Below are 139,016 nucleotides of genomic sequence, written 5' to 3'. Positions count from 1 at the left end.
TATAACACCCAGTGCACCATGCAACACGTGCCCTCCTTAATACCCATAGCAGCATTGTCCACAATAGCTAAATCGTGGAAGGAGCCGAGATGCCCTTCGACAGATGACTGGATTAAGAAGTTGTGGTCCATATATACAATGGAATATTACTCAGCTATCAAAAAGAATGATTTCTCAACATTTGCTGCAGAAGAATGTTCTTTAATTCACATGTACTGCACTGATTTATTGCTGTCATCTAAATGTCATATAAAAGTAAATCCACTGTACCAGGAAATGGCATCAGGAAACTTATGGCTGAGAAAAGAATTTAGTATTTAAAAACTAAAAGCACAATAGCAAGTAAATGCACACAATGAAACAAAACTCTTGTTTCACAGATTCGCTTTTTTTTTTTTAAAGATTTTTATTTTTATTTATGCGACAGAGATAGAGACAGCCAGCGAGAGAGGGAACACAAGCAGGGGGAGTGGGAGAGGAAGAAGCAGGCTCATAGCAGAGGAGCCTGATATGGGGCTCGATCCCATAACGCCGGGATCACGCCCTGAGCCGAAGGCAGACGCTTAACCACCGTGCCACCCAGGCACCCCCACAGATTAGCTTCTTAACGTAGGATTTGTTCCTTAAAAAATGGCCATTGATTATCGCTAATTCTGTTCAGTAAATTTTGATAACATAGTGTAATATAAGCATGTCTTGCCCTCCTCTTCTGTTTTTTAACCTAAAACCTTAATGAAAATATAAAACGTTTTGTTCCGTAGCTTCTCCTAATGCACTGTTACCCAGGCCAAGGCCACGCATCTCCTTATGTTATGTCGAAGTACCCACGGCTGCCTGACCCTTGTCCTATGTTGTAATGCCTTTGAAATCAGGACTGGATTTTATTTACTTTTGTATTTCTCCCTGGCTCTTAACTTGTCACATAAATTATTAGGGGAAAAATCTCATCACTGCTTCCCTCCCCCACCCCGGAAGATGATTTACAAAATTTCTTTTTGTAAGGTCATTGTCAGCACGTATCCTCCAAAAAGAAATAAAGCTTACTTATGCCAATTAGTCATTTATTTCAATAGCATGAAAGATTGGGAAAAAATAAGAGATGTAGAATCAGGACAGTCTCTCTAGATTCCTTTCTAGCTAAAAATCACCCAAGGACCTTTTTGTTTGAATGTTTTAGTTCGCTTCTGCCATTAAAACAAATCTTAAATCACGACTTTAGACACAGTTACTGTGGACAAGTATTCAAGAGTCACCAACCTTTGCTCTTCTTTAAAACAAAGCAGGTCAATAACAGGGAGAGATAGAAGACAGAGAGAAGGTGAACACACACACACACACACACACACACNACAGAGAGAAGGTGAACACACACACACACACAGGTTAAAAGGGGCTGCCTGTGTGGCTGCCCTGCAGGCCCAGCTGGTGTTTTATGGCCTTTGTGGGTCCTGCTCGGGACGAGAACTGATGGCCATGCCTCATGGTAACTCCTGAATTCCCAGATGCAGCTGTGTGCTCTGTTGTCAAGGGACAATAAACGTGAGCTCACACAGCGAGCAGTATCAACAGTTGTCACAGAGGTGTGTGGTAATTAAGCATAAATGTTTAGCATTTTACAGAAATTGCTTTAATTATTATTATATTTTTACAGAAAGGCTTTTAATTTCTTGCTTCAGTGTATTTGTAATCGGTCCAGAATGTTCCCTGTAAAGCCTATCATTCCTTTCTATCATCATCATTACCAAATCTGACTGCATTTACTCACAGAGTATTTGGGATTCCTTTGCCTTCTATGGCATTCGCCTATGTCCTCAAGCCAAAGTCTTGCTTATGTGTGTGGCCCCACACCCTGTCTCCTCCATCCTTCCCCACGTGCTCTGGCCCTCAGAACCAAGGGAACAAGCATGAGGTTGCAGGGCTGTGGATCCCAATGAAGGGTGAGTAAGAAACAATCCAATGTTGTAAAAGGGAAGGGAGGCCGAAGTTCAGGGACAGTCATATAAGAATAAGAGGATCCACTGAAGTGAAGGGTTGGTTCCCCTTAATCCTGAGTCATGATCAGGTGTGGTGAAGGAGAGGTAGTAGGAAGAAAGGAGAGGAGGTCTGTCACAAGCAACATGGGAATCTACCCACTGACTCAAAGCTACAGACTTCTAATGTAGCTCACTTTCAGGAGTCGCAGGGTATCAGGGCCATCCCTAACACCCCCACCTAGTCCAGGGAGTGCATACTATGAATGTTCCACACTGATGGGACTTTTAGGGGGTTAATAATAATAATATGCTAATTTTGTTTGGAGCTGTATAATTTATGAAGAGCGTTCTCATCTACACCTATTAACCCTGTGTGGTAAGCATTACCATCATCCCCATTTTTAAATAAATAATTTTTTAAAAATTTCAACATTACTGGGGTATAATCGACATCTAAGATTGTAAGATAGTACATCATGGTAATTTGGTATACGTGTACTTTATGAAAGGATGCAGTGAATTCACACATCCATCACTTCATGTATGAATCCTTTTTCCCCTCGGTGAGAACATGTAGGTTCTGCTCTCTTAGCACATTTTAATTATACTCATTTTTTTTAAAAGATTTTATTTATTTATTCGACAGAGATAGAAACAGCCAGCGAGAGAGGGAACACAAGCAGGGGGAGTGGGAGAGGAAGAAGCAGGCTCATAGCGGAGGAGCCTGATGTGGGGCTCGATCCCGGAACGCCGGGATCACGCCCTGAGCTGAAGGCAGACGCTTAACCGCTGTGCCACCCAGGTGCCCCTAATTATACTCATTTTTAACTGGGTAAATTGAGGCTCAGAGACGAGGCACCCCATAACTCCCTGATGGTCAAGCCAGAGCCCCGACTTATGTCAAGAAGGCTGAGAACACAGAGATAAAGCAGTGAAGTGAACTCCAGGTAGAAATGGAAGGAAAAGGGAGAGGAAGATTGTGAAAGTGGAGGAAAAGAGAAGGGAAGATGGGAGCCCGAGAAGACAAACTTGCATCCTCCCCATTTTGTGGTGCTGGCCTCAGTTTATCTCTGTCTTCGTGCAGTCAGTTAAGACCTGTGCACCAATTGGTTCACTGAGCTGGCCCTTTGAGGGAGCACTTCATCTCAGCAAGAATTAATAGCTGCAATTTTGAAAACCTGAAAAAAAAATCCATCTTATTTTTGGAAATCATTTCCTACAGTTTTCATTCTAATCATATTATCAAATTCTGTTTATAATGAGTTTGAAGAGACCGTGAAAATCCTTCTGCTGTGCTGACATCTGGCATCAAATGTTGCTTCTCTGAGAAATCTTAGGAAGCTTTCTCTCCTTGGGATAGCTGGGTTCTGTGGTTTTACCTCCATGTCACCTGTAAAATATTTTACCATAGATTATTAAATATTGAACTGCTTCCTTGCTAATGCTGCTCCTTTCTAATTTTAAAATAAGAAAAAAATTCATTTAGTTTTGAAGTGGCTTTAGAAATCTATTTTTAGATGACAGTATATTCTTGGCCTACTCTTGGCAGTTACGGAACACTTGTTCCTCTTATGACTTCTCTCTTGCTTCTTACTCTTGCCTTGTAACTTCCACCTTCAGATCATTTTTCCATAAGTAGAGCTGGGTTTGTATGTTATTTGTAATACAATGAGCGGGTCTCTAAATTACCAAATCAGTGGGTCTTAAACTTTTTAGTCTTAGGGTCTCTTTATATTCTTAAAAATTATCAAAAACCCCAGAGAATTCTTATGTGGGCTGATGTGAGGTATATCTACCAGTATTTACCTCAAGTAAAAATTAAAACTAAGGGGGCGCCGGGGTGGCTCAGTCGTTAAGCATCTGCCTTCGGCTCAGGGCATGATCCCAGGGTCTTGGGATCGAGCCCCACATCGGGCTCCTCTGCTGGGAGCCTGCTTCTTCCTCTCCCACTCCCCCTGCCTATATTCCCTCTCTTGCTGGCTGTCTCTCTCTGTCAAATAAATAAATGAAATCTTAAAAAAAAAATTAAAACTAAGAAACTTGTGAATATTTACTTATAATTCATCAAAAGCAGCAATAATGTTAACTGAAATAACATTTTTTAATAAGAAACAACTACACCAAACAAAAAGAATTTATGAGAAGAATGGCTTTGTTTTACATTTTTTGCAAATGTCTTCAATATCTGGTTTAACAGAAAATAGCTGAGTTCTCATATCTACTTCTGCATTCAATGTGTTGCAATATCACCCATCATGCAGCCTCTGGAAAACTCCAATGCAAAAAAGACAAATCACATCTCAGTTTTATTATGAACACAATTTGGACCTTGTAGAGTGCCTGAGAAAATCCTAGGGACTATAATGGGTCCCCCAACCACACTTTGATAATTATTGCACTGAATCATCATGGTAACACTTAGGAACCAAAGAGATCATTGCTAACAATCATGGTTATACTTAAACCACTCCAAAATGTTGGTTATGCTGTAGATTGCCTTTTCTTGACAATGTTCTTTATGTGTGATTTTTTTGGGGAGATGAGGGTAAATTCATTCAACCATCTATCATCAGAAGGGCTTAACATTTGGAAATAAGCAATATAGTGTAGTGGTTAAGAAAAATAGCGTTGTGAGATGTAGAATGTTGTGTGTTTGGTGCTGCCATTTCTGTAGGAAATAAAAAGAGTGAGCAAGAGTTGCTCTATGGACTTTCTAAAAGAATGTATAAAAAACCAGTAATAGTGGTTCTCCTTGAAGTGAGGACCGGGGGAAAGAACAGCTCTCACCCACTTATAGCTCATGAATTCTTTTTTATAGGTGTATGTATTAGTTTCTCAAAATATGTAGTTAATGACAAAAGGAGAAAACAAACCTTCAGAGTCAGATTTAGGTTAGAACCTTTGTGTGCTACTTATTACCTACAGAACCTTGGCATAATTACTGGACCTGTTTAATACCCATTTTCTTTTTAACCTGTAAATTGGCGTTATTGATAGTTCCTACCTCATTAGATTAGTTTGAGGGCTAAATGAGAAAATAAATAATGTCTTGTTCCCAAGAAGGATATGTTTTACTTATTATTATTACTAGTCATAATTATCATCACTTTATAAATCAAAGGCTTATTTCAAAAGTCAATCTTTCTTTAATTTTCCTGATTCTGAAGCTTCATTAGATGAATATGGTAATGCAATTATAATCATGATCTGCTCATTAGGGGACCTTAAAAAGTCTAGATTATTTGATCATTTTTTACTGCAACTTCTTTTTTTCTTTCTTTTTTTTTTAAAAGATTTAATTTATTTATTTGACAGAGAGAGAGAGACAGCCAGCGAGAGAGGGAACACAGGCAGGGGAGTGGGAGAGGAAGAAGCAGGCTCCCAGCGGAAGAGCCTAATGTGGGGCTCGATACCAGGACTCTGGGATCATGCCCTGAACCGAAGGCAGACGCTTAATGACTGAGCCACCCAGGTGCCCCTTACTGCAATTTCTTATCTTCCTGCTTAAAATCGTTTGTGCTAGACTTCCATGATCACACTAATATGCCTTACACCTGTGCTTGGCCACCTTAATGGGGGCCTGGCGCCGAAGTCCATGGCTCCTTTACCCCAAGTCAGAATCCCTAGCTCCAGACCAGTCGGTCTGAATTGGCGTCTTGCTCTTTTTATTCTTGAATGTGCTTCATTCTGCCCTGTCATTTCTATATTGGATTTGGAGTCATCTATTTTTAGTCGCCTTTTAATTTCTTGGTTATCTGCTCAGCTAGGATAAATTTGTAAGTTCCGACTCCTCTGGTTTTGCTTCTGTGTTCCCGTACCGAATGCATTACTCACTTCCTACTTAACTCAATACCCATATGATTATTTCCTGCATGCTTTTCATCCTATCCTGTTGGGGTCTGATCCTTGATGGTGACTTCACAAGTGTTTGTCTGAGCTTCAACTGCTAATTCTTGGNCTTTTTTTTTTAAAAGATTTAATTTATTTATTTGACAGAGAGAGAGAGAGACAGCAGCGAGAGAGGGAACACAGGCAGGGGGAGTGGGAGAGGAAGAAGCAGGCTCCCAGCGGAAGAGCCTAACGTGGGGCTCGATCCCAGGACTCTGGGATCACGCCCTGAGCGGAAGGCAGATGCTTAACGACTGAGCCACCCAGGTAGCCCCTTACTGCAATTTCTTATCTTCCTGCTTAAAATCGTTTGTGCTAGACTTCAATGATCACACTAATATGCCTTACACCTGTGCTTGGCCACCTTAATGGGGACCTGGCGCCGAAGTCCATGGCTCCTTTACCCCAAGTCAGAATCCCTAGCTCCAGATCAGCCGTCTGAATTGGCGTCTTGCTCTTTTTATTCTTGAATGTGCTTCATTCTGCCCTGTCATTTCTATATTGGATTTAGTCATCTATTTTTAGTCGCCTTTTAATTTCTTGGTTATCTGCTCAGCTAGGATAAATTTGTAAGTTCCGACTCCTCTGGTTTTGCTTCTGTGTTCCCGTACCGAATGCATTACTCACTTCCTACTTAACTCAATACCCATATGATTATTTCCTGCATGCTTTTCATCCTATCCTGTTGGGGTCTGATCCTTGATGGTGACTTCACAAGTGTTTGTCTGAGCTTCAACTGCTAATTCTTGGTGCCTAATAAGCCTAAAGATTCCTGTATCAGTAACATAGAGGTCGATATGAGAAGCACATTGCTTGCCTTAATGAACGATGGAGAACATAGAAATATTCTCTGATACCTATGAAATACATAGTGTACTCTAGCAGAGATGGGGCTGGGTGAGACAGCATTCTATAAGGGGTGCTCTGTAGCACCCCTTAATTCCTAAGATTTTGCCAGAATCTTGAGAGCAATTGTCGTGAATTCACCTAGGCCAGATATCTGTACAAAATAATGGCTACAAAATTATCTATTAGGAAGACACAAGGACTTATTGAGTATGAAATGAGAAATACATGCATTTTTTTCTATAGGCCTATCATAAATAAGTTGTAATGGATTTACAGTGGGTTCAGATATCAGCCCTCAGGTCCTTTTTAATAAAGAATTGGTGATAAACTTAAGGAGCATAGCTAAGAAAATAGCCTCTATTTCAGTCGAGTTCAGTTTCTCAGCCTGGATGCTGTTGACATTTTGAGTGGTTAATTCTGCGGTCAGGGCTGTCCTGTGCATTGTAGGGTGTTCAGCAGTGTGCCTGGCCCAGCCTGCTAGGTGCCTGTGGCATCCTCTTAGTCATGACGATCACAAATGTCTCCAGACTTTGCCAAATACCGGCGGGGGCGGGTGGGAGGGTAGTCAAAATCACCCTCTGTTAGTCTGGTCTTTATAAATTTAAAACAGTGTGCCTAACTTTTGATTTATTAGCAAAGCAAGTGGAAGAATATTGGACTTGACTTTGCTTCATTTTGGTGAAACTATTTTGTTATTGTAACTTTTTGTTTTCATTCTTTATTGTTTTGTTCCCCTTAACCAAAATATTAAATTATTACCTTTGCTACTTATTTTTGTGAAATTGTTTTATTATCATTATTACTACTATTATTATTAGTCATTATCCGTTTTCGCCAGTAGATTCTAAGCACCCATGAGGAAAAAAAAACCTTTTTCCAGACTAGTGTATATTCTTGTCTATATTAATGACTGCCATTTGGTACCTGCTTAATATTTGTGTAGTGAGTGAATGAGTGAATTCTTATGCTTGAATCTAGAGGCAATATTTTCATGGAGAACTAGAAAAAGAGTCGAAAGATCTGCCTTCTGGTCTTGGTTGCACTGTGATATCTTTGGCAAATCTTTTTATTTTACTGGCTTTTGATGTCCTCATAGGGAAAATGATGACCCATGAAAGATCTTGTATTAGTTTCCTAGGGCTGCCTTCACAAAGTACCAAGCACTGGGTGGCTTAACACAGAAATTTATTGACTTATTTTTATCTTAGCCTGGAAGTCTGAAATCAAAGTGTCTGCAGGGCTATGCTGTCTCTGAAACCTATAGGGGAGAATCCTTCCTTGCCTCCTCTAAATTCTTGTGTTTGCTGGCAATCCTATCCAGCTTCTGGATACATCCATCACTCCAATCTCTGCTGCTGTTGTCAGATGGTCTTCTTCCCCATATGCATCTCTGCCTCTGTGTCTCTTCTTGTCTTATAAGGACACTAGTCATATTGGATTAGGACCCAACCTAATGACCTCATCTTAACTTGATTTCAGCTTAGAGACCCTATTCCCAAATAAGGTCACATTCACAAGTAGCAGTGGGGAGGGTGGTTAGTTAGGACTTCAGTGTATCTTTTGGGGGGATACAATTGAATCCGTAACAGATTCAATTTAATCTGTATGTTGCTATTATGATTTCTGACTTTGTCTGTTGCTCTTAAGTTATAGATCACAACTGAGATTGAGAACAGAATTATAGTTTGAATCCAATTTAGAATTTAGACCCTTTTGAAAGAAATGGCTGAAATCGTAGAGGAATGTCTGGGGATTGATTTTGTTTAACTGTAACCTAGGCTATAATGCTGAGCCCGCCACACTGCTTTGCCTCTCTGTTTGCTCAAAACCAAACCATGACCATCAATAAAACCTCATCTAACAGTGACAATGGCCAATGGTAATTCTGTGCTCACTGCCTGACTGCACTATAGTCTGCAACAAGTTCACCTAAAAATTAATTATAGAAAAGTATATATTTAAAAAAACCCAGAGAAGTATATAATAGAATATTACCTGACATAATTAAGAACTGTAAAGTTAAAGTTAGACATATTTTTGTTAATGGAGAGCTAGCATGGTGATTAGGAGGTCAAACTTTATAAAAAGATTGCCTGGATAGGAATTCCAACTCCATCATTTACCTAGTGGCCTTGGGCAAATTATTTAACTGCACTAAATGCACTTGTAAAATAGGGATAATAAATATTATCTACATCATAGAATTGCTTTGAGGATTAAATGACATGGACATGATGTCAAAAGGACTCACTGAGCCAATTTGAAATTTTTGCTGATCAAAGGTAGAAAAATTTGAGCTTCAATGAGGGTAAGATTTGCAATGGATTGAAACCTATCAAATAGATTTAAACCTATGACTTTGAAAATGGATATGATTAAAATAAATAAATCAGTCACCTTCTAAAGTTGACCAAAACCAAACAAAACAGCAACTTAACTATCTTGAAAATAAGAAGGAAAAAACCAAGCGTTTATCTTGCCTTACCCATATGAACTATACCACTAGGTAACTGAAAAATAAATGAGAGGAAGAATCATCCTATAAATTATTTCATTTAATAAGTAAAAGAAAAAATGGCAGCACTAACACATCGCTATTTTGCAATTCCAATTATTGAATAGGTCTAGGCATTGAGCATCAGTAGCTGCCAGCGTAAAAAAGAATGAAAACCACATAGTTTTCCTGATGAAAAAAACACAAGAGCACTTATTAGACTTTCCAAAAATGTCACACATGAATCCGAGTTTAATAAAGTATCTGGATCCAGCTGCCAATTTGGAGGAAATGCAGAGGACAGAGGAATGTGTTAAAATGTACCATGAAAATTCAATCACCAACATTGAGACTGTGGGAAACTCCATGTTCAATGAGCCAGAATGTTGAACAGATACACTGTAAGGGAAAGGAATAGAAAGAAGGGAAAACTAGATTGTAGATTAAAAGATTTATCAGGTTAAAAAAAATAGAGTATCTAGTGATAAATGCCTGGGTGATAAAACCAACGAAGGAAATGATTATTCTACAAGTCAAGATAGTGCTTACTTTGGGGGGTGGGCATGATTGGGGTAGGGCACTATTTCTTGGATGGTTTCATGTTTTTGTCTTATAAAAATTCATTGTCCTTCAGACTTGTGTAGAGTGGTTTCTGGTAGCTGTTTTATTGTAAAAGGTTAAATATGTCTCCAACACTGAAATCGTACTAACAGCCTGGGAGCCAGGTTTGAATGTAGAAGTCCTTGGCTCTGCAGAGTTCCACTCTGGCACGGAGGGGTCTTGGAGAGTTTGCCCTGGCTTCCGAGGAGCTCACTTCTCTCCCACTCCTAGTCCCATCGCATACCTGGAGGGCTTTCATGCAAGTGTGTGTGTGCCCAAGCTTCATCTTCACCTCCCCACAAATTGCTACACCTTAGAACTAGGGAGGGCACTCTGGTGGCCCATACACTCTTGGATAGACCTGGGGCTATGTGGGCAGAGTACTTGTTTCCCAAACCAAGGGCTGCCGTAACAAAGTAAAACTGTGTGACTTAAACAACACAAATTTATCCCCTCATAGTCCTGGTGGCTAGAAGTCCAACTCAGGATGTCAGTGGGGTTGTTCCTTCTGAGGAAACTGAGGCCTCTCCTTTTGGCTTATAGCTGTCTATCTCCTCCTTATATCTCTTACATCATCTTCCTTCCAGCTGTGTCTGCCTCTGTGTCCAGATTTTCCTTTTTATAAGGATACTAGTCATAGTGGAGTAGGGCCTACTCTAATGACATCATTTCAAGTTGGTTATCTATGTAAAGACCTAGTTTCTAAATAAGGTCACATTCTGAGGTACTGGGGGTTAGGACTCCGATGTATTTTTAGTTAGGGGACACAGTTATTAGGCAGGAATTCTGGGATTCCATGGAGCATGGTCTAGAAGGGGTTGCATGGGTTCCAAATGGCCATGTCCTCTTAGCACCATGGACACCTTCCTCTGTAGGGAGGTCCATAGCCAGAGGAGAGCTATAGAGGCCCAGTTGGTAGTGTTCTTGTTAGTAATGTATCCTATAACGTGGCATATGTAATTATAAACTGTAGCAAACTTTGCTGAACCCTTTTCTCTCAGCCTTACCATTTCAGAGCAAGCTGGACCTATGATCTACATCCCTTTGCCTGAAGGTTTTCTCTGGCCCAAGGAGCCTGCTCTGTGCCAAGAAATTAACACTCCCCTGGGGGCAGCCCCAACCCATGACTGAAAAGAATTGGGACATGATCCAGCTCCCTGGCTCCTTGGAAGGATCAATCTGAGGAAAGGGTAGATATCAATATAAAAGGTTTTCCCCATCATTAAAAAATTTCATAAAAACATACTAACCTTTAATTGTCATATATATGTATTTTTTCCCTTGCATATTTTATTTATTGCCTGCGTCTTCCACCTTAAAGAGCAAACTCCAAGAAGATGGGGATTTTTATGTGTTTGGTTGGCTGCTGTATGCCCAAGCCAGCACAGGGCCTGGTGTACGTGCATGTGGGCGATGCCGTTGGGTATAGATCCTAGGAGAGTGGAGAATGGCAGCACTCACAGGGTGGGGAAGGGAGAGTAGGAGGCCAAATTCAGAGTACTTATGATGCTGCATTTCATCATCTTGCTTTATTTTTACCATGATTTTCCTCCCCTCCCCCAATATTATGATTATTTGAGAGCTATTTGTATTGGGCTCATGATGTTTATCTGTATTTAAATTTCCAAAAAAAATTGATCAAGGGAGAAATGTGGTCATTGCCTGACTAAGCCCTTCAAAGTAACCAGTCTGGCCACAAACACACCCTTCAATATGTTCCTTGATGTTTCTTCTTCCAAACATTTCTTTCAATTTTTAATGGAGGTATAATTAGCTTTAGGTAAAAAAAATAATGATTCAATATTTGTATATATTGCAAAATGATCACCACAATGTCTAGTGAACATCTGTCACAATGCATAATTATAAAACTTTTTTTTTGGGGATGAGAACTTTTAAAATTTACTCTCAGCAGCTTTCAAATATGCAATACAGCATTATTAGCTATGGTCACCATGCTGAACATTGTATCCCTACTCCTTATATATTTTATAACTGGAAATTTGTACCTTTTGTAAAAATATTTAATAATACTTATTATCTTCTGACCTCTTCTTCCCTTTTCCTCATGCCTCCCGCTACCTCTCGCAATCACCAGTCTGTTCTTTGTATCTATGAGCTTGTTTTTTAAATTCACATAGAAGTGAGATCACATAGTATTTGTCTTTCTCTGTTTGACTTATTTCGCTTAGCATAATGCCCTCAGGGTCCATTCATGTTCCTGCAAATGGCAAGATTTGATTCTTTTTTTTTTTTTTTTTTAAGATTTATTTATTTCCTTGTGAGGGAGAAGGCAAGGGGCAGAGGGAGAGGAGAGAGAGGATCCCAAGCAGATTCACCACTGAGTGCGGAGCCTGACATCAGGCTCAATCCCATAACCCTGAGATCATGACCTGAGCTGAAATCAAGAGTCAGATGCTTCACTGACTCAGTCACCCAGGTGCCCCAAGGTTTCATTCATTTTTTTTTTTTAAGATTTTATTTATTAGAGAGAGAGCGTGAGCAGGAGTGTGTGTGTGTGGGTGGGGGGGGTGGACAGGTAGAGGTAGAGGGAGAAGCGGACTCCCTGCCAAGCAGGGAGCTAGACACAGGCTGATCCCGGACCCTGAGATCACGGCCTGAGCTGAAGGCAGATGTTTAACCAACAGAGCCACCCAGGCGCGCCAAGATTTCATTCTTTTTAATGGTTGAATAATTTTCCAGTGTGTGTGTGTGTGTGTGTGTGTGTGTGTGTGTGTGTGATTTTCTTTATCCATTCACTCACTGATGGACACTTAGGTTGTGTTTCCATATCTTGGCTATTATAAATAATGCTGCAATGAACATGACAGTGCATATGTCTTTTCGAGTTAGTGTTTAAATTTTTTGGGTAAATGCTGAGAAATGGAATTTCTGAAATGTTTGCTTATTTCTGATTTCACTGACCTTGCATAGCTTCCATCTCTGTGACACAACTCAGCCAGGAGGTTGAATTATTATATTATTCCTGCAGTTGCCTAACACATGACTAGTGTGGTGATCTTGTCTACTGCTGTAACATTTTGGGGGGATGGGTTTTATTATCTTTTAGAAAACATTATCTGATTTTTAAAAATATTATTTTATTTACATGACCTAGAACAGTAGGATCTGGTGGTAAATACTCAATTTCTTGTTGAATTGTTAACAAGGTAATCATAGACTTTTTAAAGTTGTCTTAGATCTGAATGGTTAAAACTCAGCATAGTTACTGTTTCTCTTATGTCCAGTGAATACAAGGAAAGTAAAATGACACAATGACTGCCAGGGAAGAGCACAGAGGAATTGTGTAACTTGAATGAAGAGTCAATTTAGTAGAGAAGGATTTAGTTGGACACAGGGGGAAAATAATTAGAATGAGTAGAGGTCTTTAGGTGCAAATAGGAAAGCTGCTGAAAACAAAACCAACAGTCCTGTCTGGCTCTCTAGTATACCCAGGAAAGCAACAGCTTAGCAAGTGTTGAAAATGAACACTGTATTATTTATTCTGGCTCTTAGAAGACTGACCACATTGTACTCATGTTACAGTCTCTCAGCATTTTCAAGTTATCAATAGAGTTAATCACATCCATTCTCCCACACTAGATTCGGGGGTGGGGTGTGTGTGTGTGTGTGTGTTTGGTTATCATTTTGATTTTTGTTTGCTTTTTCTTTCTTTCTTTTTTTTTTTTTTTGCTTGTTTTTCTATAGAAGTCTTTCTTCTCATATTTGTTCATTGGTTTGCACTATGTAGAGAGATTATAGAATTTTATCTCCAGTTCAGTCTTTTCCTTTTGTCAACAAATAGTTTCACAGATACTCTATGTAATAAAATTATCTTAACATTAGAAAAGTTATCCCACCTTTACTATAAATATTACCATTTAGCCACTTTGCTGAAGTTTAGCTTACTACTGATGAAATACTTCAAAAAGTTTTTTTAATCCTACACTCTTTATCTGATAGAGATTATGACGAACTCGTCACATGAGTCATACATTCAAGAAATATTTATTGAGGGGTGCCTGGGTGGCTCCGTCGTTAAGCGTCTGCCTTCGGCTCAGGGTGTGATCCCGGCATTCTGGGATCGAGCCGCACATCAGGCTCCTCCGCTGGGAGCCTGCTTCTTCCTCTCCCACTCCCCCTGCTTGTATTCCCTCTCTCGCTGGCTGTCTCTCTCTCTCTCTGTCAAATAAATAAATAAATAATCTTAATAAAAGAGAAATATTTATTGAGCACCTAAACTGTGCCATGCGTTCTTTTCACTGTAAGTGCACAACATTAAACAAAAAAGGAAATTTTTTTTTGCTTTTATGCAGTGTCCATTCTAAAGGGATGGGACTGACAATAGATACATCAATAATGTTTGAGATAGTAACATACTGTATATCCATGTGATAGAAATCTTAAGATAGAAATGGTTCAATATTCTATATTAGTTATCTATTATTGCATAACGTGCTGCAAAACTTAACACCATAAAGCAATAAATGTTAATTGTCTTGCTCACTTTCCATGAGTCAGCGATCCAGAGTTGGCTTAGCTAGGAGTTTAGCTTAGTGCTTCTCAATCAAGATCTCCTCTTTCAAGGCTGCAGATATTTGAAGGCTCGACTGGCGTTGAAGGATTACTTCCGAGGTAGCTGACTCCCATGGCTGGCAGGTTAATTCTGGTCTTTGGCAGGAAGCCTCAGTTCTGCGCCACACGGACCTCTCTGCAGGGCTGCGCAGGGGTCCTCATAGCATGGAAACTGGCTTCTCACACAGGGACTGATTCAACCAGAATGATAGGCAGAAGCCACATGTTCTTTAAGACATAATCTCCAAGTCACTATTTTCTCTTCTGCTATATTCTATGGGAAGCGAGTCACTCACTCAAGAGGAAGGAAATTAACCTCTACCTCTTGAAGGGGAGAATTTGCAGATGTATTTTAAAACCCCCCGAACTACTCTGATACATTTAAGAACAAATTAAATGGTATTTCAAAATTAATTTTGCCTTATTTTATATACAGTATAAAGTATGTTAGTATATTATACCTTATTTTACAGCTGTTTTTTTATTATTTATTATTAATTTTGGTCAAAGCATCGAGCTTGAGCTTCATTCTTTTCTTACTGTGTTGGTTGTTTGGCTACTACATATCAACACTGTTTAGGGTTCCATTAGTGACAACATTTGAGATTTCTTTTTTCAGTTATGGGATTAGCTGATGGATTTAAGGTTACTTATTATGACTTCATGTTTGCGTGGAACATGATTATCTAAATGGCTGGAGACTGGACTTTCATGGCCAGGGTTCATGTAAAATCCCCTCTGGTATTCAAATAAGTTACTTCTGATGGGGCTTCCTTTGTCTGTAGAAATAAAGCTCCTTTGTGAAACCCTTAGGCTTGTCTGTACATAAATGCTATACCAGGGGATGAACATTTAAAATTGCAGTCAGCTACCCTTTAGTTCAGAAACCTGGTGAGAGATTGTGTATCCTTATTCAGAGGATATAAATAGCATATAGAGAAATGAAGGCAAAAGAATAAATCTTGGGCCATTTGTCTATAATATCTGCATATTTGGCTGGAACAAATGAGAGGCTCCCCTTTATGGCCCGTGTTTGATGACAGTTCCTCTTAAGGACTGAAATGTCAAATTTGGAATTCATCGTGCTCAACTTTTCTCCATGACTGGACCTCCCCTTTGGACAGTCTTCCATGGAAGCCTTTAGGGAGACTTTAAAAGTATGGCAGCTCTCCTGGAGATCGACAGTGATTTAGCCTCTGCACTTTTGAACATAAAGGACTCTTGTCAACTATATAAGACCCCCTTTTCCCAGAAGGGAATGCTTTTAAGTTTCTTAGTGGATTAATTAGTAACTGAAGATCATGCCATTCTTTGAATTGTTCCCATTTTTTTTACAACAAATAACCACAGAGACAAGTGCTATCAGAAGAAGAAATAAGAAATCGTATAAAAGATAATCAGTCAGATTTCAGACCTTGTCAGTTACGTGAAGATTTCATTTCTATTCCTAGATCCTACCCTAAATAGAAGAAGCTCGTGAGGAAGTCAGATGTTAAAGAGAAAAGGGGGAGTAAGAGAAGCACTTTTTCTCTCATTGCATTGGTGGGGGAGTTTAGTGTCCTGAATATCTCAGACATTTCTAGTTGTACAGAGACACGGACTGAGGAGGATGGAAACTCATTGGCTCAGAAAGACATAACGTTTTACACAATGAATGTGAAATTAAAAAAAAAAATCAAGTGCTGATTAAATCCATACTCGTATCTGGGAATTCCTTTGGGTAGGAGGGAGCAAAACTCAGATGTATTTATGTTGATTTTTAAACAATGGTAGGGAGTGCAGCAATGGTTAAGTATATGATGATATATCTATAGCTATATCTATAAATCTATAAATATATAGAGCTGAGAGAGACTTTATAGATGTTTTGATTCTCTGTGGTCTCTGACTTCAGAGAGATCAGAGAGATGAAATGATTGAGTCAATCATGACTTGGTGAAGGGATATGGGCACAGCTAGTATTAGAACATTCCAGTATATGTTTTGTTTTTTTTTCCTCTAGAAAAAAAAAACTGCTGAATTTAGGTTTTCACTCTTTATAAAATAGTAATTTAATTAGAGATCATTTTTGTGGATATGTTTTCATCTGAGGGGGGGGAAAGAGGAAAAAGCCACAGAACTAAATAAAATTTAAATTGTTGAAAAAATCTAGTGAAATTAAAATTTAAACAGTGTTTGCCTGTAAGACCTCCTGAATAGAGGGGGAACCCAAGGTGAAGGGGACTGAAAATGAGAAAGCAGTTTGGGTCCTAAATGAAATTGGGGCACCTCACTTCACACCAGGTAACATTTCTTTCCTGGACAGCCAGACTGTGAAGGAGGAGCCAGAGTTGGCATCTGATGCCTAGTAATAGTAATAAGTGTTTCTCTGTGCATTAGTATTTTTACTTATTTTATTTTAATGCTGGCAGAAGCAAAACCCTTAGTTTGACAACCAAAGTATGATTTGCTATGATTACATTATTGACAGCTTCTGGCAAACTGTATACCTTCATTCTGACAAATTGCTCATGTTCATCCTATGGTAAAATCTATAAATAATATACAGACGCCTGAACCTCCTTCTTTTTCTCCCCTTATCACTATTCTATTTCCTATTTTCAAAGCCAGTGTCACCAAATGATTTTACACGGCCATGGCAGCCCTGCGGACTCACAGCAGACAGGAAGGAATCGGTCAGGTCTCTTATGCAAAACTGCCTTCCTCTCATCCGCCCCCACCAACTGATAACCTCATTATTTAAAAAACAGAAATTTGAGGCTAGAAGGAATCTTAAAGTCCCTTTAGACCTAAATCCTCCATATACAGGCCCCAAGAGGCTGGCTCGCTCAAGGTCACATGGCTGGTTATAGACTCGTTAAGAGATTGAGATAATAAAGTTAGTTGGGACCTCAAAGAGTTTCCCTTCAAAAGATGAGTTCTCTGAGAAAAGGACATTCTTCTTAGGTCAGCGTTTCAGCGGAGATGAAGTTATTGAACCACAAAACATGCGCTCCGAGGGGGAGAAGTTGCGTCTTGGAAGAGGAGGGGATACAGAAGGCAAACCTGGCCTCTTGGTATTGCCTGGGGCCTGGCCAGGGAGGCCAGCATCAGAATTATTCTGATACCCTGCTTCCCCTGGCTGGCCACTGTGTGGCATCCACAAGGGACATTTTATGGAGCAGGACAGAAGTGAGGCCTGCCGGTTACGTTTGTGGGGTTGTGCAGGTACCCCCTTTGTTTGGTTCCACCCAGCAGCAGGGGATTTCCTGGAGTTTAACCACCAAAGTGTTTTCTGTGGGTCTCTAAACGGAGGTCTCTCCAGCTCTTGGAATCTCTTCTACCCCCACCCCACAGCTGTTTCTCTCAGAGAAAGCTCAGGAGAAGGAGGAAAAAGTAGAAAAGGAATTAATTTAACCCCATTCCTCTGTAACTAAAAGTAAAACTCCAGTGGAGCTCAGATGGAAAAAAGAGATTTGATTAGGAGTTTTTTTCAGAGTGCAGTGCACACTCTAAAACAATTACTGTTGCTATCATTTGTGAACTGGTTGTGGGTTTCAACAACCATTTTACTGACTTTTTGGCAGCAAGTGTGAGTTTTCCTGTTCAATTAGACCTTTGGGAGTGTTCTTGAAATCCTATGGAATCATTTGACTCTCTACAGGAAAACACTGATTGGTATTAATTTTCATCCTTTTCTTTTTGACGTTGAAGTAGACTGAAGCACTTCCTGCTTTTCTGCTGTGCTCTTTTTCTTTCCACCTTTCCCCCATCCCAGATGATTATAGTATTTCCAAATACGAGGGGCTGGTTATAGAAAATTATGGAACAGGGTCCTGTTCCAGGCTCGAATGACTAAGGATCCAAATAGGAGGAATAAAGGTGCTGTTAGTGAAAATCTGGTTGTGTTGTTTAATGGTGGCTTCAGGATTTACAAATCCTTGATAGGTCAAACTTGAAGAAATTGCCCTCCTCTGAACAGAATTGGAGCTACGTAAAGAGAGCAGACATCTTGTAGACTGAGCTCCAAGTTCATTAAGTTGCTTAATTGCAGTCTAGGAGCGTTTGGATATATATTTCAATTTGATTTGAAATGTCATTATAAATATTTTTGTTAGGCAAAACTCACATTAGAAAAGTAGAAAATACTAAATGAACAATTATTTTTATGTTTTTGTTAACACCTTAAAGAATTTTGTAAAATTTTGGGTTAGTGTGTTTGTGAAACTCAAACCTGTGTTTTATTTCTAATGTTAAAAGTGCACTTGGCCCATTTTAATTATAGTTTTATTTTTAGGTTTAGAATGACTTAAAAAAATTAGCCTTTTTTTAATCTCAGATTTTTGTCTGTCATTATCAACATGGAGTTTATATTTGAAACAAAAATCGTTAAGTCTGAAACTCTTGGTAGTATATGTACTTGCTTGGAGATTATGAGTCCCACAAAGTTAAAATGAAACTGTAAGAACAACTGGTGCAAATGGCATTCTGTTCTTTTTGGCACTCTGCAACTTGATAGCTGGAATGAAAAGGAGCATAAATCCGTGGGGAAGATGCAGGATTGATGGTTCCTTCTTTGTCCATAGCATACTGCTTTGTTAGCTGCGTTAGCACTTGTGGGTCAGGAAGCCTAACTCTTCTGTGGGTATTGCTTCACATAACAACTCTTCCAAAATACAGCTATAAATCCTGGAAAATTGGATTTACTGGTGTCACTATTTCTCTTTTGTGTTAGAAAAGTCTAATCAGCATCTCCAAGTCTGATTTAAAATAGGTGATGTTTTTGAACATTTATCCAATTGACATTGATCTCAGAGTTTCAGATAGGGCTCAGTAAAAGAAAGCCAGATATCGGCTTTCCTACTGTGGGATGACTTAATTAATGTAACTGAATGATCAAAAGAATTCGAATAAGTAAGGCAGCACTTGTGAGACTTAAGAAAAAAAAAAACACAGAAAAATGTTGGAGGATTTGACTACCTGAATTTTCTGTTGAGGAACCTGGGTATTTAGGAAGATAACTATATTACCATGGTGTGAAGAATTCAGGCCAAATGGAATTGAGTGAAAGACAAGATCATCAGCAGCCTGGATAATTTAGTTAACCGATGGCTTTGCAGTGAGGTGATGTCATAGATAAGAATGCTCTGCTCTAACTGCAGGATGTTTCACAGACAGCGTTTTGCAGAATTGGGTGGGATTGCTCAAGATAAAAGATAACTCAAGAGACATACACGAGACAATTAAATGTGAAGAAAACATTAAATAGTTTGGAATGTTCAATAGCAAAGGCAAAGTGATGGGAAGAAAAGGATAATTAAGAGGACCTCGGATTGTTAGATAAAGCTGAATTTTTGGAGTAGCTTGCATTATTTATTTATTTGTTTATTTTTTCTTTCATTCTAAAAAACAACAACAGTGTTTTGGACTGGGGAGGGAGACTGGGTCTTTACAGATTAATAATCTGTTTAAAATCTTCTGTATTTTGCTACTCCCGTGTTTGTCAAATAAATTATAGTAATAACCACTAATCTAAAATATTCCATCCTTAGTTCTCAAATTAAAAATTAATAAAATATGGAGTGGTTCAAAATGTTAATATCACATTGACCCTTAAAACTTTCTTGTCTGGGTCTACCAAGGTACTTTCCTCTGATAAAGAGTACTGATGAAATCCCCCCTCAGAAAATCACACGATGCCTTTGACCTATAAATATTACTGGCTTTAGGGGCACTTGGGTGGCTCAGTCGGTTGAATATCCTACTCTTGATCTCAGCTCAGGTCCTGATCTCAGGGTTGTGAGTTCAAGCCCTTTTTGGGCTACACACTGGGGATTTGGAGCCTACTTAAAAAAAATAATAATAAATAAATATATACACACACACACACACACATATAGATAGATAGATGTATATATACATTTGTTTCTGAATCTTCCTTGGGCCTAGTTTAATGCCCTACAAATACTGAGTGAATATTTCATTGGTTGAATAAATGACCTCTCTGTGCAAGGAGACCCAAAGTCAGAAAAATGGGGGAGCTGGAAGAGAAATCTAGGAGACGTGGGTTCTAGTATCAGTTCTACAAATTCAGTTCAGTTTAGAAGAGGATTTATTCAGCTTCTTGCTATGTATCATGAATTGTGGTAAACATCAAGGTCCGAATGAGTAATTCTGCTTCTGAAGATGGCGTAGCTGCAGCTGGGTCCTGTGCGTGCATACATTTACCGTGTAATAGTAGAACTGTAGATTACAGCTAGCAGAGGAGAAAACTTAGCAAATTTACAAATGATATTTTTGTATACACTTTAATTTCCAAGGCTATTTACCTAAGATTCTGCCTTTATTATGTGTCTTTAGTGACTTTGGATGTCTTCAAGTTTGCATTTCAGACAGGAAGGGAGGCCTCCCTAAAACTTTCACATGCTAACAGCTGTAATTAAAGTAGAAGGCCTTATTTAAATAGTAATTAGCCTTCAGGACTTGAAGTGTAAACAGAATGCTAATTCATTTAGATAGTTAATTGGTCTTCTGGGTTAGAGATCTTAGCATGGCCTTCCTCTTTAGCTATGATGTATTTACGTACTGAGTACAGACAGTGTTGACTCAGTAGGATGAAATCTTGCCTGACTCTCAGAATTTTAGCTTTTAACTCCCCAGTAACAACTAATGCAAATGAATTTGAAAACGTTGTGGAAAACGTCAAGTAAAATTCTATGGCAAAATTATTAACACTTGACTTTCCTTCATGATCATAGGGCCCATATGGCCCAATTTATTCATGTTATTCCCATGTAATTATTTATAGCTCCCCTTTAGTATTACATGTTCAGGAATATGTTGGTTTGGAGATAAATTATGTGGTCATCTTCATCATAATTAAAGATGACAACATATAGTGATTGCTGTAACAAAAGGTGTGGATAAGATTGGTTATATTTTCTAGTGAACCCAATGACAAATGTCAAAGTCCTTTTCTCTACTTTCTGCGATAAAGATGGTTAACAAGTGATATTATTAAGTTTAAAAGGTGATCTTTTTTGAAGGTCATTTACTCTACCAGGAAGTTTGTCATTGCCTTTGCCAATTTGCTAGTCTGCCTATAACTCTTCCTCAAAAAAAAAAAAAATCATTGTATTTGATAACTGCATATCTGTGTTGTTGTGTTTCCTCAGTCCTAGAGCTAAGTTGCATGGAAAGAAGGGTCTGATGTTGTTTCACTTTTTAAAGTGTTTTTTTCTTCTTACCCCCAGTCATTAGAGGGTACAAGAGAGGCTTTGGCCTGCTGCTAGCCACCTTTTCAAAATAAGCATCCCAACAGACTTGTATAAATAGTACCTGTCACACTAATTCAACAACTATTTAGTGAATGCAATGGCTGGCACATAGGAGGCATTCACAGATACTAATTGAATGAATAAATACTAACCACACCTTTGACTTGGTGTGAGGTGCTACCAGCTAGGTGGTAGGAAGAGGGAGAGGAGAGAAAGCTCTGCATAAAATCAGGTAGGTTCTGCCTTCAAGTCTCCAAGGAGAAGGTGTGAATAAATAATCATAACTGAAGGTAAGAATCGTTAGTTGCCAAAAGAATCTCTGTGAGTGGGTGGTAGAGCTCGCTCTGGCTGGGGAGCGTGTTCAGGGGAGGCTTTGAAGGAGGAGAGGTTAATATTCAAATTTAGGATTTTCCCTCTATTCAGGGTTCATTTTGGCCCCAGATTGAGTCCCATGAAATGTGGAAGGGCCCTCCTGACGTCAGTCTCTGCAATTGGTTTTTTTTTTTAATGATTTTTTATTATATTATGTCAGTCGCCATATAGTACATCCCTGGTTTCCGATGTAAAGTTCGATGATTCATTAGTTGCGTATAACACCCAGTGCACCATGCAATACGTGCCCTCCCTTACTACCCGTCACCGGTCTATACCATTCCCCCCCCCATCCGAGGCCCTCAGTTTGTTTCTCATAGTCCATAGTCTCTCCTGTTTCATTCCCCCTTCTGATTACCCCCCCTTTCTTTATCCCTTTCTTCCCCCACCGATCATCCTAGTTCTTATGTTCCATAGATGAGAGAAATCATATGGTAATTGTCTTTCTCTGCTTGACTTATTTCACTTAGCATTATCTCCTCCAGTGCCGTCCATGTTGCAGCAAATGTTGAGAATACGTTCTTTCTGATAGCTGAGTCTCTGCAGTTGTGCACTTGATTTTTGTTGTTTTGTTGTTGTTTTTTGTTCTGGCTGGCTAGCAACTTTTCCTTCAAGATTGATGACTAATCCAAATGAGCATCAGCTCACTTTGCAAATACGACAATTATAATACAGCAATAAATAATGCTAAAAGCTACCAATTTATTATGATTCACTTTAGCTACCAAGTTGAAATACCCTTGCTAGTAGCATGACTAAAAGAAGGGAGTTGAGTCTTGCAGGGTAACCATCACCACGCCAACTCCAGCTGGCCAAGCACCTCATACTCAGTAACAGGAGGGCAGCCTTTCCTATGGCATGTCAGAAAGTGATTGCTTTACATTAGCGCAGGGATGGAGGGGGAGCTGGTCTTCAGTCCCTGGGTGCTTGCTGTGAATGACAGCCCCTTCACCCCTGACTGCCACCCGAGACCTAGTAGGAAAACAGAAGGGGATGGGAATTGATACACAGGGGGCTGAAGTCTCTCATTTCAGATGAGAGTGGGATCGAGCTGAGAATGAAGTGATTGGCTGCATTTCCCCTTGCCCCAGAAGTGAGGCTGTTTCCTTCCCAACTCCTCTGGCTTTGCCTACCTGCCAAAATTCCACTTGGGCACCTTCAGATGCTTTGGGCCTTTTGTTGCCAAGGTCCATCTTACAGGCAAGATTCATGGGACTTTGTTGCCCAACCCACCCCAGAGTCAAGAGAACTTGGCCCACATCCAGAGTTAAAATGAGAGATAATTGCTCTTAAGACACTGGCCTTGAAGATTCAACAGGGAAGGCTTAGTTTGAAAATGAGTGAAAGGATGAAAATATATACATGGAGGGCCAGTTTTTCACTGCAGATTAGAAGGGATGAAGCCGAGAATCAAGTGACTGGCACAATCCCCTGGTAAGCTTGCTGTCTTTGGATAACAAAACAACATGGGGCTGGTGTTTAGTGCAGTGACTTACACTGTCACGATGTTACCTAAAATATGAAGCAAAATAATTTTGCCTTGAGATATTTAAAACGAGGAAGGCTTAATCGCAGAGCAGTACTGATGCAAAACATTGAAAATGAACAGAACATGCAGATCCTACTTTTTTTTTTTTTTTTTTTTTTTTTTTGTNTTTTTTTTTTTTTTTTTAGTGTATTGTTGCTCACATCGAGACAGACTGTTCTGCTACCAATAGGACCCAGGCCTCGCCCAAGCCAAAGGACTCTTCAGGATGCACGCACGATCTACAACCCGCCTCTTAAAAAGGAAAGTAGGGCCCGGGACACTCCGACTGCGTGTGCGAAGGCCTTAGAGAGGGAAAGTAACCGGAGTCGGCCTTTTCGGGGGGAACCACCCCCTCCCACGAGTTTCACTGGGTCCTCCGCCCCGCCCCTCTTTTATTCCGAGAGCAGCGACCCGAGCTGAAACTTTGTAACCCGAGCGCGCTCGGCCCGCGCTCCTCCCTGCCCAAGTCCAGCCCCGGAGGGAGGTGCAGGAGGTGGGACCTGCGGCCGGGAAGGCTCGGGGACGCCAGCGCACGCGGAGCAGAGACCCCCCAGGAGAGCACGCCGCGAGGAGGTGGAGCTGGAGCGGGAGCGGAGCGCGCGGCTGGAGAGCCGGAGGAAGTGGTCCCGGCCGTCGACGCAATCGAGCGGCGGCGAGCAGCTGGGCCCGAAGGGTCGGGTGCTGAGCGGAGGCCAGCGGGCCTGGGGTCACGGTCCCGCGTCCCCGCAACTGCCGTCGCCCAGGAGCTGCAGCTGTGCCCGGGCTCGCGGTGGCGGCGGGGGGGAGGAGGAGGAGCTGCAGCTGGACGGTGGCAGCTGGAGGAGGAGCCGCGCGACTGTCCCGTGTGCCCGGGAGGGGGCCGCGCTGTCCTGGCTGAGCCGCACTGGGATGACCCGCTGACCGCGGCCATGCAGCCTTGACGGGACGCTCCGGCGCACGGGGACCAGCCGCGGGGCGCGCCCTTTCAGGAAGGGGCGGCGGGCCTTGGTAACAAGACTTTAACCGCCGACTCTAACCCAGCTGGGAGCAAAGCCTTTTACCATGGAACCCGTGACCAAGTGGAGCCCCAAGCAAGTGGTGGACTGGACTAGAGGTGAGCGGGTCGGGGGCGGGGGGGACAGTGTGTCCAGCCCAGGGATGGGGCGGGCGGGGAGCTGGGGTGGGGGTTGCTCAGCCGCTCCTTCAGGCGAGACGCGTTGAAAGCGCAGCGCGGTGACAATGCAAACTTCGGAGCGGCTTGTGCACCCCTAACTCTTGTGCCTGCTTTCGGGGGTGCGGGTTGTGGCAGTTGAGGGGAGCCCCACCATGAAGCCGTGGAGTGGGGATGGCCTCTCTATGGAGAGTGAGGGTTGGGGGTGCGGATCTGGCGACTTGCGGGGGAGGGCTCTGCGGGACCGGGGGCGCCTTCCCTGCCTGGGTGCGGTGCCCGGCTCCTAGGCTGCGGGTCCCGGAGCTGAGAGGCACAAGGAGCCTTTGTGTGGGTGGCTCCCCTCGGACCTCGTAAATGCCGCCTGCCCAGAGTAGTTCGCAGGCATGACGGGGCGGTTGGACAGGTAAAGGGAGACTCCGGCTGCTCGCCGAGTCTCTCTGTTTTTGTTGGAGGCGGCGAGAGGGCGGCACGAGGGCCAACATTGAGGCGTTCGCGCCGGCGAGAAGCCTTGAGCCAGACTCCCCGGACTCGGGACTTGCTCGGGAAGGTGCCAGTACCCCCCGTGGCGCTGCATTTTTAGGCCACATTTAGACCTTGGGAAGAAGAGATCTGTTTAGAATAACTGTCCTGAGTTGTACAGTATTTGGGATGAGGAAAAGCAGTGGGGTGGGGTGGTAATAGGTGATTGAGCAGGGATAGAAGCTCTCACTCCGAGTGGTCTGGCTTGCTTTTTATGTCTCCCAAGATCTCCAGGGAAGAGTGATAGAGCTTCCTCAAGCCTCTTTGTACTCTTCCAAAGAAAGGAGGCTCACAAAAACAACCACTGTTTTCATGGGTTCTTCACCCCCCTCCCAGCTGATCATCTCTTTGTTTCAAGTTACTATTTTTTCCTTCTTCTATCTGCTCTTCCAGGTGAGGAATGGTGTCCTTTCTCAATAATAATAACTAGAATTGTATAGCGCTTTACAGTTTGCTAAGAACTCACTCTCTGTTATTGCCTTTGGTCATCACAGTAAGCCTGTGAGGTAGGTAATACTGGTAAGATCAGGTTATCTTTCCAACTGTCACACCCATGGCTGGGGCGTAACGGAAACTGGACATCTCTGCATCTCATTTCTCATGCCTGCATAGTACACACAGACCACGTGGAATGGGATGTTCTAGATACATGGGACGTTATGGGATGTGTCAGTGGGGAATGCCTGATCATTTCCATTGGGAGCGGGAAAGGGATATACTGCTGAGAAGAGCTTTGTCCAGGGACCAAAATTTCCTGGGTTCTTATTTAAAATGAGGGTGAAAACAACACAAACTTGTATGTTGGTGACTAGGTTTGCCCAGGTAAAGGGTAAATAGCATTTCCAGTGCCTGGCACAAAACATTTGTTTAAAAGCTGTAAGTTCCCAGACCCTGTTTTGCAGTGGGGTATGTTTCCCTGTTCAGGATACCACCACATTCCCCAACTAGTGACTTGCCAAGACTGAGCTGGTTGATCATTTTACCTATGTGTCTGTCATAGAAGCAACTCAAGAAGCAGATGATTTTCAGCAGGTTTTGACCCCTGGAGCTGTTCTGTCCAGTAGGGTAGCTACTAGCCACATGTGGCTCTTAAGCCCTTGAGTTGGGCTCATCAGAATTGTAATACACACATATGAAGACTTAGTGCAAAAAAAATGAAGGTATATTATCTCAGTTTTTCATATTTACTCAATGTTGAGGTGACTATTTTGCATATATTGGGTTAAATAAAATTTATGATTAAAACTAACTTCATCTTTTTATTTTTATCTTCTTAATTGTGGCTCCTAAAAAGTGGAAAATTACACACGAGTCACATTTGTGGCATGCAGTGTATTTCTTTTGGAGCTTTAGGGCTCCAGAGTCAAGAAGGGGTTACAATTTATCACTCTCTGGTTTTCCTGAGCCCCTGCCAGCCTACTTGATAATGTACAACTAGAAAAACGGTAACAGGCACACAGGAAGATTATGGAGTGAGATCTTCACAACCTCAAGATTGCTGTCTTTTTCTTTTTTCTTTCTTTCTTTTTTTTTTTTTGGTCCCTTTTGGGATAGGGAGAGAAGTATAAATTCACATCCTGTTTGTTTAGAATCTAAAAGGAAGAGCAGATTCAAAGGTTTTTGGTATCCAATTGCCTTGATGTTATGACTTGAGATTACTTCCATCTAGGAAAAGTTTCCTACTGACGTGAAAGAGCCGTTAGGAGTGGTTCAATATCTTGGTATCCGAGGCACTGGACACTGATTAGGTTACATACCTGTGGTTAGCATGTGGCAACTTGATACACAATGCCTGTGCCCTTTTGGATCCTTAAGTACAGCCTCATAGAATGACCTGGATACTTTCTGTGTTAGAACCTAGAAAAGATAACAGGAGCAAATGTGGCAGACTCTTAGACAAGAGGCTACATTCTCCCAAATTGCATGACACATTACTTGAATATTTCTCATAGTAATGATGTGAAAGTATTGACTTTTCAATCAACTGTTGACTTATGCAAACTTGTTTGCTTATATGACTATTTTTAGTTGTCTTTGCTAACCTCTCTGCACAACCCCCACTTTATAAATACATCCTCCTGATAAGAAGTTCCTCATGTAGACTTTGCCACTCTTGGCGTTGCATGAATATGGTATGGTGATTGTGAGCACCGTAGAAAGCCTTGGACTTAAAACTGTCTATACCTGACCACGGTTTACAGCTTGCTCTCTCTCGTGTTGATGTTAGGAGGCAGGTGCATGCATTAGGAAAAAGGGTCTGTGTCTACAGAATGAATGAATTCATGTGGATTTTATTATTATTTTATTATTATTATAATTTTTGTTTGTATGAATCTTCAGTATACTGTCACCGATCTCATCATGATATTAGGAGATCCTCAATAAATCTTAGCAGTATGTCAGGCTCAGGTCTCTGCATGGTATGAGTATTCACTCATAAATGTGCATAACCACGTTTTGAGGTAGGAACTGGTATCTCCATTTTGTAGTTCCATTTTGAGCAAAGAAAGGTCCAGTACCCTGATCAGGGTCACACGGTGGGGAAGGGACAGCAACATTTGAGCCCTGGTGCTTTGGCTTTACTCCATCTTCTGGGAGGTTTTGACTCTTAGAGGACTTTCAGAATCTTCACCACATTGATGAGCAGACCTTCAGGATTCCCATGATGTGAGTCATTAATATCCTGTTCGTGGAGGAGAGTTGTCTGGTATATGTGTGTCTTATCCTACCTATTTGGTAGGATTGTTTGTAAATCAAATTAGTTCATAGTTCATGGCACCCTGCCTTTAAATAATTCTAAAGGCTTTTGCAAAGCAAATATTTTACAGTGTCTATCAGATGAGAGTAGGGTCAGGTGCCCATAACAGAAAATCCAATTTACGGGAATTTAACCAAATGGGACTGTTGATTTTCTCTTGTAAAAGAAGTCTGGAGGTGGGGAATTCAGAAGTAGCCGGGGGCTCCATGGTGCCATCCGGGGCCCAGGCTCCTTCTGCTGTCCTGTTCAGCCCTTCTTAGCACGTGGTGCAGCAAGTGGCGTTCATCTTCATACTTAATGCTGCAGTGCAAGATGGCTGTTCCACCTCCAGGGTCCTGTCTTTATTCCAGGCAGGAGGAAGGAGACCCAGAGAAGGCAAAAGACTGGTGGTAGCCAGGTCTTCTCCTAGAAGCTCCATCAAGTGACTTGGCTTGCCAGGAGCTGTCACGTAGCCTCATGCTGCAAGCGAGGGTAGTCACTTTAGTTTTGTTTTGTTTTTTTTTTTTAAATTGAGTCCATTGTGGCCCTGAAAAAAATTGGAGTTTGTTCAGTGAGGAAGAAGGGGGTGGAGAATGGATATTGGTAAGCGGCCAGTAGTGTCTGACACACATAATTTACATGTACTGGTCTTTATAGGTTAATTCTCAAAGTAGGATGCATGTCATAATTTCCCACTAACATCAAGCCCGTGGGTCCGCCCTGTTTTAAGAAATGGCATTCTGTTTTCATTCCCGTTCAGCTTTCTCAGGTCAAAACTATAAGTTATATGAAGTCTTTGTCTCTAAGTTTGGTTTAATTATTAGAAGTTGCATTGTAAAATGCAGCTACCCAAGTTGTGTTTCTGTTGTCAGACCACTGGTTAGTGTCTTTGACAAGGAGGAAGGACCACTGATTTGTCCTGCAAGCGCCATTGGTCGTTGATTGGCCTGGAATGGGCAGCCTCTCAATAGGTGTGTTGTTGAGTGAGCACATCTCTAATACCCAGCTTTAGTGGCAGAACAGAGGTCTCTCTGGTCAGCTTCTTGCTCCTAGCATGGGTGCCATTTCCCCATCACAAACCAAGAGTAAAGGGGTTTCTTGCTTAAGGTGTGAGCCTGTGGGATTCAGGTCATTTATTTGTTCATTCTCTGTAATCTGGCCACAGGCACTGCTCTTCCCTGTAATGTCTGTTAGTATGTGGCACGTCAGGTCAGCAGTCTTAAAATGCCTTACTGTTTGGTCCCGGAGGGGCTGGAATGTCAATGTTATCTGTAGAGATCTGGTAAATTGTAGGTGAACTCCAGTGTTAGATTTTTACACTGGTCCTGCTGCTATCTATACAGAGGCCAGTACTTCCCACAGTCCTGATTCCAGTTAGGTTATACTTTCCCCTTTAGCCTCTGTGGTCAGTGAAAAAGGGAGGTCTTTTTCTTTCGACAGTTGTACATCTCCCTTGTAGGTCAGAAACTCTTCTCTTTATTCCACTCTCTTCCTGGTTCTAGTGTATTTCCTGGGCTCTAGCCATTGAGTTATCTTAATCATAATAATAGAAAAACAGTTATGGAAGCATTTCTTACGTGTCAGCCACTGTGCTAAGTGCTTTATTTTGACTCATATAATTCTCAGAAAACCCAATGTGGTGTACAAACCGTTATTAACCCATATTAAAGATGAAGAAACCGAAGCAGAGAGAAAGGGAGAGAGAGAGAACTTGTTCAGGGTCCCATGTTCCTAAGTGGTGGAGCTTGTAAACACCCTCCCCTCCCCCATGACTTCATCAATTCCATGGTTTGTGCCAGGACAGTGGAGCTCCATGGTGAGAGTGGACTCTGCAGTCAAACTCGGGGAGCTGTATCCCCATTCTCTTGGATTGTGTGGTCTTATGTAAGTTCTCAATAAATTACTACTCCTTGTTTTTATTGCTTCCTCTCTTTTATTCTGTAGCTCCAGGTCACACATTTTCCTCTCTGAGCTGTCTGGTCTGTCATAAGGCTGACCCCTCCATTCAGGGCCACCACTCAGTACCCAGGAGATTTCCCTGCCATTTGACAACCCCTCAGAGGACCCACGGCAGGACTTGGCGGCTGATCAGGAAGATTCTTGGTTAGCTGAGTGATAGATGTCTCTTGCCAATATCATGAGCCTTCTTTGGGTAAAGAAATCCAAACCATATTATCTCAACCTTTTTTTTTTTTTAGTAGTAAGTGGACTTCCAGTGGACACAGCGTTAGGGCCAGCTTATGCAGTCACATGTTGGCTGCTGTCTGGCACCTGGTCCATGACCAGCAGTCCACATCACCTGGGAGTTTGTTAGAGGCGCAGAAGCTCAGGCCTGCTGAATCAGAATCTGCATTTTCACAAGGTGCCCTGGTGAATCGTGTGCTCATTACAGTTTGAGAAGCATTGCTCTCACGCATACCTGCAAACCCATTTTTGTACCTTGCCGGTAGGTTCTGCGGTCTGATCTGACATGGGCTCAGTCTGTTTTATTTAAGCCCTTAAATGATGGCACTTAATTTGAGGATGCTTGACTTGGCCACTAATTAAAGCAAAAAGGCAATCTTAGGGTGTGTGCTTACATTTTATAAGCGCACCTAGCAACAGCATCAGGTAATTCTCTGCACTAAATGAGACATTCCCCTGAGTTTTCTTACGTATGTTTTGGGACTTGAAGAGTTCTCCTAACAACCTCTTTTTGGTGTTGTTTTGTTTTGTTTTTTAAAAAGGTGGTAAGAAGAAAGTTGTGGGGTGGTCAGTGGGCACGGTGGCTGAAGTCTGTTGTCCAGATCATCAGGTGGACATGGGAGGATGAGGTGGGCGTCTGTGACTGACTGAACAGGGTTTACCATGATGAGCAGATTTTGCGGCAAGATTTCACTGTTGGTGGAAAATGACACAGAATGTTATTTTGGTAATAAGCGGAGCAGTTCTCAAAATTGAAAAGTGTGTGCTGTGCCAAGGCCAGGTGTCTCAGTTCTGTCTCCATAGAGATTGGGAGTGACCTGTTGGTGTTTGAGCCTCCCCCGTGAGCCTCCCTTTCTGTGTTCACACCATTGCCTGGAGCTGCAGGGGCATCTCTGTCTTACACTCTTATGTCGTTGCCTCCAGTTCTGACCATTCCTAGCCTGTTGGGTTCTAGCTCTGGGACACTCGTGTTCTCCCCTTGATTTCCCATTTACTCTCCTTTCGTGGTATTCCTAGAGTTTTCACCCCAAGCTTAGCCATTATGTAAGCTTCTAATAAATAGAGTTTTATTTACATGAGCTCTGCAGAGCTCTTCCATGTTTGTTCCTTTGTGAGTCTTCATAAGCCCTAGAGATGTGCAGTGAAGGCATCTGTGTTGTAGATGAGGAAATTTTGGCTTTTGGATGTTAAATGAATTGGCCAAGGTCAAAGGCCAAGAATTGGGACCAGACTCCGCAGGCTTCTGTTCTCTCTGTCTGTCGGTCCACTCCAGACCTGGTTCCTCCTCTGGCCAAGGTGGGTGTTTTTTGTTTTCTCCTAATCAGCAATGTGGGAAGGGGCAGCTGCAAAGAACTTCTGACTTTTGTGTTTCCTGATTATCCCCTTAGGATTTATACTCATGGGGCATAGGCCTTTTCTTTCATTTTTCTTTCTTTTTTCAATTATACAGCCTAAGCAGGACCCTACGTATTTTAAACCTGACCCTTTAGCATTCGAGACACTTCCTGCTAGTTATTTATTTTATTGTAGTTAGTTGATTGTGTTGTATTGTTTCAGAATGCAGCTCAGTAATGGAATGCATCATTTCTTTTTTTGACACTCCTAATCTAATTTTTATTTTGAGTGTCATACTGTAGTTTTTTGTCTATGATGCAATTAGTATTTCTATTTGGTAGAATCATACACAGAGACACACACACAAAAAACGCATTTCCTGCTTGCCTTTGATTATTCACAGTGACTTCATTTTAAATGCTTAAAAAAAAAAGATTTTATTTATTGATTTGTCAGAGAGACAGGGAGAGAGAGCCAGCACAAGCAGGGGGAGTGACAGGCAGAGGGAGAAACAGGCTTCCCACTGATCAAGGAGCCAGATGCAGGATTTAATCCCAGGCAGATGCTTAACCAACTGAGCCACCCAGGTGTCCCTCATTTTAAATGCTTTGAGAGAGAAGGTCAAGCAGCTGCAGTGAACAATATATAGGCTTTGGAATGAAATAAAACTGGATTCACATTCTGTGTTTAACACTAACTGGTTTGAAAGGTTGGGTAAGTAACTTACAGTGTTGAAGCCTTCCTTAGTTTTCTCATCTGTAAAATGGGACTGATAATAACATACACAGGGTTTTAGTTACGATTAAAAAAGAGGCAGTTTAGGGAGTGTACAGCATGTAAGTGTTCATATGCTTATTAATGATTAAATCATAATAAGTCCAAGTTAATATGTAGTATAATTGGATTTTATTTTTGTTTGAATATTTAACACTCTTGTGGCTGATAGTCATCTTTCATACGTTTACTAATGACTTATAACAGTTCCATCCTTCCTTTTATTGGTATATAGGTGGTATGTTAAGTCACCTCCATTTTCTGTTTTTACCTCATGTTTCCTTGGACGCTTTTCCTTCACTTCCTTTGAGGACCTTAGATGAAGGTGGTATGGTAGGACAGTTGTGCAGTAGCTTTCTTGGAAAAAGCTTAGGAGCAAGAGTTTAAGAGGAAGACTTTACGTTGATGACAGTTCCACCCCAAAAAGAGTTTCTTCATTCATTCAACAAATAATTACTTAGGACCTTCTAAGTTCCACGTACTCGTCTAGGTGCTGAAAATCCAGCTCTGTTCCAGGTACAGGCATCCAGCTGGGTCCCTGCTTTAATACGGGGGTGACAAACAACAATAACAACAGCCACAACAAGGTAGACCAACAGCCAGTGCTAAGGCCCTGAGGTGCAAATGAATTTGGAGTGTTTGAAGAAAGGAAGTGTGGTGGCTCCTGAAAAGCTGGGGTGGTGGTGGTGGTGGTGGTGGTGGAAGGGGGGTGGTGGGTAGAGATGGGGTGAGAGATACACATGGGCCAGATCCTGTAGGGTCTTACAAATCTTGGTCAGGTGTTTGTGGTTTTTTTCTGGTTGCTGTGGAAAGCAGGGGAGTGACAAATTTGATTTGGATTCTGGGGCAGAAGTGAATTCAGGGAGGCCAGCTGGCATGCATTAGTTTTCTGGAGATGATGGCATTTTGGACTAAGGTTTCAGTGACTCCAGCATTTGAGAAGCCAAGTTCTAGATAGATTTGGTTCATTGATCGATCATTTTGAAATTATACTTGAAATTGCGATGTGTGTATATCTGTATTTTTTTTTTCCTTACTAGGGTTAGGAGAGCTCCCACCCTCCCCTCATCCTGATTACTCTCTTGTCATTTAAATAGAGAGTGCAGTCTGTCTTTTTGCATTCACATGCTTTGTTCCCGGCATTGTTCTTTCCTGGCACATTTGCCGGGAGCTACAGTTTCTGAAGCTGTTTATTCATCTATGAATAGGGGTTTTGTGAAAGTGGACATAGCCTAGTTTGTTTTCTTTGACATCAAATGGCTGATTGAACAGTTTTTAACCTGGGATCAGAAGGGCAAATGCAGTTGTGTTTATTAGAGCAAAACAGTTCCTTAGAATGCAGATCAGTAGGTTGTAAAAGCTAGAAAGCTTTCTGTAGGAACACTTAAGTGTTTGAATCAAAGGAACCCATGGATAGATCTGATTTAAAATATTTTTGCTCCATTGAAAGTCTGTCCTGCTTGTGCTTTAGAAAAGAGAGCCACCATGCTTTTGCTTGACTAGATGGTGTAGTGAGGAATTTTCAGCATATTAGAGTTGAACACATTTTTTAACACTTAATGCATTACTTATCAACAGAGGAGAGTGGGAGAGAAATGAAGGTAGGTAGGCTTATAGGAGAATAACCTGGAAGCTTACTACACACACCTATTCTCCCTTCCCCCCCCCAAGAAGAAAATCTGTCAGCCCTTTTAGAGGAGAAACCCCTACGTGTTATCTATCAGAAAAGGCGGTGATTATGATAATCTGAATCATGCTTTCCTGAGGAAAACCTTTTAGTGAAAGGAAACATTCTATTTCCTATTTTCAGAGATTTGTGTCAGAGGGGAAATTCAGTGCTTTTGGATTTAGTAGTGTGTGTGTGTGTGTGTGTGTGTGTGTGTGTGTGTGTGTGTTTCCAACTTGAACCTGTGTTAATTGAACAGTCTTTCATGTTCCCAGGGTAATTTTATATTACAGTGTTTTAAAGAGAGTCAAGTCAAACTACCTGGAATATGATCTTTGAGATAGAAAAACTAGCTTCCTATGTAGAGTGGACCAGACTTCATATAATACCTGTTGAAGCTGTGAGCACCTGCTTAACATGGCTTCCAGCTAGAACCACACACAGATAACGTGGCTGTGAGTAGTGACTGTCTTCGCTGAAGGCAGAATTGTTAGTAATAATATGGGAAAAAACCACAAATACTCCTTGTTAGGAACATGTCTAGAGACATGTAGTATGAAGTGGTTTGGTTATAAGTACCCCTGAGCCAAGTTGGAGAATCTTACAGAATGCCGATCGGTCAAGAAAGACCCATTTTGGATGTGGGGGGATTCTTCATTCTTATCTGGTACCCTCTAGTCTGCACATGCAGTGAGCACCTATAAATACCTGAATATTGGACCTGACTCCTGACATTTTTAAGCTGAGATTTTCTTGAGACCTTTTCCCATCCCAGACATGTGGCACCCTTCCACCCCCAAACGTCTCCTCATTGTTGTTTTTGATCTTATTTTCAGCATCAGCATCAGCCAACGAGTAATTACTCTACCCCAGACTCACAGAATCAGGTGCTCTGGGGGTGCGCCCCGGGAAGCTGCAACGTATCAAGTCCCTCAGGAGGTTCTGGTGCTGGCTAAACTTTGAAGACCATTGGTTTATACCATTCATGTAGAACATTCAGAAATCAATGATTTAGGGCAGACTAGCCCCCGAAATTCCTGTCTACAGCTGGTTTTTAACTAATACGTAATGATTGCTTAGGAAGGAGAGTTTCTCCAGTAGGAACGGTTGTTACGTGTTTGAACAGATGAGTTAACGTACCTTTGTCTGTGAGGGTCCTTCCACAGAGTGGGCTGGAAGGGTCAAAGCTGTCATCCCTGTGGGCTCCTAGCTAGCGGCTCCACCCCAGGCCCAGGGGATCTTTTGTGGTGTACCTCTGAGTGCTCAGCCCCAGGAGAACACAGAAGAAGAGGAATGTTTCATGGTCCAAAGGGGCTTGTTCAGGTTTCGGGTGGAATTTCCAGACCTTGCTCTAATAGAGGAGCAGAATGTAACACTCCCCTCCCCCATTCCGTTTTGAGAGTGGGTGGATCGTTGTTGTCTCTCACTTAGCACTCAAGTTTTGGCTTTGAACTGGGCAGGCAGATGCAAAGAGAAGTGAGGGAAAGGAAAAGCAGAGAAGAGAATTCCTCAGAGCAGCAAATGCCTTGCAGCTCAAGGTGAAAAGCTCTTTTGTCTGAGTACCTGGACACTGAGTGAGTGCAAGTGGAGTTTGGGGAGCCCCTCGCACCTCTGCAGGTGTCCAAGGCCAAGAGAGTCCAAAATATAAAAGATTCTACAGAAATGAACTTGAAGACCAGGATTGGCACTGGGACTTGGAACAAGAGTTGCAAACTCAGAGGCCTGGGGGGGCCAGGCAGGCAGTGTCAGAAATCGAAATGTAGGAGTATGTGAGTCAGTAGGAAGTGGCAAAGAGTGTGGCAAACCCTAAGACACATTCGTTGGCTCAGTTCCTGCTGACTAGACCTACAGTTTCCAGATCTTCTGAGTTTTGTTGTTTTTTGTTGTTGTTTTCACAATGAAGCTGGAAATCTGGCATGGTACGTGACATTTCCCAGTTTTTAGAAAACCGTTTACAGTTTTTTTGGCATCGGACAAGCAAAATATGTCTGTAGGCCAGTTTGTAATTCCCTCTGTGGACAGCCATGGTCAGGTGTTAATTGCCCAAGTGAGAAGCATACCTATGAGATGTGAAAACAATGAGCTGTACAGTAATTCATCAATTACCTAGCAAATCTGTTTGTTACCTATAATTTCATTTTGCTATTTAATGAGTTCCATCATTCTTAACATTGCAGTATGTAATTCCATGCAGGTATTGTTAGGTCAAAAATACCAATACTTTCATGGACATCGCAGACCATTAGGTAGTTACTCTTCAGTGAGAAAACAGGAATTTGGCTTCTCTTGATTGAGTTTACTTTGCCATTGGCTGTGTGGGGTTGGCCCCTGACAGGAACTGTTTCTGTTGGTACAGAAAGATTTCATTCATACATAAATTCATTCCTTTGTACAGAAAGATTTTAAAGTAGGGTATATGTTGCACATTTTTGTGCTAGTTTGTGGGGTCCTGTTTGATTTAGTAAGTTAACAGTTGACTTAAGGTCTATTTCATGGTGCTCTGAATTGGAAAACAAAACAAAACCAAGAAAAATGCTAGCGTTCGTATTTACAGTGGGGTAGTACTCACTCCAAAATGCAGTCTACAAACATCTCAACAATAATTACAGGATATTTCAACCTTTTGGTTTGCCTTGTAAGTAAATAGTCCATATATATGTATATTAACACATATATAACATAAATATACGGACCACACACACACACATATATACACACACACACGTATATATATGCACACACACACACACACATATATTCCTAATAGATAATCTTTTGTTAAATGTTCATTACGTTTTTATTTCAACCAGTAATTTCCCTTTAAAGGCATAAAAAAAATCTGTCTGTCTATGTATCTGTCTGTCTCCTTTTTCATACCAGTTAATCTGCTTCATGGTAGGGACAAAAAGTTGAGTCATTTATAAATGAAGCCTGTTGTCAAGAAGCTTGTGGCTTAGTAAGAAGGCAGCTGTTAGCAGGTGGCATTGAGATTCTGTATGTGCTAGGCCCTTGCTAGGACTGTATATGTCTTAATCTCGTTTAGTCCTCAGAATGCTTATTTGATAGGGACACTTTTCATTGTCTTCATTTTAGAGTTAAAGAAACCAGGCCCTGACCTCTCTGAGGTTGCGTAATAAGTAAATGGGATTTGAAACAAGACACATTTGATTCCAGAACCTGACCTGTCACCTAGCTGCTCTTTGGTAGGTTGGCGGGTAATAAGTTTTGAGGGCAAAGGAAAAGCATTTATGTTATTAATGGTATGATTTGAATTGACCTACGTAAATTTAACTTGTAATTTTACCGCCTAATAAAAAAAATTCCGGAGAAAACTTTATGTTTCTTTTCTTTATTATTACTGTGTTTTTTTTAGAGAATGTGTGCAGGTGCAGGTGCATGGGGGTGGGGGGAGAGGCACGGAGGGGAAGAGAGAGAATCTTAAGCAGGCTCCATGCCCAGCACAGAGCCCAACGCAGGGCTTGATCTTAGTGACCCTGAGATCATGACCTGAGCCGAAATCAAGAGGCAGTCCCCTAACTGACTGAGCCACCCAGGCTCCCATTTCGTTTCTTTTTTAAAAATTTTTGATTGGGCTGTTGTAAATGGGGAAAAATGGATTTTCAAATATATTTAATAGGGATGATGTAACCTTTGGATGGTTACTTAATGATTTTAGGTTCTAGTTTTCTTTTAAGTTCCAATTCTGAGATTGTGTGAATACACAATTAGAAAAAGACTGGAAGGAAATACATTACAGTGCCAGCATGGGTTATCTCTGGATGATAGAATTAAGGATGGCTTTTATTCTCTTGTTTACCAATGAAGAGAAATGATTTTTCTCTTTTATTCAGAGCCATGGCTACTTTCTGCTTGGTGTCTTGTCTTCAGGATGCTTGGGAGTCAGAAAAAGTGCAAAGAGTAACATGGGAAAGAATGTTGGATGCATTTTCTTGTCTTTTCAGGATCTTGAGCCCGAGGTTTTGGCTGCCTTAGCAGCTCTCTGTTACCTTCAAACAGCTAGCCTGTCTTTTTTTAGTGTTTTTTGTCTTGTCTAGGCTGTTTTTTCCGGCACAGCCAGGTATGTCCAGCCTTGTTGCATGAATGCACTCAGATTTTAGTGGGCAATAAGTGTCACTAAGTATGGACCGAATGGTTCGTGGTCCTAACTGCCAGAGACAGTCTGCCAACGTTGGAGGTCAGGGAGCCACGTATGTAGAAGGCAGCCCTGCATGTCTTTTGCCGGTGGTCTGTGAACCACAGTTTGAGAGCCACTGACCTTTAGGAACTTTGTTCTTCATTCACTGGGGAAATAATAGAAGGGTTTGAATGGAGGCGTGTTGCCGCTAGAACTGTGGGAAGTGGGGAGGACTCTGAGGAGGAGTGATTAGGGGTTAAGAGACTGATTAGGGGCATTTGGGGTCCACAGTAAGAGCTGAGGAGGCCTAAGCTAGGCCAGAAGCCTTGGGAACAAAAGCAGGGAAAAGAATGGTGAGAGAGGTACTGCCCGAGAGTGGACTGGGAGCCCCAGCAGGGTCTGATGCGTGAGTGGTAGAAGGGATTCTCATGTCCAGGTTTTGTGGCTCAGTGACTTCACATGGCAGCACCGGTAATCTCTGTTGAATTCTGGGATGAGCTGTTTTGCAGGCTCAAGGGTGAACAGACCTTATGGATACCAACCTCAAAAGGTTTTCCCGTTTGTAGAAGATACATCTTGCATGATGTACCAATGTCTTGCATGATTCAAACCCTTAAGAAAACACAGTGCCCTCTCTTATTATAGCACTATGATTGTCTCATGTTTTAATGAGGTGTAAATATCATGCAACTTGGCACATGAAACGTGTTAAAATAGGATAGTGTTAGCTAAAATTTAGGTCCTCGTAGTTGAGTGTGAAATGATGCAATATACATGAATATGACACCTAGAATTATTTCTGTACAGCACATTAGAGGGTATGGGATGCAAAATAAAACGGAGAAGATTAGAGTCCTATAGGACAGCATGTAAATGGAGATGTAAAATCAGAGCTGATAAATGCAGAATTCATCCTGGAGTCCTCCCTGAAGTTTTGTCCAGTGCTTAGTGAGATAAGCAGTTTCGGTTAACAATTGCTGTGTGGGTGGGTGAGCTTGTTTCCTGAGATGAGTGCCTCCTTTGGGCTGCCAAAGCAAGTGGGTGAGTGGAAGGACCAACTTGGAGAGAGACAATGGTGTGTAGGGTTCTTCAAGGGACTGGCACCAAAGGGAAGGGGTGACAGGTCCTCCCGCAGCAGGTATGATATGGCCCGTTTTCTTATTCATTGTTGGCCCAACCAACCCTTAGAGGTAGGCGTGATTTCTTCTGTGATACCCCTCAGGTAAAGTTAATAGGTTCTTTACTTAATAGGATCAGCTATAAAACCATAGATTATTTATCTTAGAACATCTTTCCCAGTGTTCTGAATGGCTAACATTTCTATTAAAACTTGCTAATTTCCCATCTGTGATTTTTATATTAGTACTGACTCCATTTATTCTGAAATGAAGCCACTTGTCTTTCACATTCATTTTAGTTCTAGAAGCGAAGTGTTTGATGAAATACTATGCCACTAGGCCATATCAGGAGAAATAGAACTCTAACTCTTTGCCTTTAACTAACTCTTAGTCTGTTAACTACAGTTCCCTGTTAACTGGTGCTTCCACAAAGTCTGGTGAGGGTTCATAGTCACCATGCATTCATTCAGTAAATATTTACTGAATGCCTACATTGTGCCAGGCAGTGTTCCAGCAGCTGAGGATACAGCAGTGAATAAAATTGATGATAGTTCCTGTCTTCCTGGAGCTGCTATTCTAGTGGAGGTAAATGAAATATAGGTAAAATTTGGTATAGCCTGTGGGGAAGGGATGCATAGGTGGTGCAGGAAGGGAGTGGGGATGCAATTTTAACTATGGCGACCAAGGAAGGATTTCAGTGAGCAGTGAGGCCAACAGGTGGAGGGATGTTGCAGCAGAGGGAACAGCAGGTGTAAATGCCCTGAGACAGGAGAGTGCCTGACATGTTGGGTAAGCAAGGTGCCTAGTGTGGCTGGAACAGAGTGAGTGAAGGGAAGAACAGCAGGGGGTGAGATCAGAGATTGAGACTGGAGACTGGATGGTGCAGCGCCTTAGAGATCATTATACATATATGGCTTTAATTTGGTGTTTGGGGAGCCATTGGAAGATTTTGAGCCAAGGAGTGCTATCAGATTTACATTTTAGGGTTACAGTGGTTGCTGCATTGAGAAGACTGCAGTGAGCAAGAGTAGAATCAGGGAATAGTCAGAATGCTAGGACAGCAATTGTGAAAAATGACACTTGCACCCAGTGGTAGCTGTGGCCACCATGAGAGGTAGCCATGTTCTGGGTGTTCTAAAAAGCCAATAGCATTTATTGGGAGATTAGAGATTAGTATGAGAGGTTACCCATCAAGTGTTTGGGGTGGGGGGGGTGTTGGGAGGAGATGGTTAAGGGAATAGTCAGATTTTAAAATTGCAGTGTAGGGGCGCCTGGGTAGCACAGTGATTAAGCGTCTGCCTTCCGCTCATGGCGTGATCCCGGCGTTATGGGATTGAGCCCCACATCAGGCTCCTCTGCTATGAGCCTGCTTCTTCCTCTCCCACTCCCCCCTGCTTGTGTTCCCTCTCTCGCTGGCTGTCTCTATCTCTGTCGAATAAATAAATAAAAAATCTTTAAAAAAATAAATAAAATTGCAGTGTATGTTAGTTCACCAAGTGAAGCGGGTGGTCAGATGGATGTGTCTGGATTAATGGGGCAGGTGGGGACCGGTTTGAGACCAGATGGGTCACCACGTGAGTGAGCAAAAGAAGACAAATGAAGAGAAAAGGAAACCTGGGGAATCCAGTCTTCAGAAATCTGGAAGATGAGTAACCAGGAAAATTGCTGTGAAACTGCTGCCTATAGCCGAAGGAAAGCTAGAAGAGGGTGGTCCTGGGGGCCAGTGCAGAAAGTATGCCCAGAAGGAAGAAGTGGTCAACTGGGCCAAATATCACTGTTGGGTGGATAAGGGGAGGACACAGAACTGACCAGCATATTGAGCTATGTGGAGGACTGGACAAGTTAGTTTCAGTGGGTTGATGGCAGCGTAAATCTGAGTAAATCCAAGAGCAAGTGGGAGAAGAGGAATTGATGTCTTGAGAGACCGCCCCATGTTAAAGCATCTTCCTGAATGAATACAGCACCGGTTTATTCTCAGTATGACTGAGAATACTGAATGCATGTCATTTTAATTCTTTAAAATCTGTACCCACGCTTTGAAATAGATAACTGTTTGGTAAGTAGCTATTTGATCAATTCCTGTTATGCCAACTGGGTAACAGTACACTGTAGATGATGCAATCTCATATTTTCATACTAACAAAGCCATTCATTTAGTGAATGTGTACTGTGGCTTCCATAGAGAAGTTATTCAGGAGCAATTCTCTCTACCACATTTTTTCCCACATTTTTTGGAAGTGAAAATTTGGAAATTGAGTAAATGGCTCTCTACCTGACTTCTGTGATATTCCATAGTTAACCCATTTAGGTAGGAAATATTTGTTATAGGTGGATCTAAAACCTTGGGAGAATTCCTTGTTGCTGATGATTTACCTTCATATATGGCAAGATTTATCTGAAGTACTCAGAATGCCATAATATATAAGTAGTGTCGTTTACAGCCTGTACATGGAGGCCTTTTGTTAGCAGGAACATTAGTGCAAATAGAAAAACCAGTCAGCTTTACATATGAGTCATCAAATATTTATTGGGTACTTGTCATATGTAATGTCTCCTCTAGGTGCAATGAACGAGTCGGGGTCCCTGGTGTCTTTGGCACCCTCCGTTGAGTAGAACACACAGGTCCATAGGCATTTAAGCTACAGGATGTCCTAAGAGTGCAGAGGAGGAATATTTCACTCACGTTTGAGTGGGCGATGCATGAATGAATGGCTTCTTAGAGGAAGCCATTTTCAAATTGAGACCTGTAGTCTGAGCAAGACGTAAGCTGGCCTAGATTAGGGAGGGGAAGGAAAATATTTGGCAGAGAACTAAAAGGCAATAGAGAGCCAAGCTTTTAAGTACTAGCTACTGAAAGACCTTGATTGTGCTAGATCCATCAGGAGGTAGAGTGGAGAGAAATGAGGCTGGAGAGGTGGTGTTTGGGGAGCAGGGCAGATCACCAGGGCCCTGTTTATGCCTATGAGTAAGTGGAACCCAGTGAAGAAATTTGTATCTTTGAGTGGCTTTCCTTTCTGGAGGAAGCGTGTATGCCTGTATACATACGTAATATATACACATATGTATGCTCACACACACACATACATATATATATATATATATATATATATATATATATATATATATATAAAACTATACGTATGTGTGTTTATCTTTTTTAAGGCTCCTATATGTTACTTGATTCGCGACTTTGTTAGGAAGGCACTTACTTGATTGACTGTTACGGAACATGGCATGATACTGGGTTTATGACCCAGACTGAACTAGGCACTCTACCGTAGGGGGAGCTCCTGAATCTCAAGAAGTATCAGTTAAAGGCTCTGTGTGAAAATTTTCTTTCTTCCTGGGTATTTATTTCCCTTGATCTGTGAAATGTGAAACTGATCAGACTTTTAGCCCAAGGAAGCAGAAAAACTCTTCATTAAAACGAGAAGGCACTGCTAAAAACACCGATTTAAGTTAAAAAAAGCTGAACTCTGGTGGTGGGAGAGAAGAAGGAAGGCAGTGAGGAATAGAGCCTGCGGGCTGGGTGGGGCAGGCGGGAGCACAGAGGAAGTAGTGCTTGGGGGAGTGCGGCCTGGAGGTCACGCCTTGAGCTGTGGGTGTGAGGTGTGTTATCACCTCCAATCTGCTGCCCATGGCTGATTAATGATTAATGATTGTTTCTAGCTCAGCATATAATGTAGTCTTTATGTGTTCAGCCTTCACTGGAGTCCATGAGCCAAAGCATAGCATAGCATTTGTAGGAATTTATTATCCAGAAGCCAAAGGTTAGGAAAGCTCCCCTTCCCCCACCCCAGAAGGATGTTCCACCATTAAGGTACACTGTTCTTCCGCCCTTTCCACTTTTAGCTTGGTGCAGTGTATACCGAAATCTTGAAAATATATGCTCTGGACATTTCAGACCCAGGCCCGGATGAATCACACTTGCTCTACCAGATCCAGAAGCCACCACATGGGTGTTCATCTCTGAGGTCCTGAACTCTGGAATAGCATACAGATTGTACTTAAAACTAATGGGGCTTGATTATAGTTGGATGAAAAAAAGCAAAGAAAGAACCCACCTCTGAAGGGTGTGGCTGCCCTTTCTCTTGCTTTGCATTGTTTCCCAGATTGTTGTGGGTGGTTGACATTGCCACATCATTCCCAGGGTTAAACATATACTCAGTTCTGGGAAAGCTTCCATCCTCAGCAGTCCGCAATTATAATTCAGTGGAATGTGGTTTTAAAAATAATTTAACAAGGTAAAATTTTAGTTCTTAATAGTTACCATTTAAAAAACCAGTCAGTTCTTTTGCTTCCATTCCCCTCTCCTCCCCACAATGATTTCTGAATATGTGATGCCTTGGAGGACATCTATATCTATTACTTAATTTAAAATCCTTCTCTATGTATTTTAGCAACCTGGAATTCTGTTTCGTAACTTCTTTTTTGCATCTGTGGCCATGTTTCCCATCCCGAGGTTTGTTTTTTGTTTCTTCTTCATCGGTTTGTTTTTTTTTTTAAAGCCCTAGAATGCATATTACAAAAATATTTTATTAAGGTAGCATGCATATTGGTACCTTTTTCCTATTTCTGATTTTAAAATTAACCTTAACTTGAGCTAATGTAATGTTTCAACTCTGCCATGGACATTCCATCTCCTAAAATCATGTTTTAATGAATGAAGGAGAAAAGGAACATTTCCTAAGACTAATAACAAAAGGAAAAAAAAGTATAAATGCTTATAAGCAATCTTAGGAATTCAGGGTGAAATCTAAGAAGCCAAGATAGTCTATTTTATTAAATGCAGTTGTAGTAGATTTCCTGGGAAGTGTTCAGTGCAGTGAAATCAGTCTTTTATAATGACTTGTCATCAGAAGATCTGAAAACAACTTTGTGGGGTAAGGTAGGTAATTATCATCCACGGTGATAACTATATATTATTATAAAAACATTTTAAGACTGTTCTTTCTTATAAAAACGACTGCATACTGTAGATCTTTTTATTGTAATTGTTGGTTTTGTTTGCTTTTTCTGTAAAAAGTTATAATGAAAGTGACCTATTGTTGCAATGAGCTGTAAGGAATGGAGTTGCCTTTTTGTTTGTTTGTTTTGCATTTTTGTTTTTATTTGGTTTGGTTCCATGCAGTTAACATTCTTTTTCTCTTTCAAGAAGGTCATTTTCATCTTAAAGCCAAATGGTAGGATGAACATTTACACTTGTGATGGTCAGGGATGGTGTCCGTTTATCTTCTCAAGTTAGGGCCTGACAATAATGGTCTTTGGTAAACACTTGATAGGGAGGAAGGTAGAACTTGAAAGTCTAACAAAGTTGGAATCTGGCGCTGGATGGAATGTGTCTGCTTTGGGTGAAGGTAGGAGCACATGCCTGCAGTTAATTGCCCTGCAATAGAGGAGCAATTGTTCCACTTTTAAAGATTTAGCCTGGAGAGAAAATGTATTCATGCAGCCATTCATAGTCTTCTCCTTCCTCTTTCTCTTTCCCTCTCTCCCTCTCTCTGTTATGGTTGTACAAATTTGTGTGTTTGTGTGTGAGCCATTCCTCATTCTAAAACATTTGTGACTGTTTTCAGTATTGCATAGTGAGTGGTTAAGACCGGGGCTGACTGCAGGTTTGGAGCCGTTATCACTACATGTGTGATGTTGGCTAAGTTATTCACGTTGTAGTCAGCTAGCTTATTTCCACCTTTGGGGTCATGCTGTTACTAAACTTTCAGGGTTTATGCTGAGGATGAGGGGAGATCATGCAGGTGAAGCACTTACTACAGTAAGTGGTAAAATAAACTGTATGGCCAATAGTAAGCGCTTAATAAAAGGCTAGCTGTTGTTTTGTTGCGTGGACTACGTGCAGGGATATCCTGGGTCAGAATTTCACATTTCTCAACAGAATAGTTGGGTATCAAACACAGACACCCTGCCTTTTGCAAGTGGTCAGTTACAACTCCGTGAGAAGGAAGGCAAAAAGAAGATTGAATCACCTATTCTTTGGGGGAGACTATTGATATAAAATGGCATCGAGAAGAGATGCCAGTTACACCTCTTGACCTTTAAGACGTGGGTGATTTCTTAAATCTCTCCCCCTGGTTATTCCCCTAACCGATTGTTCTGAGACTTGACAGCTGTGAGCAGTGATCTGTACAGTCATGAAGAGTCAGAGGGAAGGCTGTCACCAGAGGCCACCCCCTGAAGTTTTTGTTTCTTCTGGTCTCACAATTAATGTCTGCGACTTACTACATATGCTGCTTTGGTCGGGCTTTTGATAACCGGTGGGGTGACAGCAACCCTAGGGTGTGTCCTTGGTATAGTTTGTATTCCACTGAGTAATAGTCTTCTGTCATCATCTGGCCCAACAGCCCCAGTGGAAGGCACTCTGTCTCACCAATCCCAATTAAGAAAACCAGCCAGGTTTCTTCTTGGGAGCCAAGAAGTTATTTCGCAAGATCTGCTCCTGTAAGCACTGTGGGAATAGCTATGGGGATAGTGATTTATTTCTGTCCTTTAGTTACCAGAGTTGCTTCCCTCAACTTCAGAATCATAGAAAGTCACACACTTCTCGAAGGACTTTTAGGTTGCATGTGCACAGGAAGAGAGAAGAATCCCCACAGGTCTCTAAGAGGCACCTGTGCAGGTCGGCACCTGGAGTGACTTGCAGCAGGCTGTCAGTGGGCTTAGGAGCAGGACTCAGACCTGATGTTAATTTCGGGAGGCTTGGGGTGTTCAGTACAAGGCTGAAAAGTTGACCTGATTTGCTTATAAATAGAGTAGACTTTTTGTAAGGCATCTTTGAGGCGAGGGAAAAGGCGTTTTTTGTATTTAATCCTCGTGTACCTGCTTCTGAGACAGGATTTCAGCAGTGATTAATGTAGGAAAGTTGTCTTAAAACTAGATTAATCTGGGAGCTCCTGGGTGGCTCTGTCAGTTAAGGTCTGCCTTCTGCTCAGGTCATGATCCCGGGGTCCTGGGATCCAGCCCCAGTCACCAGGCTCCCTGCTCAGTGGGGGAGTCTGCTTCTCCCTCTGCCTTTGCTCCTCCCTGCCCTGCTTGTACACACTCTCTCTCTGCCTCTCAAATAAATAAAATCTTAAAAAAAAAACCCAACTAGATAAATCTGTATTAGCCAAAGACATCCCTTTCCTGCTTGAGAAACTGGCCCATAATTTCTTCTAGATTAGTTTTCCACGTCATTGTATTTGTTTGATTGTGTTTACATATCACTTTAAAAAATATATTAGTGAGGGGGTGCCTGGGTGGCACAGTGGTTGAGCGTCTGCCTTCGGCTCAGGGCATGATCCCGGCATTGTGGGATCAAGCCCCACATCAGGCTCCTCTGCTATGAGCCTGCTTCTTCCTCTCCCACTCCCCCCGCTTGTGTTCCCTCTCTCACTGGCTGTCTCTCTCTCTGTCGAATAAATAAATGAAATCTTTAAAAAAAAAAAAAAATATATATATATATTAGTAAGGTATCTGTACCACTCCCCGCCTTCCCATTACACAGCTTTAGGTTCCGTGTAGGGAGATGCAGTCCACTACTCATGGATTAATGCAGAACATATTTTAGATGCTATCAATTTTCAAACTTGTATGCCGAACTTAAAAGATGAAAAAAAAAATCCACAGAAAACCCTGTGAAGAGAGATTTAAAATATGTGCTGATCGACAGCACTGTTTTCAGTGGAACTGACACTTTTGCCCTCTAGGAAAGCAGGGGTGGCGAGCCAAGCTGAGAATCCCCTCCAGAGGCCTGGAGCCATCAGGCCAAGTGAGCCCATACGTAGGTCTGTGTGGCTAATCTCCCGTCTGTTTACAAGCCATAAAGACTCAGGGTTTGCTCTCCCTTTTCCTTTGCCACTTTGGTTTGCAACAGATGTCTTTGCCTCAAATTCATAGCAATTTATTTTTATTTTCAAATTTTTATTCATTTTTTTGGGGGGAAGGGATAGGGGAAAATCCTGTTAGGTTCGAGATCAAGGAGACCAGAAGGCTCCCTTGTAGTGAAGAAATAAGAGGGGTTAAGCAGTACCAAGATGGTAACCCTGTTTTGGTTTGTGAACCGGAAGATGGCCTGTTTATTGGGAAGAGTGGGCTCTTGACTTCTGCTGGGCATCTAACAAGGTGGGGAGTTTTTCTTTGGACTGTGGCTCCAGCACTCTGATTTCTATGCATTTTCTCTATCACCAACTGGAATATTGAGGGATGGTGATAACCACATACATGGCCTTTTGAGCGAATAAATTGATTCATGTCCCAGTTACAGAGCAGGTGGCCCAGAGAGTTACACAGCTGAGATGCAGTGGCAGGGCCCGGACCAGAACCGAGTTCTCCATGCTTCCAGCCCAGAATGTTTCTGATCACACTGTTCTCCCAACTTCCCCTGCATCACAACCCTGGCTCACAGTCCTGTACGTTTACAGCCTTTGAGTGCCCCCCCTCCGCCCCGGCAGCAGCAGTAGGGGACATTCATTCCTTTTCCTCTCTTCCTTGCCACCCAGGTCAGTAAGCCTGTATTCATCACCTGTGATATGCTAGACTCCGGGTCAGCTTTGGGGATCCAGTGATGCAGAGTGTCCAGTCTAGCAGTGCTAATTAGTGTCAGCACTAATTGTTACACAACGTGGTCTGGTACTTTTAGTAATGGATATGGGTACAGGTCTGGGAGCTGTCCACAGGAGCATAGAATGCAGTGTGTGTGGTGTGTGTGTGTGTAGGGGGGGCGGTTTAGGGGCCAGTTGTTTGAGGATGGTTTTAAGGAATAAAGAGGAGTTTGCCAGCCAGAAGGAGAGTGGGAGTGGGTCCTTCTAGGTGAAGAGGTTTAGAAAACTAAAAACTGTCCATTGGCGGTTCTGGAGGGTGGAGTTGGTAGTGGGCTCACGGCAGGTTGCGGAAATCAAGAGGTTGTACTCACATTGTTCACCTTCTCCAGGCTGTTTCAGAAGGGAAGAAGTGGTTGAAGGTTTTTCGGTAACCGTCTGTTTTCTTTTAAGCCAAAGAACATTCAGTGTCTCTGATTATGATGGCTGGTGTGACTGTGTGGGGACTGGCAGGTGCCTAGAGGCTCCTGACAATGGCTTAGGTGAATCAGGGAAGAAGGTTCGGAAATAATGCTTTGCCTTAGTCTCAGAAATATAAAGGCAGCAGGTTCTGTGTGGAGCCTTCCTGCCCTTCCTCCAAGATGCCATTGGGGTGAAGGCGTGGATGCAGTTTTCAGCTTCTGGAACCAGACAGAACTGCCTTGCAGTTTTCACGGCCTTGGAGGAAGCAGATAACGGATGATAGGAAACAGCTGCTGCTAACGACGCAAGCAGCAGTGCAGCCTCATGGAGCAGCTTGGTAAGCACAAGAATATTAATGCAAAGTCCTCTCCGATAAGACCTCTGGACGCTATGGAATGTGATTTGTTTTCATACGTTTACCCCTCCCCCCATTGTCCTTCTGTTGCCTGCAGATTTTATTTTTGTTCATCCAATGATACAGAAGTACTTTCTTGTTAAAAAAAAATATTAAACAATATAACTCTAGATAATTAGAAAAGACAGTCACTCTCTCTGCAAAACCGTTTTCTCTCCTTTTCCAGAGTTGAGTGTGAGCCCCTCCAGAACCCTTCCCAGATGTTTGCGTTAATTTTTATACATGTTCATAGATAATTATTTTCTTTTCTATAAATGGATTCATGGGTAGTTTGAATCTGATTCATATATATATATATATATATATATATATATTTTACATTTAATACTCTCTTAAAGATCTTTCCGTATCACTTTATTTAAATAAGCCTCAAACATTTTAGAAGTAATTTTTATACAGTCAAACTTAATTCAAATCATGAGTAATTGAGGAATGGTTGGATGAAAATCTGGGTGCCTCTTAGGAGCAGGAGGGTATCATGGCCCACGCACATTGCTGTCGAACAGGGGATTCAGGATGTTTTATGGCAGGCTGGCTGGCACCTGGCAAAATATCTTGGGTCAGCCTGACAAGAGAGAACCGATCTCTTGCTATGAGAGTTTATTACCGTGTCACCAGTTCTACTTCAAACAAACATATGGTCTTTTTTTTATGTCAGGATATTAAAGTGAAAGGTGGCCTGATAGACCGAGATCTCTCAGACATATGGAGCACATGGAACCTGTATCTTCCTCCCCAGCTTGCTTTGTAATTTTGCAAAGTCTGTTTAAGAGAGGTTGGTCAATTTTTGACCCAAAGGGCAAGGTCACTTTGAATTTCAACACTGGGAAGTAGGACCTAGAATTGATAAGGGGAACCCTTTGGAAGGGGGGTTGGGGTAGGTCATTGTTTTGATTCATTCATGGGTTGCTGACATCATGGGAAGCATTCGATGATAAACTCACCAAAATTGTATTGTATATTTGAGCTTGCCAAACCCCGACAGACCGGGGGCCTTTGTGACTGTTCCCCAATGTACGACAGCACCTGTCCCAGGAGCAGCAGTTGGTGCCGGAATGCTGTCAGTGTGACCTCAGTACATGTCGTTTAGACAAAGGGAGGAAGATGCCTTCCTGGCTTGACAATTTGCCAGCCACCTGCTGTCATTCTTTTTCTTTGTGCTCTGAAAGTGACCAGAACCTGGTAGTCAGGTCTCTTTTTAAAACATAACAAAACAGTGGAGCCTGGGTGGTACAGTCAGTTGAACAAATGAGTCTTGGTTTCAGCTCAGGTTGTGATCTCAGGGTTGTGAGACCAAGCCTTGCATCAGGCTCTGTGCTCAGCATGGAGTCTGCTTGTGTTTTTCTCTCCCTTTTTTTTGCTCTTCCCCCTTGCACTCTCTCTCTCTAAAGTAAATAAAATAAATCTTAAAAAAACCCATAGGCATGCATAAAATCTTAAAATCTAAGATGATGATGTGATTATAAAGGACACATGGCAGTTTGTGCCTATTTTCCTAATCTCTACTCTTGAAGGCACCAGGTCTTTTATATTCTACATTGTCAGTTGCCTTGAAGAGAGAAATTCTTGAGAAGAGATGGACTTTCTTGGTTACTTAGATCTTTTATTGGAACTTGTTATCAAATACACCGTAGAAGGAAGGTGTGAGTCCATGTCATGGCTTTATAAAGAAATCATAATCTCTAGATACGATGGCACATACCAGTTGGCTATTTTAATCTGGCTTTCAAGGAACCTGGGGTTTTGTGGGCCTTAGTGAGGTTAAGAACATCGTGTATCTTCTGTTGGATATGGAATTGCTAGTTAGAGCTCAGCAGTGTTACCTCTTTGCCAGTGAACAGGGACCTGCTCACATAGCAGTTAATGTGGGTTCTTCAGGCACTAAGTGTACATTCTGCCTTCATTCATTTATGAAGCATCAGCCGGTTTGAGCTCAGAGAGAACAAATGAGGGGAAAAGCCCTGTTTCCATTCTTCTATCCTGTTCATGAGACTTGTCTGGGGAAGTCACTCTAGGATGTTGCCTGCTGTAGGGGGAAGCCCTGTGTGGAATTCTCACTCCAGTGCTTACGGGGGCTATGACCCTGAGCACTTAGCCATTCACAACCTGCTTCCCCATCTGCAAAATGGGGACACTGAAACATCTTCTGGTTATTGCGAGGATTAACGGGACACTGGGAATGGATGCCCAGCTTGTGTTACAGAACACGGAAGGGCTCAGGAAATGGTACTTGTAATGGATTTATTCTGTGTTCTTTTATCGTGAAACGAGATGGCCCCAGCCCCAGACGTTCTGGTTCTTGGTTCTCTGCGCCTTTCGCTAGTCAACGAAGAGAAAGCTTACCTCTCCAGAAATTACCCGTCTGGAGTTGCAGCTGTTCTGTGATTTATTTGCTTCTCTGCCTCCCCCACCATGACCAGTGCTAGGGCCGTAAACCAAGATTGTTTAAGGGCAGAGCTAATCTTAGCCGCCGTGTGGAGTCTGGGGGCTGGGGGAACAATATACAGTTACAGTAAGTTCTCAGTACAACATCTCAAATTACTTTGGCACAACTTTTACATTTGAATGTCTCTTCCAGGTGCTTCCTCTTGAACAACAACAACAGAAAGTTAGAATCCCATGGAAAAGGACACTTTATTTTTAAAAAGGCCGTTTGGAAATACGTAAACACCAACATTTCCCAGTAGGGGTGTCTGCGAACGAACTAGGCTGCACGTTCTTAGTATTAATCTTTAGCCAGGGCTCCATTTGCGCGGGGATCATCGTCAGCCCCGTTCCACTCACACATTCCTGGCTGCCGCGCAGTAAGTTCTGTGTCTATGTGAAATATGGAAATGATTCCCCCCCTGCCCTTTTTCTTTGGTGCTTGAGTTGGGATGGAGCAGCTGAGGTTTTCCTTTGTTGTTCTTCAAGGGTCTTCAGTTTCAGAACTGTAGTTTGGGCTTGAGGAGAGGCAGCTGGCAGCGTGGCCGGGGCTGGTCCTCCGGAGATCTAGCTGACGGGTCTGCAGGGAAAGCCCCAACCTGAATCCAGCATCCTCACAGTGACACAGGAGGCTCTCCACTCTAAACCTTTGATTTGCCGAGCATTAAAAACAAAATGGAGCCTAAAATAATGGTGGTGATAATGGTGGTGAAGGAGGCATTTCTTCCCCTGAGTTGTCTCCTTTATCCGGGGCTGTATGTGTTGTGTTCTGGTTTCTTCACCCTCCCTCCCCCACCATGTTCTTTTCCTTCATCTGCCCTTCTGCTTGGGTACCATGAGGACAGGGAAGATAGAGGCTGAATGTTAAAGGTCCAGAGTGTAGAACAAGAAGGGCCAAAAGAGAGTATGGGAGGGTTACTCTCCCTCCCTTTGAAACAGTTTATCCTCCTAAAAAGAAAGGTTTTGTGGAAATGATCCCAGGCTATAAAAGAGTATAAGCTCTTTCATTGTGTCCAACGTTACATTTTCATTGTATCTTCAGTGGCCCTTTTGGTGTCTTGGCAGATTAGGGTTTCTTTTTTTCACAGCATAATGTTTTTCCAACTGCAGAGTTATAGCTGCTTCGTGTACAGTGATACATGGCTAGGTGTCAAGATAATTTTATAGGGAGGAAAACCCACAAAGACTTTTAAATCATGCAGCTTTCAGGAACAAAAAAAAGTCAGTTTCACAAAAGGTGTTTTAAATCAAAGGGCATTCATGGGTTTATGCTTTCTTCATGGGGAGATCTTTTCAGAGATGGCATTATAAAAAGAGGACATGCATTTCATTCATTCATTAACTGCGTTTCTTTAAAGGTGCAGCTGTCTCGAAGGACGAGGTACTGGGGACACAGGAATCAGTGTTGTTCTCTGGCCTTTACGGAGCTCCATTTTACTGAAGAATCAGAGACATGAATAAAAAGACATGGTCCACGTTGCAGAAAGGAGGGGTGATGACCCTCTTGGGCTGGGTGGTGGTGTGTGGCTGGTGTGCAAGGGAAGGCCTTATGAAGGAGGAGAAGCTTCAGATGAATCTTGGAAGATCAGGAGGCATTTGAGAGGCATTACAGGCAGAAGAGCAAACGCAAAGGCATGAATGTGTGAAGGCGCAAGGTGTGTTAGGAGAAGGAATCCTAACTCAGAGAGGCTGCAGTGGCCTCCCCAGTGTAGGGGAGGAGCTTGACCAGATAGCCTCGGGCCAGATGTGGGAGGCCTTTGCATGTCTGTGGTCGTACCATTTCCTTCAGGAGTTTGTTCCTTCACTTTAGAGGCCTTCTTTGACTAGTATCATTCTTTATTTCCTTTCCCTGCTTAACCTGGTTCCTAGCACTATCACCTGACCTGTTATAGGCTAGTGTGTTCATTGCCAGTGTCCTGTTAGGGTGGAAGGCACATGAGAACGGGGACTTTCTTCAGCTCTGGCTGTATTCCCAGTGCCTTGGACAGTGTCTTGCGTTGAGTGATGTTAGGGAGTTTGGTTTTATCCTGTGAGTGTTGGGGAACCATTGAAGGGGCTAAATCAGCGGGTTCGGTTCACAAGAGTATATTTGGGTGTGAGGAAGAGCAGTGTGAATGATACGTAGAGCTGATGGCAAGTGTTTAGGAAGGGAGCTCATGGGTGCGTATGGAGAGCAAGGGGATGAGCATCTAAGGCAATCCCGTTTTTCCGGCTACCTTGGATGTACCCAGGCTTTGCTGAGGGTGAATTCTCAATAGCTAATGTCAATCTCATTCGATTAGAAATGTTTTGAAACTGTACTAAAAATTACAGAGAAGCTTGGAGAACTTTTTTCCCCACTCTACAAAGCCAGTAGCTGCCCCGGGGATTCCAGTTGAAGTCGTGTGGTCATAATATTATAATCATTTTCTTCATTTACTGGTAGTTCAGTGATGAATTCGAGAAATCTTAATGAATTATCTTTCTTTGAAATGCATTGAATGCTTTGATATAAATGAGTCCTTTATGTAAAAGCAGGTTTTCCTAGGCTTCAAACAGCTGACCTCGTAGCCATTTGTGTCTTGCAGTTAGATTGTTTGCAAAGTTAGAAAAGATAAGAAAGTGTTCATTTTGTAATTCCTGAGAAAATTGTTGTGATGTATCATCCTGGTTTCTGGGCTTGATGAGGGAATGAACTGTTCCATGTGTGTAAATTTTCCTAATAACTAAACTCCCTCATTTTAACACCTGGATATTTATTATTTTTCCCTTTGATTTTGGGTGGAAATCTTTCTGAAACAAATTATTGACTTTCTTGTGCTGATAAACCAGAGTGCATTCAATATTCCTTCCTTGTGAAAAATGAATTTTGCATAATCCTCGAAGCGAGTGGTTACTGTAATGATAATGTATTGATACTGGGACTGTCTTGCCAGATGGCCCCAGCATTCCATGTTTTCAAAGTTGCTGCCCTTGGCTCTTTTAGGTAACGGATGCTTCTAGGCACATACCCATTCCCACCTTGCCTTTCTTAAATTTACTCAGTTTTGTCTTTGGAGACTGGGAAACAAAATAACTTCCTTCTTGAAATGAGAAGGGGTAGGTTTTGGGTGAGGGTCCCTTGGAGGAGTCCTCTGCAAGTCAGGGGAATGTACTTTATTGTGGAAGCTTTATCTTGTTAACATTTCAAAAGAAAGGACTCATTTTCTGTTTTCTAAGCCTTCCTAACCTGAAAGGGTTCACATCTGAAAAACAAATTATGATATCATTACTTCTGCTGGATTTGCAGAGTGAAAGGAAACAGTCCCCAGGACTCTTACACTGTTTGTCCAGAAGCCTCTTGGCTTGCCATTGGGTTCCAAAGCGTGAGGTGAGGTTGTTGGAGGTTACTGTGTAATGGTGGTTTTTCATTATCTTCCACAATGACGATTTATGGAGCATCTACATGGAAGACGCTGAACAACACTGGGAACGACTTCTTCATAGGAATTTCAATTCTCACTTGGAAGAGGAAGTAATGGAGGGGAAAACTTGTACTTAGAATTTGTCAGAAGGCACAGCAGGGTGGTTCAGCCCCAGCAGCAACACCCATGGCTGAACAGGAGTCCTCCTCTCTCCTGAAGGTTGACCTCTGTCTGAGGTTGCAGCTTCCAAGATAACTCAGATGGAACTGAGGGGCAGGAAGGGACCCCAGGGAAGGCACAGCAGTGGAATCAGCTTTGACTGTCAGTGGGGTGGCAGGCATGTGGTGGCCAGATCAGCACACCTAAGCTGAAGCTTGTCTGTACACGCCAGGCAGGTAGTGTGGACAGCAAGGCCTACGGGAGTTTGGGGGAGGTGATCGCTTCCACTTGGGGAGGAGGGTGGCTTGTGACAACTACTCGGAGCTGGAGGATTATTGTCAGATCCTGACTAATGAGTACCATGGCCAAATTAGAGAAGGCAAAGGAGGGCTGGCCAAGTGGAGAATGATGCCCAGGATGGCAGGGAGGGGAAGGGAGATGAGGGCCAGGTGTGGTTGTGGGTCTGATTTGTTCTGTTTGGAGAGCCAGCTCATGCTCCCAGCTTCACTGTTGGAGCCTCCCAGTGGGGAGACAGTGGCTTATGAAGTTGCATGAACTTGAGTCTCAAGACTAGTTCTGCCACTCTCTAGTTGTGTTGTCTTCAGCAATTTTCTTAGCTCCTTCAACATCAGCTTCCTCATAAAAGGGAAAGAGATGATAAGACTGATCTTGTGTACTCTTCAGAATAATGGCTCTTCCCTTTAGCTGTGCACTACATAAACCTAGCATGTGCTCAGCAAGTGGTAATTTCCTTGGGTCAGCCCTTCCTCAGCACCCGGTCTAGAGCCTCCTGATGCCCACAGGCCGTGCCCACTCACTGACTCACTGACGGGCACGGTCAGCTCAGCAGGTGCAGGAGGAAATGCATTACCTCATCTTCTTCCTACACTTGTCCTCTCCCTTTTCAGATCTCTTTGCTCTTTCATGTTGCCGTTTAATATTCGGTTAGAGTTTGAGTTCTTACAGTTAGCCTAATTCAGCCCCTGGTATTGTCTTTGATGAGTTCTTGCCTTTCATGTGACATTTCTACCCCATCATCTGAGCTGTCCATTTCTTTCTCTTGTGATGTCACAGTCCCCATCTGTGCTATGCTTACGCGACTTCATGAATGGATTGCCTACAAATATTTGGGGGGGATTCTCTGACTTTCATCTGCTCCCGTTGCACATTCTTCTGATGCTATTGAACTCTTGTATCCTTCTGTAGTCCTTGGATTTGGCCCTACATTTCCCCTCTAACCTTGGTTTTCATTCATTCCAAATGTAATAATATCTAACATGTATTTGTGCTTATTTTGTGCTGATGACTTTATTTATCTTAGCCTATTTTAAGAAATCACAGCACCACAAAGCAGATATTATCATTGCTGCCATTTTGTAGTGGAGTAAGCTGAGACGCAGGGAAATTAAGTGATTGCTCCAAATTGCCCGGCTCATCAGTGTTTGAACCTGGGCAGCCTGGCTCCGGACCTTGCCTTCCTTAGACCAGCTCTGTCTTCACTGGCTTCTGTCCATTTATAAGGTGCTAGAGAGCACGGGCTGTGTCATTCCTCCCAGCCCTCCACACTCCATGCCTTGTCTTGATATACAGTAGACACTTGCTAAATGCGTGCCCTGCCAGCTTCTCCATCCCTCCTGTGAGCCCTAGGAGCTCAGAGAACATGGGGTTCAGATCACAGACACTTACCAGCTGCCTCACCTTGGTCAGATCCCTTTTCTCTAGCCACAGTTTTACTCTACAAAATGGGGACGATAATTATGTTCACTTCATAGTGTTTATATGCAGAATAGATGAAGTAATGTGTGGTAGATGCTTTCGTCCTGTGCCTAGCCCGTGGAAAATGGTCAATACACATTAGCTCTTAATAGGAGTTGTATTATAATGCCCTCCCCTGCCTCTTGCGGCGAACCTTTGTCTGTTCCTTTAGGCCTATTTCAACTTGTATGTTCTCTATAGAGAAGTTACTTGTGTAACTTCTTCCCGTCACTAAGAACCGGATCATTGTTCCATTTGGCCATTTGTTAGCTGTGTGACTTTGAGGAAGTTCTTGAAATATATAAGTCTCAGTTGTATCAGGGTAATAACAAAAGGATTAAGAAGGGCTATGCCACACACTGTATCCACTCAGTAAACTTTAGTTTTCTTGCCTTTCTCCTTCGCTTGTCGCGAACCTTCTTCTACTGCTCAGGCCCTCCATAAAGGCTCAATGGTAGACTCAAGTACCTAGCTTAGTTGTTTAGAAGTTACATAGAAGAAAAAGAGAGACTTCATTGTATGGGATGGACTGGATTGAGGTCCACTAGTGGGAAGCTTTAGGATGTTCGAGAGCCGCTGCTTTGTGCCTTTTTACCTTTTTGAAAAGTACTCTTAGTGGTCATTCTAAACATGGCTAAGACTTATAATGTATAATAAAATGTTGACGTCCTTTGAACTCATTCATTCAAAATAATGCTTGATTACTTGCTCTGTGCCAAGCACTGTCCTAGCTATGGAGGGTATGATGATGGACAAAACCAACCTGTTCCTTGTTTTCACGGAGCCTGAATTTGGGAGACAGACACCAACCATGCAAATATTAAATTATAAAGAAAGGTGCCATGAGATACATAACCAGGGGGTTTTGCGTTGAGGGCAGGGGAAAGACTCCCACCAGATGGGGTATTTGAGCTGAGATCTGAGGGCTGAGTTAGGAGGATCCAAGTAAAGAGGCAATTTCATACTCACTCTTTTTCTATAAATGTGATATGCTATTTAGTATTTTATTAAGCTTGGATGATGACAGATGATAATTAGTCTTCAAATCTGGAGGTGCCCAAATATGCTGTCACTGACTGTTTTTTATCTGACTTGTGTATAAATAGTATGTGTGTCAGGCTGGGTGAGGAAGGCTGAATGTATTTGAGCACAAACAAGGCATTGTGTTTTTTATTACACTTGAGGCCAATGCTGTCAGTCAAGCCCATCAGGCACTTTGTCACGTTATGGGTTGCATTGCCTGGGCTTGCCTACCCAAAGGCAGGTCTTCTTACTTTTAATTCGTATTACATATATTTGCTCTGAAAGCTGTTTTTGTTGAAACTTGACGAGCCAGGTGCTTGCAGCTAGAGTGTGGACCGACTTATTGGAAGTTTGCAGAACAAAGTTTGTTAGTGTGAAGAAGGGACACCCGTCAGCCAAGTGTAACCGACTACCAAAATATGTTGCTGTTTAGGGCATGGTTTTTTTTTTAAAGCCCTCCCCCCCAGTATAATCATCACCATGGAACTCATTTTCTGACATCTCTTTCAGGAAAGGTATTTCGTGAAATGTTACAGCAGAGTCTTCCAAAGTGCAGAGCTGGTGATAGTAGTAGAGATGATTTTAGACAGTCTCACTAAGCCGAGGGAGGGCTGTGTTTGTGGCCAGCATGTCTTCAACACCTGTCACTTGCAATTTCCATCTTACCATGAAGAAGCAGGCCCTGGGAGACAATTATATCCAGCTAACTTTGTCTTCATTATATTTATGTTTCTAGTACTTTGTATTCATGGCAAGAGATACTAATTTATAACAGTGATTTAAAGGCTCTTTTAAAATGAATTGGCTTTTAAAAATTCAGTACATAATAGTAGAAATAGTAGCAATGCCACCCAGTTGTGGCAAAATCATGAAGGTGGTTCTTGAACGACTGAAGTTTGAGAATACTGCCTTGGTATGATCTGAATTTTTTCTCTGCTATCTGGCATTTGGTTTCAAGGACTTTTTGAAGATCTGGATGTTAAAACACAATAAATATTATGATAACACAATAAAATATTACTTCACACCCATTAGTATAGCTAGAATTAAAAAGGTGGATAGTAACAAGTGTTGGGGAAGATACTGGAGACACTGGAGCCCTCATAAATTGCTGGTAGGAATGAAAAATGGTACCTGGGTGGCTCAATCGGTTAAGTGTCTGCCTTCAGGTCAGGTCATGATCCCAGGGTCCTGGGATCGAGTCCCACACTGAGCTCCCTACTCCATGGGGAGCCCTCTTCTCCCTTTGCCTGCCGCTCACCCTGCTTGTGCTTTCTCTCTCTCTCTGACAATAAATAAATAAAATCTTTGGGGGGAAAAAAGGAATGAAAAATGGTACAATCCCTTTGGGAAACAGTTTGGTAATTCCTCAGAAAGTTAAACATGGAGTTACTGTAAGACTCAAAAAATTATTTTAGATATACCCAATATATACCCAAGAAAATTAAAAAAATATACGTTTACATAAAAACCTACTCACAGATGTTCATAGCAATATTATTCATGATAGCCCAAAAAGTAGAAACAGTCCACATGTCTATCAACTGATGGAGAGGATTAAGGAATATGGTATCAATGCAATGGGAAATTAGTCAACCAGAAAAAGGAATGAAATATTATTGTGTGCTACAACATGGATAAGCCTTAAAAATATTTTACTTAGTGAAATGAGGCAGACACAAAAGGCCACATATTGTGTGATTCCATTTATAGAAAATGTCTAGAATAGGGCAAATCCATAGAGAATGGGAGTAGGGATTGGGTGATGGGGACATGGAGACTCACTGCTGATGGGTATGGAGCTTCTTTCTGGGATGATGCAAATGTTCTCAAATTAGCGAATGGTCATAAAACCTTGTGAAAATATGGAAACCCACCAAATTGTGCACCTAAAAAGGGTGAATTTTATGGTATATGAATTATATCTTTAAAAAATCTGGCAGCATAAAAATGTGTGACTATTCATAGAAGGCTTTCTGTAGAGGTGTTGGTGACTGCCGCTGCTTATGGAATGGGCCTCCTGTCATTGCCCCTCTGTTACTAGGACTGTGCTTTTCCCCACGTGCCCATGTGGCCTCTGGAGCTACGATTCTAGCACAGACTGCTGTGGGTCAGTTGTAACCTGCTTTGCAAAGCATGACATTACATTTCTATACTAACATTACTACTCTGAGATTTGTGGGTTATTCACATACATTCTTCATATATGAGAGAGGGAGGGTGGGACTTAAAGATGCTGAATGGTAGCTAGAGTAAGGTCTTCCCTACCTGGTCTTCATACTGCGCTTTCTACTACAACATGTAAACAAGTCGTCACACACTGGAGAGGGAGCCTGTCAAAGGCCAGAGTTGCCGAATGGCGTTGAGGCTGAGAAAGTTCACTCTTGCCAGATTAACACACCTATTTAAGGATTTATTCTAATGAACCTTTTCATTAACGCCACTATAAATACTCAAAATGTCTTTAATAATAATAATCATAAGGTACTTCATAATTTGCAAAGTACTTACACACACAGTACTTCCTGTTACCTTAGTTTACAGCTAAGAAAACCGACTTCTGAAGGTTAAGTAACTGTCCCTAGACCCATAGGAAATTAAGAAGTCAAGCTGGATCTCAAGCCCACTGTGTTTTCATGCTTTCCACATGCTCTCCTTTTGCTTCGGAGCGTGTGGGTCCGTTCTTTCTTTATTCAGTCACCAGTTACTTACTGAGAGCCTCCTATGAGCAAGGACCTGTTCTTGGAGCTGGAGATTTACAAGTAATAAGGAACATGAGAACCCTAACTCTGCCATGCAGACGGTCCAGAGGGAGGAGACAGACAGGAAGCCAGTAGTCTAATAAGCAGGGTAATTTCAGAGAGTGATGTCTTAAGAAGAAAATCAAAGGGCAGCGTGATAGACATCACCGTGACACATAGATGGACTTTTTAGATTGGATAATCAGGGAGTGTCTCCCTAAGAGGTGACATTTGAGTTGAGAATGGAGGACCTGAGAAAGTCAGCCTGGCAAAGATCTGGCAGAGGCCTTTTTAAGAAGAGGAACATCTCGTGTAGTCCATACCCTCAACGTTTCCTGTGTTCCTTATAGGATCACATTCTGAGACTTGAGCTTAAACCAGTGTTCTGGCCCTCTTCTGTGTTTACATCTGTCACCTTGTACTTTCTGCAGAGTGCATGTGTGTGTGTGTATTATATTATACTGTATTTATATGGTATAAATATGGAATATGACCCGTGGTTTTTGCTTGGGTGACTAGAACCCCTGAGGGCATTTGTAAGCCCCCCTCCCAGGCCTGCTGTGAAGCAGCTTCTAGGTGATGCTAAAAGTGGACCCCAATTGGCTCGGATGGAATGAACTCCTTATTCTAGGAAATATGTCATTCTTTAAGAACTCTGAAGCAGAAAACTTCTGTTGGTAGTGCCGTGCCTGCCCCAAAACAAGAACCAGGCAAACATCTGTGAGTTTCGGGGCACGGGGGTGGTGTTTGGGGAGGAAGGGGTAGGAGGTCCCGTGGACTATGGTGCATTGAACCCTCCAGTTTTATGGCATCTCTGTTTTTGCAGCACGGACGCTCACACTTGTGCGTGCTTCTGTGGGCAGGTGCTGCTTTTGTTTTTGTGTGTGTGGTAAGATGCAGGTCAGTCCATGAGCCCAGTGAGCTGGCCTGTTCTCCACTTAGGGAGCACACTGCAGACAGAGTTGGGTTTGTTGTTGTCGCTGTTGGGTTTTTTGTTTTTTGGGTTTTTTTTCCTTTTTTCTTTTCTTTTTCTGTAGCCTTCAGGATACACAGGTAGGTGTTGACCTGTACTGACAGCTGCATTTTCTGTTCTATGTGGTATTGTCTGTCTCTGCCTTTGTTTCTTCCTGGGATGCTAATGTCTACAGAAGACCTCAAGTGGCCTCATGGCCCATGTTTTTATTTGGTCACAGAAAGAGAAAACTTACCTTTTTCTACATTAAAGTTTTTGAAAAGTAACTTTGGGAAATATAGGGAGAGAGTTTGTGACTTCCATAGATATTTAATTTTTGACTTATATATTTATTTTTGAGAGAGAGAGAGAGGGAGAGAGCGTGCTCACATGTGCACAGGAGTGGCAGGGGTGGGGCGAGGGCAGAGGGAGAGGGAGGGAGACTCTCAAACAGGCTTCACGCTGAACATGGAGCCGACGGGGGGCTCCATCTCACGACCTTGAGATCATGGCCTTAGCTGAAACCAAGAGCCGGACACTTAACTGACTGAGCCCCCCCCAGGTACCCTGATATTTAATCCTTTAAATGGAGACAGTTTTATTGGTGTATCACCACTCTCTTATGGTCACCACCGACCTAACGGGCCTTTTTCTGGAGCTGCGCTCAAAAGTGAAAGAACTAGAAAAGAATTCTATCTCGATTTCTTCGAAAACAAATAGAGTCTGCCTCACCTGTCTTTTAGAGTGGTACCGGGAAGATTGGGACACGAGTTATACTGTCAGGGTATTAGCAATGACCCGTCTGCAGGAGCTGTTAATCTTCTCATCTGACCTATCTAGGTGGGAGGGCCATTTGTATTTACATGGTCATTACAATGTCCGATGGTCATCACAGACTGTAAACTAAGCTGAAAGGACTTGTACACTTTGCTGCTACACAAAACTATATTTTCCTCAGATCAGATAAAGGACTGTGGGTGAACATTCTGCATTGGAGCACGGAGAGGCAGTATGTGGGTTGAAGAGCAGAGACCCTGGCACCAGCCCCCAGGGTGTGAGCCCTGGCTCTGTGTGGCCTTGGGTAGGTCACTTCCCTTCTCTGGGTCCTGGCTCTTCGTCTCTGAAGTGGGAGGCTATGGTACACACTCATGGGACAGGAGGAGGATGAAAGTTTTTAGATACATAGTGACTTTTAATCCTTTGCTATTTTATAGGTAAAATTTTGTATGTTTTTCCCAATTCTATTTTTCTTAATTTTCTATCATAGAAAACTTGGTTTCTTGTTATCCATAGTATTTGGTAAGATGTCAGTCATGTTGTATTTCACATTAAAGACTTGAGAATTTGTTTGAAGCCATCAATTTTGCAGGTCTCCAGAGCAAACACAGACCTCTGAGGTTTTTTCCGAATTCGCTCCTATACTAGGATGCTTCTCTCGAGAGGAGGCTGGTAGCTTAGGCTTCATGGCTCATTCAGGCCTTTGACTTTCTTTAGCGTACTTTTAAAATTTATGATTTGTACCATGTGTCCGTATGAATGTTTCCACGTAGTAGGAAATTTTTTTTTTCTTTTGAATAGCTTCGGGAGCTCTTTAGGTCAGGTCTCTCACCTTCTGTGAGAGGAGGAGTGGCGTGGGCACTGCTGTCCCTGCTTCACAACGAGGAAGGGTTCCAGGGGGCCAGTGGCACCGCATCTCCAGTCAATCCTAGCTAAGCCAGCACAGGACCTGCTTTTTTGTTTAATTCTCCATTTTCTGGGCTTATGTGATCTTATATTAACCTCAGAAGTACTAGTACTTCATGTCAGTAACTGTATACAAATAGTGCTAATTACATGTTCCGTGGATGGGAGCTGGCTATGATATTTGAGCCTCCGTCCTCTCTGTCAACAGGGGGTTGGAGGATGCTGGTGTCTTACTGATTCAAAGATGGGAAGAGGGAGGTAGTGTCCTGAGGTCATAGAATCCTTAGAAATACAGTGCTGCTGGGACCATGGGATCAACCTTTCAGCTCCTGCCTTTGCATGTAGCTGAATGGGTGAAGTGGTCGGCTCGAGGTCACATAGCTCGCCAGATCAGAGCCACAGGCCTACACGCTCTGCCCCCTGCATGATACAAAGGTGACTTCATAAATTAAAAGGGCCTGTGAAACTCACATCGCTCAGGTAGCATAGGACATGGACATTTGTGTTGGCCCCACACAACTTTTCTGGAGAACGAGGAAAAAGCTTTCCTTTCATCACTCGGGGCCCCAGAGCTGACATTCTGTCAAGCCATAATCGTGGCAAATTTGTGGGAATTTTGTGTGGAAGCACCTAAAAGATGCCTCCGCTGCCACACTGTAAGCTGCAAGGGCTGGGACCTTCTGTTTCTATTTTCCCGTTGTGACTATCCACAGCTCTTGTCACAGGGAGTTAATGCAAGACCGGGATCCCGGAGGGGAGGGTCGGACAGGTTCGCTAAGAACAACACAGTGAGGTTGTGTTTACACCCCTAAGCTGTGGTCTTCATCCTCAACCAGGATTTTCCTTCTTTTCATCTCTTCCATCCAACCAGTATTTGAGTGCCTTTTTCTTGCCAGGGAGCGTGCGCGGTGCCACGCTGAATAGTTAAGACAGCCTGGTCCCGGCCCTGTGTTTCAAAGAGGGAGAGAGGCACATGAGGGCAAGCGAGTGAAAACTCACAGATTTGCTAAGTCCCGTGAAGGAAGCCAACAGGAGCCACAGGGAGGAACAAGGATGGTTGGGCTACTTTATAGACCCGGATCAGCTGGGGCCTCCCACGATGCGCTATGTGAAGCTGCGGCTGAGGGATGAGGAGGCAAGATCATTTTAGGGAGAGGGAACATGCTTTGAGGTAGAAAGGAGCTTGAGGTCTGGACAAAGTAGGTAAAACCAGTGTCCGGCATGATAGTTGGGGGAGTGTGTGGCACGACATGAACTTGGAGGCTGACAGACCAGACTGGACTTCACTGGCTTGGATTTTCCCAAGTGCAGTGGGAAGCCAGTAGGGCTTGGAGCAAGGGAGTGGCATTTAAACTGTGCTGAGAAGGCTTTACTGAACCTTGACAACATTATATTACATGAAAGAGGCCAATCACAAAAAAACATTTATTATAGGATTCTATTTAGGGGAAATGTCTAGAATCCATTATGAGAAATAGCCAGGCAAATCCACATACTTAGAAAATAGATCAGTGGTTGCCTAGTGGTGGGTGTGGGAGTGTGAAATGGGGTTTCTTTTGCTGGGGGGTGGGGTTTGAAACGGTACTAAGATCAGTTGTGGTTACGTTGCATGACTCTGAATATACCCAAACTCATTGACTTGTGAATGCAGTAGGCGAATTGTATGGTACACGCCTTATATCTCAGTAAGGCTGACACTTAAAAAATCAGAGTGGGGGCGCCTGGGTGGCTCAGTTGGTTAAGCATCTGCCTTTGGCTCAGGTCATGATCCCGGAGTCCCTGGTTTGAGTCCCACTTCCGGCGCCCTGCTCAGCAGGGGAGTCTGTTTCTCCCTCTCCCTCTACCCCTCCCCACTGCTCGTGCTCTCTCTCTCTCTCACTTACACACTGTCTCAAGAAAATAAATAAAATCTTTTTAAAAATTTTGAAAAAAAATCAGAGAAGACTGATGATGCCTTATAACCAGTGCCATTGCCCCAGGCAGCTGTCCCAAACTTAGCAGCTGTTTTTGGCTTTTCTCTACCCTCCTTGTATCAGAGCATGTCCACTGCCCCTATCTCCTGCTGCCCCACAGAAAAGCATCGGCTGCTGATGATGTCTGCTTCTTGCCACAGGACCTCCGGCTCTCCCGGTCCCACATGGGCTCCTGTGCTCCCCTTCACAGTGTTCGCCAATGGTTTAATCCCGACCCTGCTTCTTACTGGTTGTGTGACTTCAGGTCAGTTCCTTAAAAGCTCCCTGAGCCCCAGTTTCTTGTCTTTCACAAAAAAAACTTAAAATTTTTATTTTCACAAACACTTAAATAGCACTTACTGTGTGCCTAGCATTATATTTGTAAGTGCTTTAAGAATATTTAACACGTTTAATCACCCAGATAACCCCACCAGGTAGGTACTGCTATCCTCTCCATCTTGTAAATTAAAAAGCTGAGGCACAGAGGTTAAGTAACTTGCCCAAGGTCACACAGCTGGAAAGTAGCAGAGTTGAACCCAAGCAGTCTGGCCCCAGAGGCCCTATTCCTTAATTATCTGTCATGCTGCTGATCCTGGCCTGTAAAATGGGCTTAATAATAGCCCTTTCTTTGCTTTGCTTACAATCCTTTAATCTTCAATTACTTGAACATCAGTTGTATGTTACAGCATTTCTGTGGTGCTCAGCATGGTACCTGGAACATTGTGCGTGAATTAATGTATTTAATTAAGTCACTTTTCCATCCTTTCATTTTTTCTTTGACCACCTCAGACCCTACAAGGATTTGGGTGCCAGGTTGTGTTTTGGGTTCTGCCTTAATCCTGCCCTTTTACTGGCACAATGTCCTGGGGAGCCGCTCTCTCATTTTGGTTTCCTCATCAGTGGAGTGGAGGTAATTATAAGCTGGCCAGCATCTTCCCTAGGGTCATTGCACGGAGCAATGAGATAGTGTGCATACAGGTGCTCTCTAAACCCTGCAGCCTCCTCTTAACCCAGAGGCTTCATTTAACATGCAGCCCAGCTGTTGGGACTGTGCCCTTGGAAGCGATGATGGCAGTGTTGCTAGAGAGCTAGACAAGTGGCAGTTTTCCCAAGGTAATCCTGACGGGCCCAGGTGGGACGGAAGTGACAGATGTGTTGTGTTCCCCTCCGCACCAGGGTGCTTTTCCCCTGGGCAGTATGGACACCCAGGCAATGGGCAGAGCTGAAGGCCGGCTTCCAGCTTGCTGGCATGACCACTGTCTGGCCCACCTGCTGTAAACTTAGGCTTGCTGTGTGCGGGGGACTAGTTCATTCTTCTCTTGGTTCGGCAGAAGCATGCCAGTGACAAGAGTCGTAGCCGGTGTTTGGTTTTAGAGCAAATCTAATTTAGAATTTTGGCAAAACAGGTTGTTAGAGGAGGGGGAAAGCACACTTATCCTGAGAGAAGTAGTTCTTTTCTCCTCTTGCACATCTTGCTCCCCCTGCCCCCGACTTTGGTCCAGTTGTTGCAGAATTGGATACACTGGTTTGGTTACTGGATTATACCAGCCAACCTTCGAAAGTACGTATTTTTTTTTTTCCCCAGAGCATTGTGGAATCCTTTATGTTCGTCCCCACAACTTTGTTTTTGTTTTTAGAGTCTGAAAAATTGTTTTGCATCTTGTATTGAACATCTTGTAGGATACATTTGTATAAGCACGTATACACAGACACATGTAGACACCGTCAGACGTAGAAATCAATGTCAAATTTCTTCCCTGCCCTCAGTGTTATCTTTCACGTTCATGATACTTTTTTGAGGGCTGCAGGCAAGGAAGGAGGACTCAGAGCTGAGCAGTTAGGGCTGCCCTTATATTCTGAGTTCTGATCATCTTTTTAGACCATCGGTTCTTTGGTTGATTCTGATTTGCATCAGAATTTGCATTTGTCAGTTCTTTTCTAGTGATTTAGATCAGGATAAGTATCTCCTGAAGGAGATGATTCCTGACAATACTACTTTCATCTCCCCTGTCCCCACTCTGGGCACTCTCCCTTCATGGCTAGGCTCAGGACGCTCAAGGGACGGCAGGATGGGTCCCTTCCACAGTGTTGTGCTGGATCTCTTGGAGGGGTGGGAGGGGACAGGGTCAGATTGCAAGGCCTACAACTTTGACGCAGAGTTTCCTGGTGAAAATTGCCAGCTGGAAGGCATTACTTACCAGTGTAGAAACCTCAAATGAGGGCAGACCATTTGACTGACTGTTTTTTGGGTAACTTGAATCCTTGAACTAAGGTAGTCTTTCTATTTTTACTTCCTTAAATTATCCTGGCATGGATAGATTTGCTATTTCCAAGTTTTTTTTGAAACGGATCGTCTGCTTCAGTAGTGAAACCCAAAGAGCAGTTGTTTCTTGGTTACATTTTCTCATGTCTTGGGAGTGACAGAAGTCTTAGAAGACATGAGTTCCTAGCAAGAAAGCAGAGTTTGCTTTAGAAACAAAATACTGACTGCCATCTGCTCTCCCTGTTGATGCTTCTTGTAAGAAATTGAAGCCGGGATTTGTTGCTACATAGTGGGTAGCTCTTCAGTGATGTGTGGACCAGCTTTTCCCAAATGGTTAAGAGCACAAGCTTTTACCTTGTCTTCAGCATTACTGTGCTCTCAGCTTCGTGCCCTAAAAAAATGTCCAGTCCCTCCTCCTCAAAAGCATTTGCTCCATTCCATAGATACAGTGAAAGAACTTGGTTGGTTCTTAATTGGGCTTCCAGGGCTGCCATTGCTGGATCTTTCCATGTGTTTGGATTTCATACAGCTTGTGCTTTGAAGGCAGGAGAGGCCTTAGAGATGGCTTCATATGCTCGCAGTCTTATCAGGGCAGAAAACCTGATAGAGTGTTCCTTCCCTAAGACCAAGTTCATTCACTTGCTAATTATTTTTTAGCTCTGAGGAGTTTGAGTTTTAAGTTTCTGGGCAGTTTATTTCCCTTCTTCATACTTGGCTGTCGTTAAGTGAAGGTAACTCGTGCTAGCTCAGACATGTTATAGGAACATACACTTTATACCTGGAAGGAACCGAGGGGTCCTCCGATCCACAGTTTTCAAGATTGTGTTGTGGTCCCTTTCTTCAAGTTACATTTAACCTAAAGTGTGGCAGGAAGACTGAGAAAATCAGAGCTGTGAGTAGTGGTGTGCATGGGGGTCAATTCTAATCCAAGCCAGCTCATCAGTGCATGAGGAGCCCAAGAACTGGGAGTCAAAGTGGTTTAACCAGAGTAGCACAGACAGGCCATGGAGTAAACGCCAGAATAAGAAATCTGTTCCTTTTGACAGAAAGCAGATAAGTGACTGCCAGGGGCTGTGGGGAGGGAACTGACCAGCAAAGGGAACTTTTTTGGGGTGATAGAAATGTTTATATCATGATTGTGGTGTGGTTACCTGACTGTATGTATTTGTCAAAAAGAACTCATTGTCAGGTTGAAAATTGGTGTATTTTATCATGCCTCAAAAACAAAACAAAACAAAACAAAAAAGAATTGACCAAAAGGAAATAATAAAGTGGATAGAAAGTTGTGAGGGGTGTCCTAAAACATGTTTAGGATTTTTGTGGGGGAGGAGAGATAACATTTTCTCTGCTTTTTAATTCAGTGTAATTATATGAAATGGTTCTTTCAAAAATATAAAAAGAAAAAAAAAACCAGATTCACGTAAATCCTGGTCTCGTCTGTTTTTCCACTTGGCAGAGTGATCATTGCTTTGTACTCATCACTGCTGTTAGTTATACCAGGGCTGGTAGAGGGCCAGATAGTAAATATTTTAGGCCTTGTGGGCTGTTCGGTCCCTGTCACAGCACTCAGTTCTGTCACCGTAGCGTGAAAGCAGCCGGAGGCAGTAGGTATGCCAAAGAATGTGGCTGTGTCCCTCTAAAACTTGACTTACAAAACCCGGCAGTGGGCCGAATTTGGCCCGTCAGCTGTATTTGCTAACCTGGAAGTTACGCTTTTGTTCCTTTTGGAGAAACTCAGCAAAGTGGACATTTTTCTACATTCTCCCCAGAAGGATGAATGTCTTAGGAAAGTGGCAGTACAGGGAAGTTTGGAAGAGGACAGGCCCTCCAGGGCTGAGCTCATGGACTTGGATCTGTAAAGGTAGGGTGGTTTTGCTGACACAGAATTGTGGATGATGAATTAAGAGAAAGAGGGGAACTGACCATGGCAACCAGTTTCTAGATTATCATAGAAATCTAGGCAAGAGGGTTTAGCTATGACAATAACATGGGGTGGCGTGGACCTAGGGCAGGGATACTGTAAAACCTAACATAAGAAATAGACATTTCCAAGGGAAAAGCTAAAGATTAAAACATTTTTTTTTAAAAATCACAAAGCAAATATATATGTAGGGTATGATTCTTCATTAATGGGGGATGTGACAACACATTTCAAGTGATTCTTGTTAGATCTGATCATCATTGCTTAGAAATATCAATTCTACCGTTTCTGATAATTTGCTGTACTTGTATTATCTTCATTGCTTTCCATGCTACTCTTTGTCCTCTTAGATCAGTGAGGCAGGACAGTGCATCCTGAGCCAAAGAATGGGGGGGCGTGGCTGCAGTTTCTTCCCTCCAAGTGGATACAGGATAGGCTGATGGGACAAAGAAGACAGGGTTGTGAGGAAATTGAGTCCTTCTTCTTCTTCTTTTTTTTTTTATTTTTTTATTTTTTACTTATTTATTTGAGAGAGAGAGAGAGAGAACAAGAGCAGGGGGAGGGGCAAAGAGAGAAGCAAACTCCCTGCTGAGCAGGGAGCCCAGCTCAATCCTGGGACTCTGGGATCATGATCTGAGCCGAAGGCAGACGTTTAACCGACTGAGCCACCCAGGCGCCCAAATTGGGTCCTTCTAAACCTGAGAGAACTGCTTCAGTCAGAGGCCTCAGCAGGTGCAAAGGCAGCAGCACAGCCTGGTGTGTGCCCTACTGTCTCAGGCTGCCCCGAGAGGTGACCCTTGAGCCCCGTCTCTCCTCCCTGTTACCTAGAGACAGTGTTGGTAGTTTTGACTCTTTAGGAAAGGTCAGTCAAGGGCCTGTCCAACCAGGCAAAAAGAATTCCTCAATCCTTCAAAATGACACACTTCTGTGCCTCAAACATGGTGTTATTGCTGAAACTCTGATTGCTATATTTAAACCAGTTTTATCGTCTAGTTTTAAAATTAAGGCCTAGAGACTTCAACAAAACAAGGGTGACAAAAGAAAGTCATTCCAAAAGGATATAGTTGGATGGCTCATTTCATAAAAAGGGCACTTGAGGGTCCTGCCAGTACACCATGCTCTGAAATTAATTTTGCTCCATTAATCATACTATGCCCACATAGAAACCAAACCATACTGAGCTTTGGTTTGAAACCTGATTTTTTATTTTTTTTTTTATCCTTAGCAAAAGACCATGTTTGGGAGATAGTATAACATAGTGGGTCAGGGGTGTCAGCCAGTTGGGAAGGCAGAAGAGCTTTGATGTCAGGTCTTTACTGTGTAACGTCTTTAAAAGTGTTGGGAATCCCAAGAATATTGTGGTTAGGTCTAAACGTATGACCCGAGTCTTGTTTCCTTTCCTCCAGTTCAGATCATCAAGAACTGACCTGTTGCTAAGTCCTCGTCTCCTTCGTAGTGGAAGGCCTTGCACATGGTAGTTGCTCCATAAATTGTGTTGAATTAAATTGAGTTTGTGTGATCTGTAATTGATTCCCCTGGTTGAAGAACACAGTATCCGTGATCCTATTTGCGTCATCTGTCACTTGTGGCCCTTAAAAGTCCTGAATAAGACACGGGTTCATAAGCTTTAGCTAAACCAATTTCTGAATCAAATAAAACAAAACCCTCTGGTTAAAACATCCTTCAGGGATCAGAAGTACTAGGTGTAAAATGCTGTAAGACCACTCTGGGCTCATTGTATTTGTAGAATTATAGTTTTTGCTGCCTTGACCATATAGGCCAAAAGCATAGCCATTGGGAGGTCCTTCCAGTGGGCCTCGCCTGCAGATCAGAGGGTGATTTAGTCAGTGACCTAACTTTAGTCTCCTACAGAGAATAAGAAGAGAATATCTCTACATTTTCTGTAGTGGAGCATTAATTGTAACTTCTTCATCTTCATGGGCATAAGCCTTCCCACATATTAGAGAAAGTAATTAATAAAGAATAATTTTTAATATGGGACAAGTATCTTGTCAAAGACTGGGATTTTACTTTGGGGTTTTGTTTTGTGTATGATCCTTTCCTTAACGTAGAAATGACCTTCTTTAATCTGCAGCATTGAGACTTGAAGCGCGTACCTGTACATGAGATCACAGACCGTGGTTTCCTTCTCTCTAGTTACTCTCTTGCGTAGGAAAGTAAAATCAGGTGGCTTGTACATTGGTGTGACATTAATATTTTTGTGAAGTTCCTTGTCTTTCTTCATGCCTTCATTTATTCACTTCACAAATATTATTAAGCACCAGCAATGTTCCAGATACTGGGGGATAAACAACGAGCAAAGGGAAGCCTCCGCTTTCCTGGTGCTTCTATTCCGGTATCAATCAGAACACATTTTTGGGTGGAATGGATGATGATGGCAGACTCCCATGCTTGGGAACACCTCCTGGGGAGGACAATAATAATCTCTCATTTACTGTGTTCCCGAGGAGGGGGCTACCTAAGCATTTGGTCTCCCTGGCAACTTTCATTCTGAACAGTTAGGAAACGGAGGAGCTGAATAAATTACCTTAGAGTCATTACCATGTGCTTCATAGTGTTCTCAGCCCATTACGAATAACTAACAGGTCAGTTTCCTTACGGATCTGTGCAGTGGGTAGTGCTGTTATCCCTGTCTTACAAACCGGGGAGCTAAGTCGCTTGCTCCAGGAAGCAGGAAGTGGGACTAGTACTGGTGCCCAGGCCCTCAGCCACTACCTTGTCTCCTTCTACCTCTGGGGTGAGAGGTTGCTCTTTTTCCTTCTCCCATTTGGGATTTCTTTGAAAGTTTAAGTGTTCACTGACAGATTTGGGGACAGTGGAAGGAGTCTGGGCCTCCCTCCCTGTGGTTTGCATTCTTTGGGAGCTCCCTTTCCTTTTCCTTCCTGATTCTTCACATTGAATTATGTGTTTAATTTGTGTAAATGGAATGTGTTTAATTTTATTTAATGATGTGTTTCTCTTCGTTCCGCTAGATGTTCTGTAAGTTCCTCGAAGCAAAGATCTGGCAGATAGGTACACATGACAAATAGGTCAAAGTGTGTATTGCAAATTCTAAAATGATTAGACCAGTGTACTTGAAATTGGGGATTTTCCTGTCCTTTGTGGGACTGCATAATAGTTTAATTTAGCTGGTTGACAAATGTCTAACTGTTTTCTGATCAGTGGGATGTGAGTAATAGGTCATAACATATTGGAGTAGTAAAACCAGGGGCACTGTTATATAAAACCTAGCATATTCCACATACGTGTCCCTTGGGAGGAAGTCTTTATGCCATTGTAGATGCTGTTTGTAGGTAGGTAGCAACATGGCATTACTACTTGATAATCTCCTGCATGTCAGGGATCTTCTGATTGTTTGAGGTTAGGTCATTTATAATCCCTTGGAATCCTCAAGGACATTCTGCCCCCACCCCTTTCAGGGAAATGTTTTTCTGTATTCTTCAAGTTCTCAATCTCTGATCATATATTTACAACCGTCATCCTATCGAGAACCCTCATTGTACCTCCCCCTCAACTTTCCCTGTGTCCAAAATATTTTCTCATGCTCTCAAGCTACTTCTGAAATCCTGTTCCCTCAGTGAAAGTCTTCAGTTAATTAAAAGAGGAATCTGGCCTCATCTTTACTTCTACTTATTACTCAGGGATGGCATTTAACGAAATCCACGGTGCATGGTTCTTCCCTTAAATTTTAATGGACTAATTTATTCTGCACATGAAAACTAATAGGAATCTCTGTTTTATGCTTTACTTTGCGCAGTGAGCTTGCTTGGCACAGTAAACATGAATTTCAATTCTGCTGGTCCCTGGTCCTTGTTTATTTTGTTTGAGAAAGAGTTTATGACATGCGGATGAAGAGGAACTGAAATGCTGTTACATTTGTGTTGGTTTAATGGGACTGCCATAAAAAAGCACCACGGGCTGGGGTCATGAGACAACAGAGTTTATTTCCTCCCAGCTCCAGAGGCTGGAAGTCTGAGATCCTGCTGCTGGCAAGGCTGGCTTCTTTTGTGGCCTCTCTCCTTGGCTTGTAAATAGCTTTCCTCTCCCTGTGTCTTCACGCGGTCTTGCCTCCCTGTGTGTCTCCTCTTCTTATAAGGACACCAGTCATCTTGGATTAGGGCCCATCCTGATGATCTCATTTTAACTTAATCACATCTTTAGAGCTTTATCTCCAAATACAGTCACTTTCTGAGCACTAGGGGTTAGGACTTCAACATACAATTTTGGGGAGACATAATTCGGCCATAACAAAGTTTAAGTGTATATCACGGTTGTCCTAAACTTTTATGACAATTAAAACAAAAATTCCTTTTAAAGCTTAAAAATAGTCAAGGGAAGAGGACATCCTAATAGAAGATTGCAGGATATTGCTTGTGATCTGGGTTAGAACTGGCTAAGGGATTTGGGGTGAAATTCATAGTAGTGAAGACTTTTTTTGTTTGTACTTTCCCAGTTGTTTGGATTCAATGACAGTGCCTTCTAAGTACTTCTAAGGTTCCGTGATTCTCACTTAATAAGTGTTTGTAAATAGACCTTATTGCTTATTTGGGAAGATGCTTGGAGAGGAATTTTTACAATCCCATGTTTCCCAGGTAGAATGTGAAAGAGGAGAGCTTGTGTCAAACAGGCCTTGATTTGAATTCGAGGCCTCCTCTTCTTATAGCAAGCTGAAGGAGATGGCTGTAAAAATCCTTCTCTAGGCATCTTACTAGCTGTGTGGCTGTGGACTGCTTATGTAGCCCCCGTGTGCCCTAATTTAGGCATCTATAAATTGGGAAGAGAGCTAACACGGGCTTTCCTTGGCTCTTGGCACTTGTCATTATTGCTTATTGCAGATAGATGTTGTCCCTCTGTAGACGACCCTGGGTGGCGGGGCTCTGAAATGTAACCCCTGCCCCCTGGGTGGGGGATTGGTCCATACCTGCTGCCTTGGGTAGCCTCCAGTGCCTGTCGGACTCACATGCCCTGATGGCCACTTGTGGCTCGTGGCCGTCTAAGTGGAGCTGGGTTTATGTCAGTGTCTCTAATCTTGCCTGCTCTGTGATGGAGCCTCTCGGCGAGATAGATGTCACTTGAGGGAAGTTGGGTGGGTTCCAGCAGATCACCTTAAAATGATTTTTTCTTACCTTCTCTTCCTGTATTTGATGGGGTCCCCAATAGTTATAAGGACATTGTCCTTTTTATGTCTTCTCAGGGGGCAAATGATGAAAGTGTGTGGGGCCGAGGTATCATTTAGCCTAAGACATCAACTTTTAAGATCCATAGGTGCTAGTATTTTGCCCTAAGTGCTGAGTTTCCTAGTCCAGAGAACCCACATGGCAGAGCTTTGATGAGGGCTCAATGAAGTGTGTGTGTGTGTGTGTGTGTGTGTGTGTGTGTGTGTATGTGTGTGTGGTAGAGGACAGCTGCATGCCTTCCACCTACTTTATGCTAGCAATTGAATTTTCATCCTCTGTGTTGGGATTAAATTTTTATAAGCCTCGTTGAAAATACTAAGGTGGCTGTTATTATTAGGCTTGAATAGACCAATTGATTCAGTGTAAAATTTTATTCCAGTAAAACCATTGAAACAAGTTGATCAGAGAGTTCTCTCTATGGGCATAAAGATATCCAAGTTTTCTGTTAGGCTTACCTATTTTACCTATTTTAATCATTGTGTAAGAGCATTAAAATACAACAGTGTCGGCACTAGTATTTGACCTGGAGAAAGTCCCATGAGCGAACCCATTGACCATTGACTTTTTCTGGTACCACTGCTGGTATCTTTTTCTTTGGATTCTGTATTCATCAGAACTTTTTCAGTTGCAAGGGACAGAAACCCAACACAAACAAGCTTAAGCTGGAAAGGGAATTTATTTCAATTTAAGTGAAAAATTGTAGGATTCGAAATATCCTTAAGCAGGATTAGATCCAGGAGCATATAGGATATTATGGGAGCATTTTCTTTCCCTTAAATGGATTTTTTTCAGAAAACTGATGAGAAAAATGACTGCAAGCATCCGAAAAGTTGTATCCTTATGACTTCCAATTGGAGAGGAAGAACCTCTGTCTTACTATGCCCATACGTTAAATATCAGAGAAGATTCTGATTGGTTCTGTTTGGTCATCCTTGAACCTATTACTAACCGGTGGGCAGAATATTTTGGCCAGCACCCATGGCAAAGCATCTTGATTGGCAAGGCCACTGGGTGGGATCACATGGGCTGGGACAGGGCTGGTGTCCCCTCCCTGCCTCTCAAACAAACATATGTCTAGTGTACATAACCAGCATTTCCAAGTCGGCAAGGGTTTAGTGTTTATTCTTTTAGTTAAAAGGGAATGGGAAGGTAGCCATCATAAAATTGTGCTGAATCCATTTGAAAATCTTAAGCTGCACATTGCAGATCTGTTTGAGATGACAAGATGACGACACATCTGAAAAGTGTCCATCAGGTGGGGTATACGTTGTATAGACAATCAAATAGTTGGAACATAATTGGAGATTCCTGAGGTTGATTTAAATGTGAGCAGTGTTTTGAGTAAAGGTAACAAAGTGATAATAATGGACTTCTGCTTTTTTTGGTAGGGTTAGATGATTGCCTGCAACAGTATGTCCACAAGTTTGAACGGGAGAAGATAAATGGCGAGCAGCTGCTGCAGATTTCCCATCAGGATCTTGAGGAGCTGGGGGTCACACGAATTGGACACCAGGAACTTGTGTTGGAGGCTGTCGACCTTCTCTGTGCACTGGTTAGTTCGGGAAAAGATGATCTGCGCCACGATGATGTTTTTCAGAACCTCCCTCTCTCAAATTCTCAATGTCCGTGATCTAGCATCGCATCGTTTTCTATTAATGCACCATTGAAGTGAAGCATGAGCTGAAGACAGCATAAAAAAGGAAGAAAGGAAATCGTTTTCTAGATGAAGAGGTGGCAAACTGGCCTGAGGGTTAAGCCTGGCCCATTATTTTTTGTCAATAAGATTTTATTGGCATGTAGCCCCACCCGTTCATTTATGTGTTCTGTGGCTGCAGTCATGCTAGGCATGGAATAGTTGTACCAGGGATTTTGTGGCCCCCAGAGTCCAGTGTATTTACCGTCTTGCCCTTTAAGAAGCAGCTTGCCTTTTACAGAAAAAAGTCCGTGTTCATTTCATTTTCTTATCTTCTGTGGAGAGTACAAAGAGGGAGATCGTCTGGAACGATAATGCCATCTTCTAAACTGAAATGAGAAATAGGTTCTGATTTTCTTGTCTGTTTTTGTGACTGTGAAGAGCTTTTTTATGTTTCACAGGTATTTGTGGTATTTAAATAACCAGTGCTTGTGCTTCCAGTAACCAACCTGTGCAGTGGTGGCTAGATGGGAAAAACTTTGAACGTAGTTACACTTGCAGATGATTGAGCTTTGGCCTGAACGTAAGTGAGTTCAGTCCTGCCGGGTTCTGACTCTTGCATGACACCTGTGGCTGTGTGAGTAACTTTTTTAGGCATGGGCTAAAAACACCTGCTTAAGGCACTGTGTTTACACACTGGTTGCCCTGTGGTGGGATCCATGTCTGTCTGTTACGGTGCCCTGTTAAGGGATGCAGTTTCCCCAACTGTCAGGATTTGGACCCAGTCCGCAGCATTCAGGCTGGGTTAAGTAATGCTGTGAACCTGAGCCAGGGGTATATACAATTACATCACTGAGAATGGTGGGAAAGAATGTGTTCCTGATTATTTTGCCATTGCTGGTCTGCGTTCCGTTGATTATATAACACTTGCCGCATTGTGCATATTCTTCTTCTTAAAATGGACAGAGCTTTGTCTCCTGCTCTGAGATGCGCTGCTCTTGTTTACAAAAGTAATGGGGAAATTATTTGTGGTTGATAAATGAGCTGCCACAGGGGAGACGCTGTGGCCAAGTGGTGTGAGTGTTGGCCTGGGAGGCAGGCTTTTTTTGCATTCTGATCCTGGCTCCGCTACACACCCCTCACTCTGTGAGCTCCAGGGAAATGGTGGTGTCTGTTTTCCCCATCTGTCCAGTAACACTTTCTGGATGTGGCAGTACTCTACCGTGTGTTTTGCATTGCCCAGAAGATGTCTCAGAGTCCTGTTTATTATTAAAGCTGTATGGGTTTTTTTTAATACGGTGAAACATGTTTGAGTTTACTTTTATTATGCTTTCTGGGAAGATCACTTTTCCATCTTTTCTGCTCATTTGATTTGTTTCTTGCAACTTCAAGGAAGGGCTTTGAGATACATTACTTTGCAATCCACAGTATGAGAGGTGAGGAGGAAGGGTCAATTTGAGGCATGTAGTGTATAGCAAGCCAGGTAAGAAGCATAGCAACTGCTTCTCTGCTCTTGCCCCTTCCCTGCCTCTTAAAATATTGAACTAAAGTGAACAAAGCTGGACAAATGCCAGAACCTAAAGCTGCATTTTATCTCCTACAATTTCCTCCTAATTTCCTTTGTAGACAAAGTTTGACCTCAAACTCATTCTGGACATGCTTGGTGCAGTAGACTGCCAGCGAATGCATTTGACAGGAGGGGCACACAGGGGGGGTTCTGGAATGAGTGTGCCTTTTCTGGGTTGGAGAGGGTTTTAGAGAGTTTGATTAAAATGTTTTTTCATCTTGATATAATATCCTCATAAAATGTTCCTGTTGAAATGCGTATGTTTATTTTACTGTTCAATCCATTTACACTATATAGATCTTTGTGTATATGTAAATTGGTGACAATTTTTCACCTTGAACAACCCATCCCTTGGGCAGTTAATGTACATTTGCAGTGGGCCCTGGGGTTATAAAAGAGGTTGTAATGTAAACTTAGTTTAGTGGATGTTGGTTTTGTGATAGACAGGATATGAATAGAATGTAGAAGAAAGAGCAAAAACCAAACCACTGGAAAGTTCTGGAAAGAACAGGGCAGATAGAAGGGATAAAAACCTAAAATAGGGAGTAGCTATGGGTAAAGCTTCCAAAACCAGTGAGCAGATGGCCCACAAATAGCTAGTCATGGATAGAGAAGAGAGCCGGGAGAGAACACCACTGCCTCAAAATACTGACCGTGGCCTTGTATCATGAGGTGGAACCAAGACCACTTCTCAGGACTGAATTCAGAGTCTGAGACCAATTTTTCTCTACCTCTATGGGGCAGACTCTAGAGCTGCCCTTTCCAGTAGGACAGCTATTTGCCATGTGCAGCTATTTAAAGTAAATTAAAATGAAATAAAATTCACTTCCTCCGTTGCACTAAGCTGTATTTCAAGTGCTCAGAGCTGTTGGTGACTAGTGTCTACCATATTTGGGCACTTGCAGATAGAGTACATTTTCATAATTGCAACGAGTTCTATTGACTAGCAGTGGTCTGGAGGGTGCGATTGAGAGTAAGAAAATATAATTGTAACCCATTTTTGTTGCCAGATCAACCAGACCCTAGTTACCAAGACAGGCTCATATATATATAAATATAAATTAATTAATTAAATATAAAATACTATATATGTTTTAAAGACCTTATTTTGGAGAGAGAGAATGCGCATGGGCAAGGTGGGAGGGGCAGAGGGGGAGGGAGAGAGAATCTCAAGCAAGACTCCATGCTGAGTGCCAGAACCTGTCACAAGGGCTCGATCTCATGATCCTGATGAGATCAGGACCTGGTCAGATGCTTAACTGACTGAGCCACCGAGGCACCCCATATTTTTAAGGTCGAGGTAAGGTTGAGAAAGTGAACAAAGTGGGGATCAGGAACACATGTTAAGTGATGCCACCTAAATGTATGATTAAGTGAAATACCTATAACGTGTTTACCTGCCCAGGGCACTTCTGTGCACTCATACCTCCTTGAGATTATTCATTTCATCCTTTACCCATCTATGGCAAATCATGAAAAAATGTTATCCTTCTTTATGAGGAGAAATCATGCCAGAAGAGTAATCTTTGCTCACAGTTTGTATTTCACTGGATCTGGCTCATGAGTGTATTAAATGCCTTTAGGAAAAACTGTGGAATATATCTCTTAGGTTGTGACTTAATTGAGCCAAGTCAGTGAGATGGTTTAGACTGCGTGTCTCTGGTTCTCCTTGATCACGTGTTAGATCATGAACAGGGTCGGGAGGAATGGGAAAAGAAGGTAGAAGAGACATAGAAGATTCATCTTCAGCTAAAACGTGTGTAATTAAGGCACCAGAAGAGTGAGAATCTGCCTTTTTCCTTCTCTCTTTTTCCTGTCTCCTGTGTGATTTCCCCAGCCAGACCAGGAAATAGCCCCCTGATGGCTAACCTCTAATGAAGCGAGATCTCAGCAGAAGGGTTTGTGTATGTGTTTGGATTTTCAGAGACTCGTTTCATTTCTTACTTGTTTTGTATCTTCTTGATACTTTTATCTTAGCACAGTTTCTGAAGGGGACAAGTTTGAAGGAAAAGATTAATGAAGATAATCAAATCTGGTCTGAGAAATTATTCATTTTCTGTTTTTCCTTGTGGGGCAGTGAAGTCAATAATCCTTTCCTGATTATGTTTCTACATTAGAGGTTCTCTTGAGTGAATATAATCAGTTTCTTGTTCCCTTCTTGTGTGGAATGGGGTGGAAAGGGAAGGAATTGTCCTTCCTTTGCTCCTTCTTTCTGTCTTGTTAAAATTGCACTCCATTATAGCTGCATCTGTCCCTCCTTCCAGTCCTATGATTTGTTTTGGGTGGGAAACCAGAATCAGAGCACACTGAGTGGGAATGAAAAGAACCAGTTAACAAGAAGCTACACTCCCCCTTTATTTTAATATCAAAAGTGGTAGGTTTGTAGGAGATGGAGGTTTAACACTTCTTGCAACACTAAAATGCATTTAAGCCTCTTCGAGTTCAAGAAGTAAATGTTGTGGGTAGTAGTAAGAGTTCCAAGTCATTTCTGGTGACATCGACTCTAGAAAGCTGACTTTCCTAGTTTGGGTTTAGAACTCTTGATAGAAGTTGGCAGGCTGAGTAATTGACTGAATGAGGGGACAGTTCCCTGTAATCAGTCACAAGTCCTTCAAAACAAGCTTGTCATGTGGCTCTTTATCCATTCACTTGTGAGTCTTTGATTCTTTGGATTTAAGAAGCATGATGAAAATCCGTCTTTGTATTTTTGTCTTCTCTGTTGAAGGACAATGTCATATTTTAGTCTGTAGAAAATGCCAGGAAAAAAATGAAGGGATATGAGATTTGGGTAGAACGTTACTGTTAATACAAAGCACTCATTTTTATTGTGAAATTTTATTTCATAAAATTATGAAATTATGGATTTATTTTGAAAATTTTAAAGCTTGCAAAAGACAGCTTCCAGTTAACGGATCTGAGGAAGTATTTTTATATTTTTTGTTTATTTATTTTTTTGGATTCCACTCTTTTCAAAATGTCTATCTCAATTTTTTAAAAAGCACTTTTTATTTTATTACAGACAGCAGCATAGGTTTAAGCTTCACGAACGTTTCATTGCAGTGAAAACTCAGCTAGAATGTCTGTAGTCCGTGTCACCAGAAATTACCTGGAACTTTTATTACTATGCAAACATTGACTTCTTGAACATCAGGGGATGGAACAGGTTACGACAGAATGTGGGGGGAGGTAAACAGCTTGTTAGTTTGCGTAGATCCAGGGCCACTGGCCACTTTTCTCTTCCTGGTCTACTACGCATCCTGTTTTCTGTCTTCTCCTTCCATCCTGTGTTGGGCAGGGAGTGTGGACGGGGATCATGCAGCATGGGGATCGCAACCTTGTGCCCTCGCTGCTGATGGCCTTCATTAGAATCCCACCTCTCCACAGATGAGCTGGGTGGCTTTGGGGAATTAATGTAATGGCTCTGTGCTTCAGTTTCCTCACCTGAAAAGATCCTGTCATTCCCACCTTCATGTGCTCTTCGCCTGAGATAATATTTGCTGAGCACTTGGCCCAGTCTCAAGATGGCATAGAGTAAGTGTTCGATAATATTGGTCATTCTGTTATTCCCGCTCTTTCAGTGGCACCACATTCTTGCTTTGGGATGCTATTGCAACAGTATAATAGACCCCAGAAATAGCTTCATTTTTTTGTTAAAATAATGAAACACCACCTTGGGATATGTACATGCAGTTGAGTACAGAAATTCATCCCTCCTCCCCGCAAAGTCATCTCAGATGTGGGTGTTGTCCTCTGGGATTTGTTCTCTACCCATCACATGAAATTCATTTTTTCAAAGCACCTAAGTAAGTTGAACATTATCCAGAAAGAACACAGGTGAGAAACTCAAGACACGGAAATATATTTCAGGTGAATTGACATGTGGTCAGTGCTGTTGTTTCTGGGCGAGTGAGTCTCACCTGATGGAAATTCGTCTGTTCAGTGGCTACTTTATTGTCTGCTGTGCTGCCGATTTGATAGTGAGCCAGACACAGAACTTGGTTCTCGCAGACTTTGCATCTCCGTGGAGGAAGATGGCGCCAAACAGGGTGGTTCGGAGAAGTGGCAGATCGGTGATGAGCTAGAGAGTGAACTGAAGGGACATTTGGCAATGTCTGGAGACGTCTTTGGTTGTCAAAACTAGGGAGAGGGTGCTACTGGCCAGGGGTGTTGCTAAACATGTTGCAATGTACAGGAATCCTCCTTCTCCCCCTCACCTCAACTGCAACGGAGACTACTGGGCTTTAATGTCAGTAGGGCTCAGGCTAAGAAACTGCTCTAAATAGTCAAGGAAGCCTCAAAGAGAAGGGAACCTTTGGGTTAGTAGGTAAATATGAGAAAGAGCTATTCATGCGAAGATTTGTGACAGGAGCATTTTGAAGTAGCAAGAACAAAGTCCCTGAGACAGGAGTAAGCGGGAGGAGGGACAGAAGAGGCTGGAGTGGGTAAGATCAGCCCTGTGGGTAAATCATGTAGGGTTTTATGGCTGTCGTAAGAGTTATTTAAGTTGCTCAATGGGCTTTTGAGTTATGTTGAGAGTTTGGACATTGTTGATTGTTTTGAATTTTTCCCTTGATTTTATTTTCCACAGAATTATGGCCTGGAAACTGATAACATGAAGAACTTAGTTCTGAAGCTGCGAGCATCTTCCCACAACTTACAAAATTACATAAGTAGCCGGCGGAAAAGTCCGGCTTATGATGGAAACACTTCCCACAAGCCCCCCAATGAGTTCCTGACTTCTGTGGTGGAGCTAATTGGTGCTGCTAAGGCCTTGTTGGCTTGGCTGGACCGGTAAGTGATGTGTGTGCTTGACCGTCCGAGCAGGTGAGGGCCTGGGCCGCACACTGGCCTGTCTGTTGTCTTAGAGAAATGAGCTGGTGTCCCTTTCCTATCCCTTCCACTGCACCTCTGGGATTTCTGGCTCAGTGGGGATTTTAGGGTCCCTTTGGAAGCTACTGAAAGGATGAATACTGGAAAAATTAAGCTCCCCTTGGAGAAGGCATGGAACCATCATGCTGAAACTGTGTTTCACTGTGGTGAAATGTCCGTGATTATTTGGTTGGTCTGAAGGCTGTCAGTTGCACTTCTGTGTCTCTTTTCTGTTCAGATTCCTGTTTTTGAGAGGAAACAGTTGCATGACCTGTCTTTGAAACCAGCCAGTGGTGTGGCTATGCTTATCAGCATACAGTGCGGGATCCCGGTGCCCCCACCCTCTTTTTTAAAAGAATGTTTGTTGCTTTCTAGGGCTCCATTTACAGGGATCACGGATTTCTCAGTAACGAAGAACAAAATCATTCAGCTTTGCCTGGACCTGACCACTACCGTCCAGAAGGTCAGTGCATCATTGTTGCTTTTTAACATTGTTCCCTCCCTCTGCCCTGTCCTCTTCTTCTGAGGGCGCACATGCTTTTTGCTTTTCTGCCCCTCACCATTTTTTTTCCCATCCCAACTGGGGAAAGATGAAAGGCTTTTAATTAGATGCATTGTACAGATGGTTTCTGGAAAGTGACCAGTAGCCATTACATCAAAGATTACCTTCTTTTGTTTTAAAATAGTGCAAACCTGTACTTTCTCTAAACTGTTAGAGCACTTAATTTTTTAAAATAGAAACTCTGGAGGAACTAAATGACATACAGTTAAGAAATGCTAAGGAGGGAAGAATCACGGGAAGGATTGAGGTGGGATTCAGGTATAGGTATGGGGCTGGAGTGACCTTCCTTGAGAAGGTGATGCTTGAGTAAACTGACCAGTGTGACTCTGTGCTTGTCTGGAGGAAATGGGCTTCTTAGGTCGTCTTGGGGTGTTTTCCTGGTCGTCACAGAGGTGTTGATTGTTATGAACTGATGGTAGAAAAAGTCTGCCCGTGGGAGGTGCAGATCCTGAGCTCTTCACGTCAGGACAAGGCTGCCTGCCGAGTATCCTCATCACGCTCGCCCCTCCTTCGGGCCTCACGCCGCCTGGCACGTGAGAAGTGGTGATTTTTAAATGTGTGTTTAAATAAATGAGATAATGCTTTTGACACATCAGCCAATGAGAATTTGTCACTTATGGGGAGAAATTTAACCCAAACTTAGGGGACACAAGACGTATTGTTTTTGTTTTCCCTTTGGTGCTCATTGAGCATATGCTTCAGAGACAGATAGCCGTGGGTTCAAATGCTACCTCTAATTAGTCCTGGGACCCTGGACAAGGCGCTTAAAACTTAGGAGCCTCCGTTTTTTTGTCTGTAAAATGGGAATAGTAATATTTACCTTACTGAATGATATGGCAGGATTTCTACAAGTCATTGTTGAATAAGAAAAAAAGGAAAAAAATGTAATATAAGGATAAATGGTGACCCCCCCCCAAAATACGAAAATGTATGTTTTTATGTATTGATAATACACATACATCCAAAAACCTTTGTACAAAGGAGTAAGTAAAGTAGGCAGTTTGGAAGAAAAGTTGGGAGGGAGAGAAGTGGGGATGGAGCATAGGAGCCAAGCCCCCTCCACCCCAGGAAGGAAAAGAAACTCTTCTTTCATTTACAAAGAATATTACGTGATCACATGTATGTATTTGTGTAAAATTAGAATAGAGAAATAATGTAAAATATTTTATTTTAAAATGATAATATCTACCTCAGAAGATTGGTATGAAGATTAAATGAGATGTGATATATGGCAAGCACAGTGGCCACGAGAAAGAATAGCAGATAGTAGGAAATATAAAAATCATGCCTTGTACTGGTTTTCTGGAAACAAACTTGATGGTTTAAGGAGAGGAAGTTAACAAGTATGTTGGTCTTTTTTTCTGTTGTTGGGGTTTTTTTTGTTGTTTATTTAAATTTGAACAATTTTTAAGGATGACGGCTGGTAAAATATGAATAGACATGGGAATATCATTTTATGAACTTAGAGTGAAAAAGATGTTAGGCTCTTGTGAACATACGTTGTCTTCAGCAATTAGAGAACACAGGTGCCTTGGCAAGTGGAATATTTGTGCGCACACAGATTAGAAATAACAGCTATATGCCAAAAAACTAAGCAATCCTGGAAGAGATGGAGGCCTTCCTGGAAACCTATAAACTACCAAGACTGAAACAGGAAGAAATAGATTTCTTAAATAGGCCAATTAACTATGAAGAAATTGAGTCAGTGATAAACAACCTTCCAAATAATAAAACTCCAGGCCCAGACGGTTTTCCTGGGGAATTCTACCAAACATTCAAAGAAGAAATAATACCTATTCTCCTAAAGCTATTTCAAAAAATAGAAACAGAAGGAAAGCTACCAAACTCATTCTATGAGGCTAATATTACCTTGATCCCCAAACCAGGCAAAGACCCCCTCAAAAAGGAGAATTACAGACCGATTTCTCTAATGAATATGGATGCCAAAATCCTCAACAAGATCCTTGCTAATAGAATCCAACAGTACATTAAAAGGATTATCCATCATGACCAAGTGGGATTCATACCTGGGATGCAAGCATGGTTCAACACTCGCAAATCAATCAATGTGATACATCATATCAACAAGAAAAGACTCAAGAACCATATGATCCTCTCAATTGATGCAGAAAAAGCATTTGACAAAATACAGCATCCTTTCCTGATTAAAACCCTTCAGAGTGTAGGAATAGAGGGTACATTTCTCAATCTCATAAAAGCCATCTATGAAAAGCCTACTGCAAGCATTATTCTCAATGGGGAAAAGCTGGAAGCCTTTCCCTTAAGATCAGGAACACGACAAGGATGCCCACTCTCGCCACTATTATTCAACATAGTACTAGAAGTCCTTGCAACAGCAATCAGAAGACAAAAAGGGATCAAAGGTATCCAAATCGGCAAAGAAGAAGTCAAACTGTCTCTCTTTGCAGATGACATGATACTCTATATGGAAAACCCAAAGGAATCCACTCCCAAACTATTAGAAGTTATAGAACAATTCAGTAAGGTGGCAGGATACAAAATCAATGCCCAGAAATCAGTTGCATTTCTATACACGAATAACGAGACTGAAGAAAGAGAAATTAGGGAATCCATCCCATTTACAATAACACCAAAAACCATACGTTACCTTGGAATTAACTTAACCAGAGACGTAAAGGACCTATATCCTAGAAACTATAGATCACTTTTGAAAGATATTGAGGAAGACATAAAAAGATGGAAAAATATTCCATGCTCATGGATTGGAAGAATTAACATAGTTAAAATGTCCATACTACCCAGAGCAATCTACACTTTCAATGCTATCCCGATCAAAATACCGAGGACATTTTTCAAAGAACTGGAACAAATAGTCCTTAAATTTGTATGGAACCAGAAAAGGCCCCGAATCTCCAAGGAACTGTTGAAAAGGAAAAACAAAGCTGGGGGCATCACAATGCCGGATTTCGAGCTGTACTACAAAGCTGTGATCACAAAGACAGCATGGTACTGGCACAAAAACAGACACATCGACCAATGGAACAGAATAGAGAACCCAGAAATGGACCCTCGGCTCTTTGGGCAACTAATCTTTGATAAAGCAGGAAAAAACATCCGGTGGAAAAAAGACAGTCTCTTCAATAAATGGTGCTGGGAAAATTGGACAGCTACATGCAAAAGAATGAAACTTGACCACTCTCTCACACCATACACAAAAATAAACTCCAAATGGATGAAAGACCTCAATGTGAGACAGGAATCCATCAAAATTCTAGAGGAGAACATAGGCAACAACTTCTATGACATCGGCCAGAGCAACCTTTTTCACGACACATCTCCAAAGGCAAGAGAAATAAAAGATAAAATGAACTTATGGGACTTTATCAGGATAAAGAGCTTCTGCACAGCCAAGGAAACAGTCAAAAAAACTAAGAGACAGCCCACGGAATGGGAGAATATATTTGCAAAGGACACCACAGATAAAGGACTGGTATCCAAGATCTACAAAGAACTTCTCAAACTCAATACACGAGAAACAAATAAACAAATCATAAAATGGGCAGAAGATATGAACAGACACTTTTCCAATGAAGACATACAAATGGCTAACAGACACATGAAAAAATGTTCAAAATCATTAGCCATCAGGGAAATTCAAATCAAAACCACACTGAGATACCACCTTACGCCAGTTAGAATGGCAAAGATAGACAAGGCAAGAAACAACAATTGTTGGAGAGGATGTGGAGAAAGGGGATCCCTCCTACATTGTTGGTGGGAATGCAAGTTGGTACAGCCACTCTGGAAAACAGTGTGGAGGTCCCTTAAAAAGTTAAAAATTGAACTACCCTATGACCCAGCCATTGCACTACTGGGTGTTTACCCCAAAGATACAGACGTAGTAAAGAGAAGGGCCATATGCACCCCAATGTTCATAGCTGCATTGTCCACAATAGCCAAATCATGGAAGGAGCCGAGATGCCCTTCAACAGATGACTGGATTAAGAAGCTGTGGTCCATATATACAATGGAATATTACTCAGCTATCAGAAAGAACGAATTCTCAACATTTGCTGCAACATGGACGGCACTGGAGGAGATAATGCTAAGTGAAATAAGTCAAGCAGAGAAAGACAATTATCATATGATTTCTCTCATCTATGGAACATAAGAACTAGGATGATCGGTAGGGGAAGAAAGGGATAAAGAAAAGGGGGGTAATCAGAAGGGGGAATGAAACATGAGAGACTATGGACTATGAGAAACAAACTGAAGACTTCAGAGGGGAGGGGGTGGGGGAATGGGATAGACTGGTGATGGGTAGTAAGGAGGGCACGTATTGCATGGTGCACTGGGTGTTATACGCAAAATGAAGCATCAAACTTTACATCGGAATCCGGGGATGTACTGTATGGTGATTAACATAATATAATAAAATAAAAAAAAAAACAACAAACTTGGTGAATGGGCTGAATGCCTTTTTCTATGTGGCGTGTGATGGCAGCGACAGGACTGAATGAGCCGGGAGACTTCACACTCTTGCAGCGAGGAGAAGTACAGTTTTCTTCAAAACTTCTTGGCAGAAGGTCTCTTAACTTCTCTGGAAGAAGCCTGTCTTTTCCATTTATTCCTTTTCTCTGGGAAATTTAAGGAATGGAAGTTGTGTCTTTCTTTCCAGTGACAAGGAGCTTGTTCTCCTTGGGTCTTTATTCCTTTCGTCTCCGTCTGTGAGGAGAGACGTTTGCTTGTCCTTCTGCTCCTTTCTCTCCCCCATGTGTTCCATCTGTCCTCCTCTTTCTTTTTACTCTGTCTGCATCCTTCCGTTTAAGGATAACATGTCCATCTCCTGATTGGAAGGGTAAATAGTTGCCACTTTTTCCCCTGGGAGGAGACTGCGCCCTTCTTGTAAGCGTGCCTCAGCTGCTGTCCCACCCAAGTCCACGGGTAGAGCTCCCGTCCAGTTTTCAGGCTCTGCCGTCCGATGGAGGGAACTGGGGTGGGAAGGCGTTGGGCTCTGTATCTTCAGTCCGTCCTCGTGAAGTTGCGGCGACATGAAGACCGCAGTCATGGTGCTGAGAGACGAAATGACAGTGGCAGGCACCAGGGTTCCAGTGTGGAGAAAAATGGGGGGAAGGAGCAATAGACAGCCCAGGAGGACTGAACAGAAAGCGAGGTGGCCACGGAAGCAGAGAAGGAAGAAGCCACGAGAGCATTTATTGAGTGCTGGTTGTGTCTCGGGCATGTGCAACATCTTTGACACCTGTTACCGCATTTACTTCTCAGCAGATCTCTGAGCTAGGGTTTATTGTTCCTGCTTCACAGAGGAGGAGACACAGCACGGAGAGGGTGACAGGTTGCTCAAGCCTCCTCAGTTGGTAAGAAGGTAGAATGAGGCAGAGCCGCGGAGGGAAGGGCTACCTGATGGCGGCCCTGGCGGGGTCCTTGCCGGGCAGGCTGGCCTGAGTCTGCTGATCCGGGTGACCAAGGAATGTGACAGAGGTCAGCTCCACGGTCTGGCTCCTGAGGGATGACTTGGTTCCAGAACTTCTTTTTCCCATTCCATTGCCTTTATGCCAAACAACATGAAGTCATGCTTGCAGCTGCTTCCTCCCAGTAGGAACGGGTGTGGGAACCCACGCTTATGGTGGTAGAAGGTAAAAAGGGAGCTCTTTCGCATGCTGACTGGAACAATTTTGGGAGGCAGGAGAGCCCCTCTCCTGTCTTGGTTCCGATGCCACAGGGAGCCCATTTTCTTGGTGGCTTCTTGATCGGTCAGGGAATCAAGTGTCAGGAACCATGAGGGCCCACCACCACCTTGAATCGTGGGCCCTGGTGTATCGAGAGGAGCTCTCTGTCTGTGGGTGATTATCTCATGAGGATGACAGAGCTCACATCATTTGTAATGAAAAATCCTAAACACATATTATTAGTTTTATTTCTAACACAAGACCACATAAGTATTCTGTTTGCTAAAATTGACATTTATTTAATAATTCTGTCTTTCCGATGGATTTAATAGGGGTTGAGCTGTTGTGGGAGTTGATGGTTTAGTTCTGTGCACGAGAGGGAGGAGGAACAGCCCATTTTTGAGCTATGATTATTCTAGTTTACAGAAGTTGCTCCTGTAGTTTGAGTTTGTATCAGATTCACGCATGTAAAAATACATCTCTAAATTTCTTCTTTTAAGTGTTTTCTTACTTGGCTGCTCTTTTCCTGAGAATCAGTGTAAATTTTGGGAGTGGTGGAATATTATTGTTTCCCACATTTTTTATTTTATTTTTTATTTTTATTTTTTAAAAGATTTTATTTATTTATTCGACAGAGAGAGAGACAGCCAGCGAGAGAGGGAACACAAGCAGGGGGAGTGGGAGAGGAAGAAGCAGGCTCATAGTGGAAGAGCCTGATGTGGGGCTCGATCCCAGATCGCTGGGATCACACCCTGAGCTGAAGGCAGACGCTTAACCGCTGTGCCACCCAGGCGCCCCTCCCACATTTTTTAATCTAGTAGAGAATTTTTTTTAGGAAGACACCAAAAATCTGATTACAAAATAATGTAGGGTAGAATATGGTACATTTCTAACCCAGCCCCCCCACCCCCAGTAGCAGTAGGACAATGACCTCAAATGACTTTTGACTGAAGTGAAAATCTTTGACAATTCCTTTCATGTACCTGAAAGAATTAGGATGTCCTAGTTTGGGATTAGACTTAATGGTGCAAAATAAACTCTAAAGAATCTAGTCCCCTTTTTTTCTGCATACTCTGCCATATAGATGGGAAACCTCTGCTGTAGACCAGTTCTGGAAGGTTAACTGTGAGAGTTTGACATCGGCGGCTTCACTGTGACCACTTTTAGACAGGACAGTGGTGACTCCTATAATCAGCCAACTGGGTTCGTACAGTTCTGAGTCTTTTGTTCTTAAACTGAGTAAATAATGCTTTGCATTCCAGCCCTTTATTTAATGTCATCAATAGCATACCTCAAGACCACTTTTTTGGCAGCGTGTTAATGAATGTTTTGTTGAACCCTTTTCATTTATTAAGGACTGAGATATCTGATTTAATCTCAGTGGTGCTTAAAATAAACTTCTGTGGCTACGTTTATTCAAGCCCTTATTTGAAAGCTATTCTTATAGGCAGGTCCAGAACTAAAAGATTCCTGGCTTGTTGGCCAAGGGCTGGCTGAGTGCGGGGTCACATTCGGGAGCCATTGTCAGGTTTCTTGGACTTGATTTCTGGCTTACTGCTCTCTGCACAGTCTAGATGGTTGGTGGATTTCAGTTCAGTTATTTCCACAGGTTTTCTGATTAAATAATTGGTCGAGTGTGTTCCTTGGATGATAAGTTCCTTCTGTCAGGAGAGACCAGAGTCTTGGGAGGATTTGGACGTCCCCCTCTGTGCCCTCTGTATTCAGTGCAGGACTCCTTGGGCTGCAGGGTGAGGGGTGTGCCAAGGACCATCTTGGGCTCCAGGAAGTGCCTATAGAGCTAAGCCAGCGGTTTTTGGAAGTTTCTAGCTCTTATGGTTTTCTTTTTCTTCTTTCCTTCTTTAGGATTGCCTTGTAGCAGAAATGGAGGAAAAAGTTTTAACCGTAGTAAGTATACCTTTTAAAAGTTACTGTAAAATTCCTTTCCCCAAACCAGTGGTACTCACATCAATTCAGGCAAAAGCTCTGTGGCTAATTCCTTCAGGATATACTTCGAAATATTGGCTTTTTGGGAGTTGAGTCTATTAATTTAGGTCGAAAGGGAAGAATAAAAGTTATTTAATAACAAGAAAATGACTGCTGTGAAAATTCCTGTGCTTGCTTGGGTAATGGGGGTCTCTGTCTCCTCCGAACATTTCATTAGGTACAATTTTACTTAAATTACTGGCTAGCCTGTTAATCAAGGGTGCACTGATCTGCAGATGTCACTTTAGGAACATTTTGATTAAAAAAAAAAAATCCTTGGCAAAAACCTTATGATGGGGGGGGGAATGTGCTGTGATTGTTTAAAGAGATTTTGTGACTGTTCATCGTTGCTTCCTCCCTTTGACATAAGCTGGCCTGTGCTCTTTTGATAAGGCCTTCCTCCCACTGATGTTGAGGAATTTAGCAATGAAATGGCTATAAATATATTTTCCATAAATAGGGAGTCTAAACAAATTGGGGGAATGTAAGAAGTGTCACTTCTTGGATTCTCCTCCTTGGAAAAAAAAAATTCCCTCTTTGGAATTTCCTGATTTCTTTGGTGGCTAAATTTTGAAAGGTTAGATGAATCTGACTGGAGGAAACCACCACACGTAACCACGGTTATTTCTACGTGGAGACCACTTCCTAGGGATCCTCGTGTCTCAAAAATTTTACCTTGTCAACGTTCGGGGTCAGAGAATGTGAGCCGTCACTCAAAAGATCATACACCCTTAATGTAAAGCACAAATCTATGTATCTCCTAGATGATAACGGGAGGAAATCAACGTTGACCTTGTGTTTGCCGATAAGTTTTTAGAGACAATACCAAGACAGAATCCATGAACGAAAAGCTGATAAGGTAGATCTCCTTGAAATGGAACACTGTGCTCCATGAAATGCGGTGTTAAGAGGATGAAAATACAAGCCACAGAGTGGGAACAAGTATTTTTAAAACACATATTAGATCTTTATCTAATAAAGATAGATACAATATCTTTAGATAATAGATAATAAAAGATAATACAATAAATAACTTGTATCCAAAATATAGAAAGAACTGTTAAAACTCAATAATAAGAATATTTTAAAAAAAACAGTTAAAAAGTGGGCAAAAGATCTGAGCGGAAGCCTCACCAAAGAAGATAGGCATTTGATAAATAAGTATAGGGAACGGTGTTCAACGTCCTGTTTCGTTAGGGAATTGGAAAATAAAACAATAGTGAGATGCCAGTACACACCTACTAGAATAACTGAAGTCCAGAACGTGACACCACCAAATGCTGGCAAGGGTTGGAGCAGTAGGAGCTCTTGTTCATTGCTGGTGGGAAAGCTACAGCCCTTTTGGAAGACTCGGTGGCAGTTTCTTACAAAACTAAGCATACTCTTACCCTGTGATCTAGCAGTTAGACCCCTGGGTATTTACCTGACCACAAAAACCTATACAGAATGTTATCACAGCTTTATTCGTTTTTGCCAAAACTGCCAAGATGTCCTCCAGTAGGTGACGATATAAACTGGCACATCCAGGCAATAGAATATTATTCATAATATTCAATATTATTCATAAAAAGAAATGATCTATAAAGCCATGGAAAGATATGGAGGAAACTTAACATTTAACATATGCATTATTTAGGGAAAGAAGCCAATCGGAAAAGTCTACATACCGTATGATTCTAATTATTTGACATTCTGGAAGAGGCCAAACCGCAGAGACAGTAAACAGATCAGTGATTGCCAAGGGCTCATTGTGGGGAGGGCGGGAGAGGGGGAGCAGGGGTTTTTAGGTAGTGAAACTAGTAGTCTGTAAGGTACTTTAGTGGTGGATACATGACATTATGTGTTTGTCAAAACCCGTAGAACTGTACACCACAAAGAGTGGACCCTGATGGAAACTGTGAACTTTTTGTTGATAATAAGGTATCAGTTTTTGGTTCATCGGTTGTAACAGATGTACCGTACTAATGCAAAATGTTTTTATATCTTGTTCCTTATTAGCCGTGTTATAGCTGTTATTGGAAATTGTGTTGGGGTAGGGAAGGAAGTATAGAGAAACTCTGTACTTTATGCTCAGTTTTTCTGTAAACCTAAAAATGCTTTAAAAAGAAAATCTATTTAAAAAAGCAGTTGCAGACAAAACTTTTAGCCTTGTGAGTAGTTGATATGCACGGAATGTGAGGGATCGCTAAGATACCACGCAGATGGCTGGGAAGAGGGGATTCTCCTTCACCGCCAAATGGGAGGTTTCTGTACAGTCTGCTCTTGAGTGGCCGTCATTCTTGGAAGAGCTGCACTCTTTGAACAAAGCCCAAGTAGTGGCACCATTTCCAGGGATTGCAGATACGAAGACCAAATGCCTTGGCTTCATGGAGTAGTGTTATTAAAATGATTGCGGCCGGGAGCTGGAGACTGTAGGGGAAGTGCATTTCTTTAAAATTCAGCTTGAGATAAAGTTGGTTAATGATTGAACTTTCCTATCTGCCTCTCCAACTCCAGGTCAAGGTTTTAAATGGCATCTGTGACAAAACAATACGGTCCACTAGGGATCCCGTAATGAGCCAGTGTGCGTGTCTGGAGGAGGTTCACTTGCCCAACGTTAAACCTGGGGAAGGCCTGGTAAGAATTCTAAAGACGCTTGTTTTCTTTTTTTCTTTTTTCTTTTTTTAAAAAAAATTCATTTATTTATTTGAGAGAGAGATTGAGAGAACAAGTGGGGGGAGGGGCAGACGGAGAAGCAGACTCGGCAGCCTGTTGTCAGACTTGATCCCAGGACCCCGGGATCATGACCTGAGGCAAAGGCAGATGCTTAACTGACAGAGCCACCCAGGCGCCCAAAACACTTGTTTTCTTTTCAAATAGTAACGTATCGCCATTTATTAAAGTTTTTTTTTTCTCATTCCTTATTGCTTTTACTATGATCCTGAATAGAATTAACTTAGATTGTCTTCCATTATGTAGTTAGGAATTTGCCATCTTGAACTGTTGATATGTTTTATGTCTTCAAAGTATAAAAATAAATACAGTTTTTAAACTGTATTCTCATATCTTGAAGGAATTGTCTTAACAGTTTTATTTTTAGGACTTAGCCATGCAAGGAGATATAAAACATTTACACAAAGGAAAGATGGTCTCTGGGTACAAAACGACATCTGCTCTGAAAGTCTGTATTAGCACTTAGGATGGATGTGAGAAGAGACGGTGGAAGGAAATGATTTCATAAAAAAAAGTTCAGAAATGTTTCCTAAGTGCTGTATGAGCCCTTGTACTACCAGGCCCTGAGCATACAAACGGGTAGATCCCTGGCTACCTGGATCCGTGCCTCGATACCTAGATCTTCCAGTACCTTGCATGCATCGGGTGCGTTTCATTTGCTGAGATTTAAGTGGAGGCTCCTCGATGAGCTTTTCAAGGCTGTGGGTTTGAGAGAGCTGGGTTTCCTCATCTGTCAGAAGTGAACAGTAATAATTAGTGCCTCACAGAGTTGTCGAAAGTGTTAAATTAGATGAGGGGTGCTGGGTGTCAGCTGCTGGATGCATAGTTCCCATGCAGTCATTGGTGGAGGTGCTGATGCTGATGCTGGCACCAATGATGATGAGGAGGAAGAGGGGGAGGAGGAAGGCCTAGTGTGTAGGTAGCTGTGGGGAGACACCAAGGCAGCCTCTGCTCTCAGGAAAGCAAAAATCAACCAAATATCGACAAGTTCACAGTCTTAGTATGTAGAAATGTGCATGTTGAGACTTCTCGGCTTCAGAGTAAATGATGGATTATAGTAGACTAAGCAGAGAAGACTTCCTGGAGGTGAGTTTATAGTTATGGCTCAAAGCACAGAAATGTCCCAAGTGGGCAGAAGTGGACTTGCTGTTTCAGGTAGTAAAGTTACATAAGCAAATGCTTTGGAAGGAGGAGTCCCATAGATCGGGAGAAGCCGATTCCTCTGTGAATGAAACAGGAAAGGAGAGGAATGGGGAGAGCCTTGAAGGCGTTAGCATTTGACGAGGTTCTCATTACAGAGTGGTGTAGGCTGCTGAGCAGGGCAAGTCCAGGGTCAAAATGATTTCTGACGAAGATCTGTGTTATTGCGAATTCAATACCAGACTGAGCACTACTCTTTGCCCAGTCAATTTTTTGCTCTTTCCCCCCATCTTATAAAATTTTAATAAAAATGTTTTATATGTGATATATCAAACAATAGAAATGTTTCCTCCATGGTGTGTATTTGCCTGTGAGTTTGCTAACCAGGCCTGTCGGGGCGCGGTGTGAGGGGGCGTATTTGTCTTTACACTTCCCTTACAATGGAGGGGTGCCTGTTTCTCATTTATTCCCTATGTTGCTTAATAATCTTTGCTCATATATCCTGGTCTGGGTTGTTAGTGGCTTAAACAAGTCACCCACGATGACTGCTGATCCCCCATTTATCTGGATGTATTGTGTCACCAGACAAAGAGATGGTCAGGAGAAAACAGTCCTTGTTTGAAATGCCTCATTCATTCCGGAGGTCTGAGAAGATGCCTTTCGAGTCCCCAGAGTTATGGCAAAATTCTCTGTGCCCAGTACACAAATTATAATACCAGAGAGATCCGGCTCCTGATTTCTTTCATGAGTGTTTCCCTTTGTTAGCTCCCCTTCACTGCTCCTTGGATCTGGTTTCCCGGTGTTTCAGGAGGCTTAGAAATGAGCGTTGTTCTGAAGGGATTGCCTTTAATGTTTTATAAGATGAAGTCTCCCTGGCGGCTGTGTTTCTAAATGTTGGAGTAACGAGTTAATGTGTTTGTGACTCACTCTAGGGTATGTACATCAAATCAACCTATGATGGATTGCACGTGATTACTGGAACCACAGAGAACGTAAGTGTGCATATCCGTTAAATGCAAAAGCTATTGTGTGTTTAAACAAATGTGACACATGGTCCCTATACTTTGTGTTCAAACTTGTGCATCCTATTTCATTATCTGCAGTGAGAGCGTGGGTGCTGTTTTGTTTATTTCTGTTGCTAGCATTCTGCTTATCACCAGCTGTTGGAAATTTATTATTTAAATTGTCTTTTATTGCTGTTGTTCACATACCTTCCCCAGTTTTTACCCCCCATCCTTGTTAGTTATTCCTTTTGCACCCTGGAAGTGTTAACCTGTGAGTCTAAAAACAGTGATCTCTTTATGGTTGAAAACCGCTCTTACAAGAACTGCAATTAGTAGCCATATGTGTAAAATACAGTTTTTTTTTTTGTTGTTGTTTAATGGAATTTAGATGTATCACCAAAGCAGCTATTTTGGAATTTTTACACAACGTAGATTCTTTTTATAGAGTTGTGTTTTGTAATATTTGGCATGATACTGAAATTTAGTCCCCCCCCCGCCGATCTTTTGAATAGAAAAAGGAGGGCTATTTCTACTGTGAGAGTCTTTGTACACTGTTAACTTCCTTTTGGAAATGCTGCTCCATGAAAGGTTTTTCTTGAGCCCCTCAAACATTTTGAATTTGTAAAAAGTAGAGCTAATTGAATGCTTTCTTTTTGCAACCTACAGTATGGCTAGTTTTTGATGACATTGATGTGAAGCTAAAAATGTTTGAATAGCTTCCTGGATCTAAATGAAAGATGCATGTGTCTGTGGCACTGATCTGCTATTTAATCACTGAGACAAGAGGAAATAATTCCTCAAAATAGAAGAAATTTGGTAACTCCTTCTCTAATCTGGTGGAAATCCGTATTGAATTTTGAACTTGAGCTGCTGGGTCTTTTGATAACATGGCATGATCTTTGATGAGGGTTTGTGACACAAGCTTGATTTTTGTAACAAGAAGGAAATGACATTGCTGAAAGCAGTCAGAATTTTAAATATGGTGTGCAGTTCTGGCAGAGGAGTGAGTAGAAGATGGTGGGCGTCTTTCAGCCTCCTTTGTTGAGCTCCCGTGAAAATGCACTGCAAAGCGATAGGAATTTTTATAGCACGTCACCTGATAGGTAATAACGGCACGGGAGGTTCTGCTTGTAGGTCAGGGATGGTGTGGAAGAGAAAACGCATAACTCGTTACCTGGTTCATCCCTCATTCTCGTCAGAGGCTTGGCGTATCAGCTCAACCAGCACGAGAACATACTCGTGTACCACGCAGTGTGCTGTTTGGGAGTCGGATGGATTCAGAGGGATGGTGAAGGTCGTTTCAGTTTTTAGAGAGTGGAAGTTTTGCGTCCAGTAATTTGGTGATTGCATTGTTTACCTGCTAGTCCTGTGTGGTTGCAGACTCTCACTGGTCTTCCCAAAGCAGTTTTCATCTTGGATAAACGTGTAGTTCACTATCCTATTACTACCAGAAGGCACACAGATTTCTCCTCTTCAGACCACCCCCATCCTTTGGTTTTAAGGGTGAGAGTTGAATCAGAGATGAAACAAGCTGCTTTTGAATGAAGTGAATGTTAACTGCAAGGGTACATCTCCTAGAATTCCTACCAGACTCAGAAAGCCTGGATGAGAGATTCAGGGTTTACCTGGATGTAGTTGATCCCATACAGAAGACTATACAGAAGCCATCCTAGAGACAGGTGGTTTCCATCTTGTTAAAGATCAAAAAAGAGAAAACTTGTCTTATACCATCTGGCAGTCCATTTGAGAATGTCGCTCATTCTTTTCAGTCATTGAGCTTGTGTTCACTGAGTACTTGGAATGTGCTAAGCACTTGCTAGATCTTACAGATGTGGGTGGGAAATTAGGTAAGAGCCTACTTCTCAAGGGCTTAATCTGGGTATTTCACCCTAAATGCTGGATATTTTACACTTAAATGGCAGTAGAAAATGCCAGCTGCCAGCTCTGGGACAGCCTTCCAGCTAGCCCTTAAGGTTGTTGTGACTTTCAAATCAGAATGTTGGTTAGTATGTATGAATGAGAGAGTACGAGCAGGGGCAGGGGCAGAGGGAGAGGAAGAGGAAGAGAGACACTCTCAAGCAGACTCATGCTGAGCCCAGAAGCTGTCACAGGGCCCAAGATCATGACCTGAGCCGAAGTCAAGGGTCCAATGCTCAACCGACTGAGCCACCCAGGCGCTCCCAGAATCAGAATGTTTTCGGGGAAGCCTAGTGTGGTGGGTGGTAGTGGGTGGAAATCACCCATTGCATTCCCTATATTTATCTTGGACTCCAGGGTGAAGCAATGATAGCAGGTCATCTTAGGCCTCCAGTCCATTTTGGGGGCAGGTTACCTGAGAAGTCAGGCTCATTCCGAAGTCAGCCTAACAGTATCTAGTGATTCTCTATCACTTCTTTTTTGCCGTTGTTCAACACCTTGACAGGATCCCATCCTTACTTCTGTTCTCCACCTCTGAGATGATGTGGGAATTAGATTAGCCTCTGAAGAATGGGTGCGTTCTTCTCCAGGTCATCACCATTCTGCAGAAAACCAGAACAAGCATCATTTTTCAGTAGTCTGCTCATGGTGAAGATAGGCAAGAGTCACTGCCCCAGGGAGAATTTTGGTATCAAGCTCTCTCTTTACGGGTGTTCTGCCAAACACATCTCTTAATCACCTCATAGAACATTTGAGAAATGAATGCATGAGGAAGGAAAGTCGATTCAGGACATTTAGGCTTGGTCTTTAAGATTGCACATCCATAAACAAGAACTTCCTAGCCTCAGGGTTGTCTTTTATAAAGTGAAGCTTACTTTAAATGAATCCCGAGCCAGGAAGCTTATCTGAGCTGGACTGATTCTGCTTGGACTTCCAGAATTGGTCTGTAACTGTGGGTTAAGCATCTGAGACGCAGGGGCAAAAAGGAACCTAGACACATTCACTTTTTTTCTTTAAGTGCCCCCAAGAGAAAGAGATTTGAGGTAGACCATCTCCCTGTGGTACCCACAGTCCAGGTCTCTCAGGGAAGGCACCGCTGGGTGTCGTGGTGGCAGGTTAAATGTTTTGAAAAATAACTCTCAGTTACCTGTGCCTTGCATTGGATCTAGATACATCAAAGGGACTGTTTCTACAGTTTAGTGTTGCTTGCTCATTTCTTGTTGAGCTGAGCCCAACAGTTGAGCAAGAAGATTCAGCCAAGAGTGTCTTGGGTTTGGTTGCTGCCCTCCTGACCATGTTCAGAGGTGCTGTTTTATTTTGAAAAATAATTATAAATATGTCTGAAGATTCAGTTACAGAAGTTACCAAATAAAATACTCTGGCCTAGATAACGTTAGATTGTAATTAGAAATCAAGGGTTTATCCTTTTCTTCACTTTTGCTTATAGAAGATACCTTAAATGTAGAATGCACTAGTTTCATGAATTGAACAGAAAATTGTGGAAAAATTTTTGAAAATTGATTATATCTAGATATTTATATGCACACATATATATGTGAAGATTTGTAGCAAAGTATTATTTGGGGGAATCAAAATCTGGACTTTGGATACTGAAAACACATTCATTTTTAATTCAACCTGAAAATGACAAAAATTTAAATTCGCTTTCTCTGAAGAAGTACATTTTCTATTGCTACCATCTTTCTATGCTAATAACATTGTGATAGTGTGTAAAATGAGGTTGAGTAGACAAGATTTTGTTTTAATAATTACTTAAATGGAGATGGGATGACATTGTTACAGTGATGGTGTTTATGTGTTAAGCAGTTGGTCAGCTTTTACAAGATTAATTTTGATAGGGATCTATGTGAGGTATTTTTTAGATGAACCAAAGGCTTTTTTATTAGTTTGCTGTGTTGACAGCATGTCCTGCTCTTCCTGATGGGTTAGATGAACCCACTGTTGTAACTGACGGGTGGTCTGGACCAGCCGACCACTCATCAAGGGGGAACACGAGTGCCCATCCCCATGCCAGGCTATACAGACAATGGGATTGTCTCATAAGTGCACTGTGTGATAGTTATTGAAGAAATTATATTTCCCTTGCTCGTTGTCTGCAGAAGAAAGAAGGAGGAAGAAATAGAAGCAGAAAGAAATAGAAGATTTAAAAAATAAGACAGGTCTCTGTGTTTGTTCCTAATAGTCTCCTGCGGACAGATCTCAGAAGATTCATGCTGGTGATGAAGTCATTCAGGTTAATCAGCAAACTGTGGTGAGTTTGTTCATTGAGACTTAAGACTTTTAATATTCCCTTCTAGAACTTTTAACTAAATCCAAAGCCATTTTTTAAATTTGCGATTTCTATCCGATTTTCCGTAGCTTTAAGTAGTGCTAAGATGAACATACTGGTGTCTGCTTATTTGCTCACAGCTGACTTCCTTGAAATAAATTCATAGATTTGATTTTCCATAATTCACAAGTGAGTGCCTTCTCATTTTCTTTCTTTGAAGGTGGGATGGCAGCTAAAAAATCTAGTGAAGAAATTGAGAGAGAACCCGACAGGAGTCGTCTTACTGCTTAAGAAGCGCCCCACGGGCTCTTTCAACTTCACCCCTGCCCCCCTGAAAAACCTCCGGTGGAGACCGCCCCTGGTGCAGGTACCCGTTATTCGTCGTAACCCTTTCTCTGCCCTCAGCGTGCGAACCATGTCGAGGATCGGATTTGTCTCCAAAAAGAACAATTACCATTTGAAGGTGGTCGGTCTCAGGAATTTGTGTATACAGACTCATTCTCTAGTCCTACTTCCGTGAAAATCCACATTCTAGATCTTGCACTGAACAGTGTGGCAGCCACACTAGCCACCCGTGACTGTTTAATTAAAATGAAAAATCTGATGCCTTGTCCTTGTGAGCCACATTTCTGTGGCTTGGTGGCCTCATCTGGCTAGCAGCTGCTGTCACTGCAGAACGTTCACTCTGGTCCTTTTCCCCTCTCCTTGCAAGCACATCTGACGGTACAGTTTGAGCAGTAACCCTGGGGAGACCGTACGGGGTGGGGTCCTGAGCAGCAGTTTGCCAAGGCAGGATGGTGGGAATAATCCACGCAGTGGGGAGTGGTGTCACTGCATTGTTTAGTTCAGAACTGGGGTGATACAGTCAAAAGCAGACCAATTTACAGTATCGTGTCATAAAGTATTGTGTTAATTCTGTACGAACAGTATACTCCTTTATTGCCTACACCTGGGTGGACTGTGCTCAGGGACCAAACCCCCTTCTGATACCATTGGTTCTTAGTGTTTCTTTCTTTTTTTTTTTAAAGATTTTATTTACTTATTCGACAGAGATAGAGACAGCCAGCGAGAGAGGGGAACACAAGCAGGGGGAGTGGGAGAGGAAGAAGCAGGCTCATAGCGGAGGAGCCTGATGTGGGGCTCGATCCCACAACGCCGGGATCACGCCCTGAGCCGAAGGCAGACGCTTAACCACTGTGCCACCCAGGCGCCCCATTAGTGTTTATTTCTTAAATCATGAATAAAAAGCAATGACATCTTAATGCCCTTTTTTAAGGTTGAGATTGTAATTTATATGGAACTGTCTGTGATTTTACTGTACATCTTCAAATGGAAGGAATGGTGGTCTTCTCAGGCTATCAGTTTGGACCCTCTGTGATGCATAGAGCATTGGAAATACGCCTCCATGTGTACCTTAATGGGAGGGGTGTTAAATAAATAAAAGGATATGGAGTAAGGAGGGGCACATAATTAAAATCACTTCTTAAATAATAACTGATTAATACATGATTTATAAGTCAATTCTTAAAAATAATTATCTCTTAAATAATGACAATATCAGTCACATCCCAACTGTGATGGGGCAGTTCCAGTGAAAGACTCATGTTAAGTGGTCATTTGGAAGAAGCACAAAAAAGACTGACAAAGCAGCACAGCATAGAGGTTAGGCAGGGGGGCTTGGAGTTAAACTTCTTAAGTTCAAATCCCAGCTCTGCCACTTATTAGGTGTGGGACCTCTGATAAAGTATTTAATCTTTCTAAACCTCACTCCTAATTATTAGTATTTACTGTGAGAAAACGCTGGGGCACCTGTGTGGCTTAGTCAGTTAGGCATCTACCTTTGGCTCAGGTCATGATCCCAGGGTCCTGGGACTGAGCCCCACATCAGGCTTCCTGCTCAGTGGGGAGTCTGCTTCTCCCTCTCCCTCCCCTGCTCCCCCCACTCCTGCTCTCTCTCACGCATGCTCTCTCTCTCTCTCAAATAAATAAATAAAATCTTTTAAAAAAAGAAAAGGCTTTGTGCTAAGGGATGAGGAAGGCAAGCAAGGCAGGTGTGAACTGTGACAGTGACCCTGGCTGGTGACACCAGTGACAGAAATTAGAGAGTCAGGAAAGGCAGAAATGGTGGGTCTTTTGAGCATCCCTGAGTTCGACGTGAGGGAGGAAGATTCACGTGGCTGTTCAGCTAAGTACAGGCTAGAGTTCATCCCTTAACCTCTGGAAATCCACTTAGGAAGGGCATGCCCCCTCCTCTCTGGCTTTGTCCACCTTCCTGCCACGTCCCACTGTCTGTGCAGTTTGGGGGAGCAGATGACGGTGAGGGAGGAGACACCTAGTTTTGCTTCTGACCCAGGGAGAGAACCACCATCACAACCGAGAGGCCGTTTTTACAGCTTAGCTACCGTGTGTTCTCACGATGCATCCAGGCTATTTTCAGAATGTGAACTCTGGAACACCGACGCTCCCTGGCATTGCTGGATGTCATCCTCCAGGCTTCATGCCTGGGCACCCGCCTCTTGTGGGAGGGAGCCTCTTTCCTTCTTATCAGCATCATTAATGTTGCCTGTCCCTGAAAAGGTGTCATCGCTCTGTTTTTAGGCCCCCGTCCTGGTAAATGGGAGTTACTTTACAGACGGCACCACCACGGAGTCTTTGGAGAGTGCCTACTTTGTGCCAGTGCCCTACTTTACTTTTGCTGATGCTTGTGGGCCTGTCTCCTGGTCCCGTGTTTTCAGACATTGTTCAAGATTGACGGATTGAGGTGTTAATCAATTCACATTGAGTCAAGTTGACTGTGTTAGTGGCCAACATCCAGGTTGTAGGGATGATGTCACGGGAGACTAAAGACTAAGCCCCCATTTCTCTTGAGCCTCAGGGTCTCCCCCTAAAACAGGGCTGTCACTGTGAAGTACTGGCTATTCCAATCCTTACAGCTTGTGGTCTCACTTCGGGGGGACTTGGTTCTTCGGTCACCATCTGGGCTAGTTAGGGTTTGAGGTGCCAGGGGCCAGGCACAGTTCTCATGTGGCACCCCCCACGGGCCGTCACCAAACATCTTCATGCCTCGACTCTGGGATTGCCTCTCATTTCCTTTACCAGCCAGAAAATGTGTCTTTAGTCTCTAGAAGAGATGAGATCTGAAAGTCTCACACAAGATTTTTAAAAATAGGTCCTTTGAGGCCAATAACGTAATTAAAATTAAGCGGTAAGGATTTAAAAATTTTAAAATTAACTTGTATGGATGTGTGTATATATACCACTAAATCAAACAGCATAAGGTTGCGTACTTACCATGTGACAAGCAGTGTGCTAAGCCTGTGACGAGTATTGTATCACTTAATTCACCCTGTATGGGTACTGTTCTTGTCTCCATTTATTCCTGTCTTATAAATGAGGAACAGAGAAGTTGAGTGGTTTGCCCAGAGATACACGGCTAATGAGAGCTATAGCCAGGATAGCAGCCGGATGGAGTCCCAAGCCCATGCTCCCAGTCCGGGATAGCATCGCTAGTGATTTGTGTGAACTAGCTCATGCGGTCTGCGCTGCAGCCCCACGTAAGGGGTACTGTCGGGATGGCTGCTCGAGGAGGAAGCTGCGGCATGGGTATTTGAGTGATTTGCTCAGAGCTAGAATTCTGGCTTCTAAGCCGCTACTGCTGCTGCTGCTATTACTACGACTTCTTTTTTTAAGATTATTTACTTATTTGAGAGAGTGAGAGCGAGTGCGCGGGGGAGCAGGGGAGAAGGAAAGACGGAGAGACTCTTTCAAGCAGACTCCACACGGAGCACAGAGCCGATGAAGGACTTGATCCCACAACCCATGCGATCATGACCTGAGCCAAAACCAAGAGTTAGACGACCAACTGAACCACCTAGGCGCCCCCCACCCCCTACCCCCAGGCCTCTCCTTCTTCCTATGCATCTAGTCTTTCAAAACTCCCAGTTAATTCGGAGTGTCTCAAAGACTACAAATTGAGTGTTGCTAATGGTTGTGAACACACGAATGACCTCGGCCCTCCGTGTTGGCTTTGAGGAAGGAGAGTTACCCAGGAGTAATCTCTAAGTTCACCTTCGCCCTTTGCACTGGCCTCCGTTTCAGACCTCACCTCCACCCACGACATCCCAGTCCCCTGAAAGCACTATGGATACCTCGCTGAAGAAGGAGAAGCCAGCCATCCTGGATCTTTATATCCCTCCTCCACCGGCCGTTCCCTACTCGCCCCGGTACGTCAGTGTCCGTTCGTGGTGTGCGTGCCCATGTCCTGTGCGTGGAGATTCTGAGTGGTGTTGTGAAGGCCATGAGGATTTTGAGGGCAGAAGTTGATGAACTCCAAGGTGACAGGGCTGTCTTAAAATTGCAGTTGTTTTAAAAGGTGTGATCCTGGGAGTAGGGTGGGAGGAATAGGTGGTGGGGGGAGGGTCCAGACTTTCAGTTACAAATTAAGAAGTTGTGGGATGTCACGTACAGCGCCGTGATTATAGTTAACAATAATGTATTTTATAGTTGCAAGTTGCTGAGAGACATTTTAAAAGTTCTCATCACAAGAATAAAGAATTTGTAGCTATGTGAAGTGATGGATGTTCACTAGATTTTCTGTGGTGATCATTTCACAATGTAGACACATTATGTTACACACCTAAAACAAATACAGTGTTATTTGCCAAGTATATCTTAATAAAACTGGGGGGGAGATATGTGATCCTTCAGGGGGAAGTGTAGGAATGGATCCAGCTTCATGGGTCTTGAAACTGTATAGTTTGGTGGGGAGGGGACTCTCTGTAAAGAAAGCAGGTGCTCTTGGGAATGCATTGTTTTAGCTCCTCCTGGAACATCAGAAGGGGCTGTTTGGGGGATCCCTGAAGCTGAAGTTTGATTACGTATAATGTAAAATCATCTCTGGGGAGGAAGATAATAAATTTCTTTGTGCAGCAAGTTCAAGTTACAGCTTTATTTTGCGGGGAGAGTTGTGTTCTTCATAGGACTTCAAAAATGTGAATGGAGGTGTGATATTCTGTATTTGTGCATGCACGTGTTTGTGTGTGTGTGAGAAATTCTAATAGAATCAATTCTTAATTGGTACGTGGTATAACGAAGCTAGTCATATTAGCTGTTACATAGGGGATTATTTAGGTGTGAAATATAGGTTTGTTTGTATCAGTTTACTTATTTACAGAGAGTTTGGCTCATTTATTCGGCATACATTTAGTGAGTGTAGGGCCTGAATCACCATCTTACACAAAACAGATGCAGTTCTTACCCCCAGAGAACTGCCAATGTCTTTGTCAACTGTTCGAGAATAAATTGAGGAATACATAATTATGCTATAATAGTACATGAGTAAAAGTTTGGACTGAACTTAACAGTGATATTTTACTTTATATTGGGAGGTTTTTGTTGGTTTATTTTTGTTCAAGCCGAGTATTTGATTCTCTCGCGTTTCTTCCCTGGGCACAAGGAAGAATGAACATCATTTTCCTCTCCCTGGGTTTGGGCTGCCCAGAACCTAGAACAGGGCAGAGAGAACTTACCTTAGCTGGTCAGAGACATCCTGGCTGGTAGATGGGACTCTTCCCTGTCTTCACGGACCAAAGTCATGTGGTCACAGGATCTTAAATGTGTTTAAAGTGACAAGTCATTGCCTTTGCACATGGAGAACACAGTTTCCCTGATGACCAGTGGGGGTTGTTCTGTAAGAAACGAGGCGGCCACTCCCAAACCCCCGACTCTGATTGTTCTTGTGTGGGTCTCAGTGAAGGGTCACAGATGCAGTGGCAGGAAGGAGAGTATGTACACAGTAAAGGGGTAAGGGATATGGAGCTTTTAATCTACTCAGGGGGGACACACATGGACACATACCCATGTGCACACGTGCGTACACACACTCCATTAATGAAGGATAGCTTCTGAGGAATGAAACATGCAAATGGTTATGGAGAGCGAGATGAGTCCTGAAAGCTTGGTGAATGCCAGGTTTAAAAGTTTAGAAGGAGATGGAGTCATGGAAGGGGATGCATAGGCAGGGGGTTCACCAGGAATACCAAGCAGGCCAAGCTGATCTGTTTTTGGACTTAGTTGATGTTGTATTTTGTCTAGTAGTTTTTGCAATGATCACCTAAGAGAATTTTCTAAATGCAAAAAAAATTTAGCTGGTAACTTGGATCAACTAGAATTAATTTCAAGTTTTATAAAAGCTGACATTTAGAAAGAATTAAGTTGGAGTTGTTAATCTAACACTTGCCAGTTTCTGTACGGAGTTCAGAAACCAGACACTCTCCGTCGGGTATGATAATGTCAAACCTGACAACTCCGTTACACATCCAGTGTCGTCTTTGCTGGATCTTGGCAAAGATACTACTTTGGGCATTTGAAAAATGGCTCAATTATACCTTAACTTGGGATTTCTGTAATAAATAGGAGATTCAGTTATAGGATAGAAGTACAGGAAATCAGAGTTGTCTCTTCAAAGCTATACTTAAACTCTTTAAACATATCTGAAAAAAATGTCATTTTCTTTTATTTAGTAGGATCGTGCTATTTACTCTTATCTAATAGGATTTCTGTGTATTGGAGGGATGACAGAGATCGAAGAAGGAATGCTTTTTCCTCCAGTGGAAAGGAGGATTAAAAGTTTCTTATGTGTGTGTGCAGGAGAAAGCTACGTCCTGTAATTGTTCTGTAGGAGAGGATCTTTGTAAGCAACTTAATTATTGCCCACTGTCTTCCAGGGATGAGAATGGGAGTTTTCTTTACGGAGGGTTCAGTAAATGTAAACAGCCATTGCCAGGTCCTAAGGGTTCCGAGTCGCCAAATTCCTTCCTGGACCAGGAGAGCCGAAGACGGAGATTTACCATTGCTGATTCTGATCAGTTGCCTGGGTATTCGGTGGAAACCAATATTCTGCCCACAAAAATGAGAGAGAAAACACCATCTTATGGTACATTTCCGAGTGTTTGTTTTGTTCTGCCATTTGTTTTTCCTTCCCTCCCCCACCCCCTTCCTTATTTGGAACTGTTGGATGAATTTGGCAGACTTGAAGGGTAATCTGAGGAAAACATAAACCTCAATGAAATTCTAAGTATGAGACCTTTATTCATCTCTCTAAAGCGAAGTCTTGTCAAGTCATTACTCTGCCTAGCATCAAAGCCCAGTGGCGTGAGATCATGTTGCAGTTTTAACTTGCAAGCCGCCGGGTTTGAGCTTGGAGTGGCTTTGCTCTGTCGACACACAGACTTCAGTTCAGCCAGCCTCTGTCCTCATTGCTCGCCACAGAAATAGGATGCTTTAAAATACTTTCCTTAGTTTAAAATAATGTTATTACTTACGGTTAAGTGAGTGTGATATGGGGGAGTCTTAAATTACAAATAAAAGGAAAGATTCTCTAAGGTCCACAAACTTTGTCAACTTGTCCCGTTCCTTCCCCTCCCTTTGAAGGCAAGCCCCGGCCTTTGTCCATGCCTGCGGATGGGAGCTGGATGGGGATCGTGGACCCTTTTGCCAGACCTCGAGGTCATGGGAGGAAAGGTAAGTTGAAGCAAACCAAAAATACACCAAACCAGAGTCAAAAGAGCCATGGCCCTCATTTCAACCCTATTCCTAGTTGTGCTGTAATAACCAGATAGAGGACCCAGCCTGAGTCCTGTCTTCTTACCTATAAACTCGGGGTTTCTGAATCTCTGAGGCCCTTCCTGTTTCTGGAAAGGCAGAATTATCATCCTAGTTAGTGACTGTGAATTTCCTCATTAGCATCGTGTGCTTTAAAAAAGGTCCTGGGGGCGCCTGGGTGGCTCAGGTGGTTAAGCCTCCGACTCTTGATATCGGCTCAGGTCATGATCTCAGGGTTGTGAGATCGAGCCCCACAGTGGGCTCCGTGCTCAGCGCAGCGTCTCCCTCTCTCTCTCTCTCTCCCTCCCCCTGCTCACTTACTCTCTCTCACACACACAAGTAAATAAAATCTTAAAAAAAAATAAAAAGGTGGTGGATATTGACGGTCCGTAAATTTCTAAATAAGTAGAAATACATTATTCATTAAGCAGTCTCACTCTGAATTTTATGACTGGAGTCTGATTTTTGATGCATGGACGTGGATTTTTTTCCTCCCTAAATCCTACTTGTGTTAGAGAGTAATTGCCATTGGAAAAGATATTTTGTTATTCACCCTGTGGTCGAAGTTCCTGGTTATTACACTAGTCTTGAGGGAAATGTTTTTAAATAAATTCTTATTTTTTGCCAGATAATTTGGTTATCAACACTGGAAAGACATTCTACCATTGTTTGAATAGTGCTAAAACAAAGAGCAGGTGAAAAGTTAAAGTACAAGAGACCTTAGATAATAAAAGGAAGAAGAGGGGTGCCTGGGTCGTTCAGTCGGTTAAGTGTCTGCCTTCGGCTCAGGTCATGATCTGAGGGTCCTGGGATCAAACCCTGGGTCATGCAGGGCTCCCTGCTCAGCGGGGAGTCTGCTTCTCCCTCTCCCTCTCCCTCTCCCTCTGTGCTCGCACGCGCACTCTCTCTCTCAAATTAATAAAATCTTTAAAAAAATAAAGGGAAGAAGAAAAAGGTCTGGAGGCTCAACTTCCAAAGTGATCAACCCCTCACATCTCCCTGGGCCTTGGTAAAATTCCTCCCTTAGGAACCAAATCACCTGGATTATAATCAAGTGGAAAAGGGAGAAGATGTCTGGGTACGGTCCGGGATACCCTTAATTGGCATGTGAAAATCTGTGGAGCAGTCAGCAGGTGGCAGGGCTGTCCTGTGTTTAGATTAGAAATGTCAACATCTTCATTGCTATTCTTGTAGGCTTTTAATCCCTGATTTAGCCTTTTATTTCCTTTGATTATTGAGAGATTGGGGTGGGAGGTGGGGAGTGTTAAGTCTGGAAGTGGAGACATACTTGACTTCCCATCTCACCTTCCATATTTCTGTCTTAGGATCATTTTAGAATGAAAAGGTGTCTGTCTGCACAATGGACACTTTTTTTAAAAAGCAGCTTTCTTGAGAGAGAACTCACATACCATAAATCTACTCACCCCGTTAAAGGGTACAGTTCACAGGTTTTTAATACATTCATAGAGTTGTGTGTCCGTCAGCACTAATTCCAGTGTATTTTATCACTTGGGAAAGAAACCCCTGCAGGCAGTCATTCCTCGTTCCCTCGTCCCTCAGCTCCTGGCAACCACTCATCTACATTCTGTCTCTCTGGATTTTTGTATTCTCAACGTTTCATATAAGTAGCCTCCTACAATACGTGGTTCTCTGACAATGGGCACTTCTTAAAAGTAACTGCCCCTTTGATCACAAAAGCAAAACAAGTACCTTGAAAAACTTCTAGAAGATTCGAGAAAATAAAACTCAACTGTAATCTGCTTCCCCAACCTAGAAATAATCACTCTGAATGTTTTCTAATGTTATATGCTTAGAAAAAATGTGCAAAATGGAAGAAATAGATATTTGACAGTACTGTGGAAGGTGACTGTTATTTCAGACATGTGTGTGTTCTGTAACAACTGCATTTAGCGGTCCATCTGAAGGTTCTGGCATGTGTTCATTCGGGCTGCTGCTGTGGGACACTTAGGTTAGTTTGTGCCCCCCCCCCCCCATGTACGTAATGCTGCCCTAAGCGTCTGGCACCTAGATCTTCATACATTTTTAGGAGTGGAATTACTGGGTCAAAAGAATGCTACTTGTTGCCAAAGTGCCTTTGCATTTTAGGTTTCTATTCAGTTTCTTAACTACCCCTGACCCCCACCCCCATCCTAGGAGCTGTCTGCTGGCATTTAGGCTGGGACCATTTTTCCTTGTTTGGAAATGTCTTAAGCATGGCAGAGCATGAAAATCTTTGAATCCATTAAAGGAGACTAGTGCCTGCCCTTCATTGAGGGTAACAACCCAAGGCACCCCCACCTTTCTAAATGCTCTGGGGATGCTCCAGGATGAGAACCGCAGTTCTAGAAGCATGTGCTACATGCTGCAGGCATTGAACAGGGACAGATGGAGAAGGAGTGATAGAATGAGACAGACTTTCGCTCTTTTTTTTTTTTTTCAAGTGAAATTATGAGAATTCTTAACTGGTAAGGAATTGCAGGCTCTCTGATTACGCTCTGCCCTCGTGTTGCCTCTCAGGTGTGAAAGCAGCCTGACTACGAAGCACTCCTTCCATTTCTACTTTGTAAACATCCAGTGGGGTGGGCCTGGCTGTCTGCAGCCCATCCGCGGGAGAAGGGCAGGGTCTGGCACCCACCTCGCGGGCGCAGAAGTCTCAGCGAGCTTCCCGCCTGGCTGAACAGTGCTGCGTGGTGGATGATGTTCTTTCTTTTAATGGACTTGTGGGCTTTGTCTGAAAACAGGGGAGGACGCCCTCTGCCGGTACTTCAGTAACGAGCGGATCCCTCCGATCATCGAAGAAAGCTCCTCTCCCGGGTACCGGTTCTCGAGGGCCCCAGCGGAGCGGCAGCTGGTCCGCGGCGCAGACTACGTCCGGGGGAGCAGCTGCCACGTCAGTTCGGATCTCCACAGCAGCGCCACGATTCCGTTCCAGGAGGAAGGGCCCAGAAAGAAGCCGGTCTCCTCGGCGGCCAAGGCGTCGTCTGCAGAACCGTCCCTGCTGGTCAGCTGGTTTACTCGCCTGAAACTGTTGACTCACTGAGCCCCGCCCTCCCGGACTCGTCCCGTCTCCCGCCCCAAGTGCCTTGCTGCCTCGGTTGACAACCTGTCCTGGTTTTCATCCACAGTATTATGTAGTGACCTTATGCAATTCAATTGTTTGTTTTCTTTTGGAAGTTGTAAACTGCCCTTCTCGGAATTTTGAAGTAACTGGATGGGAAACAAATCCGGAGGATTTCTAGGTGTTGCCTTGTGGAGGCAGAAGGAGAGAAATGAGTAGAGTCTGCTTTGCTTGCTTCCTTAGGGTCGGAACACGGAGACACACTCTGTAAACTGGAGCCTGGGCCAGGAATGTTACGGTCATTATGAGGAACCGGGCCATTGTTCGTGTTGGGGGCAGGGTCGAAATCAGTGGCCATTGTCACACAGATGGGTTGTTTTGTGGTCCAGCTTCTTCACCTGAAAAGGCCAGTGGAGAAAACATTTTTGTTTTGATTTTTCAAGCTACATACCATATTTGTACGTGTAGCAGCTTTGACTTTGAAATAACATGTGGCGTGCATTTCATGCTGTTTCAAAGAAGTGGTTTAAGTAAGTGTAGGCCTGTTGCACTTGGTTATTCCCTTTTCGTAACAATCTCAGTATGTAGGTCAGTTACTACAGAAGCACATGGACACATTTAGATAGGGCTTGTTACACACAAAGAAGTTTATGGTTATTTGTGAGGGGCGTCGTTGTTGTTATATTATTATCTTTAAGGGAAAAGAAGCTATAAGATTTGCTGACAGCCAAAGTATCATTGAGAAAAATGAAGCAACAATATTTCGGTTTATGAGAGATACGTCAGTTTGCATTTTGACTGTGTAATGTCTGTCTTCCAGAAAAAACAAACAAACATGCAGTTCTTCAAAATGTACATATTTTGCTAAATAGAAATCTCTTGGAAAGTCTCATGGTCACTAATTTTCAACTAGCATCAGGTATTTTGGAAAAGCGTGTCAGGATATTAACTCTTGTTTAAACTGAATGTATGATATTTTGTTAGAACAGAAAAGTACTATCTTGTTAATTTAAGTGTTTTAAATATAGTTGTATATTTTTCTTACTCTTAGTCACATGTAATTGAAATATTTCTGTTTTGCGTCCTACGTGAAGCTAATGAAAACGAGTGTTCGAGGTGTTTTCCGATTTACAAGTGACCACGGTCATGGCTGTTGCCATGGTGGGCACTATTGTTAAAACACAAAATAAACCCTCCCAAGCATTTTGGGATGTTATGGATTAGAAGTGGGGGTGTTGAGGAAACACGGTACAGTAACATTACACCTGGGGAATTTTCCAGGGTATATTCCTAGGCAGAGCTGGTATCCCCCTACTCGACCCCCCCCCCACACACCCCTGGAATTGTTTACTTTGTTCAAGTGCTTGGAACTCAACTAATTAGAGCTTCCCTGGACTTAGTAAACATCTTCCTTTTTAAGTACCTCTGGTGAGGCTGAGGGGATTGAATTCAGTCAGGCTCTTCCTGTCAGCCTCTGAGGGAGCTGCGGCTGAAGAGTAGAAGAGGCTTGGAATGCATGATTCATTGGGTGCTTTAAACACAATGTAAGGGCAGAGCATAGGGTGGGGAGGTCTGGTAATAGGGCTCTGGAGACTGGCAATGGAAGCTATGGAAAAGGAGAGGCGCCAACCTTGGCCCATTTTACTGTTAGCTTGAGCTGGCTTTATGCCCAGATAAGGGGATGGCAACACTTCCTCTCACTCCCTGGATTTGGGAGGATTCTTAGTGCTATAGTTCAGCTAAGTAATGAGTTAAGTAGCTTTGGAGGTCTTAGCTGGTGGTTGGCCCCTTTCCTGTGGAGAAAATGCCACTTGTGATCAGATGACCATCTTCAAATGCACTTTCAGTCAGTCTTAAATACAGGAAGTGCCCAACTGAAATTACTGCACCAGATGGGTATTTCTGCGACTTGGTTCCCTCAAGCCCTAAGACAAGACTGGAGGAATTCCTGGGTCCTCTGTCTTCAGTCAGTCAGATGCCACAGCTTCATCTGTGTTTTTATTTGGGGTTTTCTCCTGAATTGTGTTTGAGAAATAGATCCCTGCAAAAAAAAAAAAAAAAGTTTGTATATATCTCTACCATTGGGATATATAAATACTAGTTTAATGCTGATTTCTTCGCAGTTAATGGAAACCAATTGCCTCCATAGTAATCCAGGTTTAATGGTGGGCGTGTGGAATGACACTTTTTGACACGAAACTTTAAAATAGTGATTTTTTCTTCAGCCCTACCAGACCCAACTCAACACCCACCCCTTTTTATCACAAATATTTTACAACATAGCTACAATCATCAACTAAAAATCATGGATGGTAAAACCTATCCTCACACATAAAAGCATCACCCACATTTACTTTTATGATTCCAAAATGAAATTAATAGGTAATATAACCAGCCACTATACACATGCATCAATTTAATGTCCTAAATGAAATATAAACAAATATATAAGTATTTTATAGTGAAATATTTATTTTCCTATGAAAATATTCTAGCATGGTTATATTACAAGATGTATTGACATAATGAAGCAAGGTACACACTTGCACCTGTAGATAAAATCACCCCGAATGTGGCAGCTACAAATGGAGACCAGTACAGGTGTGTTCTGTTGGCAACTCAATGCCAGGAACAGATTGATGTCAGTAACATGATTTTCTAAAATGTGGCCAATTGTTGATAAAGTTGTAGATAAAGTCTAGGAGAGCTACACCCACATAGTGCTTACTGGGTGCCTGCCATTGTTCTAAATACTTACCCAACAACTTTATGAGGTGAGTGTCCCTGTTCTTCCCATTTTACAAGTGAGGGTGTTACCCGAGGGTAGATAGCCGATAACAGCAGAGCTGGGATTAAAATCGAAGCAATTTAGCTCCACCCTCCTTGTTCATAATCACTTTACTGTACAGGCTTCTCTCAGTTTGGAGACTGATTGCATTCCTGAAAATTCCAACATGTCTTAAAACTGGACTAAAAATTCCCTGTGTGTGTACAGATAAAATGAGATTCCAGACTCATAATTATGAACTGGGTTTCTATCCATATGAGTAGTTGGTGGTGCTGTCGAATGCGGTCCTTACGGGGGACGGTCTTTGGTTGTAAGGGATCTAAGCGGTGGGGTTCATGCAGCACCCAGGCCCCACCTGTTGAATGCCAGTAGTGGCCCTCCCCATCATTGGCACCTCACGTTTCCAAAACGGCCTCCAGGACGAGACACCATCCTTTTGAGAACAAGTGATTTAAAAGAAATCCTGTCATCGTCATCATCCAGTGTGGTTCAGTCTTCATGCTATATTCTTGCCTATTGTCTATCTCTCCTTCTTTCCTCTTGCTTCTCTACCCACCAAACCCAAAGTTCTAGAATCAGCTTTATGGGGTTTTCTGTTTTTCTTTTCCTCCCCGCAAAGCCAAGCAGTTGTTGCTTCCTCTGGCTCAAAGACCATGAATGTTACCAAGTTTCGATTTGTTAGCCCTCAGAAAATCCTAAGGTGTTTACACATAATTTTATCCCCTGAAGAGCTTAAGTAAATTTCTTTGTTTGACATCTGAATATTACCAGCAAAGAATAAATGTCATGGAGCTTTTTTTTTTTTTTGCCACCGTAGGCATAAATGAGAGGGCTTCATTTGAAGGTCTCCGTGTGTCTGTGACTAGTCTTTATGGATGAGTGGTTCACATTTTGCTCCCACCCTTGTGATAGAGACCCTGCATCATTTCCTTTGGGATGAGACCACTACAAACCACTACCTTGGAGATTATATGGCAGGTGGATTTTTTTTTTTATACATTCATGCTAATCACCTGAAGGTGAGTATTTAGAAATCTATAGATTAAAAACTGGCTTAAATAGTACACAAAAACTGACATTTCTGATGTTTCTTCAACTGGGTGGGAGGTCTTGCAGGATGAATCATACCTAGTGGGATCATGGTACCCGTGGGGATACCTAGAGGGACTTAAAAAGAAAAAAAAAGATTTTATAACCTGTAGGATATGGGTTAGAAAAAAATAGTAATCTTTTTATAAAATTTACCTTATAATTTTCTGGAAACTTCGCAACTGCTAAGTTTTGCCCTAGGGGTTTTATTTTTGGCCACTAAAATTACTGCTAGAAATGTGCTGATCTGACAAAGTTTTGACAAATGTAAAGTTTAATGTAAGTAAAGGAAAAAGATTATATTAAAGTCAGATTTGCTAGATGGCTATGTTTTTCTCCAGTTTTAGGCATGTGAGGTCTGTCCCAAACCCTGTGTGTGTATGTGGAAGAGAATTTTGTCCTCTTACAAAAGTCCTTCTACAATAATGGCCTATGGCTTAATGATTTGGAAAGAGGAGAGACCAGATTTTGTCCACAATCAACAAAATAACAGCACACAGCCAGGAGCCTGTCGCACACAGTCTTCGAGAACCTTTGGGGCACCTCCTCCCTTCCCCTCATATAGAAAGGCACATGGTGTGGGGTTATTAAAGACAAAATTCTGGTTGTATGCTGGCCGTCCTTAGGGATTCTCAAAAATTCTATGGCAACATTTGTGAGGTTCATCTTCTGATGGATCAACTGTTCGTATGTTGCCAGTTTACAACAGACCTCAGGGATTAAAGCATGTGAGGCTACAGCCAACATCATGGGGTTGATCCTACGTTCTCTGCCGCATCCTACCTCCCGCTGTACAGTCACTGCTCCTGGGAAGATGGATCACAGTCTGAGCGCTCATGCCACGCTTGCAACCGAATGTTACACACGCTCGCCTTTACTGAGTTTCGTCTCCCTGAGAAGTGAGACTGAAGCTGTAGGAGAAAATTTAAAAAATAAAGGCTCTTAAAAAAGAGCTACGGGGCGCCTGGGTGGCACAGTGGTTAAGTATCTGCTTTCAGCTCAGGGCGTGATCCCGGCGTTGTGGGATGGACCCCCACATCGGGCTCCTCCGCTATGGGCCTGCTTCTTCCTCTCCCACTCCCCCTGCTTGTGTTCCCTCTCTCGCTGGCTGTCTCTCTCTCTCGAATAAATAAATGAAATCTTAAAAAAAAAAAAAAAGAGCTACATCACTCCTGAAATCCAGGGATCCGGGGATAGGGATATTTTCATCGTTTTCTCTCCCCATGGGCAGAAAACATCGTAAGCACTCAAGTGTTTGTGAAGGAATGGTTAAAAGGAGAGAAAAAATAAGGATACAATTTTTTTGTTGTTGTTCTTCCGTAGACCAGACCCATTTTAAGGAATTTACCCTGATAGTTTAATGTTAGGGTGACAAAGACCAGATTTTAAGACCTTCCTTCAACATTTTGACATATCTTGGTCTGAACTTTTTGATTTTTTTAGAGAAACATGAAGGAGCTTTAAAAATGAAGTTTGATATAAAGTAATACTGTCTCTGAAGTTAAGAAATTGTCTTTTAATTTTGTCAGTGTCGAGTTCTGCTTTCCCGCTCATAAATACCTCTCTGTCATTCCAACTGAGGCTGTGCCAGGATAAGAGTGGAGAGATTTCGGGAATTAGTACTAATTTAGAAGTCTTTGACTTTTGGAAATTGCCAGTAGTTAGGAGCAGTTGGGGGCTCAGCTTTTGAAGTCAGATAATCCAGCTGTCCCACTTTACCACTTACAGGCTTTGTGACTTGAAGCAAGTTCCTTATCTCTTTGCTCCCCAGTTATCTGCAAAATGAGGGTAATAATAGAATCAACTTCATAGGCTTATGGGGATTAAAGGAGATAATGTTTGTACGGCCCTTTGTACCGTCTCCCACACAGCACTTAATAGATATTGACTTTTGTGGGAATACTCGAGTAGTAGTGTTTACACCGTCTTAACCTCTAGTAAACAAGACATTCTGAGCTGGTCTACAGAGAATTGCTCATTCTTTTGTCCATAAGCAGCAAAATAATGCCTCGCTGTCAGGAGGCTGCTGTGCTGTGTGTGACCCGGAAGGCTGGTTTTTGCTGGGACAGATCTCAGTTGCTCAGAAGTGTTAGTGAGTCAGAACTCCAGCGATAAAAGCCTGTCTGATCGGACACATCAGAACCGCGGTGTCACAACACTGGCTTGACTTATCGCCAGCAGGTCTTCTCTCTCTACTCCTCCCCAGCTTTCTTTAGCAAAATGATGGAGGAAAACAAAATCGAGCATTTGCCCATCTCCTGTTGGCTGAATGACTTGCCTCTCATCCTCGGTTTGGGGTGGTAACCCCAAACTTATTTCTGGGTTTCCTAGGGTTAAAAGAATAGGAATCATGTAGAATGGTACCCATTTTGAAAATGTTCATGAGAACGATCTCTTACATGAATATGAAGTGAATAGATTGGGTATTGCCTTCACAGAAGCTGAAAAGGCCCGTACTTGGATGACTTTTCCAGCTAATGCTGTGGTCGGCTGGGGGATAACTAGGGAAAGAGAACCTGTGGGAGGGACAAGGGGCTGGAAGGTGATCTTGAGGCTTGGGTTCTTTTGCTTTTTGGAGCTGTGCCTGACTTTCGACCACGTGGGCATGTGCAGCATATCCACCAGACTGTGAGTGCGCAGACACAGTGGTCGTGAATATTGTTTCTGGAAGAACTTTCGTGAATGGAGGCCATATCTGATGATAGCCCACGAGTCTCAGTTTATCTATTTGTGACATGGGACTGGCGTGGGACTGTGGCTACACCTTTTACGGTGAATTTCCCAGCCCTTTCGGGGCTCGGGCTCTTGCACTTGTGTCCCTCCTCTGTGAGGGGAACCATGTGAATGTGTGAATTTGGCCATATGAAATAAAAACCTACATAATCAGCAGTCCACACAATTCAACTTAATCATATTTTCTTCCTTCTCTCTTTCTAGCAAAATTCTGTTCTGTACCCTGTGTCACAGTTGAATTTTGTATGAATTATCTGCCTCCATGGGTCTCTTACTACCCTGAACATCTAATGATGACCCCCAACGTGATTTTACTCATCTGTTTATTTCCTAGGAAACAATCTGTTTAATTCCTAGAAAAAATGGGAGACAATCAGGGTGGATTGACAAAATTGGCTTTTTATATTATTTGTGCTCACGGCATTCAGATCAGATGAGCAGTTTAAAAAAACAAAACAAAGAACAAAAAAAGCAAACAACAGAAAAACAAACAGGCAAAAAAACTAGAACCTCGTCTTTGGAGGAGAAAAGAAGCAAACTAAGACCTTTCAAGATGTGCTTCTCCTTTTGCTCTTAGGGCATTTAAATAAATGGAAGAACATTTAAGCTAATCTTGTTTAGAGTAGTATGTTTTACTTGGAATTGTCTTTTTAAGACTTCTCCTCCATGAAGCGATGCTACTAAAGGGCCCCCTTAGAGGGTATCTATGATGTTAATTGAATTGTACTCTTTAGACAACATAAAATACAAATGCCAGGGTGTAGGATTTGGCTTGTATGTTAGTGTTAACTAACAACTATTTAATTTTAGCTAATTCTCTTCTCACACCCCTGACTTAGCACTTAGTTCTGGATTCTTAAATCCTGAGGATGGATTCATCCTTCCAGATTCAGTCACTGGGTGAGTCCCAGGGTCATCCCTATGAGGCTCTCTTTGATGCTGCTCTGGACATAATTAACTGGTTTCTCCTGTTTTCCTATAACATTGACTCATCCTGTTAGATGTTTGGCTCTCCAGCTTGGATTATGAGCCTTTCTAAATCAGAGTCTGTGTAATTCCCAGGGTAGTCAGTAAAGCAAATATTATTGAAGTAACTAGATGGAAAAATTAATGACTATACAGTCAGGAAAAAACCAGAGAAAATTATTAAAGTTTTCTGTAAAAAAGAAGATCCTATATTCAGGTTTTTTGCAGACTACTGCATATAGAATTTCATTACACTGGCTCTCGTTCTAAAGAGAAACATGATATCAGGTGTCAGAACTCACTCGTATTTATAGGAAGAATACACCCGGGCCCTCAACAATGGCTTCTTTGGTTACGGGATTACAGGAACTGCTAAGAACGTAAGCTCTTTCAGAAGTCTACAGAGGACTCATTTAAGACTCATGCAGGCAGTCTCAAATTAGGCAGAGAAAAATTAACAGTTGGAGAGTAAGGGGCGAAAGAACGCTCCCATAAATTGAGACAAGAGGAGGGCCATTCCAGTTTTGTGATGTTTCGTTTAAGGAGAGTAATTCGGGCCCGAGAAAGCCAAGCGTGTCTTTATGAAGGCTGCTGAGTACGTAGTATACATTCAGAGCCTTCGTCCCGAGGGGGTGAGTGACCGCACTACTGAGACTATTACTGCTGTGGCTTAGAGACAGCAAACAGGGGCGCCTGGGGGGCTCAGTCGTTAAGCGTCTGCCTTCGGCTCAGGGCATGATCCCGGCATTCTGGGATCGAGCCCCACATCAGGCTCCTCCCGCTGGGAGCCTGCTTCTTCCTCTCACTCCCCCTGCTTGTGTTCCCTCTCTCGCTGGCTGTCTCTCTCTGTGTCAAATAAATAAATAAAATCTTAAAAAATAAAAAAAAGAGACAACAAACAACACTGTCGCTACCATCTGAGACAGGGGACATCTGGTTTTATAATAACGTCATCCTTTGCTCCCTGCAATGCTGGGCTCGCCTAAGTCTGTGGGGTTCTACTTGCTGAAGGATGGAAACGAGCAGGGATTCTGCTCTCCCAGGAACCCACACTCTGAAAAGACAAGTAGCAGGAGATGTTCACCTATGATGCAGTTCAACAGAGACAAGATTACAAAAGGAAGCATATCAGGTAATTAGATTAAAAACCCCTCCTCTGCAAATCACAGCTAATGATGAGGATTACTGGACCTTTTGGTTGCTTTTCCTCGATGGATCCATCCGGGTACTTTTATCAAAAGCACGCTTGTAGAATTAGCTGAACACGAGGACTACACTTATTACATGGGAAATAGGATCGAATTCTGTGCTGGCACTGGAAAATACTTGGGGCACATAAATGACAATACTCTGCTCTTGATTTTTTTCCCTTGCATGGGGAGCACTTGTCCTGAGCGCCCCAGGAAACCCTGCCCGCGGGCCTTTCTTCCTCATGCCCTTTTTACCTTTACTGTCTGATTTTTGGTCCCTTGCTCTGCTCTCTCACCCTTGGTGTTTTCCCGATGTAGCTGCGATGGGGGAAAATACAGCACATTGGTTTGGCACTTGGAGAAAGAAGCAATACACTGTCCAGCCCATGCGGCTTCGAATACATAGGGGCTCAATGCGTGCTTCTTCTGAGCAATGTGGGGAGAAGAAAACGCTTCTGGCGAGGAGAGGCAGAGCAGAGCGGAGTGGTTATCTGATGGCTTTTCCAGAGCTCAGGGAAGAACAGCTGTCCTGTTGTTGAGACTTTCTGCTGTGTCTTTGTTTTCCATTTCAGTGATTTCTGCTCGTTACCTTCTCCTTCATTCTGTGTCCTTTGGGTTTATTCTGGTTTGTGTTGTGTTTTAACTTATTTTAGGTTCGTGTTGAAACAACTTACATATCTCAATGCCTCAACACACGAAGACTTCACGTGTTCTTCAGGCACAGCCCTCTGCGGGCGCCCTGGGTGGGCAGCTCTCCGTGCCAGCCGTCCTCCAGCCAGTGACTCAGGGACTCAGGCTACTCCTGTTTTATGGTTTCTCCAACTTGGGGCTCACCCTGGCATTCTCTCTGGTAGATTGGAGTGTGGCACATGTGAAAGTGAAGCTGCATAAACACTTTAGCCTAGAAACGGTGACCACGCCCCCCTCACTGCAAGGGCAGAGGGAAAAGGGATCTTGGTGAGGACCAGTGGTTTCTGCCATGTTTCTTAAGTGGGATACTTAGCTCGTTCATATACAACTTCTAAAATATGAACACTTAAGACTGTAGGTTTCCCTTGAAACATTACTTTTGTTGTATTTCACAAGGTTTGGTATGCAGTCTTTTCATTATCATTCAGTTCCAATTAATTTTTAATTTCCATTAGGATTTATTTTTTGGTCCATGCATCAGTTTGAAGTTTTTATATGTTTATGGCATTGGGATGGGGAAGGATCTCTTATACAAGACAACAAGAGGGCCAACTGTAAAAGAAAATGTTGATAGATTTTGCTACATTAAAGTTAAGAACTTCTGTTTTGGTTTATTTTTTTAGAGGGAGAGTGCATACATGTGCATTAGTGGCGAGGGTGGGGAGGGGCAGAGGGAAAAGGAGAGAGAATCTTAAGCAGGCTCCACGCCCAGCAGCAAGCCTGATCTGGGGCTCAATCTCACCACTCTGAGATCATGACCTGAGCCAAAGTCAAGAGTCAGAGGCTTAACTGACTGAGCCACCTAGGCGCCCCAAGAACTTCTGTTCATCAAAAGACACTGTAACGAAATAAAAAGAAGCCTACAAATTGGGAGAGGGTAAATTCTAAGGATTAGCATTAAGACTATGTAAATGCTTTTCACAAGTTGGTTAGAGAAAGATAAATCAGTGCAAAAAATGAGCAAAACCCATTTCACAAAAGGGAATGCAAATATCCCATATGCACATGAAAAGATACTCAGCAGTCATGAGGGAAATCTAAGTCAAAACTACAGGGAGCTCCTCTCCTGCACCTGATTGGCAAAAATGAACTATTTAGGAAATACCAAGAAAATATACGAGGAGGAGCAGTGGGACTTCATGTGCATTTCTGGAGAGTTAAATTAGCATTTAATATTTATATATCCTACACCCTAGCAGTTTCATGCCTGGATATGGATTCTGGAGAACTAAATGGTAACGACATGAGCAGTAAACGCTAACATGTCAAAGACTGATCCCCTACAAGCTGGTATCCCAAAAAAGGAGTTGGACTCCTACAGAGTTGCATGGAAATTGGCTGTAACCCACATTTAGGGCAATAAAATCTGATCCAATGCAAGGCTTAGATCCTATTTTTCTGGTGCTACAAGGGGAAGGAAGAGCTGGTTGTTCCTCACCATGAGTGCTAAGGAGGCCAGTCCTGCTGTTAGTTGGCATTATGTCAGCGGCAGACACAGCCCCTGATGACGCCAGGGGAGGGCCTAGGGCGTCTTTCGTCATGCAGCTTAAAAACCCCATGAGGTTCAGGGACTCTCTCCTAGACTCTGAGGTTGGGCTCTGTTAGACTTCTGTCTGTTGCCTTAGATGAAATCGACAATAGAGGACCCACACTCCTGTGCTCTTCTGAGTGCCCCCAACAAATGGTCTCAAGGGGCCTATTGGTGCTGCTTGGCCTTTTGCTTTGTTTGCACAACACAACCTAATGTCCGTCAACACAACAATGTTTACATTGTGATTTATTCTTACAATGGAATAACCTGAAGCAAGTGAAAATGAATGCATTACAGCTTTTCACATCCAAGATGAATTCCATTAACATAATGCTGGGGGGAACAAGAAAGTGCCAGAATTCAATGTATAGGATAACACTCTATTACATTCTAAAAGAGGTAGAACTGAAGAAAATATTGAGAACTAACATCTAAATGAAAAGTGAAAAGAAAGTGAATGAGAAACACCAAGCTCAGGATGTTCCCTCTGCTGGGGTGGTAAGAGCATGAGAAGGGAAAGCACCCACGGGTGGGGGGCGGTGTGCAATGATTGTTGTATTAGCCCAATTCTTGCTGGGGTCAAGGAATAAAGTATTGATGCTTTATATGCAAAGTAAAGACCCAGGGCAACTAGAGTGAGAAAAAAGGGAGGTGAAGCAATACAAAGTGTAATGGATTGAACAGTGTCCCCCCCCACACACACCTCACCACCCCCAATGCCCTCCCCTCCCCCACCCCTGCTCCCATTCATATGTTGAAGTCCTAAATCCCTGGCCCTTGGAATGCAACCATATTTGGAGATAAGGTCTTTAAAGAATTAATGAGGTCTTTAGGATGGACTCTAATTCAGTGTGCCGGGTGTGCTTATAAGAGGAATTTGGACACAGACATGCGTGGGCACAGAGGAAGGGCCATGGGAAGGCACAGGGAGAAGAGGACACTCTACAAGCCAAGGAGAGAGGCCTTGGAAAAAACAACCCTGCTGACACCTTGATAGCGGACTTGTGGCGTCCGGCGGTGTGAGACGATACATTTCTGCGGTTTGAGCCCTGTCTGTGACCTCTGTGATGGCCGCCCGAGCAGACGACACCCGGACACCTGAGTGATGCATGAAGTATGGGCTACCGCTTCAGGATGAGTCGCGAAGAGGCACAGTGGGTCACTCGGGATTGCGTCCTGCTCCGCGGGTCTTCTCTGGAAAGCTGGAAGGAGGGAGGGTGGCGAAGGAATTTATCTTCCCGTGCCTCCTGGCTCCGGGGTCCCGTTGGTCAGGGTCTGGCCGTGGAAGGTAAAGTCCCTCTACTTTTGCGTGGCGTCATCCAGCCTGTTTGGTGGCTGTTCACGAAGCCAGAGCGCATGCCACGCGGTGTGGCCTTTCGTCGTAAAGGAAGAGCTAGAAACCTGGGTGTGCAGGTGGTCGGCCGGCTACGTGGTGACCTACGGTCAAGGGGATGACCCGCCCTGATCAGCCCTAGGCAGGGAGCCCGGTGCCCGGGTGAGCTGGTCGGGCGTGGGCAGGGGCTGCGGCAGGCAGGTGGCGGGGGCCTGAGACCAGGTGGTCCTGAGAGCGCTGGGGAAGCTCACGGAGTTTGCAGCTGGTCAGTAATATTCGAGGTCTTGGTTAGCAACGTGGGTACATACGTATTCATTTTATGATTTTTAAAATGAAATTTAAAAAGTAAGAGAAGGACAAATATGGGCCGATGTTGATGATGATATGGTATAAAGAATCTAAGATCAAATTATGAATAATTTCAATGCAGCGTTCCCGAGTTTGTTTTTCTATACGAAAGAGAAAAGCAGGTTGCTTTTCGGTTTGAGAACCTTACTCTTCCTTACATCCAGGAAATTAGCTGACTCTTGAAAAGCTAATTTAAACCTATTTCGGGAAGAAAAAGAATCAAATCTCCTGTAAAAATTCAACTATTAAGTCTGATTAGTTTTATTAATAAGCTATTGTTTCAGATGTCGAAAAACAATGCACAATAACATTTGATTATAGAAAAATCCTCTCTTTAACTAAGGCCTAATAAAATAATTGAATATGTACGTTTCTAATTTCCAAGGCTGGCCAGTTTCTTGAGTTTCATTAAAAGTAGAAGGAAGAATCGTTACATATGCATGTTTATATCCGTCGTGAATTACTCCTGCGGCTGCAACATGCAGAGATCTGCAGTTATCATGGACCCTGAACTTGACAAACATTCCTGCTTTTCTTAACATTCCTTTCCTATTGCCTCCATTAAATAACGTACACAATTAAACATCTTTCTTTAATTTTCTTTGTGACGATGCCTAAATTATTTTATTAGTCATGCAAAGTTGCGCACCCTGTACTTGGCTTATTCTTTCCTTTTGTAATGTACTTTTCCTTTGGAAAAGAGTGAAATGCTTGATGCATTGATATGAAGGCTAAAAAAATCAGTCATGCGCAGTAGTGGTCATGGTCATTGCCGTAAACAGATGGCACCCTCCAAAGAGGTCGCTGATGAGAGTCTCCTGAATGGGGTATTTATAGAAGTGTTGTCAGATGCAGAGATCTCCTGAGGGACAGTGAAGCATCCGAGGATCAGCAGGAAGGTCCACAAGTTAGGGGAGGGAGAGGTCCCTGGAACCCAGTGAGAATGAGGCAGGAGGAGAGGGGAAGAGATGCCCACTGGAAGTCTTGGTCTTTGGTAGAAGATCACTGCCGTGCAGAGGAGCGAGGGAGGGAGAGAGAGAGAAAGTGAGAAAGAGAGCGAGAAAGAGAGGAGAATGTGTCCTGACCTTCCTCTCCTTCTGTCCCTACTTCCCATCATTGGCAGGATACAACCAGAAGACAGAGGGCAGGAGAGCCTGGTCCATGGAGGGGTCCATGGAGGGCAGCTTCCTGTGGCCCAAAGCAGGGGTCAGGGTGCTGGGAAGGTTTGGGGGAATGAGGAGTAGATCTGAAGTGAAAATCAGAAAACATCTGGCACACTTACAATGCAGTTGCTACACTGGTGAATGTATTTTTATTAAATCTTTTCAAATGGAACAAAGTTCCTTTCCCTCCATGTTATAATAATTGCCATATTCGCAGATTTTTTTCATTTTCCCCTTTAAAATTGTAGGTTTTGATAACTTAGTCCCATTTCAAAAATGAGGAGCTACACAGGGGAAACTCGTCTTTGGATTTCAGGGGACAGTGGTCATTTTTGATTCTAGAGACTGACAGGTGGAAAGGTGCTGGAGGAATTGTGCACTCCTTGTTAGGAGGGCAGAACACTAATAATTTTCTATGAATCTGGGTATTATGTAACCCATAAGTGCTTTAAAATTACTGTTTAATGAAGGTTTTAAGATGGTTAATCTGTAACATAGAAAGATATCTTTAGCAAATACCACATGATCTCACTTATGCGTGGAATCTTAAAAAAAGAAAAAAAAATCAAAGCAAAATAGTAGCTCACAGATACAGAGAACAGATGAGTGGTTGCCAGAGGCAGGAGATGGGGGTGGGCGAGATGGGTGAGGGAGTCAGAGGTACCAACTTCCAGTTATAAAATTAATCAGTCCTGGGGACGGAGTCTACAACATGGCGACTACAGGTAATAATACTGTATTTGCATATTTGCAAATTGCTAAGAAAGTAGATCCTAAAAGCTTTCATTACAAGAAAAAAAAACGTGTACCTGGGGGTGGTGAGGAATGTAAACTAGACTTAACTATGGTGACGATTTCATAATATATACAAATGAATCATTATGTTGTAAACCTGAAGTGAATATTACACATTAATTATCCCCAATTAAAAAAAGAAAGCTGTCTTCAGGAAATTTAGATATTTCAAGGTGGAATAGACTAGGGGCTACACTTCATAAACCTAGCTGCTTTTGCGTTGTGCCTTTTCAAATTCTCAGTGAGTTGAGGGCCAGATAAGAGAGGGAGAAGGGAAAGGGAAGTTGATACATATAAACAGGAGTTAAAAAACGGAGTGAGTCTGTAGTTTGGATGGAGCTGGATTACTTTTTTCTTCCTCGGGGGAGAAAAAGAAGAAAGTTTCTAGGCTGCATGTGAGCTCAGAGGGTCCATTTGAAAAAGCCATTGCTTCTCCCACTCCTACACGTCTTTCCTGGGAAGGGAGTCATCCTCTGTCACCAGGACAGACGTTTGTGGCTCTCAGGCCTGTGGTGGAGCCCCGGACACACTCCTTCCGCGTCAATCACCAGGGGCTGAGATTTGCTTGTGATTGCTATTATATCATAACACTGCAACACCAGCGGGACGAAGGGCCTAAAATCTGAAAGTAATGCCTGAGCACGCTCACAGGACACGGTGAGTGGATTTGGAGAATATTTAGACAGAATGAGACTCAAACATATCACATTTGGAGGGAGAAATACTCCTAGAGCCAGGCACTTGCCCTTCCCCCGCCAGGTGTGCTGTTCCCAGGAAAGTGCGGGTGCCGGAGGGGTAGAGGGAAAGTGTAAGGAAGAGGTCTCCAAATGGAATCTCTGTATCACTGGATTTTATGTCTTATTACATGTTGATAAAGAGGGGGTGTCATGAAAATCCACACCGGGTGTAAGAGGGTTCCCACATTGAGCAGAGATCTGCTAGCTCTGGGAGGGAAGGGCCTTAGCTTTCTTCATAGATCCCGGAAGTCTAGAAAAAATTTTCTGGCACATTCTGGTGATTCTTTCATAAGGGTCTCTTGAATTGATTATTCAGGAGGAGGAGGAGAGAGCTTCGATAATATTCCTTGGTGATGTTGATGCACCTCGAAGACCCTCCTTCTTCAGGAGAAGTTTTATATAAATATTTTTAAGCCACTGCTTTGTTGAACTTTCTGGCTTGTCAACCTAGCAAGGACAAGGCTACCCTTGTTTTATAATTAGACTTATGGCTTTCTACCGCCTTAGAAGGTTATAAGGAAATTCCAGAAACGCTGTGGGTGCTATCATATCAAGCATTCCAGAGAACAAAGCAACACAAAACAAAGTGTAGTCTACCATTATTCTATGATGACAGTTACTGTCAGAAGTAGAAGGGCAAGAACATTTTTCCCTGAGTGGAGCTTATCATTTGGTGGAAAATTACTAAACCGAAAGGCTCTCAGGAGGAATACTTAAGAACATTTGAGTAACAACTCTCTGCCACGATCCATTGTTTCTCTCCGCTCTGCGGCTCCTCACTCTTTAATCATGAAACGTAATTTCATTTTTGGAATCTCAAAAAAGATGTAAGGCGATAAGCCCCAAAGCTATGAGATTTCTTGCAAAAATGTGAAATCATCTTCTTCCGCACAGGAAACATTAAAGCTTACTCTCTGTTCTTTACGCAGCTCACTGGAGTAGTGCACAGACTAGGCGAACTACTGGGGGCTTTGGGAACCTCTGGCTTTATACCTCTTTCAAAGGAAAAATATTTGCTGGGTATAGTACTCGACCTGCAGGAGGACCTCCAGGGATCTCCATTGCCAAGCGTGTAGCTTCTCCATCATCCCACTGGGAGATTGCCTCGCACACCGGATAGAGAGAGAGGACCTGGAAATTCTGTGGAATGACAGCGAGTGACAGCTGAGGTGGGGTTGATGCTCCCACCTTGTTCGTTCTTGGACAACTCAGTGCGGGGGAATCCAGTTGCTGTGTTGTAAGGACGTTCAGCACTGACTTGCCGGTCACGTGAGCGAGCCAACTGGGGACCCTGTACCCAGTCATCTTCAAATGACCATAGTCCCAGCTGCCATCCCAACGGTAACCTCACATGAGATCCCTTGCCACCCAATTGACTATCCCCCCATTTCTCTTTTTTAAAGTATTTTATTTTATTTTTATTTTTTTAAAGGTTTTATTTATTTTACAGATAGAGTGCAAACAGCGGGGAGGAGCAGAGGGAGAGGGCCAAGCAAACTCTGCATTCAGCGCAGAGCCCGACTGACACTGGGCTCGATCTCATGACCCTGAGATGATGGCCTGAGCTGAAGTCAAGAGTCGGATGCTTCACAGACTAAGCCACCCAGGCTCCCCAAGATTTTATTTTTTTTTTAAAAGTAATCTCTACACTCAATGTGGGGCTCGAACTAACGACCCTGAGGTCAAGAGTTGTGTGTTCTAGAGACTAAGCCAGCCAGGCAACCCCATCCCCAAATTTCCGACTAACAGAAACTGTGTGGGAAAACACATGTTTACTGCCTTTCCAAACAGTTAAATTTTAGAGGCTTTGTTATACAGTGGTAGACAATAATATATCAAGCGGTGAGTATTAGCCAGGAATTAGAATGTCATTAAGAATGGTCTGAATAGGGCCTGAGAAGAGGCAGGTGTTGAGACTATAAAGTGTTTCTGTGGTGCATAACTTTTGCTAGGATTTAGGAAATCAAGGGCATGCAAGGAGCTTGAGTTTTGGGGAGGCTGGTTTGTAAGGAGGGCATGAGTTAGAGCGGGGCGTGAACGAAGGAAGCATGACGAGACAAGCGGTAGGATGGAGAGGGAGATGTTTGTTTTTAAAATTCCTACAACCTTATGAATGACAAGGGCTCCAAAGGTAGGTCTGGGTAATCACGGTCGAACCTTGAAGAGTAAAAATATACATTCATCTGAAAAATGCAGACGTTGGACCTTAGGCTGTCGAGGTTGAATTCTTGCGAGACTGTCACTCATCACGTGCCTGCTCGCGTGGAGATTGACCTTGCATTCCTGAAGTGCTTGGAAAAAAATCCCAACTTCTTCAAGACAGAATTTCAGGTGACCACGAACAACTATTTGTAACTGTCACAGGCCATCGAAGTCTTAAGGGGTCGTGGCACCTAAAACAGGATTTGCTGTGATCCTCGCTTAGAACACAGCGGAAGGAGGGAGATAGGATCTCGAGACCAGAGGCAAGGACTAAGCTCCGCAGACGTCGTCCGCTCACAGCAGGGTGGGCTCCTGGGCACCACGGAGAGGCCTCCCACCGCATCACAACCAAATCTTTCGAAAAACGAAAAACGGTGACAATGATTTTGTATAAAGCCCCGGGGGATTTGTGAGAATGGGCGGGACCTCCACCAGTGAGCTGAGAGTGATGAGGGGAAAGGACAGGCAAGTGTTCCGGAGGGCACATTCTTACCTCGGCCCTGGGATGTGGAGCCTAAGCCTTGTGGGTACAACGCAGGCTCCCCCATTAGGTTTAAAGGAGGCAAAAGTGGCCCCCAGGAATCAGCTCTCTGAAAATGCAAACACACAACTTCTTGCTTTGGAAGAGGCTGGGGGTGGGGGGGGGAGGAAGGAGACGGGATCAAGGAGCAACACCCAGGGAGCTTCAAGGCTAGTGTCATATTCTGGTTCTTATGTTGCAGGGGTGGGGTGGGCTTGTATTTACATGTATATGTAGCACTTTTATTTAAACCAAATATAGATACGCTGATAAATAAAACAACACCATCTGCGTCCTTTACCTGTCCCCCACAAAAAACAAACAGGTTTAGGGATTCAGGCAGGTGAGATCAGGTTCAAATTGCTAAGCTTTCAAGCTGTCCTGACTACTTCCGCTTCAGAGAAAATTAGGACCCGAGGGCCTGGGGAGGAGCAGGAATGAGTATGACAGGTCTCCCTAATTGGGGGTAAAGAGCTTGAAAACTTTTGGGGCGGAGAAAGTTTGTAGCTGTGAGATTCACTGGAATGGAAAAATCGAGCTGGGGAACGGAGGAACGCTGAATTAGTAATAAGGGGTGATGTGCTGTTAATTCCTTGCACTGCCCGCACCTGATAGATAGGACACCCCTTTCCCCCCAGTTTTCCGGGAGAGGGAGCGTATTTGGTTTGTTCTGTTGCATGACAAAAGGCAGTAAGAAGCCTGTTTATTCCTCTGCACCTCATTATCCATGTAAATAAATGTTCTGATTTTATGATTCAGCCTCTGAAGTTCTGAGCTCCCAGTGCTTTACAATTTTGAACTTGTCCTTTCTCTTGGATGCCGCTGGAGTCCACTACTGAGACCAGGATTTTTCCATCACCTTTTTCTTCATCTTTCTATAAATTGCCTTTCAGTCTCATACATTGCTAATGAAAATGCAAATGGCACAACCCTACACATTAGCAATATTTAGCACAATTATATCTCCATTTACCCTTTGATCCAGCAATCACACTTGTAGGAATTTTTTCCCCATGTTTTAAAATTTGTATCCTAGTAGAATTAACATACAGATACTTCTAGGAATTTATCCCAAAGTGACAAGTGGTAAAAATACAAAATGCAACAAAGATGCACGATGTCATTCATTGCAGTGTGACTTACGATAGCAGATAATGGAACAAGAACTATTAATGTCCATCAATAGGAGACGGGTTGAACAAACTAGGTGCATTCACATAACGGGGTGCTACCAAGCGATAAGGAGAAATGAAGCTCTCTCTATGCTGCTGGGACATCATCTCCTGATACCTTGTATCTCCCGATGTATTTAGTCTATGTAAATGAAGTATGCCCTCCCCGTTTCCCCTTCACATTTCTTTGGTGGGTGGATTCTTACTCCTCCTTGAAACAGTCCAAGCAACTGCCTTCTCAGGGAAAAGCTTTCCTTTCTGTTGGTTCTCCAGATGGATTTGGTGCCTCTCCTCCCTGCTATCAAAATACACCGTGTTCATCCTTGTCACTGCGCTGCCTGAATTGTTTCACAATCATCTGCGCAGCTGTCAGCCAGTCCATGCAAGTAACTCTTCGAGAGTAAGGCTCTCAACTTGTTCATAGCATACCCAGTGATTGATAAATCCTAGTTGAGTGACGGAATGAATCAATGGAAAACGTCAACCAAGGAGTTTGAACTTTAAGTGAGCTGGTGAGAACCCAGGAAAGGATTTTTTTTTAAAGGACGTTGATTTCAACTTTTGAAAGATGACAAAGCATCGATCAGGACAAAGATCTGAAGGTGCAAGAGCAGAGGAGAGAGTCGCCCAGTCTGTGGTCCATTTGGTGGAGGAGGGGGAGGCTTCTCAGAGGAGGTGCCGCTGGAAGTAGACTTGAGGATTCTTTCGTTCATTCATTCGTTCATTCAGAACAGAATTTACCCGACACATACTATTTGATGGCGCTGTGGAAGAGATCAAGGGTATAAAGATGAACAGGTCTCTGAATTAGGCAATCAGATGGTGGGGGAGGGGTGGGGAAGGCACTCTAAGGGAGGAAATGACTCTGAATGCCCTGGGCTGCGAGAGAGTAAGGCTTTCGAGTGAGTACCTGGTCATTCAGCCTAGAAGGATAAAATGTGCGACATGTCCTATGTGAGCCTAGACTGGGGGACAAATACCTGCATATCCCTTATTTTGACGCCGAAAGCTGGCATGAAAATGATAGCTACACTCCAGGTATATTCAGATTGCTGTGGGAAAGGTACTTGCTATGGGGAACACCCAGAGTTTTAGAACTCTGTCTCTGAGTTGCTGATAATCACCATGGGGCAGTTTCTGAAATCATCTTCTTTATATGTGAAATGATGATGATTCTTGGAAAAAAGGGCATTTTGACTTTAACAGTATGTATGTTAATTTGGCGAAAGGCATGATGATACCAAGACCATTCATTTTTTTTTCTTTTTGGGGGACACGTGACAATGGGAGGTAGGCAGAAGGTGAGGTAGCCTTGGGACTTCATACCAAGAGCATATACATCAGTGATTTGAGCTGAAAGAGGTCAACATCCTGGAAATCATGTTCCCATTTAAAATAGAGTAGATCCGGGCGCCTGGGTGGCTCAGTTGGTTAAGCATCTGCCTTTGGCTCAGGTCCTGATCTTGGAGTCCCTGGATCAAGTCTGGAGTTGGGCTCCCTGCTCAGTAGGGAGTCTACTTCCCCCTCTGTCCCCATCCTGCTTGTGCTCTCTCTCTCACTCTCTCTCTCAAATAAACAAGTACAATCTTTAAAAAAGATAAAATCAAATAGAGTAGACAGCCCTTGCTTTGCGTGGTAGTGCAGGACCATTAATACAACCATGCAAGCTGACTCTTCCCATAACCAATAAGCAAAGTTACGATTCTTCTGTGAACTTTGAAATTTTCTGTCAAAACATCGAACACTCTTTCTGTCAGTTACAAATGTATAGGGAAATGAAAAAATAGTAAAACTGATATATATGATCCACTTTAAAATGTTAAAAATAGGGGCGCCTGGGTGGCACAGCAGTTAAGCGTCTGCCTTCGGCTCAGGGCGTGATCCCGGCGTTGTGGGATCGTCCCCCACATCAGGCTCCTCTGCTATGAGCCTGCTTCTTCCTCTCCCATTCCCCCTGCTTGTGTTCCCTCTCTCGCTGGCTCTGTCTCTGTCAAATAAATAAATAAAATCTTTAAAAAAATAAAATAAAATGTTAAAAATGTTGAGAATTAAAGTGTTTTTATTTCTTTGTAAAAAATTTATGAAGAATACTTTGTCCGGTGCTTGCCTTCTTCGAATCTTTCTTAGACCTTGAAGCTAATCATTTTCCTTTCCTAAGTTTGAGTCGGCCTCCGACATTTTATCCTTTGTGCTTTAATGGGAAATTTTCTCAGAGGTTTTTACTGCGATTCTGTTTATCTATTTACTTATTATTTGATTTCACCCACATCATTTCTTTTAGGACATCCTCAGGTCCTGTGTCACAACCACTGTCCTCACTTACGTGGCTAACCTCACCTTTACCAGCCCTCTGACTGCCTATCCACGTCTTCAGGGCAGGGCAGTGTCCGCAGACCCATGGTCGGCTGTTTCTTTCTAAGTCCACTTACATTAATTTGTTTTATTTGTTTTTTTATTATTATTACTTTTTAAGATTTTATGTATTTATTTGAGAGAGAGAGAGACAATGAGTGAGAGAGAGCACGAGCAGGGGGTGGGGGAGGGACACAGGGAGAGGGAGAAACAGACTCCCTGCTGAGCAGGGAGCCCAAAGCAGGACTTGATCCCAGGGTGCTGGGATCATAACCTGAGCCAAAGGCAGATAGTTAACTGAATGAGCCACCGAGGCGCCCCTGTTTTTTTTTTTTTTTTAAGATTTATTTATTTATTTATTTGAGAGAGAGACAGAGAGAGGTTGGGGGTGAGGGGCAGAGGGAGAGAGAGAATCCTCCAGCGGACTCCCTACTGAGCCTGGACTCTGACACGGGGCTTGATTCCAGGACCCTGAGACCATGACCTGAGCTGAAATCACAAGTCGGATGCTTAAGCAACTGAGCCACTGCGGAGCCCCTCACTTAACACTTATTTGATAGAAATTTACTTCCAGCCTTAGCACTTTTCGTTTCTTTGCTGCCCTTTCATTTTGATGCCTTTTTTTTTTTTTAAAGATTTTATTTATTTATTTGACAGAGAGAGAGACAGCCAGTTGAGAGAGGGAACACAAGCAGGGGGAGTGGGAAAGGAAGAAGCAGGCTCATAGTGGAGGAGCCTGATGTGGGGCTCGATCCCATAACGCCGGGATCACGCCCTGAGCCGAAGGCAGACGCTTAAGGACTGCGCCACACAGGTGCCCCTATTTTGATGCCTTTGATTATCCCTTTTTCATGCGCACCTTGCTGGCTGTATGTGAACTGAATGACCGATCACCGATGGGTGTGGGGAAAGTGGGGTGGCTGGTCACTGATCATGAGACGCATCAGTTACTATGTAGGGACTGGGGGCCGAGAGACTAGCCGCAGTTTGTACTTAATCAGTTTCTTGCAGTTAACATACTTTAGTAACTGCAGTTTGCACCATGTTGTTGCACGACTCGTGTCATTTAACTAAACTATAGTAACAAAGCCATGCATAATGGAACCTTCCAGAGGTTCCCTTGCAAAGGTGTGGACCACCTGTATATGGGGACAATATGTGGATGGGTTTTCTTTCTTAATTTCTGATGACAATCATACAGTAAAGCCACCTACAAATTATCATCCTAATATAAACTTCTAAGTTTATTTACAAAAAAGCTACTCTTAACATTGAGTTAATCCCTGACACATTTTCTCCCCAAACTTTTTCCTTCTTTGGGTCAAAAATGATTCCAATAGTGTTTGCCTTCCTGTATCCTTCATTTCAAAAACAGGTGAAACTTACAGATGTGGTCTTGAATTCCACACTCAGCTTTATGTTAATTTATCTCCCAACACATTTGCTGCCAGTCATGGCCTTTTAGTTAAAATCTTAGTTTGGACTCAGTCTTTCAAAGAGAGCTAGGGTTTTCAGCCTTTGTGTTCCTTCTCCCAGTGCCTGTGAGAGTGTCTCTGTAAACTCCTGTCAGGAGCAGGATGCCCAGACTCCAGAGAGAGATGCTTGGACCACCCTGCAGGACGGCTGTCTGATGTTGGCCGCACAGACCCGGGGAGCTACATTCCCTTTGGTGGGAACAGAAGTTCTGCCTCGTGCTCACTGGTGATGCCTAGGGGGTGTGTTGTGAATTAAGCACGTGTCTCGTTCCTTCCTTGCTGTGTGGAAGGATAGTAAAGTAGTGCAGCCCAGGGGTCGTGCAAGGCTGAGAGCAATGAGCTCTGGTGGTTTCCCCCTTGAAACTTAGAGCAGCAGTCACATCTTAAAAAAGAAAAGAAAAGAAAAGAAAAAACCCACCCGGGGTTAGATTGTCTTATTGCAAGAATGTTGACGATAAAAGGAGACTTTTTTTTCTAAGGGAAATTTCATTATAGAACTTGCTACCATTGACTTGTGAGCTGCGTGCCTTCGTCCTGGCTGTTTTTGCCCACTTTGCAGAGGACAGCAGTCCTTCCAACATCCAGTCTTTGAGGGTACATGTTTCTCCTGCTTCTCTGCCCTCTGACTGGTGCAGCCTGGGGCCTAAAACTGGGTGGTTTGGCTCTGATTCTCAAATTTTTTTTTCCTGATTATTATCAACATGTAAAAGTTTTCTTTCACTTGGGTCTGCAAAAATTTAAATCAGAAATGTCATGGCCAAACAAACAAACAAAAAAAACACCCTCAGCTACATTTTATCTCACTTCAATTTTGGCTGCTGTCTGCATTTCCTGGCTTCTTGGCAACCCATGTAGGACATATTTGAGGCAGCAACAGCATAATCTGTGCGAGGTCATAGGTGACTATTTGGGGCTTCAGAACTTTCCTGAAATTTCCAGAAATTTCCTGAGTGACTAGCTATGTGTGAACAACATTGAGAGCTGGCATTTTAGCAAGAATTATAATCCAAATATACCACAATATTATTATAAATATTTTTAAAAATCTCTAAATAGACTCAAGCAAGAGAAAGGCGAAAGATAACGGGACAGAGCTTGTGCAAAAGGGAAAATGACCCAGGCTGCTCTCCTGACAGGATCTCCCTAGTACAGTGAATAGGATGCAAGGTGTGCAGTACTCTTTACCTCAGATTCTGGCAAGAAGCTCTAGAAGCTGTTCCGGTACTACTTTTTTCAAAAGGCACATCTTCCGTCTTGATGAAGAGAGCAAAGGCAAAAGACACGCAGATAAAGTTAAAGGCCTTACAACTTGTAGCCGATTGACAAATGCTTGACTCAGGCCCAGGATGACCTTCCTCAAGGAACTCAGAACTGCCTTGATGTCACTGCTTCGCTAGAGGCAAAAAGCAGCCTTAGCTTGACAATAGCCAGACCTCCAGGATCCTGTAAAATCCCCTTAGAAGCTTCCTTTATCTCCACCCCTGCCCCAACCTGAAAGTATATAATCAATCTCCTTACAAGCCCCTCGCAGCTCTTTCTGCCCAAGGGTCTTGTCCCCGGGCTTTCATAGAAACACCGTTTTTGCAAAGTTTTTGCAAAGTGTCTCAAGAATTCTTTCTTGACCGTTTGCACCCGGCCCACCTCGCATCTTATAATTCTAAATGCCAGAGGAAGTATTCGATGTAAACTAGGAATTAAAATATGGAGTCAGAGTCATGTCAAGTTTTCTAAATGGGGCCCTGTCGTAAGTACAATAAAGACACAATTGGTACATTAGTTTTCTGTTGTTTTGAGGAAAGGCAGAATTTGGGGCACCTGGGTGGCTCAGTCAGTTAAGGGTTAAGGGACTTTTGATTTTGGCCAGGTCATGATCTCAGGGTCCTGGAATTGAGCCCCCCCACCCCCATCGGGCTCTGTGCTCCCAGTCTGCTGGAGACTCTCTCTCCTTTCCCTCTGCCCCTCCCCCAGCTCATTGCGCTCGCTCTCACTCAAATAAATAAATAAATCTTTAAAAAAAAAGAAAGGTAGACTGACACATGCAGTGCTTTATGGGTGTCTGGGGTGTTGGAAGCTAGAGTACCCCGCCTTCTCCTACAAATGGACCTCGAGAGTTTGTTTCAAGGCTCTGCTGGAGACAGCAGCTACTCCTATCCCCTTGACCAAAGTCGGTCCTCCTCTGTCAGAAAAGGTTGTCTTCTTGGACAGAGAGTTCAGCTTTGGGAGGGATGTGCATGTCCCCGTGGGGGAGGAAGGGAACCCCACCTGGCCAGCCAGATCAGCTGAGTGAATACTAGCCATCAGTGGGGTGACAAGTGTTGCCGCCAGATCACCCTCACGTCTGGCACATCAGCTTTATAGATGGAAACATAATAAGACCAAATTCTTTATACTTGGTATAATTAGAGATAACTTAGCTCTAAAGACTTATTTATATTTGATGCCAGTGAACATAAGCGATACAAGCCAGAAAAGAAATGACCAGAAACCCACCCATCAAATACAGACCTTATTTTTTGTTCCTTATTACTGCCTTTTTAACAACTACAAATCTCAGCTCATAGAGTCACAGTTTAGGAGTAGATTCTAGGAAATCTGGCTACAGTATTGGCTCTGTCACAAATTCTGTGAATTTAATCAAGATGCTTAATTTTTGTTTGCGTTTCTCTGTTAATAATGCACCATCTTTATCAACTCCTTAGTTGCTCTTGTCCCATTTCTTTTCTTTTTTTTTTTAAGTAGGCTCCACAACCAATGTGAGGCTTGAACTCACCACCCTGAGATCAAAAGTTATATGCTCTATGACTGAGCCAGCCAGGCACCCCCTTTGTTGCTCTACCCCATTTCAGTAGTCACAGTGTAGCTCGTGGCTACCATATTGGACAGTGCAAATCATAAAACATTTCCATCATCGCAGGAAGTTGGTGGACAGTCCCAGGCCTACACACAGACTTATCTTCAAGTGCAGCTGAATTCTGGGGTTTGAGCAAAGCCTCAGGGGGTCTTGTTTCTTTCTACCTCTCAACTGTTTTTTCTATTGTGTTGGTTCGTTCTCAGTTCAGCAACGTGGTCTTAGCAGCTCTGACCTCACATCTTGACAAGTTGAAGTTCAGCGTGAAAGAGAATCTTCTGAGTGCTCTTGTGCAAATGCTGGTATCTCGCTGATCCACCAGCTCGCAACAGGTGGAATTCTCTTTGGCTTGGGGCTGGTCACATGCTCTAGCCGTGGAACCTGGAACATCTGCAGAGCACAGACTAGCGGAAAGCAGAAGCCAGGCAGACCAAAGAGCAGGTGCAGCAGTTTTGACAAACACAAGCAGATACAAAATCTTAAAGCATGTTTTTATAAAGTACCAAACTATAAGCTACAAACAACAACCAAAAACACCAAAAATGAAATAGAGGTGTAAGAATAAAAAAAAAGATAGGCAAAGATAAGTCATACAGACAGAAGAAAACAGGAAATAGCAATGTTAATTTCAGGTAAGATAAATTTCCAGGCAAAAACAGAAGAAAAACTGTCATTTATTTATTTATTTATTTACCTTTAACATTCCTTTAAAATGTCATTACTGAAGAATGGTTGATGTACAATGTTGCAGTAGTTTCAGGTGCCCAGCATAGTGGTTCAACAAGTGTATACATTATTTAGTGCTCACTGTGACAAGTGTAATCACCATCTGTCACCATACACCATTGTCACAGTATTGTTGACTATATCCCTTATGCTGCATTCTTCATCTTTGTGACTTATTTTATATCTACAAGTTTGTTCCTCTTAATCCCCATTCACTTCTTTTGCCCATCTCCTTCCCCCTCCCCTCTGATAAGCTCCCGTTTTGTTTTGTTTTGTGAGTTAAGTTCTACATGTAAGTGAAATCATATGGTATTTGTCTTTCTCTGTCTGACTTATTTCACTTAGCATGATGCCCTTTAGGTTAATCCATGTTGTCTCAAATGGCAAGATCTCATTCACTTTTATGGCTGTGATACTCTATTGTGTATATTTACCGCATCTTCTTTATCCGTTCATCTATTGATGGGCAGCTGAGTTACTTCCATATCTTGGCTGTTGCTGCAGTAAACGTAAAGGTGCATATCTCTTTTCAGATTGGTGTGTTTGTTCTCTTCGGGTAAATACCTGGTCATGGAATAACAGGATTGTATGATTTCTATCTTTAATTTTTGAGGATCCTCCATACTGTTTTCCATGGTGCTTGCGCCAAGTTTCATTCCCACCAACGAAGCATGAGGGTCCCCTCTCTCCACATCCTCACCAACACTTGTTATTTCTTGTCTTTTTGATACCAGCCATTCTGACAGGTAGGAGGTGGTATCTCATTGTGGTTTTGGTTTTCATTTCCCTGGAGTGTCATTTTAGATAAAAGGTACAATCCACAAGGAAGATGTAATTGGTCAAAAACCTGTACAAGCCCAAGTACATGAACTTAAAACTTGTAAAACAACTCCTACTGAAAATAGAAGAGGAAATTGACAAATACCCAAGTGCCATAGAAATTAACACACCTCTCACAGTCTTTGACAGATGAAGTAGACAGAGTTAAGAGCAGTGACATATTTTGAAAGTTGAATTAATAGATATTCATTACTTATAATACAGAGAACTGAAATTTTTAAGTGTTCGTTGAAGATATACAATAATCAATTATATACTTGGACAATAAGAATTATAAATCTATTTTACAAAGAATAAATTGCACAGCTTATCTTCTCTTACTGTTTTGTAATAAAATTAGAAATGAATAGCTAAAATGTAAACGATAACAAAAAATTCTCAAATGCTCCAAAATTAAAAATGTACTTAAAAAACAAAACACCATCCTTAAGGACTCTCGTGTTTAATAGTATTTTTAGCTCATCCTTTTGTTCTCGAGAAACAGAGACTCATGTAATGTATCTCAGAGAAAGGGGGCATATTGCTAAGCGACATGAACTAAATAAAGCAGGAGCAGAAATGCGATCGGAATCCAGCTCTCTGCTTCTCTTGTTAAGGGTGATCTGTATCTCCCCTCTTCTTTCCTCCTGCCCCTGCCCCCACCCCTGATACAGCTTCAGAAAAAAGTAGTCAGGTTCAGGTTCATGTCAACATGTCAATATCCCATGTGTTGTATTTCTTATCTCAAATGAATACCTACCTCTGCTCTCAGGTTTTGGCGTGTTACTTGGTTAGGATAAGTCCTCATCCCTGTGGCCAGGNTGTCAACATGTCAATATCCCATGTGTTGTATTTCTTATCTCAAGTGAATACCTACCTCTGCTCTCAGGTTTTGGCGTGTTACTTGGTTAGGATAAGTCCTCATCCCTGTGGCCAGGNCGATAACAAAAAATTCTCAAATGCTCCAAAATTAAAAATGTACTTAAAAAACAAAACACCATCCTTAAGGACTCTCGTGTTTAATAGTATTTTTAGCTCATCCTTTTGTTCTCGAGAAACAGAGACTCATGTAATGTATCTCAGAGAAAGGGGGCATATTGCTAAGCGACATGAACTAAATAAAGCAGGAGCAGAAATGCGATCGGAATCCAGCTCTCTGCTTCTCTTGTTAAGGGTGATCTGTATCTCCCCTCTTCTTTCCTCCTGCCCCTGCCCCCACCCCTGATACAGCTTCAGAAAAAAGTAGTCAGGTTCAGGTTCATGTCAACATGTCAATATCCCATGTGTTGTATTTCTTATCTCAAATGAATACCTACCTCTGCTCTCAGGTTTTGGCGTGTTACTTGGTTAGGATAAGTCCTCATCCCTGTGGCCAGGGAACCCCAAGACAGGAACAAAACAGAGTTTCTGTGCCTGTAAGGATGGGCCTGACCCTGGACGGTGGAGAATTTACAATGTGACATAGCAGGAGACAGCCCTTTCAGCAGCCACTGGCCTGTCAGCCCCCCCCCCCCCCAC

At 42.8% G+C, this 139,016-nt stretch overlaps 1 protein-coding gene across 1 annotated transcript; it reads left to right on the top strand.

Moving 5' to 3' along the window:
• The first annotated feature begins 24,495 nt into the window (after positions 1-24,495).
• Positions 24,496-111,065, top strand: CNKSR3 (CNKSR family member 3). Its single transcript, XM_011236187.3, has 13 exons — positions 24,496-24,628; positions 75,404-75,567; positions 81,804-82,006; positions 82,460-82,547; positions 90,179-90,220; positions 92,795-92,914; positions 95,083-95,142; positions 99,275-99,343; positions 99,582-99,728; positions 103,460-103,584; positions 106,087-106,295; positions 106,793-106,882; positions 109,705-111,065. Exons 1-13 carry the CDS (start codon positions 24,577-24,579, stop codon positions 110,001-110,003), a joined length of 1,668 nt encoding a protein of 555 aa, XP_011234489.1. The 5' UTR covers positions 24,496-24,576; the 3' UTR covers positions 110,004-111,065.
• The last annotated feature ends 27,951 nt before the right edge of the window (positions 111,066-139,016 follow it).

This window comes from Ailuropoda melanoleuca, chromosome 10 (genome assembly GCF_002007445.2).
Source record: "Ailuropoda melanoleuca isolate Jingjing chromosome 10, ASM200744v2, whole genome shotgun sequence".
Lineage (NCBI taxonomy): Eukaryota > Metazoa > Chordata > Mammalia > Carnivora > Ursidae > Ailuropoda > Ailuropoda melanoleuca.
Note: the sequence above shows the minus strand (reverse complement) of the source record. Positions and strands in the feature narration are given on the sequence as shown.

Coding starts and splice junctions, on each gene's coding strand:
- CNKSR3 (XM_011236187.3), top strand. CDS start 24,577: ATGGAACCCGTGACCAAGTGGAGCCCCAAGCAAGTGGTGGACTGGACT. Junction 82,548..90,178: donor TGACCACTACCGTCCAGAAG/GTCAGTGCATCA, acceptor TTCCTTCTTTAG/GATTGCCTTGTAGCAGAAAT. Junction 106,296..106,792: donor AGAGAAAACACCATCTTATG/GTACATTTCCGA, acceptor CTCCCTTTGAAG/GCAAGCCCCGGCCTTTGTCC.